The sequence below is a fragment of the Pimephales promelas genome, chromosome 6 (assembly GCF_988280905.1).
Source record: "Pimephales promelas chromosome 6, fPimPro1.hap1.1, whole genome shotgun sequence".
Lineage (NCBI taxonomy): Eukaryota > Metazoa > Chordata > Actinopteri > Cypriniformes > Leuciscidae > Pimephales > Pimephales promelas.
Window position 1 is genome coordinate 28,208,074 of NC_142774.1, and position 127,608 is coordinate 28,335,681.

Sequence of the window (127,608 nt, forward strand, 5' to 3'; positions counted from 1 at the left end):
TGTTTCAAATGTAGCAGTGGGACATTTCTGGGAAGAGGACCGTAAGCTAGTGTTTTGGCAGAGTATGGAGTTGCTGCTTTTCAACTCATTTGACTTTCTGACTATATGTAAAGTGAGGGCCATGTATTTATGTGAAAATGACTGGTAGTTAAACTTTTCACGGCTCTGAGGTTACTGAAACAGTCATTTTAATGCTTTTACTGTAAAGCATGAAAAATCAGACCATAAAAACACTGTAGGTCTACAAATTACAATTTTTCTCAGTCGCTAAGCGGCTTTGTTACATTTCTCGAATTATCTTTAATATTAACCAGTAAGTTCATTTCTTGAAACGGTTCATACAAACAGAACACAATGGACTACCTTCAAAGCCTGTAACTTGCTAAAAATTCGTAGCAGTTAATCTCTCAAAAGTAAGTATTCATATCAACGAACATATCAGTGCCATTAAGATGACAAGTTCCTGTGTCATTTTTCACAAATAAGATGACAAAAAAGACACACATTCAATAACAGTGTAGTCTCTCAGTATTTTCAAATGTAAACCATGGCTATACGATTTTGATGAGAATGGTTGGAAATGAAAGGGCATATATCAAATTTAACGGTAAAAATTGACACATTACTGTAAATGGGATATTGATTGCAAGAGACTCACAAAGGATTCACAGTTACACTGTTGATCTGTCAATGTAAGGCAAGTTGTAGCGAGAGAACCCAAGTGCAGTTTTATTCAAAATAACACATAACAAGATAAAACAAAAGCATGACGTGGCATGAAACAAAAACTGTGGACATAGACTTCCAAACAGTGGTTATAGGTAACAACACTTGACAAAGACACATGGCAAACATGAGGGCTTAAATACACAAGACTTATGACAAGACAAGGTACACCTGTGAACAATGAACAGACGATTAACCAATGACAAAACACAGGGCAGGATCACATGATGACAAACAGGGAATCACATGACAGACATGGAACATGACATGAACAAAACCAAAACGTGACAGAGGCCCCGTTTACACGAAGGGAAAACAGATATTTCCCTGCGGTTTGGCCTCTCGTTTAAACCAAGTTTTTATCACAGAAAACGATTATTTCTAAAAAAATCCGGCAGCTATAGCTTGGGGGCTGCTATAGAGTTAAGGGCAGGAAAAGAAACCAGCTCAGGAACAGACACCGGCTCGGCGGCGGCCATCTTGTACGGGGTCTCTGGCTGGGCAGACGTGACGTGAACAGTCTCTGGCTGGGCGGATGTGATGTGAACAGTCTCTGGCTGGGCAGACGTGAGGTGAACAGTCTCTGGCTCGGTGGGCGTGATGTGATGCACAGGCTCGGAGGGACTGACGTGAAAGTGCAGGCTTGGCAGGCATGACATGACGTGGCTCAGGCATGACGTGAAGCTCAGGCTATAGGCGTGAAGAAGCTGAGGCTCAGAAGCCATGATGTGAAGATTCTCAGCCCTGGCAGGCATGACGTGAAGTGGCTCAGGCATGGTAGGCATGATGTGAACAGACCCAGGCTGAGAGGATACTGTGGGTTTGTGGTGTTCCTCATCAGTAAAACCCACAGTCAAATTTGAGCCACTTAAAGGTGCTCATGTCGAGTGACGTGACTTCTTGTTGACGTTTAAAGTATATTCAAACAAAACGGAGGCTAGATAGACCCTCCCTCCTCCTCATCTGCACTGACCCCCCAAACCCCACCCCCAGGGCCTTCTTGTCAGTTAATGGCTGGAACAGTTTGTTATGTTTCGTGGAGCGGGTTGCCGCAGTTTGTTTTTGTTGCCATTTGTGAAGCCTGGGTTGTCTGCATTGACCGCGTTTTTTTTACAGTGTGTTTGGGGACAGGCAGCTAGCGGATAGGAGATGTTTGCTGTATGTGACAAAAATGTTTGGGCCTAAAAAACGTGTGACATAGCTTAGAGCACCTTTAACAAAACTGCATAGGTGATGTAAATTAATTTTCTCTCCAGGCAGTTCACAGCACAACGGTTCATTTAATCCATGACAAAAAAATGTCTTTTAACCCCACGTCATTAAAGTACAATTGGTAGGAGAAAACAGTTCTTAATAGTTTTGTTACCTTGACGTAGGCAAAGTAGGGCAACTGCTGGGTTCATGGTTGTAGGTCAGGTTTTCTGTAAGGATCCACTGGAGGCAAGACAAAATCATGACAAGTACAATGTTATATAAAGTATGTACAGGCCTTATATGGGCTATGTGTTTGTATAATAGCCTGTATATGAAAAAACTCTACTGTAAAATGCAAGTAGAAGTATAAAAGCATTACAGTGCAAGCTGAAATAGATGAATGAATGAATGAATGAATGAATTAATTAATTTGTGATATTCAATCTGTTATTTTTAATAAAAATCACCCTCTGTGCCACATGGATCAATTATTGACAGGCTATTGTCTGTAAAGTTGGCTGGCCGTTATATGCTCTGCACAATTTGAGGGAAGACTTAGTTGCTATAAACTACTTTGACTGCTTGACTCACATAGACATGGTTTGCCTCTAAAGCCATCTCCAGTGCGCGTGCACAGACTCAGCCAGCCATCAAACAGAAGTGGAGCGCGCAGCGGGAGGCGCAGGTCAGGCAAACACTCGGCTCATCCTGAGCTATCTAGACCGCAGGGATTTTTACCATGATGCCATCAGAAGGAAACGGGGAATAAACGCATAAGTTGGAATATTTTTTTTTTCATTATTGATTTTCTTTTAATTTTTTATGTGTCTCGGGCTATTTTCTTCTCTAATTTTTATTTTTAATGTCGATGAATAGAGAACATTCCAAACAAATATACTTTTCTCATACTTAATCCGTCCCTCCCTTTACTTTCCCTCCCGTTATTAATCAAAATCATCCCGCGTAAAGGACTGATGGACATGTGGTGGAAATTAGGGCTCGTACTGGTGATGTGTTGGGGTCTCACGAGCAGTGAAGCCCGGGAGGAGCACCATGAAGCGTCTCCGCTCACCGCGATGTCCAGAGCGCCATTGGACTTTGGATTCGTTCCGTCGGTGGTGTACGAAACCCACGCGTATTATGAACCGGGTCCCATCGGTGTTCTTTTCCACATGGTCCACGCGTTTCTGTACGTGGTTCAACCCAACCCTTTCCCCAAAGGTGAGATGCACATCAGCTCTGAGTACGCGCAAAAGTTTTCTACATTCTGGTGCATGTATCAGATTCACAGACTTCCACATACCGTTTACTTACAAAGTGTTATAGACTTTAGACAGATTAATATAGCAAATGACTGCTTAGTCAGTATCAGATGGAAGTCTTAGGCATCATATGGCAAGCCGTTTAAGACTTATTCCTTAAACCTAACTTAGTATCTTTGGTTACTTTTTTATTTTCCTTCTTACAGTTATTACACAAACAAGTAACGTTACTGAGTAATGTTAAGTAACAAAATACTTACTATAGGGTTAATAGTTTGGTTTAGGGTGGGTTGCTTGTAATTATGCATTTACTGTAGTTACTATGGTTGGGTAGGCCAACATGGTTAAGGACACACTTTATGAAACGTGCTTTTCGCTATTCCCATATGATTGCAGAATTATTATTATTTATTTATTTTTTAATTGATGTAACAACAATTTTTGTGTGAAAATAAATCAAAAAGTGGTTTGTTTAAAAACCGTATGTATGAGGTGACGGGCCTTGCATTAATGTCATGTCATAATTATGGCACTTACATGATTTCAACTTGTAAAAAATGTTCATATCCTCTTAAGAGCTTTTATTACAGCTATAGCTTGCAAGATGATAATTGTTTGAGAGATTCTTCTAGACTGCTGCGGATTCATTTAGGCGTTGATTGTTGTGCCACAGAAATTCATTAATTAGTCCGTGGACATGAAGAGCTCTGAATATAACATTGTTACGTGTTGTCATCTGTCTGAACCAAAGAAATACAAGGGAATACTATCTGTACCATATTGAATTGCATAGCATCATTTTTTTTTACATTGCATCGTATTGCATTGAATCACATTGCTGAATCGAAATCGGATCGCACTGCATCATATGCCGTCATTTATTTCTAATTGAGAATAGTTCGGGAGCTGCGTGGTGCTTCAGTCATATGCTAATACTGAAAATTTTGGATCCGATTTAAGCTTCGGATGCGCTGAAATTTTTTAACTTCTGTGGCTTGACTGTATGCGATCGGCCGACCGGATGGGATGTATTCTAATCAAAACTATGAGCGCTAAGTTAGAGATACCAATATTTGAATACTCTAACTATATTCTGTAAACACTATTTTATTAAAATGGAGGTTATTAATGATTATGGCAGAAATAATTATTTTATATTAAATCAATATTTATATGTTGATTAGCTCGACAAAATCTACTCTGTTTTTATTTTAGATGTATTGAGGGTAATTTGTTTTGTGTGGATATATTCATACATGCATTTCTTTCATTAAAATTGTTTAATTTACTATTGTGAATAAGCCATGGTAATGGTTGCTTCAATTTTAAAGTTCCGTGCGACTGCTGCTAGGGGGCGTAATGTGACGATTGTATGTGAATGTCCTGTGCATCGCATAGCATCGCATTAGTAGCTGCTTCTTTTTTATCTTTAATGTATCATATCATTGGCTATGCATCGAGATGCGTATCGTATCAGCCTTAGTTATGGAGATGCACATCCATAGTACCTTTAGCTCCAATAGCAGGGGCACCTCAGAATCAACTTTGCGTTGCTATCCACGATCGCAAAGATCAGCTAAATTTCCATGTGGATCATCAAATGCGGTTTTCATGTGTGTATTTGAAGTTTCAGCTCAAAATACCCCACAGCCCACAGATATTTTTATATGTAAAAATTTTAACTTTTTGAGTGTTAAAATGTATTTTATGTACATTTATGTACGGGTTTATGTAAAATTTTGGGTTAGTGATGTCACTAACCCGGGAGGAATGTCCTGTATTCCCTACCAGATGTTTGTTGTAATCTTCAAAAAGCAATTTCTTTAAAAGAAAATATCTCCCTTTGCTTTGAACTTTGAGCACTGTAACTTTACAGATGTTGTTTATGCTCAAACAGCAACATTACACGCTAACTAAAGTTAGAAAAGTGAAATCATAATAAACCACCCATTTAAGAAATTTGCTGAGCTGAATTTTTGTGTCGTCTAGTGGTTTAAAAGAGAATAAAGTTATATCATATTTATCCTCATAGTACACAAGGACACTGCAATGTAGTGTTATAGTTTTGCCAATTTAGTTTTACTTGCTTGAAATCTAATAGTTGCTAGTATGTTTTTAAATTTACTCGCTTTTCATTAGAGACCAGAAAGCCTACTTATTCCAGTAGTGATTGTCTATTCAATTAGTCACCATAGCCTTCTTAATGCCTTGCTACAATTAATTAACCCAGCTGTATTACTCTATTGTTCCTGGTAACAACTGACTAATATTATTTAATATTTGCATATTATTAGATATGAGACTTTAGTTAGTATCTGCCCCAGTTGTTACCATAGACTGTAAAAAATAGGCAACATATTGTAACCGTGACTAATTTAATAGATGTTGATTGCTATTGGAATAGTGTACTAGTATGTTTCTAATTAATGATAGAGATGGAAATCAAAATTCAGTATCAATGTTTTTTTTTTTTTTGTGATAGTTACAGTGTAATGCTGAACAGCACCTTGCAGCCCTCATCAGATAATATTTACACTGCAAATGATGAGGATTAGTCAGCGGAAATAGTTGAAACATTACAAACACTTTGAAGAGCTGCACACATACCCATGTAATATGTTCTTCCTGAATGGGCCAGATCACAGAGTCTTTAGTCAGGGTCTTTAACTATTTTTAACCCCATACACAATGGTTGGTGGTGAATTCGTCATACCAGTCCCAGTTAAGATAATTACAGTAATCTGTTGGAAGAGCAAGGAGACATGCAATGAGAAAACATGATGCCTTATGTTTTGATTTTGCCAGGGCAATAAAAATTACTAATATGCAATAACAGGGAGGTGAAATTGTCTGATTTACACAAACACATATTTTTAGATGACCCGCACTACTACTAACAAACGTTATGAGTGAGATTTAAGGAATAAATGTTAAAACAGCTTGCCACACACATATTTATTGAAATAACCTGTTATAATTTTTCCTGTAATGCCTGGATGCACTCAGTGATCTGCTCATGAGTCATCATCATCCTTTTGCTATCTGATGCAGAACCTATGTATATATTGGTTTGGACATTATAAGATTGCGCTGGTTTGTTGCTGTACTATTAGTACATTGGAGAAAGGGAGTCTGACCACTATAATAGCTCTGGAGAGTTCATTAATGTACAGATTTCCAGGTGTAATTCAAAAAGTGATGTTTTAGTTAATGAGGAGTGCATAGAGATTGGAATTGTGTCACACACTCAGGAACACACACTGTACCTTTGTATAACTTTTCACATTACAGTGTATTCTGACACCAGGGTTAGCTGACATGTTTTTGAAAGCCTATAGACTGTTCAATGGCAGGTTTCACTGTGACAACTTACCCCATATCATGTGACAACGTGCCCCACTAGTGGCTTCAATGAAGTGTCTTTTTTCCTTGGCAGTAACAGTCAATATATACACACACACACATATATATATATACACACACACACACATTAAATTAGACTTTATTGTATGTCCCTTCACAGAAATTAAATTTCAAAAATTACCTACCCTGAGATATATTTACTGGAGTAAAAAGTGACAAATGGCCCCAGTGTGTTTAAGGTCAGGCTGTTGGCAGGTGGATTTCATTGTGAGGTCAGCATGTTGAGCACTGAGGATCGTGTGTGTGCGTGTGTGCGGGTGTGTGTGTGTGTGTGTGTGTTTTAGAGTAGAATAGGATTGCACAGTTAAGTCCCTGCAGCCTAACTAATTAGCCAATCTGCTCTATGAGTCACCTGCCCAATCAGGTAAGCTGATAATCTGAGTGCCATATGCTCAAAAGGTACATGTAATGCAAATGCCTGCTCCTGACAAAACATGCAAGTGAATAAACCCTCAAACAACCCCAAAATAACAATCTTGAAACCTTTCTAATTTTAAACCACCACCACCACATTCTTAAAAATAGCACATTTTAAGAAATGTGATGCCATTTTTAACTTGTAAACATGTGGATGTGGATGTATAGACATAAATAGATCAAACACACAACCCACTAACAAATCCTTTGCTAAAGCATTCTTTGCAGATTTGTAACTCCTGATTATATAGAAAGGTACTTCTGATGTAGAATTGAGACCGAATTTCTGAATTAAAAAGCAGTAATATTGAGCACATGGTTCAGGTTAAAGAAAGGGCACAATATTTCTCCATTCCGTCTGTCTGTGACTCATTTTCCTGATAAGTCACAGCTCACAGGTTTGAACACAGATGGATCATTTTGTCTGTGAAGGAATAGGTAGGTTTATGCTTAATAGACTTAATACAGTTCAATCTAACTGCATTTATGCTACTGTATCTGAGGAATGGACAGATGAAGGATACGAGGGATATGAATATACTGTACACAGTCTGAGTCTGAGGTTTAATCCGGGGACTCCCTTCGTCTCAGACCAGATAAAGCTTAATTTCACTGATCACTGGATTTCAAAATCTGCACTGTAATTGAAGGACAGGAGATAAACACCCAGATATGACCCACTTTTACTGGCATTGTCTCTGTGTGTGAAGCACTATTCTCTCTGTTAGTCAGTGGATTAGTTGAAGTTTATCTGTATTTGTCATCGTGTCATATAATATCATACTGTCAACAGTACTTGTCATAAACATTGCATAAGTGTTTCATCTTCTTCGTTCGGTTGTTTTATCTGTGGAAAAAAAAGGAAGGTAGGAAGTGAGAGTGTGTGATGGGGGTGGGGGGTTAAATAAGAGAGAAATAGGGTTTGGTAGAAAAAAGGGTGAAAGAGGGAAAGAAAGCATTAGAGAGGGAGAGGGACCACTTAACTGCCAAACTGCAAGACCACTGTAAGAGGATTAACCATATGCCATTTTAACCAGTGATACCCTTTTGGTTGTTCGCCCCAGGATTTCTTTCAGTCTCTCACTCTCTTTTATACAGTTTGAGATAAAGAGTTGTTATATCTCTCTCACACACACACACACACACACATATAAATATATTATGTTTAAATATAAATCTTTGTAACATTATTAATATCTGAACTGTCACTTTTGATCAATTTAATAAATATATGCTGAATAAAAGTATTGATTTCCTTCTTTTCCTTCTTTTGACCGCCTGTATCTACAGCCTTTACAGAGACTGCTGGGTCTTTCAGTTTAGTCTAACCTTCCCTTAAACAATAACATGTAATATTAAGAAGCAAGTGTGGTTGGTCAGACTTCTTTCTAAGTGGACAGTTCTTCACAACAATAAACTTAGTGAGGCTCATATAGCCTATAAGTTAAACACACATATTGCTTGTTTGTAATCTTACATGTGCTTACATGCATTACTTAAGGAGTAACTAAACACTAAACCAACTTTTTTTAGTTAATGATCTGTAAGAATGGATCTTTATTAATACCAGTTATCGATTCGAGTAACTTTTTTGACATTTGTGTATAAAGTGTTTCACTTCTACAATATATGGTGTAAAAACGTCTTAGTGCTGCCCTCTTCAGGTTGAACGGTGGCTACTGCAGTTGAATTTTCCTATTGGATGTTCCGCACTTCAGCTCACCACGCGAGCTACGCCCTTGGCAGTATAAAAACCAGCTTGTTTCGTCAAAACCACTGTAGCGAGTCAGGAGTTGGAATTGCGAGTATTGAAAACCATCAGGATAGAGTGTTTTAGCATCTATTTAGTCCTCTATATCTTTTTCCGCTGGGGTCCGCCCACTTTTTCAGCATTTTTCAAATATTGCTAGTGGGTGGAGTCAGGCTCTGACCAGGGGCTTAGTTACTTTTGCCCAGTAACTTTCAGGTCTAGCGTCCCTAGAGGCCACCAAACTCCGCAACAATCTCGCAAATTAAAGTCAACAGTCAACCGGTCAGCCTCCCGTGTCTTTAGATTGTGTGTGCTTGCAGTATTTGAGGCGGGCCGGGCAGCTTTGCCACGCTCGATTCCCTTATAGCAGTCGTGGGATATGTGGTGTGTACTGTTTGTGGGTAATACTGAGTCATGGGCACGTTCACTACATTTAATGTAACGTTATATTTGACATGAGTCGATTTTATTTGTGCGAGCCCTGCACTGAGGCGGGCTGTGTTTGTGTGTCGAAATGAACACTGGGCTGTGGGCATTTTTTTACACTCATAACACCATCGGCTAATACCAGAAAACACTACACGGCTTGTATGAATTTATCTGGGTTACCTTGGAAATAGCATTTGTGTGCAGGCAAGCATCCGCATCGGTCGAGCACCCTTCCACTCACGCCAGCGAGCGAAGCGAAAGCTGGACCAATGTTAATCCTCGTCCTGGCTTTTAATTTGTCACTCTCCCCTTTTCTTTTTTTAGTTTCCTCTGATAAAACTATTGCCTTCTTCCTTGTAGTTGTTGTTCGGCCATGACGAAACATAGAGACGGTAATCAAACGCGAGTTGAGCACTTCTGAATCTGAGGAAGTTTGGGGTGGTGGGGGAAGTGATGTATGCTGGAAAGCGGTCGAATTTTGTAGTTCTTTTTGTGATCGGGTTCCTACCCAAAACCCGAATTTATAAAGCGATACCGACACCTTCAGGCAACGGCAGACGTGTCATTCAACCTATTGTAAGTCGATGTATATCTCAATGGGTTTTGGTAATATATTATAAAGGTTGAAAAGTCCCACAGTGTGGCTTTAAACTATCAGGGTAGAGCTATTGGGTCAATTCATTAAATACTGGAGTGAATTCTGTTTTGTAATGATGCTATATTGTTTTGGCTGTGACCTATAGTAAAGCAGTGCTGTTAGTGTTTTAAAGCGCAGTCTTGGCCATGGAGTTATATTTTGGATCATGTTCTGTTGATCTCACTGCAAGGTGTCATGCCAGAAAAAAAAATACCTGCTAAATTTAGTAAAGAAGCTTATCCTTTTATCCAAAGGTGTTTTAGGGTTAAGTGTTTGTTTATGTTCGTGCATGAGCATTACAGTGGGCGGTTCACTTCTGCAGTGCATTGCAGAATATATGTAACATTTACATATCACTCATTATGCATAAATATATATGGTTCTCTTTGTGTGTGTGCATGTACATCCTAGTAAGAGTATTATTATATTAGTCTAAAAACTACATATTGTATATTATTCTATGGTCATAATGTTTGTTAAACTCTCCGTACTTAAACTTTATTACAGAAAACTTTCTGCATTTTTATATTTTCATTAAGATATTTAGTATGTTTATAATTATCAGATTATTATCCTTGTTAGAAAAATGGGCTTTAAAAAAAAATTATTTATCTATTTTTTATTTATATAAAATTATTTTATAAAGATAATGAAAACATACAGAAAGTTTCTGGTGAGGTATAAGGTTCAAAGAGGTATATTTAATTTTGTGTGAGTTCTCCACTATAGCTATCGGTATCACCCTCTCACCTGAAATAGGTGAGGTAAAGCCTATGTTTAGTTCAGATCAAGTAAAACGTGATGGATGAGACTGTGCTGTAGTTTCTTGTAGCTTTAAAAAATAAGTTTAAATGATTTTTTTTTTTTACAAATATTCCATAAAAAACTACCATTCTCAATTTAATTTGATACAATTTGTGGTGACTTTAAGTAAAGTGCTTTTTTCACCGAGGTCTACTTACAATACTTACAGTACATTGTGTGTGTGTGTGTGTGTGCATTCAATAGCATTCATGTTGAGTTTAAGGGAGACCTCCTGGGAAAGCGTCTCAGGTTACACACATGTAACCATGGTTCCCTGAAAATCGGGAATGAGATGCTGCATCCAAAGGGGTAATCCATCGACCGGAAGTTGAATCCGGCCGGGTGCCGCCATCTTGTAGCAGAACTTCACTTGAGTTAGCATTTCCATTGACTCCCATTCATTTTGGCATCACTTTGACAGCGAATAACTTTACATCTGAGGCGTTTGAACACTCCATTTGTCCATTATTTATTTCTAAAGAAACACAACAATGTAGCTTATGTTATGGCCCCGTAGAAGCAGTTTTTTGTAAAAGTAGGCTAACGATTGCGTCATAACCACGCGACTATCTGTCGCACAGTAAAGAGATTACCGTATTGACAGGAGGAGAAGCTCGCGGCCAATCGAGGAAACGTGGAGGCAAAATGACAAAATAATTAATCAGAATACCTAGCAAAAGTTTCTGGACAGCTCCTACTCACACTATCCGCATCTGCAAGTTTCGGAAGGGAATGATTCAGATTTCTCATGCCACAGCCACTAGAAGACAGGCGGGTTGCTCACGTCACATCTACGTCGTCAAGCTCTGTTTGAGTCGGTTTGAGTCTGTGCGTCAGGAACGGAAGTCCTAAAAAATTGCTAAAAATAGGCTTCACTTGAGTTCCAATGAGATGGCTCTGTCCACTTCTTATACTGTCTATGGCTGCATCCCCTTGGGATCACTATGGAGGAATGCCTTGGGCGTGATTGGTGTCTGAAGTGGAAATCTAAATGCAACAATGATCTTGACATTGGCAGGCAGCAACCAATGACGTCACTAAAGATGAGACCGACAGTATAAAAGGGCACTTGAGCAATACGTCATCCACCTCTTGTCTGAAGGAGACGTGTGCAGGAAGGCCGGAAGCATGGCAAAGGAACACAATCTCGTTCCCTATTCTCAGGGACTAGTTACATACGTAACCTTGACACCACAAGCCGAGTCTGACGCCATGTTTTAACCAGCCTCTGTGCCGAACCGTCAGTAGGGCAGATGATTAATGCTCTACAAAAACACATCATGGTTTCAGTTTCAGGGGCAGTTGGAACACGCATCAGAGGATGATCCCTGATGTTACACGCTTCTTTCTAAACTCGCGCCTCCTCCGTGCTCTACCCCTCGAGGGAGGGGGAGTACGAGAGGTGCCGCTCGCTTTCTGGTCTTGTCGCCGATCTTCAGACTGGGATGAGCCAGCCCCCTTCGTGGCTTGGAGCGTGGGCCTGGACCGGTGCAGCATGAATGACTTTAGAGCCACAGAGCATGCCTTCACTTCCCGAAACTTCCCAACCGCCGTCTCAATAGATGTGCCAAAAAGCTTGGAAGGCGAAACCGCCGCATCGACGATGTATCTCTGTGTCGCCACCATGGTTACCATAGATCGGCCACAGCAGACTATTTGGTGGCGTAGAGAGCCAAATCTGTAGTGCCATGCAGCTCCTCTACCGCTTTAGGGGGGGAGCCCCTGGGCCTGGTCCAGGTCCTTCAGCAAGTCAGCCTAAAAGGCTTGCAACACAGCCATAGTGTGCAAAGCCACCCCAGCCTGACCCACTGCCGCATATGCTCTGCCATTCAGGCACAATGTAAGTCTTCAATGCGGAGACCTCGCCAATTAAGAGATAGTTGGGCAGCGTCTCTTCGATCAGGGGCATTGAGTCATATCCATATTCCTGCATCCCACATCAGCATAATTTGCCTGTGGATGATGGATGCGTGCAGAATATGTTTTTTTTTTTTTTTTCTCAATATCTCTGCACCTCTGTGTGAAGATCTGGGAAAAAAGCAAGAAAATGCCACTGGTGGATTATGCCCATAGAAAAAAACATCATTGCGGCTGCCGTGCGAGGTTGCATGCTTCTCGCGTTTTCCTCCTAATCATTCCCATATAGACCATTTTGCAAGGTGTAAACAACACTGGTCCAGAAGCACTTCCTGTTTCAGTTTTTTAACACTACATAAAAGCTGGGATAAAATACAACCAACAGAACATATAAAACTGAATCAAAAAGTTAAACAAACATCTTTTAAGATGTTTTCTTTACATATGAAATAAAGAAAAGAGTTACAAACTGAAACAGGAAGTGTTTCTGGACCAGTGTTGTTTACATCTTGCAAAATGGTCTATATACACTGATCGGCTTCATCATTCTCCACCAATAAGCTGGCGTGCGTTTTGGCGCAGTATAGCTGCTGTCAAAACATCCTGGATGCTTCACATTGGTGTTGGTTGAGGAGATTCCCCCCTTCCATATAAAGTGCTTTGAGTGCAGAGAAAAGTGTGCTGTATAAATGTAATGTATAAATGTAAGATATTATAACCTAATACTTGAGCATAATACACACACATATTTCAAAAAATGTTGGCTGTAGAGATGCTAATGTAACACTGACAACAAGACTCTGATGTCATTGTCACTGCACTGTTAGCAGGACTGTGATATTACTCTGTGTCAAATAACATTAATCTGTTGTTTTAGTGGTGCATGACCCAGTATATGTAACTACTGTGTGATTCTAATAGCATGTGTATGGCCTACTTCTATAACAGGCTGAACTATAGAAACAGATCAATTAAATAACACATATCTACTTGTTTCTCAGAAATAAACGGTAACACTTTACGGTAAGGGTACATGAATTATCATGAATTCATGTATAAATTCATGCATGAATTATGCATTAATTCATGCATTAATATATCTTACGAATCATCAGGAACCAACGCGAGTTCAACGTTTTTCATTCATGACTTCATGGATGAACAACACCCTAATTAAAACATTAACTAATATGAGTACATCATCATGAATTATGATTTATTATGCATGATCATGATGGTTTCTCTTTTTGTTCACAGTTAGGCCACACACATGATGAAATCATTGATAGATAATGCCTAGTTAATGATGACTTCTGTATTTGATTAACATAATTTGTGTGCTATGAGCTGTGATTGGTCTATTTTGGGGTCTGTTCAATACAGTAGTCATCATTAAAGGTTCTCAAAGCGATCCTGGGTGTTGACGTTCGAATATTTTCAAACAAATCGGAGCTAGACCCTCCCTCCTCCGCATCTCATCTCCTCCCCCTCCCTTCCGTGCTTCCTGAAATAATTGTGAACGTGCATAGTTCTAGCTAATTATATCCTTGTGTGGGTTTGGCGAACATAAGCGTCAATTTAGAAGAAAAAAAACAATTTAACGTTACCCACCTGTCAAGCAAAAACAGAGCAACCTGAATGTCGGAGTTCTCGCCATCGTTCAAAAGCTTTGCTACCGATGTAAATTCGGAACTTCGCACATTCTTTATCCGACTCCTTCTTCTTTTTAATTTGTTCCTCAGAACGACGTCTCTTTGGTCATGTGTCGGTAATTTTTCAAACTTCCCTCTGATGCTTCGCTGCTCTCCTTCACACACACACCCCCTTCATGTGCATGTGCACTAACCCCCCAGACCCACCCTCAAATACTTCTTGCCAGTGATTGGCTGGAACACTGTTTGTTAGGTTTCGTGGTCCGGGTAAGACATGATTGTTTTTGTTGCCGTTTGTGGAGCCTGTGGTGTCTACAGAGACCGCGTTTTTTTACAGTGAGTTTAGGGGACAGGCAGCTAGCCGATAGTGAGGAGACGTTTGATGTATGTGACAAAAAATGTTTTGGCCCAGCATCGCTTAGAGAACCTTTAACTAAGCATTATCTATCAATGATTTGATAGATAATCATTGATAGATAATGGCCCCTCAACTAAAGTGGTGACTAGGTCCTTTGAAACACTGATGAACAATGTGCTCTTAAAAGTGGCATAAATTTGAACAAAGAAAACATCACGATCATGCCTAATAAATCATAATTCATGATGATGTACTCATATTAGTTAATGTTTTAATTAAGGTGTTGTTCATCCATGAAGTCATAAATGAAAAACGTTGAACTCGTGTTGGTTCCTGATGATTCATTAGATATTAATGCATGAATTAATGCATAGTTCATGCATGCATTTATACATGAATTCATGATAATTCATGTACCCTTACCGTAAAGTGCTACCAAATAAACTTTCAACATTTTACTAAATCTTACTTGCCTTCTCACAAATGTTACTCCTGTGAAAGTAATATGCATAGGGCAGCAGACATTTCTTGTGCTTTGAAACAACCCAACTCCATGAAAATGTGAGTTTTTTTTAAGGTTTCTCGAATTTCCAGTTAGTAACCGTCACATTTTATTTTGTTCTGTTAATTTTTTTGTTACAGATCTCATTGTTACGATGGTCCAGCAGAACATGGGAGGAATCAAAGGGAATGATTACAAGAAGGTGTGTGTTTGGTTCCACAAATTATTTATGTGCTTATATAATGACCACGCTGTATAGACCTATGATACAATAAAAAACAACATACCAGTATTGTATATAATAGATATGGAAGCACATGTTCCAATCTCAGTTCCTTTTTTCTTTCTATTCGCCATGCACACTGATGATGTCTCTTCAACTCTACGGCAATGCAGCCAGAGAATGTTGTATTACTACTACAGGTACTGTTTAAAAATGACAATGCTAGTGATTTGTTCATGTCAAGTTACTGATATGATAAAGAAATTTAAAAATTTGATTAAATATTGCATTTAGTCAATTAACAAATAATTTGTTCCTGACCCACATATAAAATACAATTGTTATCTTCATTTGGGGGCTTTTTGCAATTAATTTTGAAATTAAATCATCTCCTCTCCTCTCCTGTCCTCTCATCTCCAGGCTATCTACTATGAGCTCGGCTTCATAGTCCTGACAGTACTGGGAGTGTTGTTTTTGCTGTTCATGCCAATAGTGGGTCTGTTTTTCTGTGTGTGCCGATGTTGTGAGAACTGTGGGGGTGAGATGCATCAGAGACAGAAGAAGAACGGCGACTGCTTACGAGGCTTCTACATGGCCACGCTCATCGCTACCTCTGTCTTCCTCGCGTGAGTCTTCCTTACCTTCAAAGAGTGTTTGTGACTCTTTTTTAACTATTCCACATGCTTCTAAAAGTGACTTTTTAACACTTTATTTTAAAGTGCCATTGTTACATACTGTATGTTGCATGTAGTTACTATAGAAATAACCATAGTATAAATTATGCATAATTACATGCAACTTAAACCAAACCAAATCCTAACCCTAACGCTATCAGTACATGTTAATATTATTTAATACTTAAATGTAGAATTACAGTTTAACAAAGACTTGTGACTTGTTGTGCATAATGTTGTAATGAAAGTGTCTAGTTCTGAATTTGTACAAATTATAGTTTGGTCTTTTTGAGATAATTAGCACAGTCCAATAATCAGTTCCAGAACAGTAGTGGTACTTCCCCTTGTCTCAGCATTGTCAGTGGATAATTATGGATAGTAGAATTTGTTTTTTGAATTTTGTAATATATATATAAAACAAATGTTCTCATTGAATTAATAATTAAATATGATCAAAGTCTGTTTTAGGCAAGTCATTTCCATCTTTGAAACGCCTCTCAGGCACCTATTTAAGTCATGCAAGTGCAGCTTCTCTTTGAATAGGGAAACATCAAATTCTACAAAGCTGTGTTGTTTCATAAATTTTGTTTTCTAAATGCCCAAAATAATGACAAAAAAAAAATCTCTGCAGCAGTGGCGCTATGACTTTATTAATTGGGGATTGGCTTTTTTACTTATATGGTACTTATTTCACCATATTGCACATTGCACTTTCTCCCATTCATAGTAATACAAGACTTTGCATGTCTAAAGTCTTTGATATTATGCATACATTGAATTCTGAGACATCTTAGACATATGATTTTTGCATGCTTTTCTTTTTAACAGAAAAGTACTCATATTTAAATGCTGCATTAGTCCCAAAATTTGGAACAGAAATGGCAGACTTCGCATACAGGGTCTTGCACTAGCCAAACAATAGCATTACTGTGCAGTAACTATATATATATATATATATATATATATATATATATATATATAGGGCTGACCTCTACTAAATATTTCTCTAGTGGAATAGCAGTCATTCCTTTAAGCCATTAGTTGACTAATTGGGCGTTTAAAATAATAAGCCATTATTCATAATTATGCGTCCAATTGCTAAAATATGCGTAAAATAGCCTAATCAGTGTACATATTCAAATATAAAGCTTGCCACAGCGCACCGTCAAAGTAATGATTATGGATTTGTGGTGAAAAAACCCAGAATGAGATTGTCTAAACATTTTAATAATTTATTTGTAATGTTTTCTGTGTTATCGGCTGCAGAGATTAAGTCAACGATGCTGACTCTTGTCATCTCCCTAGTAGTGGACGTGCCTATATAGACCACTTTTTGTGCCAAAGTCACAATTACGTCACAGCGCTAGCTGGAGGCAAAACAAACGGACAACTGGAGTTGGCTAATACAAACCAGCACAGATTTGGCTACACAATAAGGAGCTTAAATTATGATTATTATTATTAAAGCTGAAGTTTTTTGGTTAAAAATTATCATATTTGAGAAAATGCATAACCAGGCAGTGTTGTTCAAAACTATCTGCTTGCCTAAACTCGATTCAAAGACGGATTTTTTTTAACAAAAACACAACGTTTTGTGATTCTACAAAAATAAAAGTAGACCCTTTACAGTTTGCATTACTCTTATTAGTCTAGCAGGAGAAATAAATTCCCATGTACCGTTCTGGCATCTGTATGCCATGCAGTAAGCACGCTCTCCACACAAGAGATATGCGCCTAATAATAGCACACATTTGTCTAGGTTAGCCTAACATTAGAGCGAGCAGACTTGTAATGTGCTGCTACTACATGTTTCAAGTGATACCATATTTGAGGTCGTTAAATGATAGATGAATGTTTGGTTTTTCCTGCTGTTAACAAGAAGGTTAACGTTTGTTACAGCCTGTATGTAGTTTTTTTCTGCAACTAAACGACTAACAATAGTTTGGTCAACTAAGTCTCTTCTAGTTGACTAACGGTTAGTCAGCTATCAGAGGACAGCCCTAATATATTTTACTGTATATATATATATATATATATATATATATATATATATATATATATATATATAAGAAATGTTTCAGAACATATGCAGACCGGTAAATAATGTGTTACTGTGTCACACAGTAACACATTATTTACCGGTCTGCATATGAAGAGTTCAGATGCAAAAGCCTCTAAATGCCATTTGAAATTTTCTTCTTTAATGATGATTTTTATCAAACTTGTATATTTAAGTTCAGTGATTTCACTTAAATGGGGATGAAGATTACCTATGAATTGTTATTTAAGTGAAATTACTGAACTTAAATATACAAGTTTGATAAAAATCATCATTAAAGAAGAAAATTTCAAATGGCATTTAGAGGCTTTTGCATCTGAACTCTTCATATGTTCACACAGTCTGTGTCCTGTCACTGTGGCCAGTTTGCATGGAAATGTGAAGAGTGATTCTGAGTAAATTAGTCTTATTTATGTCGAGAAAAAAAAATAGAGGTCACAGATACAGTAGCTGCTCTCTAATAAACACAAGCTGTGCTGCTCCACACCAATCTAGTCAATGATAGTTAGTGTTTGTGCTTGTGCACTTGTGTTTCCTAACGAATTTTTTTTCTGTCAGATTTGGATCCTTAATGATTTTTAAACTGGCATTGGGAATTGTGATTTTTAATTGGGAAAATTGTCAATTTAGAGGTTTGTTCTAACCAGTTGATTTTGGTTAGAACAGTTGGGAATTGTGATTTTCCAGTTGACCATTGCTAGAGTGTGTAGTGAACACACCTGAAGTGGTCTAGAATGACACAGACACATTCACAGATGTGACATTGATAGTCCTGAGTCTGTCCGGAGAGAAAGTCCCCTCTTTATTTCTGTACCCCATCCCCCTCTTTCTTTTTGCCTCTTTTTTTTTCTTTTTTACTGTGACAGTGCTGACAGCAGTTGCTTGGGTCACAATGAGCGTTTGTGAGGCATAGACTGTACTGTGAGGTTGTGTTTGCGTGTCTTGATGGACTTTCAATGACTTACTGAGAGGTTTGCAGTAATTGTGCTGGACGAGGCCTGGGAGCAGAGATCATGACTGTGCAAATCTGCTGTTTCCTTCTTCACTCTTTTCTTTTTCTCTCTCTTTGGCTTCCTTTGTCGAATCACATTTCCCCTTTATTAAATCTTTTTTTTTTTTTTTTACTGAGAGAGGAGTGAGATTGAGAGAGACAGGGAAAGAGGAAACGAGAGATTGGGGGAACAGAGAAGGAGGTTTGTCTGGCAATAATCTGTAATCAGATGCCACAATTTAATATGTATCTGCACCACTCAGTTAGTAAAGTGTTATCTTTGGTTTGTGGCTACGTATGAGCAGCATCAGTGAATGTGTGCATGGGCATCTTAATATATATATATATTTTATATATATTTAAACTATGAATTTTAACAATGTTATTTATTTATTCATGAAAAAATGTATTACCATCCAAAGGTTTTGTGTTTGTTTTTGAAAGAAGTCTCTTATGCGTACCATCACATTTGATCAAAATACAGTAAAACAGTAATATTGTAAAATATAATTACAGTTTAAAAAAACTGTTTTTTATTTGAATATAGCTTCAGTGTCACATGATCCTTCAGAAATCATTGTAATATGATGATTTGCTGCTCAAGAAACATTTCTTTTTTATTATCAATGTTGAAAAAGTATAATTTTATTTTTTTTATGGAAAATGTTTATTTGAAATATTTTTTGGAACAATCACTTTTGTTCCATCAATTTAATGAAATATTTTGAATAAGTACCTTGATCTACTGTCTCTAAGGAGTTCTATAATACCTGGAGAAGACTATCTGTTAGCATTCCTATTCATAGCAATGCTGTTGTTTGGCTTTAGTGTAGGACACGGTGTACAGATATCTGCCATCTTTGTTCCAGGATTTTTTTTAATCAATCACCTGAGCTGTAAATGCGTCTTGACTAACTTGATTTCAAATAACTTTTAGCTACTAAGTATACAAAATGTCAAATGATATCTGATATCTCAGTAGTCACGATACAGTAGTCAAATAAATTTCTGCTGAGATTTGGAAGTGTGCAACGATTAGATACTTTGCTTTTCAATTAGGGTTTTGGAGGTTAAGAAGCCATCAGAACTGTTGGATCTTTTCAAACGTAATGCTAACTGGGATATAGCTGTAACCCTTCTAAGTCCCTTGAATCACATTAATTAAACAAGGGTGCATTTCCCAACGTCAACTATGGTTGCAAGTTCATTTTGTTACCAATACAAGTGTTCAACGGATCTTGCAACTGTAGTTGGCTGATGATTAGCATGACATTAGCACCACACTGAGGACGTTGGAAATTACTGCATGTCACCGATAGCAATATATTGAGCAGGGATATTTGAATGATAAATATTTGAAAAAAAAACAACAACTATATATATATATATATATATATATATACTGTATATATATATATTCACAATCTCCCTCCCTCAGAGTCATACAGTAGACCAGACGATTAACTTTACTATTTTTACTATTTACTATTTTATGTAATAGCAATATATAGAGCAGGGATATTTTAATTATAAATATTTGAAGGAAAAAAAAAAAACATATATATATATATATATTTATATATATCTTCAAATATTTATAATTCAAATATCCCTGCTCAATTATCCATAAACTCCCTCCCTCAGAGTCATACATTAGACCAGACGATCAACTTTACTATTTTTACTATTTTCTATTTTATTTCTAATTTACTCATTCCTAAATCTGCAGTTTGTCATATGTTTCTAGACATAACGTGTGTCATAACAATACCTGTAAGCATATTTCCCAAATGTGTTGCTTTGTTTTACAGAGTGGGAGTGACGATCACCTACGCAGCAAACCAGAACATCACATCTCAGATCAAGAGCACCAGACGTCTCGTCAGTACTAACATAAGAGACCTGAAATCTTTTGCCAACTACACACCAGCGGTAAGCCATTAACTCATGGAATGGTCAAAGTGGACAAATTTGTGGACAAAGCTAGTATATATTACAATGTCATTGTTAGGTGGAAAGATAATCAGATGAAATCTGCTGATTCTGTTGGTGCAGATTCTATGTGGGCCTGATCAGAAGCACAGCAACACAGACATGTTTTCATACACTGAGTCTAAGTCTTTTTGTATTAATTTTTTCCCTTTTTAATTTTGTAGCAAATAGATTACATGACTGCGCAGTACACAACAGCCAAGAACAGAGTATTATCAGACTTAGACAGTAAGTATTCTCTCTCTCCCTCTGTCGTGTCTCAATGTGAACATACACTACTGTAACGGTGAAAATTTTGGAGTTGGTAAGATTTTCTTTTTTACATCAGTCTCTTACGCTCACCCAGGCTGCATTTATTTAATCAATAATACAGTAAAAAGAGTAATATTGTGACATTTTATTACAAGTCAAAATAACTGTTCTCTATTTTAATATATTTAAAATGAAATTTCCTCCTGTGAAGTAGCCATTACTCCAGTAATGATCCTTCAGAAATCCTTCTAAAATACTGATTTGGTGTTCAAGACACATTTCTTATTATTATCAGTGTTGACGGTTGTGCTGCTTAATATTTTGATGAAAACCATGATACAGTACTTACATTATTTCAGGATTCTTTGATGAATAAGAGAATTTATTTGAAATAGAAATCTTTTGCAACATTGTTAATGTCTCTTTCTAATAGTTTAATTTGCCCTTGCTAAATAAAACTATTAATTTCTTTTCTAAACTGACCCCAAACTCTTTAACTGTAGCGTACTTTATGCTGGAGCTGTGTTTAATTTTTAATCGTAATATCAATGTGGTTTATCAGATATTGGGACTCTGCTGGGTGGACAGATTCATAATCAGCTGGAGAGAGAAGTAGTACCTGCTTTAGACAACGCTCTTCGCATGACATCAGGTGCAAAAACAAACATACAGTATATACAGTACACCGAGGGTCCGAATTCACTAAACTGGACTGACATTTTAACATGGGATTTCAATGCAAAACCATGAGTCTTATTTACTAACCATTCACTATCCAGTTTAACCACTGTAAGTGTTAAATACATTGAAGTGTCTGTCGGAAAGTATTGTGTGCAAATAAATGACAGGCACAATTCACATTCTCTTTTATTCTCTTCCCTTGTGAGTTTAAGATCAATTTCAAGAATTTTCAATTCAAGGCTGAATAAAAAAAGGATACTTGTAGGATTGTCATTGTAACTGAGCTTAATCAGTGCTTCCTCTTCCATGGGGTTTTATAGTTTAGCCTGATAAACGGAACTGACTAAATGCGGTACCCTAGTTTTCACCTACAGTACACATCTTTTTCTTTCCTGCTCACACATGTGCACATTGTAGAAGTTATGTGTATTTAAAGAAGATTCAGGATTAAAATCTCTTTTGCAAGAGTGACCTGGTCTAGAGTACACAAAATGACAAAGCAAAATGTTCAGCCAAAACAAATGTCAAGACATTTTGATGTTGCTAGTAACTTGCTCAACACACTCACACTGATACTATGCTTATTAATTTGTTCCTTTCTGTTTCTGTTGCTTGTGATTTTGGATAAAAGTTAAAGTGGAAGGTGCTATTAAAGGTAAAAGTCAGAGGTTTCACCCACGTGTTTTGTGAACAGAGATTGTGGTTGTTGTTGTTGTTGTTGTTTTAAGAAAACGGCATATACATAAAAGTGTTTTGGTTGTTCTGTGATCAGTTGTGTATTTGCAATAGTGTAATCCCTTCCAATGGTTCATTTATTTATTTTTCTTCATGTGAGTGTGTTATAATGAAAGTGCTCTGTGTGTGTACAGCCATGCGGGAGGCCAAAGAGGCATTAGAGAGTGTGACCACATCACTAGAGATCCTACAGGAAGGGACTGGCAGACTCCAGAACTCTCTTCAATCTGAACGTGCGTCTCTCTCAAACACACTCAACGACCAGGCCTGCTCTAATGGAGACGTAACACACACCTGCAGCACCATCCGCGGAACACTCAGCCAGCTCGCTCTCAGTGCAAACTTTATTGGGGTAACACTCACACACACAGCCCACATACTGTATATACATGTGATGAAATACGTACCTTTTAAGTTTTCTATTTTTAAATAGTGTTCTTTTATTCCAGTTTATGTGCAGGGACAACAAAAAGTAAACCATTTGTAGGAAATCAATGACTCCTGAGGTGAAATGTCCTCTGAGTGGCACTAAAAGCGAATTTTATTTAATTCTGTGCAGATGAGGCTTCTAAATCTATAAGTGAACTTTACATTTAGTTATTTGTAAAATAATATAATCATGATATAATCAAATATAATCATGTTTTTCCCATAAGACTTGGTAAAAACTGTATCATTGTATCAATTTGCTTAGTTTAGACAGGACATATTGAGGGCTCATCTATTCACCATGAAATCAAAATAGACAATTCTAATATTTATGGAATATTGCAGTATTTAATTATAAATGAGTATATATGAATTAAATCAAAATAGACAATTCTAATATTTTATAGAATATTGCAGTATTTATTATAAATGAGTTATACATTATTCATAAAAAAACAAAAAACAACAAAAAAAAAAGAAAAACTAACATGTGCTCTTGTCAAGTCCCATTCTTTTTTTTTGGTTCAAGCATCCATTTAAATCTCCAGTTTTACCCCACAGATATTTCATATAGAATGTAAAGTTGTGACTTTTTGAGGTTTTGCTAAAACGCACTGTTTTGTGTATGGGCCTTTAAATGCAAATGAGCTGTTGCAGAGGGCGGGGTTTCAAGAGCTCATGTGGTGTGTTAGCAGCTGCAATGCGCTTTATGCACAACTTACTTCCGCATTCTGTAAAACAGGTCGCATCGCTTCCGGTCCAGGTCTTTTGTATGTGCTTCATGAAATTTTTTTGCGGTTTTACTCAAGATAACTTAAAGGAGCGAGCAAAGATTAGCATAACCAATATCCCTCACATGTGCAGATTGATATTTAAACGTTTTATATTTTTCTTCTTCACACAGTAATGTTTAGATATTTAAATGGAATAAAACGCCAATAACAAAGTGAACTAGTTCGGTTAGCTGATTACCTTAAAAATCCATTGATATCGTAGTCAGTTCTTACGGCTGTTAACAGTTTCTCTGACAAGCGGATGCGATGAGACCCGTTTTCCTGTATGGTCACGTGACGCACGGCATTAAGCCTATTACCTCACAGACGCTAAAATTACAGAAACTGTTCTGCCCTTAATGTTAAAACGGAGTCAGACAAAGACAGAGAGACTTAAGAAGAAGTGACAACATGTAGAGTGCAACAGGACGTCTCTGAATGGGTAGTTGATGAATTTATGTTGTTGATGTTGAGTTAACTATCTTCAATTAGGATATTCTGTCATGGGAATATTTAAATCGCTCATATAACTGTTGTAAGATGCACATAAAGTGAATTTCTATTGCATGTGAAAAGATGGATTCTAAAGTTTGAGCTGACTCACAAATTTTCCTTTATAAATCAACTTTTCCTCTTTTCCTCAACATGGACTGTGTTCCCGGGGGCGGGGTTTATGTACATTTTAGGGTTGGTGATGACACTAACCCTGGAGGAATGTCCTGTAAATATCTTCCTTTGCTTTGAACTTTGAGCATTGTAACTTTGCAGGTGTTGTTTAACTTGTTTATGCTAAAACAGCAACATTTCAGACTAACTAAAGTTAAAAATGTGAAATCATACTTAATCACTCCTTTAAAAGCCAGTAAAATGTAGTTACTTAACAGTCATGATCTATGGTTAGCTATTTTCTAGTCATTTACAGGTGGTATTTATGGGAGTGTTATTGTATTTGATTGGAAAAAAAAAAAATCTCTGTAGTGCAGGATGAGTCATCGGTATTTTTGTTCCATCTTCCTGGAAGAGACGAACTGTAAATAAAGCAAATAATATGGATCGTTTAAAACCACAATAAACTATGAAATTTATGGTATTTACTCCTACTCCTGTGTTACATCCAACAGTTGCCTGAGGTTGAAGCGCCTTTGGCCAATCTGGACGCTGTGCTTGAAACGGACCTCAGCAATATTGTACAGAAGGTCAGATGTGTCTACCTCTATCATGCACCCACTAATTCCCCCATAATGTATTGTGACAGTTTCCTCACCACCTTTTCTTTTTGTTTATCTCTTTCAGGGATACGCTTCCTTTAATGACACACCAAGGATGGTCAGGGAACAGACAAAAGGAATTGTGTCGGGTGAGGGCATTCTCTTTATTAATCAATCTAGCTTTGTGCCAAAACCTTGTCTGTTGACTCACTGCCTATACATAGTGAGTGCTGCATATGATACGGTGCCTTCATATAGGAGACTCATTAGGTTTTTCAACTGAGTTTCAATCTGTACTCAACATGTTGACTTTATTTGTTCTCTAAAAACTAAAATCACCAAAAACCGAAAGTTTATTTTGTTCTCGTATCTGTTCCTTTGCATTTGGAAACCTGTGCTGTCTTTTAAAAAATGAAGCTCTACCCAGTAAGTGTGCCTCAAGTACTGTGTTTTTATATTTTATATTAGTTTATATACATATTTATCATTTTATCTCCATATTCCCAAACACACATTCACTTAATCTTTCTGTGTGTATCTCTCTATTAAAGAAGTGAAAGGGCTGCTGGATAAGACATGTGGAGAGATAATTGGTTTCACAAAGATGTTCCCATTAGAACCAGCACTTGAGAACTTCACAAAGTTCCTGACAGAGAGCCAGAAGAACATTGAGACTTACTACCCCCAGATCGACCAGCTGGACTTCTACAGGTACTTCTGTAGAGATTACTAAGTTAAGCATAAGTTCCGCAACATTAGCAACATTAACACTAACAAAGTTAGTTTTTCTCCCAACAAACACACTTGCCGCAATGACATAAAAAAACACGAACAACAGTCAGCATTATACGATTTATTTTGTATAGTTTCTTTGCAAAACAAGAATGACACTCTCTACTGCTTATAATTCATTGCAGTATATGTTCAATAGCCCATGTTTACATAGCAGTATAAAATTATTAATTATTAATGTTTCCCCTTTTGTAGAGATGGTAATGAAATTGAAAGGTTAACGTAGGTGTTCAGCTACATCCAATTGTATTAATAGTATTTATTTTTATTCGTAATATATTTCAATATCGTATTACTATAGAAATGTAACAAATTGCTGTCTTATTCACTTTTGTATTATGTTAGGTTTTGAACTTAAGTTTAACAGTTTGAAAGGACTATGTAAGCAATTGGAAAAAATTGTAATGCATTCTTACTGAATGTATTATGTATTAGGCCTGATTTATTTTTTAAAAATGTAACAAAAATCTTGCAGTCACAGTGTACACTCTCACTTTCACTCAATATCTCTTTATCTCTGTCTTTGTGTCTCTAGATGGATAGGGTGTGTAGTGATCTGCTGTATGGTTGTGCTGGTTCTGGCCTTTAATTTCCTGGGTTTGCTGTGTGGATCATGTGGCTATGATAAAAATGCCACTCCCACCACACGTGGATGTCTGTCCAACACTGGAGGAAACCTGCTGATGGCGTGAGTTACCACGGAAACACCAAAACAGCATATACCATAATACTCAAATACATAAAGCACAGCCTGGAAAAATTTGCCCATTGGCATCTGTCCATTATGGCCTACTAATTATCCCCATAGACTGGGGCCAAAAAGTATTTAGTCAGCCACTGATTGTGCAAGTTCTCCTACTTAGAATGATGAGAGATGTCTGTAATTTTCATTATAGGTACACTTCAACTATGAGAGACAAAATAAGAAAACAAAATCCAGGAAATCACATTTACTTGTAAATTATGGTGAAAAATAAGTATGGTCACCCACAAACCAGCAAGATTGCTGGCTCTCACAAACTTGTAACGACTTGTTTAAGAAGCTCTTCTGTCATCCTCTTGTTACCTTTATTAATGGCACCTGTTTGAACCCGTTATCTGTATAAAAGACACCTGTTCACAGCCTCAAACAGTCACACTTCAAACTCAACCATGGCCAAGACCAAAGAGCTGTCGAATGACACCAGGAAAAAAAATTGTATACCTGCACCAGACTGGGAAGAGTGATTCTACAATAGGCAAGCAGGTTGGTGTGAAAAAATCAATTGTAAGAAAATGGAGACAAAATGATCATGAGAAGCAAAAAGCGGTGAGCAAAAATCCCAGAACTATGGAGGGACCTGATGAATGACCTGCAGAGAGCTGGGACCAAAGTAACAAAGGCTACCATACAAAGTAACACACTACGCAGAGAGGGACTCAAATCCTGCAGTGGCAGACGTGTCCCCCTGCTTAAGCCAGTACATGTCCAGAATAGAACTTTTTGGGAAAAAATGTCAACTCGTCGTGTTTGGAGGAAGAAGAATGCAGAGTTGCATCCCAAGAACACCATACCTGTGAAGCATGGGGGTGGAAACATCATGCTTTGGGGCTGTTTTTCTGCAAAGGGGACAGGAAAACTGATCTGTGTTAAGGGAAGAATTAACAGGGCCATGTATTGTGAGATTTTAAGCCAAAACCTCCTTCCATCAGTTGGAGCCTTGAGGATGAAACGGGGCTAGGTCTTCCAGCATGACAATGATCCCAAACACACCGCCCGGGCATCGAAGGAGTGGCTCCGTAAAAAGCATTTCAAGGTCCGGGAGTGGCCTAGCCAGTCTCCAGACCTCAACACCATAGAAAATTTGTGGAGAGAGTTGAAAGTCCATGTTGCCCAGAATCATCCCCAAAACATCACTGCTCTAGAGGAGATCTGCATGGAGGAATGGGTCAAAATACCAACTACAGTGTGTGCAAACCTGTTGAAGACTGGAGTGTTGTTGCCACAATGCCGTCAAAGTCTGTTTTTTTCATCCAGATTGCTGGGCCACTTTGATCAGCCTTCCTGGGGACGGGGAAGTTAGGGATCAATGGTTGGTTACACATTTTATTTTTAACTCGGTCCCTCATAATTATTACCCAAATCTCGCGCACTTTGTGTGCTGCACATTTTACGGAGGAAAGCTTCCACAATCTTTGCGAGTTCAATGCAGGATTCGCTTAATGGCTTGTCCTGAAAGATGGAGCAATACCAACTTTAAAGGAGTAGTTTACTTTAAAAAAAAAAAAAAATTGCTGATAATTTATTCACCGCCATGTCATCCAAGATGTCCACGTCTTTCTTTCTTCAGTTGAAAAGAAATTAAGGTTTTTGACGAAAACATTCCAGGATTTGCTCCATATAATGGACTTAAATGGGAACCAAATGGTTTGAGGACAAATGAGAGTTTCAGTGAAGCTTCAAAGGGCTTTAAACGATACCAGATGATGAAAATCCTTGACCATCTCAAGGATGATCAGAAGAAATAGACAGCACCTGAGTTAAATATATGAATGTCACAGCAAAGGGTCTGACTCTGAATAGGACCATGTGATTCAGTTTTTCTTTTTTAATAATGTGCAAAAATGTCAACAATTCTGTGTTTTTCTGTCAATATGGGATGCTGTGTGTACAATAATGAGGGGGAAAAGTTAACAAATAATATAATACATTTTCTATTGGGTTAACTTTTCCCCCTCATTATTGTGTTAGCCATTTGCTAAATGATTTTAGCAAATGGCTAACATAACAAATAACAAAGAGTGAAAAATTTAAGGGGGTCTGAATAATTTCCGTACCCACTGTATATTCAAAATAATGACATTTTTTAAAAACAAAGCATGAACACATGTTCTAGTGCACCCCACAAACACAATCAAGCCTTCGAAATAATGTGCTTTACCACCCCTTTAAAAATCCTACAATGTGATTTCCTGGATTTCTCATTTTGTCTCTCTTAGTTGAAGTGTACCTATGATGAAAATTACTCATCATTCTAAGTAGGAGAACTTGCTCAATCAGAGGTTGACTAAATACTTTTTGGTTCCCTTGTATATACTGATTGGCTTCATCACTCTCCTCTCCACCAATAAGCTTGTGTGTGGTGGGGGTTTTGGTGCAATATGGCTGCCGTTGCATCCTCCATGGATGCTGCACATTGGTGGTGGTTGAGATTTCCCCTTAGTACCAAGAAAAGTGCTATATAAATGTAACAAATTATTGTTATTATTATTACTTATCTACACAACACCTTCCCTAAAAGTGCATATCAAATTATATTTGATTATAGTTAAGTTAGATACTAACTTCTCTTTTTCACTTTTTTGCTCTGTTGCTGAGCAGCTCTGTGGGCTTCAGCTTCATCTTCTCTTGGGTGCTCATGGGAGTTGTAGTTACCACATTTGTTGTTGGAGGAAACATAGAGAAGCTTTTGTGTGAGCCGCTGGCTAACAGACAGATTTTTAAGGTACTGGCACAAAACTCTAACGACGACACTGTTAAATTAAGTCTTACTGTAAAATAAATTGGTGCCAAAATTTACTGATTAGCATTATGTAAAATTGACTCCTTTGAATTTAATTTGGATTTTTTATTGCTGTACAGATTATTGACACACCATACATGGTCCATCCTGCCAAAAAGAACGTCCTTCCTGGCATGCTGTTTCAAGATCCCAACATCGACCTTACTATCGGCAGTATGTACAGGTAAGTGAGCAAAGATCAATGCTAAAGACCAATGAGAAGAAGTTATTTGAAATCTTTAGCTCACTCAAAACTGAAGATGCGGTCATAATTAACCTTGTGTCGTTCCAAACCCATAATACTTTCGTTCATCTTTGAACTACATTATATATATTTTCAAATATATTTTTTAATGAAACCTGAGAGATTTCTGTATCTCTAGTGAAAGTCTTTGACCCTTTAACAAATTAATAAAAACATTGTCAACAACGAGTTTTTGGATGAACTATATCTGTATCATTTATTTGACATTAGAGTCTATTTTCTCTTTGAGAAGATTGATTTACTGTGTTGATTTACATCTCTTTTTTCTTGTTCTCTTGCTCATAGAGATTGTTATGAGAATAGTGGTTTATATTCAGCATTACAACTGGAGACCAAGTTCAACTTCAACAAGTTTCTCAATGCCACAGTGGTGTGTGAAAAAAACAAAAAACATTTTTGTATATATCTACTGCACACACTGAACATGGCATCAATACCCTAACCAAGTGTTTGTGATTTCTTAACAGTATAACCTGGAAATTGCCAAGGTATTTAATAGCGTGAATGTGGATCTCCAGGGAATGCTTCTTCTGGAACAGGAGGGCAAAGATAACCTCATCGACTTCGCCAACACAGGCATTGGAGAAATCGACTATCAGGCTTATCTGACTGAGGTAACCCTCGCACTCTCATAGACACTTACAGGCACAACGGTAGAACACACTTTAAGGATGATTTCATTGACAGGTGAATAAAGGAGTGACGGTTGTGGATCTTTTGTCCTACGCAAATGAACTTGAAGCTCAAGCAGACCAACTGGTGAGTCAAATACAAATTAATCACTTTCAACTGGTAAAAATGCCAGCCACTTGGTGTCTTAGTTTAAAACATGTGAAGATATTAGCAGTTCAGTAGGTCAGATATTATTTACAAAGTGAGACATGTCAGTTAACACTGAGAGGTCAGTCTCTGGAACATTTTGAAACTTTATATGGCAATCTCCCCTCCAGTGTAGAGGGCCACAGGCACTGCATTCATGAGGTGAAAACACACAGCTACAGGATGTGTGTGGAGCTACAGTGTTTGTGCTAATGGGAATATGACTGAGGGCCTATTTACAGCACTTGGGCATAAAATGTTAGTCTGAGGAGTGAGCTTATTCGTTAATAGATATTGTTTATAGTATAGATAGTAATAGATATTGTAATAGATATTGTTTATATAAACAAACAAGTCAAACTCTACCTGTAGTATTGCAAGTTATGTATTTTACAGTACAGTACAATTCAAAATCTATCATTTTTCTTTGGCTTATAATTGTAGCTGATTTGTGCTGTGTCTGGTCTGTCCTGTCTGTGTTCTGTCATGTAACAATGTAATATTGTACATGGTGTTTAATGCTGATGATGTCCTATTTAAATAAAGTTGTTAAATTTTAAAATATAAATATTCATCATAAAATATTACAATTTTAAACATATTATCTAAACAAAGAGTGAAATAAGCATAAACCATATTTATGTATTGAATGAAAATTATTTATACCGATTTTCACAAGTTACAAGTCTTGCCTAACAATATCACAATAACTAAATAAAATTAAATTTAATATTTTCAATGCATCTCCCCCACTTTCTTTCTTAGCGACGTGGGGCTCTTGAGAATGCGCTCAAGGGTCATGCCAGCAGTATCAGACAGATCCACAAAGATCAAGTGGTGCCAATGGAGCAGGCTATGGTAAAACACACAAAATGAATTTTAAAAGTTTAAAAAAATAATAATTTTATGTGTTTATAAGCTGTACGAACAATTTGTCCCCATGATGTAAGGAATACCTGAATTACGCCCACCACAACACACACACTTACACACATTAATTAATAAATACAATTCTATAACCCACACTCTAACAGTAACAGAGCATTTTTTACACTTTTTTTATTATTATTATTTTATACCTTTTTAAATACCTCCACAGAAGGAAGTTTTGTCTCAGATTTAGCTCACTTATGATTGCAAAGTTCTTAATGTATACAAACAAACACACAAACTGGTATGGTTTATGAGAAACAAAAGCTTCACAGAAAACATTTGACATTTTTTAAATTAGGATAAAAATAGTTTGAAGCCATTTGGTTTAAGAGGACACATAAAGAATCTAAGTATTCTAAGTTTTATTCTTTATTCTATTTTTATTTTTTTTTTCAAATGGAACCAAAGAAATTTGTGAAAGCAAGGGTAAGCCAACAGCTGGTATCATGTGACGTGACTAAACAAAAATAGATGTACTTTGTAAAAAATGTGTTTCAGTAATGTGAACTTTAGTAGTTAAGAAGTGTTTTGTAAATGTTTGTGTTTGCAAGTCTGTTTAAGTGTCTTCTTTTTTAAGCATTGTGTTTGTACTTTGTGATTTGGCAGCAGTTTTTGCTGTGAAACTGTATCGCAATGACTAAAGAATTGAATTCAAAAGAAAACGCATGGAGCATGACTTACTAAAAAGATTTCATAGAATAAGAATCGTAGGAGAAACCAGTGACTCATGGAGGGGTTGAACAGATTGTAAGAGATTTAAATAGTATTTATTTAAATATTTATTTAAGTAGAATGTATGTGATTTCTTCTTGTAGGGCACTCTAAGTCAAAGCATCAAACTGCTTCAGAAAACCTCCAGAGAACTACCCGTAAGTCCATAAAATTGTATGTACATCTTTCTATAAAATAAATGCCTCTTGCTTTTAATATAGATAATGAAATGACATTTATACATGGGAGTTGGAGTGGATAATGTGCCCAAATAGATTTTAGGGACTCTGTATATTTATTATGTGAATAATTATGTAATATTTCTCACTGTTTTTCTCTCTAGATTAAAGTGACAAATGTCCTGAATGCCATCGAGGCAGCAGAGTATCTCATCTCCAACAATGTCTCTCATGTGGTCAAACAGGTACATATACGTTTCATTTTAGTATTTATTATTAATTTACTAATTGTACATTTTGATCCATAGATACATACATATATCTTAATTATTACATGTTTTCCAGTAAAAATAAAAAAATAAAAATCTAAGCATCATTAAAACGAGATACATTTACTTAAGAAGCCAATTGTACAAGACATTGAGACTTCTTTTTAGAGGCAATATCTTGATTTATATATTTTTTATAGCTCAGTTTTCAAATACTCTGTTACAGTGTGTATATATTTTTTAACAATTTTTGTATTGTTAAATTTGTCACAGGAGACTGAAAAATTCATTAAGAACATTGTGGGATACTTTTCACAATATACAGTGTGGGCCAAGCACTCAGTGAGTATAAGACAAAGTCCAGCATTTTCCTTTAGAGCACCACTTTGTCATGTTACACTGCATCTAAATCAGTTATATACTAATGTGTGTCTCTGTATGTGCAGCTGGAAAAGGAGGTTGCCCAGTGCAAGCCCATCAGCAACATTGTGGACTCGCTAGAGATCGTAGCCTGCAGCTTCATTGTTGACTCAGTGGTAAGATATACAAAACCATTTTAAAACATACAGTATAGCACATGCAAGAACCCACACATCGTGAGACATACTGGATATACCCGTGAATATGTGCAGAATATGCATCAATGTGCCCCAATACACACACACACACACAGAGCAGAACAAGATTGTCACTGTTCACACTCTGAGCCCCCAAATGCAGCGGAAGGGAGATGTTATTGCAGTGTGTGTGTGTGTGTGTGTGTGTGTGTGTGTGTGAACAAATCTATGGACTTACAGAAATATACAATCCTAAGGCAAACACACACACACTCACATTAACAGAGCCATGTAATCGGGGACTTCCCAGGCTCTGATTTCTGCTGTTAAATTAAAGGGATAGTAATTCCCATTTACTCTCTCTGGGATGCCCCACTATATTACATGCCAGTACATTGTATTTATTTCCATCAAGAGATGAAAATGTGCTGGTTACATTGATTATGTAATGTGCGTGAAATACTCCAAGCCCACATGACTTTCTGTGGGTTTGGGGGGAAAAAAAATCAAAAACACAAGGAGATGTTAGACAGGGAGTTCACATTACTCTTTTTGATACTTGGAATATTATCACATTAGTCATATGAATTGCTTGTATGGTGTTTTATGTCACATATGGAGCTTGACAGACTGATATCAGAATTCTAAAGGCCAATTCACACCACACAGACAAACGGCAACAAACAGGTTTGTTGTGTTTTGTAAGATCAGTGTGTTACCTCTGTCACCGTCTGTTGCCGTTGGCGGGGGTTTTTTTTCACCCGACTGAATGTTCAGTCAGCATTTGTCGGTGACTGTTGGGGCAGTGTGAACATGACAGTTATTTTTCGTTAAATTCTAAATCCAACGGACAATTTTGTTGCCGTTTGCCTGTGCATTGTCAATTGGCCTTGCTTGAAATATGTATAGTATTTACATTTATGTGGTAACACTTTAGTACAATAAGTTTCAATTTGTTAGAATTAGTGAACTACATTAGTTAAACATGAACTAAAAATTATTTTAAAGCACTTATTTAATGTTAATTTCAATGTTATTGTTAATTTAATGTTGGTTATTTTTTAATAAAAATAATTAAAAAACATTTTAGAGACAGTTGCGGAGTCAGAGACAGTTGCGTTCAGTTGGTGTTCTCAGTCTGTGTTTAAAATCTGCTCCAGTCGATGGAAACAGTCTGAAGGTCTGTTCAGTTCAGTCTTAGAATTTTTCAGCTAGTCATTAATTGTGTCATTAGGTATATGCATTAACTGACTTTAATGAATGTGACCTTATGGTAAGTTGTAGACATTTATGTTGTACAATGTTGTTGTTGTTTATACTCAGAACATCCCTGCAGACTGGGTCAATCCATTTAAAAGAGATTTATCACACCTCAACAACAAGATGAGCATTAGATGAGGACAGATAGAAAAAGCACTGATTATGTAAACAATCCTTTTAATATTTTTGAAAGAAGTTCCTTGTTCTCACAAAGGCTGCTTTATTTGATTAAGCATACAGTAAAAACAGTAAGATTGTAAAATATTATTACAATTTAAAATGATTTCTGTTTGAATACATTTTATAGCAAGGGCTGTTTAAAAACTCAATTATGATTGGCTGGAAAGTGTGCAGTAAAACCGTTTAATGTGCAGGTAGTTCCAGTCAGTTTGATTAAAGTTCGAAATTAATCCTCTACTATAAACATTGGTAGCCATAGTAACACAGTTACAGTTACAGAGTGAGAGACACATATGAAAATGTTTATTTAGGTAGACTAAATGAATGATTTTGGCATATCGTTTAATTTGTATGGTGAATATGGCAATTTTGAGAAATAGGCCTAACTGCAAGACGAAATAGAAGACGTTGAATGACAAAAAGCGGCACAAAGAATCAACAATTGAAGACGACAAAGATGAGGTCAATACGAGCAACCAAATGGGCAGTTAACACTTTCAGTGACTTTTTGCGCCAAAGACAATTGTGATTTCGAGACCTACTCTGCTTCTCTTTTAAATGAGACATTGCGGGAGTTTTATATGCCTCTGTTCAGTCTACCGCTGGACGTGAATACAGTGTTGCAAGTTTGATGTGTCTCAGAGCAGGTATAAACCGTCACATTATAAAAAAACAACATCATAAGTGATAAAGACTTCAAGTCAAGCAATGCCGTCTTTAAATCAGTTTTAAAGTGCTACAGGAAAAATGGAAAAGACACCAGCGTTCGTCATCCGCGTATTACTGAGTCTGACTTGGAGAAAATTAGAAATGCACCTGCACTCTCCCCTTTCACACCCACAGGACTTGTAAGAAAAGTTAGATACAGCTGTGTTTTGCACAGAGGGGAAGAGAAGGAAACCGTAACCCATCAAAAGAGTCTTTAGTTCTCTGGCAAGGCGAGAATGGGAAAGAATACCAGACCCTGGCGCATAACCCAGAAACAAAAAAGCACAAGGATCCCGCTACACCTACACTTTTCCATGTCTAACTTCATGATTAAGGGAAATGTGGAGTTTAACATCAAGTAGTATAATGATGAGTAAAACAATCCCCATCGAAAATTTCCAACTGTTTGATTTTTTTCCATTAAATTTAATGCTTTTATATAAATGTACTGGTTTTATTTCACACATAATTCATTTAAATAAATGACATGATTAGTTCAAATAAAGATAGCCTTGTCACTGTCAGTGTTGCCTGTCATTCATAAATAATTTTAATAAGTTAGCTATATGCTTTAACAAGGGGACTCTTTCAGTCTCTCTCTTTTAATAATGACTTTAAATAAATGTGATAATATTAAGATAATATTAAATAAAAGCAATCCGATGGCTCTATTTATTTAATGAATGAGCCGTAACTTGTAATATAATTTGTAATATAATTAATTGTAATATTTTGAAAATAACTATAATTTTTATACGTTTGTTAAACAATTACATCAGTTACTGCTTTAACTTTGCAAATAACCAAGGTATAAACGGGACAACCGACAGCTAGCCAATGCATACAAGCCTTGAAATGTAACTATTTTTGTCGAAACTTTGACTTTTCATCATTATTTGATGATTAGAAAGTCTAAAAGAATAGCAATAATTCAAAACAGAAATCTTTTGTGATGCCTATATGTCACTTCTGATCAATTTACTACATCCTTGATGAGTCCTTACTAACCTCAGACTTTTGAAAGGTATTGTATGTATGGTCACATATTCCTTTTTCATATTTTAAATTAAAACCTATGAGGACACTTTTTATATGTGTTCAAAGAAGCATTTATATGAGCGGTTTATGGACATTTAAGCTAATGTGTTCTCTTGTGCATTTGTGTGTTTCAGAACACATTCTGGTTTGGTCTGGGAGGATGCTGTATTTTACTCATTCCCAGCATTATCATGTCGGTAAAACTTGCCAAATTCTACCGCAGGATGGACACTGAGGACGTCTATGATGAGTGAGTTTATAATTGCTGAATTTAGGTCCATCTACCTGTCATATGTGAAGTGAAATTTGGGCTTATAAAACGGATCAAGCTTTTTCTAAAAGAAACTGCTAAACTAAAAATCTTTTACCAAGATTCAAGAATGACTTTCACTCCACAGGTGTTTGAAACAACCTTGTCCCCTTTCGTTGCCTATCAACTTTGAGTATTACAAAACAAGCCAATGGCAAAGAAATGCCATGGGGCTGCGAAATTTGCGTGGCGCAACTCCGCCCCACCTCGTGGGTATAAAGGAGGACGCCGGCATTATGCAGATATGTTTTCGCTTCGGAGTCAAGAAGTTTTCTTCACTCCTACGCCTATTCTCTAACTATCTTCAAGAATCTTCTAGACGAGCAGCTTCCAGTCGGTGTTGGCGTGATGGTGAGTTCCAGCGAGTTTCATATTCCTGCCTGCTGAACTGAACAGCATGTGTGTTTCTCCCTGGGTGCTTCAGCACTGCTTCAAGCTTTTCTCTCACAAAAAGAGCGTGGTCCTCATGGTCGAGGACCCTGCCCCACAGTTCACGGTCGCCCAGAAGCAGACTTTGGCTACCAAACTTGTCAAGTCAAGTCAAGTCACATTTATTTATATAGCGCTTTTCACAATACAGATTGTATCAAAGCAGCTTCACACTGATAACATGAAAGTAGCACAACACAGATCAACAACATTGCTAAACACTAAATAACCCCAACTGAGCAAGCTCAAAGCAAGCCAAAAGCAAGGCGACAGTGGCAAGGAACCAAAACTCCATCAGATTGGATGGAGAAAAAACCTTGGGAGAACCCAGGCTCAGTCGGGGGCCAGTTCTCCTCTGGCTTACATTCATATTGTTTAAATATAGATATTAAATATAAATATTGTTTATGAATAAAACGGCGCCATAACATATCGCAGGCGTTGAGTCGTCTCTTCACAGGCGTTGAGTCGTCTCATCACAGGCGTTGGGGCATCCGAAATCCCCGTGAGAGGCTGGACACAAAACTGGACCTGACGAACGCCATTTTTCTCGGGACAGGCGTCCCGAGATAACAGCAGAAAGGCAGATGGGAAATAATTAGCATAGCTGATGTTCATAATGATTTCCGTTATAACTCACAAACTCTCCCTAACCTGAACTCTCCGCAACCCAACCATACGCGCCGACCATACGCGCCGACCCGTTTGTCTAAAAGGCTGTCGAGCCCCACTGGTGCGTTAAGCAGTTTCAGAGGCAAACGGTTCCGTATGGCATAACAGAGGACTAAAAGGTAAGCATTATGTGAATGCTTGACTAAAGAGATGCGTCTTTAATCTAGTTTTAAACTGTGTCAGCGAGTCAGAGCCTCGGACTGTATCGGGAAGGCCATTCCAGAGTTTTGGAGCTAAACTTGTCTGACCCCGCGGCCAGCCCTGACTCACCTGCCCGCACCAGCCTCGCTGAACGCCAGGCAATGCGGCGCTCCCGTTACAGGCAGCTCTGACGTGGGTTGGAGTTTTTTTCAAGAAGTGGTTGCAGGGCCTCTCCTTCCCCCGGTGGAGGGCCGGTGGAGAATCTCTACTCCAAAGAGCTGTATACCATCTCTGAGCCCCCAGAGGGCGCAGATGACAGTGTGCGCTGCTTACGATCCTCGCCACTCTTATCCCCCTCTGTCTCAGAGCTCGGATGACGGTGTGTGCCTTCCCTGGGCCGTACCACTCTCCTCCACCTCTGTCACCAGACCCCTGGAAGAGCAGGCCCCCGCGGAAACGCTGGTCCTTCCTTGGCCTCCTCTGTCAGGGTGCGGTTTATGACCATGCCCCTGCACTGGGCCGCTACGCTGTCCATGTCCGGGCCGGTCATTCCGCTTCGCTGCACCACAGAGGGGACGTCTGTGGTTCGTGTGAACGCGCTGAGGTTCCCAACTTGTCCCCCGGTCCCGCTTGGATTGCTTCATTTGAGAACGCTTCAGCTGTGCCACTGACTTCCGAGGTGGGCATGGCAACACAGTGTGCTCCGAGTAAAAGTTACTCCGACCTGCTGTCAGACCTTCACCCCTTGGTCGAACCTCAGTTTTCTATGGGCTGGAGTGCCCCTGGAATGAGCTTCCCGGCAAATTGTTGTCTCAACAGATTCCCCCACCATGGGCTGGGGCGCCATGTGCAATGGGCATGCTGCTGTGGGCTCCTGGACAAGATCCCAGTGCCTATGGCATGTCAATTGCCTCGAGTTGCTGGCAGTACGTCTTGCTCTGCACCGTTTCCGGGCATTGCTCAAGGGTCAACATGTACTAGTCCAGTCAGACAATACCGCCACTGTAACGTACATCAACCATCAAGGTGGTCTATGCTCTCGCCGTATGTCGCAACTCGCCCGCCACCTCCTCATATGGAGTCGAAAGCAAATGGGGACTTCAGCCACTCCCTGGAGAATGGCAAATCCATCCCCAGTAGGTTCAGCTGATTTGGGACCAGTTCGGGGATGCACAGATAGATCTGTTTGCCACTCATGACTTGATCCATTGCGCCCTATATTTCCTGACTGAGGGCACGCTCGGCACGGATGCACTGGTGCGCAGCAGGTCGCATGCCGCAAATATGCGTTTCCCCCAGTAAGCCGCCTTACGCAGAACCTGCGCAAAGTCAGGGAGGACGAGGAGCAGGTCATTTTGGTCGTGCCGCATTGGCCCACCCGGACCTGGTTCTCTGAACTAGTACTCCTCGCGACATTTCTTTGCCATTGGCTCGTAATGTAATACTCAAAGTAGATTGGCTTTCTAAGCGAAACCCCATTCGTCGACATCTGATGGAACGTCTCCGTTCCCTACTCAGAGAACGAGGGTTACATATGTAACCGAGATGTTTCCTACTTTTAGTCATCTTATGTCTCTTCCTCAACTTCCACTCTTCATTTCCATATTCTCCTTTTGTTCACGTTCTGATAAGCAAACACTTCTTCTTTCTAATTTCTCATCTTTTCATCTCTCAACTTTTCAATTTTTTTTTACTTTTCTTCCTATCATTGCACTTTTGACACCTTCAATACTATATTTATGTATATTTTTTCACTCTGTGAACTGTTCACTTTTTATTCACACATTTCATGTTAATTTTACAAGCAGCTGATGTTTACTTTTACATTCACTGTTTTACAGTAGTGTGGATGTTGTTGTCAGTGGTTATCATAATGAGCCTTTATATGGCATAAACAACCCCGTGATGAGCAGGTAGAGTTTATTCCACCTCTTCATCTCTGTGCATGCTGAAATCATCAGTTGTAGCTAAATGTCTAGTAATCAATTGTGTGCATGGACATTTTTATGAGTATGTGCTGTATGGACCCTTTTCACATGATTATGATGGACTTCCATTACTATTAACATTGTAAATCTTGCAACGTTTTATATATATATATATATATATATATATATGTATATATATATTTAAAGTGTTCCTTTTAAATTGAATGTATATTTATAACACCATACTTGGCATTAACATTTGTGTTAATTTACAAATAACACAAAATAGCATAGTTTAATCATATTGTTTTATTGGCAAAAGCAAGAACAATAGATGTTGTGTAACTATCAGCATAGTTTTTACGTTTGTGGATCCCTACTTGTTTTGATTGATCTGTTATAATTCATTCTGAAATCTTACTAAATCAATCAAAACACATTTCATACATACAAAATTAATAAATTTATCAAAATTATTTATGAAATGCAAATATTGAACAGTGTAATAGCATGGCATCCATTTCTCAGCAAGCATCTCTATCCATATTACCGGCTGCGTTCGAAAACTTATTCAGCTGACTTGTTGCCTCACTGCCCTATCAGGCGATAACTTTGTTTGATTTCGGACAGAATTTAATGATTGTTTAATGATCTACTGCAAAATAGAGCGAGATTTGTTGAAAACGTAAGAAAAATATTGTATTACTACAATTGTAAATTCTCACTTGAAATGACATCAGCAGTGGAAACTGTAAGCATTTGGTCAAAAAAAAACATTGGTTAAAAACACAAACTGATGACCAACCGCAACTTTCAGACGCCATCTTTCTTTTTTAGCTCAACTGTCACAGAATGGAACACAGAATTGTGGGATATCAAAGAAAGCAAACTATACATATGCTGCCTTTAAAAATTGATCAGATGAAGGTTTTTCAGCTAACATTGGATTCTAACATGCCTTGATGTCTTCCTTCCTTGCAATGCATCCCCCAAAGGCAGCCTTTTATAGGTTTCGGACGCAGCCATACTCCGCATGACAGTTTTCTGTGTTTTTTTTTAAGCTAAACTAAAGACCACATTTTTTTTTTTTTAGATCTGACGAATTTTTACAGCCATTTCAAAACTTCAAAACTCAAAAGGTTTTTTCAAAACGAACCTGTATTTTTTCCAGCTATCCATCCTATGACACAATGAGGTGGTATCCTCGGGCCTCTGCCCCCCCGAGACAGCCTGACTGGTGACACAAATTTACACACACATACACTTTCCCCAGGGGTATGCAACAGTACATGCAGCCTACAGGTACAAAACCTTTCAACAGTTAATCTGTTCGTCCATTATTTTTTTCTACCTTTGCATTATATCCATACATATCCTCTATCAAACAAACACATTCATTCATGTCATTGTTCCTCTTGTTGATTCTGCTTCTTTTACTGCTGATGTTTCTCACTTTGTGCTCATTCATTCCTTATTTCCATCTTTCCACTTTTCTCTGTCACACATATTTGTACCCTTCAAGTTCTACAGTCTTGCGCATGATTCATAAAGTTACTTACAGACTCTGTTCTGCCACTGGTGTTACACATTCCTGTTTCACTGAAATCAGTTGTCACTGATCCTCCACCTTCTTCCAGTAACACGTCACTGTTTATGTAGCATTGCATGGCTTCCTGTCTCTCCTCCACCTTTGATAAGTTTTTATCTGACTCTTCATCTTTGAATACATGAAGTGACTAGAAGTACTGTCATTTTTGTGGAGTTTTAGTGAATTTTTATTCTTTTTCTTTTACAGTGGTGGTGAAAACTGGAGCTAAATAGATTTTGCAAGGTAAGACAATCATATTCTGTTGCATGTTACAGTATCTCAAGCTTTCAAGGCTTAAATGTATTTTTAAAGTCTAAATTTATATTTGTTTTTTGTTGTCAGGGATTGTCTTTGTCAGATTCCGAGGAAGACAAAGAAGACAGGAAAAAAGGGAAAATATGTATTCCGGTTTCTAACAATAAAACATACTCAGACCTTAACTGAAGAATATACTCAAGCAAATTCTACATACAATTCATCATACAGTACATGGTAAACAGCAAGATGTTCTTTTTTTTACACTTTCAATACGTTTTTGAAAGTTTTGTATACATTTTGTTAATATCTTATTTTATAAAATATGTCCTTTAGACATAATTGTGGGTACATCTAGATTTTGTACAGGTCTTTTTAACATTTTAAGGCGATTTAAAGGGGCAGAAAGGTCTGTGATATCAGTCTGTGCACTGTGGTATTTTATCGATGGTTTTTGATTATGAAACCATGAAATGGTTTTTCTGAACCAAACATCCAGAAGTACTTCATTTATCAAGTTATCTTTTCTGTTCTTTAGTGAAAGTTACTTTTTTCTACATTTTATTGTTCACTGAATGAATCAAGTATTAGTTTCAGAATTGTTTCTTAGTACAAGAAAAACAATTTGCAAAAAGAATGTTAAATGCACTGGAAAAGACTCAATGTCTATAAAGATAAATTATCGGAAGCCAATGTCCTAAAAGACTGGTTGATCCTGTTTGTTTGAAATGTCAGTACTTTTGATACAAGACAACTACACAACTAAAAACAAAGGTAAATGTGTATTTCTGTGTCCTTGTTACACGTTGCATGTACTTACTGTAGTAATAATAACAGTAAATGATGCATAATTACATGCAGCTAACCATAAACTCAATCCTACTCTGAACCTTAACCCTATAGTAAGTACATGTTGTTAATTATTATTACTTACTTAAAATATTTAAATACAGTACTAAATCACACTGTAACAAGGGCACCTTAAAATAGAATAACCAAAACAAATGACTATTATAGATCAGATAATCCTGAGTAAAGATTTTGTGTTTCTGTTGTATTTCTGTTTTCTTCTTTTGAGTGTCTTACATATTGTCGTGTGTCCACAACAAAATAATGAAGATAGTTTTAAATGTCCAGTGTGTGCAATTTTTAATTTTTAAAAATTCTCAGTACAGAATCCAGTGGTCATACACTTCTACATAGTGCCCAATGGTACAAACCAAATATTTTTTTCTTATATTCCAAAAGGGTTTGTGAATAAAATTTAAACTGTGAAGTTCCAAATCTGTTACATCTATTACTGATTTTCACAAACCCTAACGTCTCTCTCATGTCCTTTGGAAGTGGTAAAGAATAGATTTTACAACAAATGCAATAATGTTGTATCAAACTGATCGGATCTCCAATGTATTTTAGCAGTTAATTCAGTTCATTTAATAACAAAATGTGAGAATAATGGTTATATTGTAACAGTTATCAATATAATCCATTTAACAATGTGTGCAAATAATAGTTTTATGACCATGCATTTACAAAGAATATTTATACATATGAAAGCTTTCATCAGGAACTATCTATTCACTCTTTTTAAACACAACATACAAACATAGAATAGCTAATGAAAGAAGACTGTCAGGAACAGTTTGTTGTATCTTTTTGTCTTTTTCCATTAGTGTCCATTAAATATGACTGTTCATAGTGGATGTGTTCTTATATCTCACCATCCTTTTCATTTAGCAGTGCTCTAATTCAGCTCCTAATGTTCAGTTCCTCCTGCAGTCTTTGTATGGTCTCTCCCATGAGTTTGCATGCAGGCTTGTGCTTGGGCCAGTGTTTCACCTGACACTCTCTACAGAGAAATACCAAACAAATAGAATTAACAATCATATAATCCTGAACAAATACAGACAAAGACAAAACATGAAAGGGTATAGTAAAGAATTGATTAGTAACATAATGGAGTAAAATAAAAAAACCTGAATCAATTTTGTCAGAAAACCAACATGTGTTGCTTTACCTGTTGCAATACCACTCTCCCTGACAGCGGGAGCAGCGTTTTGCACCCATTCTTCCACAAGCTCCACACTTGGGTTTGTCTGGGATTAGATTCTCCATCACATCCAGATTATATGTTTGAGACAACCTAATTGGAAGGGTGTAGAGAAACAGTTATACCATGACAACTCTCAAAAGATTTTAAGCATGGAAATGGATATGACAATTTTAACGTCAGTGACTAGCGAATTGAGATCACGCCTGAGAGCCCTATCACCTTGAAGTTTAAACAGAAATAGCCAATGTACATTGGCAAGTGACATTTACATCACGAACCATGCCCCGTGCTGCAGGTATATAGGAAGTGTGCAGAGAGTCACTCACTAAGTTTTCGCAGAGCCCGGTCATTCAATTGTGGTGACAGAACGTACCGTCTCCGTTCCCTCATTCAGTAGGTAACCTACAGTAGATGTTCCCATTCAGTCAGTCACTGTGCGTTATGTCAGTGACTGATGAATTAGGATCCCTAAGAAAAATGACACAATCACTGCGCCTTCCAGTGCCCCGTATAAGCCAACTGATCCCCCCGCACAACTGGGGCGGAAGAAGAATAAGGCTTTGCACAGAGAACTTGCAGGATCTTAAATCTCAACTGACTGCAAAGGCTCAAAGGGTGCTCTCTACAGAGAGTTCCCAAGAGCGAATACGGCGAAGTTAAGGGGGGATTCAACCTCCTCGCACCTCTCAGGAACCTGATGACCAAGTCGTGTTTTCCCACAGACTTACCTTCTACTGCATTGTGATGTGCGGCGATGGTGGCAACATACACTTTCAGTGTAGGGAGAAGGGTGGAGGGAGAAAGCCTTCGCTCCAACCCCTCTTGCAGAAAGTAAAGAATGACTCTGATTGGGCATTTACGGTGGTCTTCTTGGTGAGAAGAACACCATTCAATGAACAGGTTCCACTTCCAGCATATTTGCATAGGCCCTGGGGCCAGCTGTGTGCCAGTGCATCCGTGCCGAGAATCCCATCGGTCAAGAATAAAACAAATGGCAGTGGCTCGTGTCCGGAGGAGCAAACAGGTATACCTGAGCTGTTCCGAATAACCTCCAAATTAGCTGGGGTGGGGTGGTGGTGGTGAGGGGGTCTTGATGATGATCACTTGGACCGTACCATGGTGCCATGCAATTTCGGGACTCAGTCGTGTAATCAGTGCTGAAGCAGTCTCATATTAAGCAATCCCAGTGGCGTAACCCCAATTGTGCATGACATATGCCCCAGGAGCCTCTGAAAGCCCCTGAAATCTTTTCAGTGGCAGTCCAGCCTTTGAAAGAAACGAGCCTTCATACTGACTCCATACCGAGAAAAGAGATCCTCTGCACAGGAGAGAGTTTGCTCTTATCCCAGTTGACCTGAAGCCCCAATGTTTTTGACCAATTTTCAAAACCGCACCCACCCGCCATCCGCTGATTGGGCGATACAAGGCGCTGATGATGACAGCCGCGAGCGACACTAGAAAGCTCTCAGAATATCAGCAGTGAACTCCGTCTCCGATCGGCACGCAGGGACAATAATAAATAAATTAAACACACTTTGGCAAACCTGACTGTGGCGAGGGGGGTGTGATTTTGCGAAGTCTGTAGCGGGAGAGAAAGGACGGAGCCGCGCGGTAAGTAGGTCAAGTGCAGATGATTAACACCTGTGTGTTGGCGTGGAGAGGCCGCATATAACCGGCGGGAATGAGAGAGCGAGAGTTAGACTGGGACTTCGCAAGTGGCTACTGCAACCGAAACTGAGAAGCAAGTGTTGGATTGTGTGTTTTGTTTATGGTGGCGAATGCGCTACTGTGTGCTTTGTTTCTTTTTGTTTTTCTGAATAAATGTGAGTCCCAGTCATGCCGACCCTGTTTTCTTCCATCCACACACACTGAACCTCTTCACACTGACCTTATCTGCAGACTGATCTCATGAAGTAGCGTGTGTATGACACGCCAATTCGTATTTCCATTTTTGGCGTGCTATCAAGACGCATAATCGCTTTTCAGCGTGTTTATGAACACCGTTGACTTAACGTTATTACTGTATACAGTATATAAATATATGACTTACCTCAACCCCGTCCCTAAACCTAACCGTCACTGGGGTTAATGGCATTTATGACTGTTCCCTTACCATCCTAGGAAAAAAAAAGATCGCTCCCTAGATGTAGATCTACATTTTGCTTTGTTTCGCGCGGACATTTGACGGCGTGTACAGACACGCGAAATCAGTCGGACGTTAGACATACACGCATACACGCGGATAGCTCAAAATGTGTAGAGATAACACGCCACTTGACTCGAAAGTGGCGTGTATGTTTACGCAAAAGTCATGATGTCATGTTGTTATCTGATAGGCTACTGTACAATATTTTCATTGTAGCCTAATAGGAAATGTATTTTGCCACATAATTTGGTTCAACCGCCTGCCACCCGCCCGAATTTAATTAAAATATTTTTTTTAGTCATGTCATCCGCCCCCGCGGAGTCCGTGGCTGTAACCTCCAACCGCGCATCTCTAATGCCCGTCCCTCCAACGCAAAGTGTAGGAACTGCCTCTGGTGAATGGGTGGAAGCAGCATCGGCCTGTCTAGGCAACATGTGGGCTGTCGCCTTCATTTGCTTCTGTACCGCCAAGAACTGCTGGGCAAAGTTCTCAACGGCGTCGCTGAAGAGGCTAGCCTGGGAGATGGGGAAGTCAAGAAAGCAAATTTTGTCGGCTTTCCTCATCTCAGCCAGGTTAAGCCATGGATGTTAACACCCGGAGGTGATCAGGCACGATCCCAATTCTTCATTCATTGACGTAATGCATAGTGACTAACTGAATGGGAATTCTGAATCATGCTGCAGACTGCTATAGTAAACACTAACCAGATATTGAAATGATGAACACCAAGCTAATTGGCTACAGATGCAACAGAAAACAATCAGAATGTGCAAACGCACATAAGTGTAGTAAACAATGTAAATGTCATCAGTTTGCATTAAGCACCCATCAGTTTCATGACAGAACTTGGTATTTATACAGAATATTCGCATACTGTTAGACTAACCTTTTATAACTGCACCTCATCTTCTCATCCCTTACAATAGAAATTTCCAGATACACATCAATTCTCACCTGCTAGCTTGTTCTCTTAGTTCACTTTCAGAGGGGTTAAAAACATGTGTCACTTGGAATTTAGCTATGGCTTTCCACTTGTTGCTGTTCTCCATTACAATATTATTCCATATCTCTGGCACCTAAATGAATGACAAAGATGTTTTGTTTTTGTTAATTTAAATGGACATGTTACCATCTACTGTTCAAAAGTTAGGGTCGGGATTTTTAATGTTTTTGAAAGAAGGCTGCTATGCTCACCAAGGCTGCATTTATTTGATGAAAATAAAGTAAAAACAGTAATATTGTGACATATAATTACTATTTAAAATAGCTGGTTTCCATTATATATTTAAAATGTATTTTATTCCTTTGATAGCAAAGCTGAATATTCAGCAGTCATTACTTCAGAAAATATTCCAATATGCTGATTTGGTGGTCAAGAAACATTTCGTGAGAACACATATTGAGAACAGCCCTGCATCTTTTTCAGGATTCTTTGAAATACAATAGAAAGTTCAAAAGAACAGCATTTATTTTAAATAGAATTGACATCTTAAAAATGTAAAAATTTTGAAAAATTTAATGAATCTTTGCTGAATAAAAGAATTAATTAATAAAAAAAATATATATTACTGACCCCAATCTTGTAATCTATATGTGTGTGCATTTGCTGGAGTACCTGTTCCAGGATTAGATCATTTTTGGGGGCCACTGGATCTGTGACAGCAAGTTGACTGAGGAATTGCTTGAGATCAAGTAGGTTTGGTAACTGATCTATCACAACGTCTGTCAAAAACCCACAAAGCTGCACACAGAGGGATATAAAGAAGCATAAAGATAGATAACCATTAAATAAAACATATATAGTGTCAATGAACACGTACATATCCAGAGACGGTATAAGAGCTTAAAAAGGCTAAGAGAAAATGTATAATTCAGCATGGAAAAAGTGGGATAACTGCCTCTTCTTCTTTGTGTTTCATAATTATATTATTAAACTGGTATTGTCTCAGTATGCATATATTATGTTTCTATACATCTTTAAAACACAACAGGAACATTATGGCTCTGCCAGCAGTGATATTTCCCCAACTATGTAAAGTCTTACCTTTAAAAGTTGTCCTTTGTTAAAGCTATTGAAATTATATTTTCTTTGGCAGTCTGGTTTGAGTATCAGGTTCAGTAAAGCCATCCACACCTGGCCGTCATGTTTATTTAACTTTAGCTGATCTTCTGGCAGGACGGGCCTCCACCTCCCCTCTGTGTATTTCTCCAGAGTACCTACATGGAAGAAAAAGACTATGCTGTCAAAAACTGTACCTACCAATTCTACCTTAAAAAATAGTATTTCACCCTCAAGCCATCCTAGGTGTAAATGACTTTCTTCTTTCACAAATGGAGTTATAGCCTATTATATAATATCCTTCCCAGCTTTGTATTGCAATTGAATAGTGTCCATGTTTTTTTTAATCTCTAAAATGTGTATCTATTTAATGTCATTTAATGCAGAATTTTATTTAATAAAACACCAAGTGTTTGGCTGAAAGAAGAAAGTCATTCAGAACTAGGATGGCTTGAGAGTGAGTAAATTATGGGAAAATTTTCCTTTTTGGGTCAACTATTCCTTTAACAAATGTTGCTGTGTGGAAAGCTGTGGAAGCGGTGTGGAAGCTTGTTTCAACAATGGAATAAAAAAACAAACAGGTAATTGTGACTTTCAGCTCACAATTCTGAATTTTTTTTCCTCTCAATTGCAAGATATTACCTTGTTATTGCGAGAAATAAAGTCTGAATTGCTAGATTTAAACTTACAATTGCAAGAAAAAAGTTTGAATTTCAAGTTATAAACCTGGAATTGTAAAAAAAAAAAAAATCAGAATCGCGAGTCACAATAGCCTTTTTATTTTTTATTCCATGGCAGAAATAAGGTTAGACAAGAAAAGCCATTGCTCTTTAATGTAAATATATACAGTATACATTAAAGTGTTTGGATAGATTTGAAAGGTTAGTTCACCCAAAAATGAAAATTAAGTCATTAATTACTCACCCCCATGCTGTACCAATCCCGTAAGAGGTTTGTTCATTTTCGCAACACAAATTAAGATATTTCTGATTAAATTTGAGAGGTGGATCACTACCACATAGGCACTCTAAGGGATTGAAACTTGACGGCCCAGAAAGTCATAGAAGAATAGTTTGAATATTCCTTGTGACTACAGTGGCTCAACTACAAGTTTATCAAGTGCCGAGAATACTTTTTGTGCGAAAAAAACAACAAAAACAACGACTTTATTCGACTATTCCTTTTCTTCCTTCTGGGCCTGAGATGAGAGTTCAAGAGATTTCCACAAAGCATGCGCGAGAACTGTGATCTAACTCTACTCCTTGTTCAGTTCTCGCGCATGCGTTGTGGAAAGCTCTTGAACTCTCGTCTCAGGCCTACAAGGAAGAAATAGTCGAAAAAGTCATTATTTTGTTGTTTTTTTCCGCACAAAAAGTATTCTCATCGCTTGATAAACTTGGAGCCACTGTAGGCACATGGAATATTTAAACATTTTCTTCGATGACTTTCAAGTTTCAATCCCTTAGGGTGCCTATGTGGTAGTGATCCAGCTCTCAAATTGAATCAAAAATATCTTCATTTGTGTTCCGAAAATGAACGATGGTCTTACGGGGTTGGTACAGCATGGGGGTGAGTAATTAATGACTTAATTTTCATTTTTGGGTGAACTAACCCTTTAAGCAGACAGTAATTGCAGCCTATAACGCAACAGCATATGATTTTTCTCAATTCAATTTTGTCCCACTTTATGAGCACTTTTCCTGAAAAATGTGCAGCTCAATTGCTGGTGTTCTATAATTTGATTCCTATGTATTCTGATTGTGTGAGGTTCTTGAATAAAAACGAAAATAAATATATGATTATACATGTTTAAAACACACAAACCTCTGTTCCAGGGGCAATTTTCCACCAACTGAACCAGCACACAGGGCATATTATGAGTGCACAGCATCCTCGACAGCACACTCAAACTCAAACTACATTAGAAGGGGAAATTTTAGCATACATTAGCAAACATATGTATTTAAACTGTAAATATATTTTATATCCGATTTGTTTCTAAACTGCATACTTTTTATCATTTGTTTTCAGTAAAATGCGTCTCTTTAAATAAACAGTAGTTGTAATACCTCTCAATGTGATCGGTGATGTAGCACAGTACTGACAGAGCCTTGATAGAGATTTCAAACTCTAACAAGTCACTTTGTCTTTGCAGATCCTGCAACAAACATTGTACAAGTTCTGTTTATTCTAAGCACGCACGCTCCAATTTAATCATCCACAATGTTAAATGTTCAGGCTAAGCAGGATGGATTCTGATTGGCTGTAATTGTTTTTATCGTTCATCAGCTGGAAAGAAAATGGTTCTGAAAGTGATTCCAGCGATATCATATCTCATTGCCGTTCTCGTGGTATGAACTCTGCTATTCTTTTATATTTAGAAGGATTTTGTGAACAATATCTTTATAGTTATCGTCCTTGGTGTGAATGGGCCTTAAGTGTTCTTTACCTGCACAGATCCTGTGTCTAACAGCTGTGTCTGTGTAATTCGGTCCTCAGTTGGGATCTCTCCAGAGACAGAACGTCCTGCCAGAAGTGTGAGTTTGCGATGACAGTAATCGACTAAGTCAAGTACACTATCATCAGCAGCTTCACTGGACTCCTACACGTGTAAAACACATCAACATTTATGCATTCTCATATTACTACCATATTATATAATGTCGTCTTAAGTTTCTAGGCCATCTATTTTTTATGTTTTTTTTTACGAAATTACAAATCCAGATATATAAAAACTTGTTTTCTCAGTAAATATATGCTTACCTTGTGGTACATAATTGTCTCCAGCAGGTTTATAGTGGTAGCTTCATGGTGAATCTGAAATTAGGGGGAAATACCACAGAGAGTAGAAGAAAATGTATTTAAACAAGAGCCTGGCATGGTTTTGAAAACTAGGTCATTTCAAGTTGAGTCCACTTACCACCATATAGAGCAGAAATGTGCTCTTTGGATTAAAGTCCTGGAGTTTGCAAATTATGGGAAACACTTTATGTTTCCAGACTTCTGTAAGTATCATTGCATGTATCAGTGTTGGTATCTGGAAAAAGTAATTTATATTTGGAATGAATATTTGGAATGAATAGGCTAAGTTAGTCCATTTTATCATTTCTATTTGTAATTGTGCTTTACATGAAATTGGCACATTAAACTACTTTACCCAACAAAAATGACCAGGCCTACCTTTCCAAGAGAAACAAAGAGGTCTTTTATGAATTCCTCCTGATTGGCACTGGCATTCAGAATAGCTTGCATATTCAGCTTCTCAATGAATTCATGTTGGCGAAACCACCTATACACACACACACACACACACACACTGTTTCATGTTTTCATGGTGACTCTCCATGGTCATAATGATTTGTATACTAAACAAAACTGTATATTCTATCCACATTAATAAATCACAGAAAACGTTCTGCAATTTTACATTAAAAACAAACAAACAAACAAAAAACATAAGATCTTTTAAGTCATGAGTCATGAGGACCAAAACATTTCACCACCAGGACAAGGATTTTGCCAAATTTGTGTGGAGACATTGTGTCCCCATAATTTAAGTTACACATAGGCACACACACACACACACACACACACACACACACACACACACACACACACACACACACACACACACACACACACACACACACACACACACACAAGACGATGCGCATGGGTAACGTTATTCTAGCTACACGAACGTGTTTGTCTTGTTTAATATTAGATATTCACATACCTTGGGCTTCCGATATCACGCAGTGACATCTTCTCCAGACTTTGAATATATCCTTCAGCTTCTCCGTATAGAAGTACTGAGTCCATCGTTTTTTAATGTCCTCCGCTGTCGAATATAAACAAGCAGGTTTAAACTTTTTCGACTAACCTCAACCTTTCGATTACAACAATCAGCCAGGATAACACCTTCCGTTTCGTCACTATGGTTACAGGTACACACTGAGTGCGGAAGTGGCGGAGTTTAATATGCTGGATGGTTTTTTGAAAGACATGATAATTCAAAGGAAAATTAGATTAGACGATTGTAGACTATAAACATTTAGGAATTATACAAAAACCCTTTTCTTTATTGTTAGTTTTTTTTTTATTCTTAGGCCCAACTCCTATAGTTTTATTTAGCATGTTTCGATTGCATTGAATGCTGCGTGCGGTGTCCTCTTTAATCCAGTTAAGTCATTCACCATCACTGATCAGAATTTTATTTCTCTCAGATCCTGAAATATGCGTGATTTTCTGTTATACAAAGAATGAATATTCAACGAGGTGAACATAATTTACTTGACTGGCATTTTGTCAAAAACATTTTTTTTTTTTTTTGGTTTATATAAAGTATAATTCCTACAAAAGTATAACTCTGGTAGACAGAAAAGACATCTGGCTTAATTTGTTTGTTTAATAAGTTGATTTGAAGTGTCGAAAACTACTCAAATGCATTTGCCTTGTAATGTCAAATGTATATTGCTGATCTCTGGTAGCTAAAAGTACACAGCCATTTTCATTGACTGTCTTTGTTTAAAAATAAAAAAATCCTATGACTCCTTATAAATCACACTAGTAGGCTCTAGTAGCTACATGTATGTCACGTAAAACAAACACTACATTGACATAACATAAATGTGTTCCAGGTGAATTACTCTCCTTGTCTCTTCTTGTGAAACTAAAATGTCTTTCACATCAATAGTCAATAGGCCACTTATGTTAGCATGTAGGATTTTATAATGAAGACCATGAAGGTTCCATGAGTCTAACCACACCCATGTCCCTCCCTCAAACCATCAACACACACTCAGAGAAGAAACCAATCCACAAAACCATTCTAAAACACACAAATATCTACACAGTCTCATGGCAATTCATAATTATCTTATATTTTGTCAAATTCTTGGCTAAATCGTGTGATCTCATTTGTATGTTTTCATATGGCCTGCTTACACCCGACAGGGTTATGCGTAAGGTTGGACCTTCAGGCTAACATTTTCAAAAAATGTTACTTTCATATGATTCAGATTGTAAAAAATCATAGGAATTTGCCACCTTGTAAAATAATTAGTGAAGTCGGTTTGCAAATACTGTACAAGACAGTAACTACGCATTTATTATATTACAGGCAATATATTACACTCTTGAAACCACTTACACACTGATCCCACATAGAGTACATTTAGTTCTACAATTAGTTCTTTCAGGCAGCAACAGACTGGAGACTGGAGAGGCCCCCCAGTCTTGATGGATGTGTGCACTCTGCCCTGCTCAAAGACCCCTTTGTAGGACTTGTATTTATAAAGCAAGCATCGCACCTTCTGCTCAGTCCCTTCTACACTTCAATCATGAAAGCCATATGCAGAGTTGCTCTCCTTCTGGTCTGCTTCATATGGGCCATCAATGCACAGGCTCAGAACAGCAGTACCCAGGGGAACAGCCTTAACCACGTCGAAAACGCCCAACACAGCCAACAGCAGCAACAGCCGCAGCGGAGAGGAAGCATCTGGGATGAGCCCATTCGTTTCAACACCAAAGCTAAAGATACCTGCACCATGGTGATCTCTGGCAAGACCAACTCAACCAAGCTGCGTGTCTCCTGCAAGAGCAAGGGCAAATCATACTGGTGCGATTTCTTGGGCAAGCCTAACCTCTGCAGATCATACAACAACAACCCTCGGCACTTTTTCACTCAGATCATGTGGGAAATGAGGAAGCTCCACAACGCCTGCCAGGGACCACGGGTCTACAAGCCACAGATGTGCCGCTCTGCTTCTGATGAGGTCCAAATGGTGTTCAATGCCTCATGGCCCAAAATCTCTGTTCCAAAACCTACCCAGGCTTCTAAGAACCAGCAAAAGCAACAGCAGCAGGTCAAGACCAGCATCACCCCTACCAAACCTCCCAGCCACAAGCAGCAGCCTAAAAAACAGAAACCAGCCAAACCAGACATTGAACATATCAAGCCTGTTTTTTTAAAGCCTGTTAATACACGTAAACCTGCAAAAACCATCACAGCGAGACCCACTGTGGCAGAGGAGAGTCAAGCAGCCAAGATGGCTGAGGAATACTGCTGGAAAAGTATCCAGGGAGTCTGCGCATACTTCATTAGCTGGTTTCAGAATTAATTAATCACCACCTTTGGTAAGCACCTTGTTTTATTGTGCATAACTTGTTGATGCTTGTAGGATTGCATGCAGAAAATCTAAATAAAGTTATACTAACTGTATATCAGTGATGCACAAAGTGCATTTTATGTAAAACAAAGTCCTGCATCGTTAACTTTGGCTTGCGGACTATACTTTGCTTTTATTGTACCTGGTGCCTTTCTAACGAATTTGAACAACATATTTATGCAAAATAACCCCATTGAAAATTATTTGTATTAATTTTTGTTTATATTTTCATCTACAGTACTAATCCCTCATTTTCTGCTCTCTGTAGGTTAACAGTGTCAGAGACTTTCAGATTGCGTGACCACCGGCCAAGTTTTTCGCAGGGACCCGTGTATGTGTGTGCGTGTTTGTGTGTGTATGAAATAATGTAATTATGACTACACTTGTGTGCTAATGTTTGTTTTTCTATGCGAGTCAATGTGCATGCTCATTGCGAAAAAGAATGAAGAAAAGAAATTTGTAAAATGGATGTTTAATAAAAACACATTTCTAAATTCTCTGTTGGGGTGAGAACGCGTTGGAAGAAAATCAATGTTACTTTTTTTTATTTGGTTGCTTATCTGGGCACATTTTGCAATACACTAAATAAATGGTTCTTTATTAGACATCTACAATATGGTTAAATGAAGAATTGGAATTGGAACCTTTTCATTGCACAAAAATGTTCTTTAGATTATTAAAATGTTCTTCCCTTAGGAATTTTTTTTTTATTTTAGGTAGTGTTTAATTCCTTTGCTTTTAAGAGTGAACAGCATGTTCACTAAAATAACCTAAAATAACATTATTTATGATAAAATATAGACTCAGTAATCTCATGCAACAAATAGGTAGACAATTTCCAAATAAATTATTATTTATTAACAAATAAAAAAAAAAAGAAAATCAATAGTTCTTAAAAAAGATTTGAATTTTCTGGAACACAAAAACAGGAGTTGAGAAAGTTTCAAAGCAATGATTTTTGTTTCACCGGACATGTCGTAGCATATAAATAACACTAGGGGGCACTGTTACATTTAAAAGACTTATAAACACTACTTACAAAACCCATGTGACTGATTATTAGTTGTTTCATGGAAGTAAAGCAATCGGTTTGCATTGCCATTCATCTGATTGCAGTTGCTCGGTCAACCAGAATATTGAAGATCATGAGAATGCTGACCGGCCAATTCCACTCACACTCACAGTCACTGTCATAAACCTTTAATTATGGACTATCCTGAACTGTGTTATCAAAGGCAGCAGTCTGGGAAAAATGTAACGCTTTTAAAAGGCCTCCAAAAAGAACCAGGCTCTGTGAAACAACTGTACTATAAAATATTAGCAATTTATTTAACTGTTGCTTGCAAAAAAAAAAAAAAAAAAAATCTATGTACACATACACCATAAATAACATGGGTACACACACAGGGGTTAAAGTGGGCCCACAGCGCATGAGGGAACTTCTGCCAACTCCACCAACTGCGTTAAACGTGGCCTATAATTTGTATTATTTAAAATGACTTTTCAATTTCCAAAGCTTATAGAAGGTGGCAATTCTTGAGTAAATTAACTTGTTTAAGATAATGATTCATAAAACATATAATTGTCATTTAAGCTTATGTTCACTTTCTTCACTGACACAGACGAAAATGAAAAGACTGTCAGTCAAAGTTCAGCTAGGATGGGAAGACATAGGCCAGGATATGGGGAGACTGAGACAAAAAGAAAATTGAAGATGATGAGAGAGTTCCCACTAACGCCCACTGACATGGTTTTAAAGGTGCCATATGTAATAATTGAGGTAAAAATATCCAAAAAATTAGCTACACGCATTAAAAGAATGAGAAGAAATAAGTGCAATGATGTCATTAAAAAACTGACAAGTTATATTGCTGCTGAGATATAAAGCTAAATTAGCATGCTAAATTACTAGCCCCGGCCCGGCAGGTGTCGTAATACCAGTTTCGGCCATGGGAGGCGGTATGCGGGCGGGCAACATTACCACCAGCCAAACTGCAGTACTCGAGTAAGTCGCGCTGGCTTGTGTGTGTACTTGAACCTGATGTCATTCATGTGGAAATACAGCCCACTACTACATTTCAGTTCAGGGAAGAGTTCAAAAAAATGATTGGTCAACAGTATGCATGAAGAATGCATTTTGGTAAGTTGTAGCAAACTGAATCTTTCAACAGTGTTCATTTTCTTTTACTATTAGCTAGTAGAGATGATCGGTTCACGTGCGCTAGGGATCTGTGGTGTAACATGTACAAGCACCAAAACAGTATTTATTGTTTGAATTGCGTAATAAAATTGACAGAATCTGAGAGCTTAACTAACCTGCTTGATAAGTGTTAATTGTGTGTGTCTCACGGTGAATTTGTGAGAGTTGGCAGCTCTGAATACCGCTAGCTTGATCAGCATCAGCGAATGCTGTCTGTCAAATTAATTCAAACTAACAAAAAGTGTAATATGACCAAAACGAATACCGTAAACTTAAAATAATAGCCCAGGCTTTTATTTTCCCATATCGTCGAAATCATGTTGAGATGTTGTTCATTGAGTCTCTGATCTCTAAAAATCTCCAAATGCTCCACGTGAAACTGCGGTCTTCCAACCTTTTACTATCGTGTCAAATGATTTGAATAATATGTGCGAGAAAGAGAGAGCAAAACAGCGCAGCGCATCTGTTTTGGAAAGTCTTGGAAAGGGCTTCAAAAGTCTTAAATTGCACATATGTAGGTCAGAGAAATCTAAATTTTCTTGGGGGGGGGGGGGGGGGGGGCATGCATCGGAACCCCCCTATATATCTCACATTTTAATGCACATGTCTGTGGGTGGGGCGTGTTGATGATAATGTGGGCTGGCGTGACTACAGTGCCAGGGCTCAATTTTTGTCGCAGTGTTAAGCAATTTTAACATAGTATCATCATCATATCAGTGTAGATAGGCCAAAATATAACCATTAAAATATCAAGTAAATACTTGGTGCCACAGTGACACTCTTGACCCAAAAAAAGTATTGCAATACCACGATACTCAATATGTTGTCAAACGGTGAGTCATTTTTCCCAGTTGCACCTACACAAAATTTGAGGGTTCCCCCACCTGCCAAATCCCACTTTAACCACCGTATATACACCTTATCTTATACTCTTTCTTAACTACTCAACACAGCCCATTCCCTTCAAATGGATTACAGTAGAATAATGGTCACCGAATCAATAAGCAATTTTGTGATGTCATGTAAAGGTGAAACCATTACTCTAGTTCACTGACACATACTTTATAAATGTGCGTGTGTGTGTGTGTGTGTGTGTGTGTGTGTGTGTGTGTGTGTGATCATCATCATTACATTTACTGATAACCAACACTGATCTCTAACAACAAAGAAATATTCCTTGGTTGTAAAATTTCTTCTTTTGATCCTTTGGTAAATAAGTAATGAAGATGCACAAGGAAACTGGACTTTCATGACTCATTGTTCATAACTCAAGCAACTCCAAAAAATAATTATTTGTACTTTTTTAGTACTTCAACTTAATGAAAATAGAAATGATGCCTTGTAAACTAACTGAAAAAAAGTATATATTTGTTCATTTCTTTTAATGTAACTAAAATATTTTAATTAATGAGTTTTAGTTAATGATAATAACCTGGTGTAAACAAGTGCAAAGAAGACTAAATGTAAAGACTCAAGGGTATGGAAATACAATACAATACAAATACTTTTGGCCCTGCTTTTTGTCTCTCTGTAACCTATTTCTGTTCCTCTGTCCCTCAAAAGTGGCCTCCATTCATTAAACTCCAGTCAACATTCCACGAGTTCTTAGATGCACAACAGAGAAGACAAGAAGACAAAGAGAGTCTTTGCATTGCTGTTGTTGCACTAATACAACACAAACTGTGTTCAAACAAGATGAAAATGCAATATGAATGTACAGTTAATCCCTGTAAAGCACTTTCATTTGACAGAGACTGAGACAGAAGCATTATGCTGTAGCATTATGCGGTCATATGCTGTTCTGGTATGTAAACATGTTTTGTTGGGTCATTAATTGTAACACAGTCTCATCCCAAAACGTCATATAACTGACGTTTTGGGACGTATTTTGACCATACGTCAATATCCGCCTTTTTAGGGCCCCCTTAAACGTCGGTAGATGGCGATCCCGGGCCGTCATACAACTGACGCTTTACCTTTAACGTCAGTTAGGTGACGGGTTAGGTTTAGGGTTAAGTTTAGGTATGGGGTAGAGTTAGGATCCCATAACCTCATCTACCGACGTTTGAGGGGGCCCTAAAAAGGCGAATATTGACGTATGGTCAAAAGACGTCCCAAAACGTCAGTTATATGACGTCTTGGGGTGAGACCGGGTAATTGTTAGTGTGCACTCATGTGATGGGGGTGAGGGGTCTCTGTGATTGTGTCTTTGGCCTAATTTTAGTACATTCATCAGCCCAATATAGCATGTGCAATTCAGGAACAGGCTTGGGTCTTGGATGCCCTGTGTTTTACATGAACCAATGCATTCTTTCATTTCATAATATAGCCATATAAACGCAGGCCCGAGGACATAACAGCTACGTAATCCCTATTTTCTAGCTCAGCCCCCTCTACAAATGCAAAAATATGAATGACGCAAGCAATGGACCCATGCATGTGTGCAGGAACACAAGAAAGGGCATTTCTCGTGCTTGAGAGAATCTGATTGTCCTGTAGTATGTGGGTGTGTCACTACATATAAATACCACGCGTAAGCTCATCTTGACGTAGTCCGTGTCAGTGAACCTCATCACCCGTCTGTCCTCTTAATTGTTATTGGTAAGATAATTAACTTTTTGATGTAAATTAATTTAAATCTATTTACTATAAATTAAATAAATTACGTTACTGTATTTAATCTCATAAGTAATATTTCTTAGGTCGTGGAAATGAAGGACATATCTCTTCGTGGGACTCTCGCGCTCCTGCTGTTCTTCGCGTGTCTTTCACAACTCATCTTCACTGCTGATTGCATTAGGGGAGCGAAAGAGAAACGTTTGAGACAGGAGAGTCGAGGTGATGATAACATTGCAGTTCTCAAAGGAAAATTTACAAAGGACAAGGCGCGGTGTTCGTGGTTGGCGCTTGGAGAGGACAGCTACACCATGACTGTTACATGTAGACCTGGAAACAGTGATGGATTCACCTGTAATTACACTGCCAAGCCTGCTGCATGCACCGAATATGGATCTAATCCCGATGGCTACTGGAGACAGATCGCCAGATCAATTAAAAAGCAGAAGAATCTTTGCGCGGATTTTCGCGCATTGATCCGGGCGGGCATGTGTAAGCGCGCGCCACTGGATGCGCATTTCAAACTCACCAGAACGTCACAAGCAAAACCGCATAAGACAGGGAAGACACCGATAACAACGAACACAACGCTTGCGGACAATAAGCGCCAATGCACGGAGCGCATTGACCACAGTGAGATCGCCAAAGAGAAGTGCGGAGATTCCTGGGGAAATCTCTGTAAATTTCTCTTTACTATGATCCAGAGTGGAGACTGTTGAGAGCGCGCGCTTTTATTGACGCTTGTTTGAACTTTTGTATACAATTGATATTCAAGTTTGTTTTTTTTTTTTAAAGATGTAAAACATTTATTTTTTATTGTAAACGGATAAATGCATTATAGTACTGTGTCAATGACCGCGACAATGGGGCATGTGGGTCAATATGCCCCCTGGTGTAGGACGCTTCCATAACTTATAGTTTTTGCCTTGAGCCATATGAGTCTAATCTGTGCCGTATATAATATCTGTGCCGTATATATTGTAATATCTGAAATGTCGTTGCTGTTTTTTATGTTGAGATGTCTAAACGGCTCAACAATGATGCGTGTAGGCTATTTATATTATGTTAGATATTAAGTTTTTATAGGCCTATTTATTAAAAGGGAGTTAAAGGGGGGATTTAGGCAAAGTAAATTTGTTGCGAAGAAAACTTTTTGTTTAGAAGTGAAATATGTAGACTCTTGAGGCAAAAGGCCCCAAGTGGAATTTTGTTTCTGGAATTAATTTAATGATTATCATAAATCATTTTTATATTGTTCCACTAATTTGCATTTTAACAAGGAGCAAGGACCATAACATGATTTTGTACTTTTATAATAATGATTTGAATCATGCTTCATCACCATCTTGTACTTATATCCAAATAGGGTACACTCTTTGAGCAAATGTACATTATTTTCTACATTCTACTTCATGCCACCCAATCTATTGCATTGTAACTGTATTTATGCTAAATAAATATTTTATATTTATCTGTGTTGATATGGCCACGGGATGTTTTATTACTATACAAGCTTGAAGCTTGAAAGTTTTGAGGCAGAATTGATTAACAAAAATAACAAAAGGGATTTTTTTATTTGGAAAATTTCACACAAACTTTACATGTGTGAGAAATGTAAAGCATGTGATGAGACTAAAAGGAGACAAGACAACTCTTATCCTAATTTTAACCTTAAGTATCTTTCTGCATTGTTGGGACTGGGAAGCCTCTGAGGATATTGTCAGCTTTTAATATTCTTTTTCTCAGGCTCCCCAAAAACCCTCCTCATACGCTCATAAACTTTTGACCATGGAGCAGCGGAAGAGATAAGGTTCCAAACCACACATTCCAAACAGGTGTCTGTGTGCAACATCTGTTGCACTACACAAAGTGTGTGTGTGTGCGTGTTTGAGAGTGTGTGGTTCAGGTTTACCCAATGTTATGAGGAGAAAATGTCCCCTCAAATTTGGTAATATCTGAAATCTGACCATGTTTAGGTCACAATGAGGAACAGAGCTTATAAATCATAGTAAGTGATGTTTTTTGAAATGTAAAAATTCAGAAAGTTTTCTGTGATGGGTGAGTTTAGCGGTAGTGTTAAGGTTAGGGGATATGATATAAAATTTGTATAATAAAAACATTATGTCTATGGAAAGTCTCCATAACATGAAAATCCAACGTGTTTTCTGTTTCCTTCATCAGTTTCACCTCTAATCCTTTTTCATGTATTCATATATTGATGCAAAGACGTCTTTTATTAAGACATTGGAAATGTGCTTACAGTATGTGTTTTAAAGTGGCTATTGATAGGGTGGTTAGATTCAGTTTAGTATTTAATATGTAACAATGTTCCTTTAATGTTCCAAAAGCCTCTTTCTAAAATCAGAATCAATCAGCAAGTTATAGATTTAGTTTACAATATTTAGTTGTTATTGTAATATTGTTTATTGATTTCAATATTTAGTTTGTATCGTTTTCTATGGTGATATTAAATCTTATGGCAATCTCCTCTGTAAGGAACACTAAAGATCACATATTAACCATAGGCAGGGAATCAAATTATGAATGCACAATATGACGTCTTACTTTGTCTCTAAAACAAATGTACACACATTATAGACTTAAACCCTTGCCCCTTTGACCCCAAATGATGATTTGTCACACGTGTTGATGTGCTGTCATATAATTGGAATGTATTATATTTATCTCAAATATCATGGTCGCATGATTGAGGTCAAGGTTCCTCTTGACAGGAAAAGGGGAGTTGCAATGATATACTTCATAAACTACTCACAGATATGAAACTAAAATATACTCTACTGTTCAAATGTTTGGGGTCTGTAAGATTCAAAATAACAATAACTATTTTTATTCAGGAAGAATGAATTAAAATGATCAGAATTGACATGAAAGATTTTTAAATTGTTATTTTTATTCAGGAAGAATTCCACAGGGTTGTGTGAGCTCCCCTGTCCTTTTTACTATTTATACTAATGAATGTGTGAGTAAACATCCACACAATTACATTGTTAAATTTTCTGATGATACTGCTATTCTTAGCTTATTGTATCAAGACCAAAACAGAGTCTCATACCATTCAGAAATAAAACAGTTTGTGGACTGGTGTGATGCTCACCATTTAATGGTTAATGTCACTAAAACTAAAAGAGGAGATGATATTTGACCCAAGATCAATCTGTGAACCTAACCCTCACAATTCACCCATACTTCAGGGTACGTCATATAAATATCTGGGTGTTTTTATTGATTGTTCCCTTACCTGGCACATTCATGTTGAATATCTTTGCACCAGGTTGCAACAAAGGATGTACTTTTTAAGAAGGCTAAGATTCTATGGTGTCAATAGCAAACTTCTGTTTCTGTTTTTTAAAATGATTTTAGAGAGTGTGGTACGGTATAGCATGTTATGGGATTCTTTCAGTTCAGCTTAAATCTAAGTTAGGGCGTCTGATCAGTACAGCTTTTAGAATTGTACCAAGAACCGTGCAAAAATCTGTGCTCAGGGAGGCATATAAGATTCCAACGCATTCTCACCCCAAGGCGCCACCTTTGACCATGCTTCAATATTTGACGTTTTAGGCGCCCTTTAGCGTTACTTACATGACGCGATCCTACGGCGTCATCTAACTGACGCTAAAGGAAAGCGTCAGTTAGAGGACGCGGTTATGTTTAGGTGTGGGGTGGGGGTGGGGTACACGCGATCCTAGGGCGTCATCTAACTGACGCTAAAGGGCGCCTAAAGCGTCAGATATTGAAGCATGTCCAAATGCTTCCCAAGGTGTCAGTTAGGTGACGCCTTGGGAGTGAGAATGGGCTGAAGATTCGGGATGACCCAACTCACATTCTTAATAAGGAACTAGAATTGTTACCCTCAGGTAAACGATTTAGAATGCCGAAATTCAGGCTAAATAGGTACAAAAACTCCTTCATGCCAGCCGCTATTAAGATGCTAAACAGTAACAAATGACTGTTACCTAAATGTACACTTTTTATTCTCACTGTGTTGGGCATCGTTTTTTCACGGTCAAGTGTATTGTCTATACTTGTATTGTCTATAGCGTATATTCTATGTGGTTTGTCGAAAGTGTGTGTCGCAGTGACTGTAGCCCAAGACAAATTTCCCCTCTGGGGGACAATAAAGTATATTTTTTATTATGTTACTAAAAAAATTCTATGTAAAAAAAAAAAATGAGAATCCTGAAATGTATCACATTTTCCACAATAAAAAAGCACTCTACATTGTTAATAACAAGAAATGTTTCTTGAGAAACAAATCTGCATGTTAGATGATTTCTGAAGGATCATGTGACACTGAATACTGTAGCAATGGCTGTTCAGTTTTGCCATTACAAGAGTTAATTACATTTTAAAATGTATTTAAATAGAAATATATTGTATTTAAATAGATAGGGGTTGCACTTAGGATCCCCAAAAATCTCTGATACTTCAGAAAAGGCCAGTGTCACGGACCTGCTGGGCTCCTCCTCTTTGCTTTTTTCCTGTTTATTGCTTTTCCCCCACAGTTGAGCGATGCAAAGATGTGCCAAGTTGCGCATGTTTGCTTCCAGGATCTTGGGCTTTAAACATCTCTCCACACCTGGTTGAAGACGGTTGCTTCTCCTTCTCTCCCGCACCATTTTGGCGTTTTAGTTTCCTTATGCTCAACACCTCATATCTCTTGCTGCATACTTTTTTTCTCAACCTAACATCTCTACTGACTTTATTTAATTTACGTTGTTCATTCTTTATCTTTAATAAATATATTTCTTTATACAAAAATTCAGCGTGGTCTTCCCTCTGTTTACATAAGCCTATTGGCAGGATGTAACACCAGTTAGAATTGATGAGTGGAATTTGCGTGCCACTCCCCCATCATATGGGTTTAAAGGAGTGGCGTGCATCCAATCATTGAGGTTTGTAGCCGATACCATTTCCGGCAAATTCACTGGGCAGTTCAGAGGTGTGGCAGGAAGGTTCCCTCCATCAGGGAATGGAAGTTACATTATAGTAACTGAGATGTTCCCTTTCTGTAGCTCAGTTCGATGTAGGGATGTTGGATGAGGGGTCACTATACTAAATGCCACAAGTACAGAACTGAGTCACGAGAGCTCGCGGTGTAGATCCTGGCAGGCTTTTGCATGTCAAAATAAGTGCAGCTATGCTGTCTCGCAACCTTCCAGCGCCCAGGGAAAACAACCTCTGGTCTCCCTAACAAGGGTTCCTCTTTATCTCTTGGGAGACGGCCTCTTCTGATTTATGGCTGAGTACACCTGGGCTGCATTTCCCAAAGCATTGCAAGCCCAAGTTGATCCAAGAACAATTTCCACCAATGGCCTCTACGATCAACTTAGGCTTACGATGCTATTGGGAAATGCAGCCCTGGTTGTTTAAGTTTGGGAAGTGTCCTCTTTTCTCTGCTGAGAAAGGAACACCGAGGGAGACCCCATCCTACCTGAAGGAGGAGGCTAGTATGTGGAAAAGACTAACCTGATCACCTGATGGGGAGTATTATATAGGGAAATGTCCCTGTGGTGGGAAAACCTGACGTGGGAGACAGATAGGGAAACCAACCAGTGGAAGAATACATCAAATGGGGTCACTGTTAGGGAACCACGAAATGTGGAGTTCTAGCCAGATTACAAAGGCTCACTTTAAAGGGGCATATCAGGAGTAATGGACCTGGTATGGAATTCCTCAAAATTGCCACTGATGAGTGCAAGGGTGTCCTGGGTTCACCAAACCTGGGGAACCTCTCTGGGATAAAAAGGCACACTTTTCCACCTCGGGGGTTTCCCCGTGCAAGCACTACACCTGACCATTTGTCCAAGCTGTTAGTACCTAAACTCTGGACAAAGCTGGTTGTAAACAGAGGTTACAAAACCATGTACACTTTGAGGAGAAAAGTGGACAGCCGCTTCTCTAGGCACTGACCCTACTGTGCAACTTAATGGGAGACACAGGGGTTCCAGAAGTCTGGGCACAGTGCCAGATTGTGCCTCGAATTTACCTACAGGCCCTGGATGGAAGTCCAGGACGATTGAACCAGGTGGCCGTGTTTTACAGGCATAAATGCACCACAATTGCACACTCCACCTGAGGAATCTCCATGTACGCCCAGGCTGCACCATCGAGGGTAGTGAGGATGGAAGAGCCTACAAGGTGGGAATGGTCAGTAAGAAGTGCCCTCCACGACTTGTGAGTTCTTTGTGCTTTTCCAGGAAGAAAGGAACTAAGACGGAGCACAGAAACAAATCATGATCCAACCACGGAGGCTCATAGGACAGGGAGGGAATTCCACTTTAGCATAATGCTCGAGGAGAACCGGGGCAAGCATGGCTGCCAACTCAGCATCGAACTCGGGATGGGCCATCTCACCTAAAGTTGGGGAGTCCAACTGAGCCCTCAGAGTCGGAAGGCATTAGTCCATCCCCTGATGTTGTGATCAATAATTCACCCTCATCTGGAACCCCAAATGAGAAGTCATCTGCATCATGCGACCAGGGCCAACTCTCTTGCACTCGGGAGAGAGAGCTGCTAGCTGAGATGTGCCGTAAGAATCCAACGAAGCTTCTAGGCAGAGATGAATGGAGAGAGAAGCACATACATGTTCTCACATTCTCTCTAAATGAGTGGATGTAAGTAGATCACTTTTTTTAAAGAGATTGTACCGATATCAAACCTTTGAAAGGTGACCATAACCATAACCACGTTTTTTGGGGACATTTTTATACTGAAAAAATAACCTTTCTTCACCTTTAAAAAAAAAAAATCACTTAGTATGATTTATTGGCTGTGTTCCTTATGGTGAACAAAAATGTCCCCACAAGGACAAGGATTTCAGATATTACTATCTAAACCGGGTTTACCAGGACCACACACATACACTCACATACACACCTGTGTTTCTGCAAAGAATGCTGTTACAAAGGCAAAGCGTAAATGACGATTTCCAGCCTCTTCTCTGATTACACACACACACACACACACACACCTTTCCTGTCCTACAAAAATCTCTTGGAATGTTCCATTCAGTGAAGTACGAAACACTTAAAATTATGTAACTAAACCCATAATGAAACTCATTCTTCTCACCTAAATGCCAAATTATTGCTCTGTCACATGATTGTCCATGACATTTCCTCTATCAGCAATACTTTTTCTTTTATTATAGTTTCCCATGGCTACTCAGACAGACACACACAAAAACTGAACGTACTGTAGCCTACATGTTCATTCTTTGATAAATCCTCAAATCCGGGTGGTCAAGCATGTGTGCCGTGGAGCATGTGTGAACAAGTGTAAGACAGCAGATGTGCTCAAGATGAGGAGGCAGCACAGGTTAACAGCACTGGATTGAAGTAGGATCTGTGGAAAGCACATTATCTTGTACACTTCCTATTGAATTGACTTATGTTAAAGTACCTTTATATTATGACTTGACTTTTATACAAAATAATATATTATCTTAATGTCGGTGTGGCAAGCAAGGCGAGGCCGATAGCCACAAGAGAGCGATTGATAGGGACCATCACCTGCGCGGTGCACACATCTCTATCTCTCAGGGAGACGCTTTTTTGGAAGCATAAAAGGAGGAGCGATGACAGTGAAGGATTAGAGAGGACCAGGCCTGCGCTATTTTACGTTATGTTTTGTTTATATGTCGTCCGTATGGGGCTTTCATTTTGTTTTTGTGATTATTAAAGTGTGTTGAACGTTCGCCAATTCCCACCTCCTTCTTCCCTTATTAACGAACCGCTCTACTGTCGGCATGAAACTAAAGCTCCGGCAGTCTATTCTTCTCTAAAATGTGGGGCAGGACTATATTTAGTTAAATATTTAGTTTAGTTTGATCTACAGATGTCGAATCTTTGGTAAACAGATAAAAGGTAAACAGTCTGCCGAAGATAGAGGGCTCAAACTTAGGTGGTAAAGAACCCAGGCTTCATAATTAATAAATGTAGGCTACACTAATATAAATTTAACAAAAGTCTAATATGAAAACTACCATATGACCCAAGAACAAACATTTTGTGACTATTATTGGCCCACACATAGCTTACAAAAGAACAAGAGAGCATGTTTTTGACTGGCTGATATTATGGATCATCTCATGTCCACAACCAATATGAAATACCTAAAATCTGATAAGATTTATTGTCGTCTTTCTCTATATCTTTCTCACACATGGCTAAAACAATATTTATACTGTGTATAGCTACTTTACAGTTTGAGTGATCACACCACATTCCACTTCAACACACACACACACACACACACGTAATGTTTACACAGTTAATTGGTCAAAGATTACATCAATGTCATAATACAGTCAAGACTAGAGGTTTTTGGCCATTTTTATTACAATTGTAATATGAAAATATCTTGTATGTGCCAGTGGCAGTTTATAGTTCAAAAGTTCAGGTAAGATTCCAATATTTTTGAGAAGAAGAAGTCCTTCGTCAAGGGTGCATTTATTCATAATTTAGACAAACATTTATTGCAGTTAGATCATTAAATCTGGTGGTTAATGTTTAAAACTATTATGAATTTTTGAAAAACAATTACTCAAACTGAAACTATTAAGGAAATATTATCAATTGTTTTAGTTTTAAAATACAGGAGTTACATTTTATTTGCTGCAATAATAATATTATATATAATAATTAAACTGGTTTGCCATTTGTAAGGAAGAAGGAAGGACAAGGAAGAAGTTTTACATTGCAAGAAATGAGAGGCCATGAATTAAAAATTCAGTTGAATCTTAAAGCTGTACATTAAACAGGTATAGTCTCTTAGAAGATTTGAATAAATTCCAGAATCTCTTTGTACCAAATGAACAAACAGTCAGATAGGAACATAGCACACCTCTTAAAGTATCAAATGCAGCAGAGTGTGTGTGTAAAGGGAACATTCAAGTCTATTCAAGTTGCAGCTCAAACAGTGCCAGGCATTCACTGGAATGGAAAAGACTCTTTGCACACACAAAATAGGTGTGTGTGTGGGTGTGTGTTAGATCATGTTCTAACATGACTACTGTTGCACCTGGGCTCCGGAAGAGCTGAGAGATCAAAGTCATACAATTTCCGTAAAGGGAGGTGTTTATCTTTATACAAACAAACACACGCATGAGGGCACAACTAAGGTTTCCACAAATATAAAGGCTGAATTTTTTATGAAAATTATAGCACTATTGCTATACACTATACACTTAAAAAAAAAAATTATAAAAAGATAAGTGGGGTTCTGTCTAGAACATTAGGGGTATGTAAAGTATGTTACAATTTATAAAATACAATTTATAATTTAAAACTAAATCCATAAAATGAAGGGAACCCTTAAGATCCCGAAAGAAGCCCACAGAACTTTTGTTTCAGAGAGTGTGAAATGTTAAGGTAGTTAGTAAGCATAAAAACAAACAAAACCTTTTTAATTGTTGAATATATAAAATAGATTAAACCTGAATCTTTGGGCTTCTTTATAACAGTGCTGGGTTAGATGTTTATGATAAGCTTTATAAGGATTGCACTTTCACCTTTAAAAATAAATGAGTAGGACTTTCTGTTTCTGTAATAGATGTTTCATATTTTCAGGCTTAATTTATCATGCGACTTCTCTCTTTCATTCACTCACCCATTTTGTTTGGTTGGCTTGGTTTAATATTCATTGTTCCTTTGTGTTGCTTGAGGTGGCCTGACAGTCCCAGTCCCACCCCTGAATTCAGAAAGTCCTATTGGCCGATATCCTGCTCTGAAGTCACATTTGCTCCTCTCTATTGTCTGAGACTTATTCAGTGGACAAACTCAGAAGCAAACATATAACCAGAAGACTAAATAATTACGTTCACCCCGGTTTCTTTGAAGACAAGTGAATAAAGCTTGTCTACACTTGCATGACATTCTCCATTTGCTAAGAATTACAAGCCAACTGTACATTTTAAAGTAATCTAACCAGGGGGCAAACTTAAAGATACACTCTAAAAAATGCTGGGTTGTTTTAACCCAATTTTGGGTCAAATATGGACAAACCTGAAATGTTGGGTTAAAAATGTAATGTAAAAATTTAACCCAACGGCTGGGTTAGTCCATATTTGACCCAAAGTTGGGTTAAAACAACCCAGCATTTTTTAGAGTGTATGGCATATACTTCATCAACTTGCGCAACAATAAGATTATTATTAGAGTTGTCTATATTTTGTTTTCTAACGAGAAAAAACAGTAATCATAAAACCAGTTAATTTAAATAATGTAATGTAGCCACAAACTGGATTCATTATCTAATTCCTTCATTATTTTACTCAAAAGGCGGCATTCTGTCAGCTCATTTGATAACTATATCGCCTCCTTGTGGAGAACACTGAAACACACTAATAATTCATGGTATAATAAGCAATGAAAATAGTATTTTTTATGCTTTAATCGTCCACAAACGTTCAATTTTCACTGCTACAACGCAGCCTACAGCATCAAATCAAAAAGTTTTAGAATTTCTGTTTGGTGTACCTGAACAGCATGTTTTAATCTTAACTTCATTTTGTTAATATTGTTTAATATACTCGGATATTATTTCTAGTTCAAAAAGTATATCAGTCAGAGCGGGGTACCCCTTTCAAAAAACACTAAAATGTACATTTTAGATAGTAATAATGTACACTGGTACTAATGTACCTTTATGTTATTGGCCAAACTAATATCGACCCTTTAAGGACAAATAATGTAAAAACGTGAATCTTTTGAAAAAGGTACTGCCCCAACACCAACTTTTGTGTTTCAGAGAGTATAAAAAATTAAAAAAAAAAAAAAAATTATTTTACTTTTTCAGGTTGTGCAAATTCTGACAGACAAAACAGCTCAGCTGTCATCATGTGGTCAGTCACACAGGAGATTGTCTGTTTGATTTTATTTCATGAGTGTTAATTGTGAGCATTAAAGCAATGAAATATTAAAGAAGCAAGTAGTAAGTAGTAGCACCATTTTCTTCAGCTTTTAATTATCGTTAACTTTAAAGAGAAAAAACTTTTTTGCTAATCTTCATTTGCTGTAATTCTACATCACTCTGCTAATCACTGTTAGTAGTGTTACATTGATGAAATGAACCTCTCAGTGAATCTCTCCACTCACTACCACAAATAAAATTCAAAACATACACAACAACAAAAAAAAGCTTAACCCTCAAACCGTTTTCACTTAATAGCCCTTAATCCTGTAATTGTGGACAAATGTGGGCACAGAGGACTCAGGTCTGATCCTAATTTTTATTTATTATAAATGTTTATTTATTAAGCCAGTGTTATATCACTGACTTCGATAAAGTTTTGTCTATCCATTTATGGTGTTTTTATTTTTTTATTTTGGGGGTATTCTTGAATTTATTTACTTCACAAAGTACCATATTTTCTATGTAAATTATGCTTATTTTTATGTTCCATTTTTTTAAACTACATTAAAATATCATTCCAATAAGTTCTTAGAGCTAAAACCTAAAGATGAAGTGACTTTGCTGTCACCTGGTGTCTTATTTTGGCTTATTTTAGAATGCTCTAAATTACATTTTTCCCATTCATTTCTATGGGTGCCCATTTTTGACCCAAATACAAGATTAAGGAGTTTTTATTTCAACCACTTAACATTGTGGAATTGAGTCAAAAACAAAAAAGATTTGTGTGTGTGTGCAGGAGGCAAACTTAGGAAAAGTAGCCAAGTCTTGCACCGCTCAGATCAAGGGAAGTATTTTTTTTTTAAATAAATCAAAAACTATTTTTCCCACATTTGTCCAGAATACGGTTTTAGGGTTAAACTTGATTATTATGCCAATTATAAGACTAGTGGTTATACTACTATATTGCTATAAACTGACATGTCAAGGTAGTTAGTGAGAGCATACAAACAATAAATAAGTGAAAACTTGTTGAATACATAGAAAATATCGCTTCATTGAATACACCTGAATATTTGGACTTAATAGTGCTGGGTTAACAGGCATTTTCATAAGAAATTTTAAGGCTTGCATCTTCATCTCTCAAAAGAGAAGAGTATGACTTTCTTTTTCTGTAACAGATTTCAAGTTAAGGCCAAATCAATCAGAGAAGGTTTATAAATTATTCTTTGATTACTGTAAAGAGAATGGTTTCATATTTTTTCCATATTTTTTTTGTTTCTACTAAAATTATTTCTTACTCTTAATCTTTTACACATTTCAAAAAATATGAATGCAAAAATTCGCTCGTTTGAATTAGGTAATTCTGTGCTATGCAGAGCATCTTCACAGTTGGACAAGAGATCCTTCTATTGATTTGGAATGTCATGCATTTATAATTGGTCCAGAATTGGGTTCAGAAGGGGACTGACTGAGCCCTTGTCCCACAGAGCTGCCCCTGAGTTGGGAGACATGGAATCTGACCCAGGCAGAGAGGGCGGTACGGATTATGCATCATCACCGCCACACAGGAGCAGAAGGGCTTTACGGTAGTCACCTGCGGTATCACCCTGCAGTAACAGAAAGAGATACGTAGTTTACATTTCACTGATCTGGGTGAACAAGAAAATGTTTACACCTGCATGTATGAGCATACATTAATCATTTTGTGCAGGGAGGTTGCAAACTTCTTGCGAAATTCAGCACGTATATCCAGGATGTCCACCTCACTGCGGGACACCATGATCCTGATCAATGTCTGGTCATCGGTGCCTGCCCCCTACAGGATGAAACAAGAGTTACAGCAACAAGTAAGTTCTTTGAAGGTTAATATTGTAACTAAAACAATTTTGTCACCATTTTTCATTTAGCCTAACTTGATTTACTAAAATAATTAAAACTAAACCGGTAATAATAAAAAACAAAAAAAACAAAAACGTTTTTCTTGATGTTCTAATTAAAGATCAACCCAGAGACAAGCGGTGTTGCAGAACAGAATCATTCTTATTATTCACATATATTGAAACTAGGGCTGTGCAAAAGTTAATTGCGATTAATCGCATCCAAAATAAAAGTCTCTGTTTACATAGTATATTTGTGTGTGCTGTATATAATTATTTTGTATATATAAATACACACACATGTATGTATATGTTTAAGAAAATGTGTTATTCCTATATAAAATATTTATATTTGTATAATATAGATTATGTATTTATATATATATACAGAATTTAAGCGCAAATAATTCTTAAATATATACATGCATGCATAGGTATTTACATATACAAAATAATTATATACAGCACACTCAAATATATTACGTAAAACAGACTTTTATTTTGGATGCGATTAATCGCAATTAACTTTTGCACAGCCCTAATTGAAACACATACAGTACTCACCTTCATGGCTTTGTAAAGGGTCTCCGCAAAATACCCTGGTAAACTGCGGGCACACTTCACTGATGAAACACAGAAGAGAGTGTTAAGAGACAAAACAGCCAAGAGAAAAAAAACCCCATGATTCTGAGAGCCGTGTATGGGCAACTATTATAGGAACTATTATATATAGGAACTATTCTGTCCCCTAATAATATGATTATATAGGCAAACTGTAAGGCATGGCCCCTACCCAGACTTTTTAACTTCCCCTCTATAGTAAAATTATAAAGGAAAATGTAATTTTGCACTTTCTAATAGGATCATCCATATCTGTGTGTGTGGGTGTGTGTGGGTGTGGGTGTGTGTGGGTGTCTTACCAACAGCCAGAAATACTTCTTGGAGGGTTCCTGAGGTCTCTCTCTGGATGCTCTCCTCTATCTCATACCCTGAGAGCTTTCTGTACTCCTCAAACACTGCAGATTAACAAAAAACGTCTCGGGTTATGACTATAACCCTTGTTCCCTGAGAAGGGAACGAGACACTGCGTCGAGAATCGACACTTTGGGGGACGCTCCCTAAGCGTGCGCCTCTGAAGTATGAATGAAACTAATCCAATCCTGATTGGTGTTGCGTCGTGACGTAACATGTGACGGCATACCCGGAAGTATAAAAGTGACGTTGTCACAACACACACTAGCCTCGCGATGAAGCAAGACGCTCTAAGGCCTAAAGGGGGCGTGGCAGAACGACGCAGTGTCTCGTTCCCTTCTCAGGGAACAAGGGTTATAGTCATAACCCGAGACGTTCCCTTTCGAGGGAACTCTACACTGCGTCGAGAATCGACACTTTGGGGAACGAGTGCCCACTAGGCCACGCACCGAATAGGCCTGTCCTGGAGTAAAACTGTCTAGGCACTCAGCAAGGACTGAGCACCTGTGCACCGGGTGTACTGGGAAGGTGGAGACTGTAAAATTTTATGAAAGTATGTGGGGTAGCCCAGCCGGCTGCCTCGCAGATCTCCTAAAGAGGTACTCCCGAAAGAAGGGCCCTAGAGGAAGCCATGCCTCTAGTTGACTGTGCCCACAAGGTAAAAGGTGAAGGCAAACCGCGCACCTTGTAAGCCTCAGTAATAGCCTGGACGATCCAGTTGCTAATAGTTTGTTTGGTTGCCGGGAGCCCCCTCTTAGGTGACCCAGAACATACTAGTCCAATTGTTCCAACCTTCTCCAAGAAGAGGACCCCTCAAGGTACAAGCTCAAGCTCTGACTGGGCAGAGCAAGTGAAGCCTCTCCACTTCCGCCGACACATGAGGTGGAGGATGGAATGCCTGAGGGACTATAGAATGAGCCGTATTCGATGGAACTTTAGGCACGTAGCCCGGACTCGGGTGTAAAAAGGCCTTCACTCTGCCAGGGGCAAACTCCAAGCAAGCTGGCATTACTGCCAGGGCTTGGAAATCTCCCACCCTCTTAAGTGAGGTAATTGCTAAGCGAAAAGCCATTTTCAGTGTTAAGTCCTTAGGCGAAGCCGACTCTAGAGGTTCGAAGGGGGCACTCTACTTTTGGATAACCCCTCCAGAACTATTGCCAGGTCCTAGGCAGGAACCCTGGACCTGGCTGCCGGCCCTTATCCTCCAAGTACCAAGGATAAACCGAATGACCAATTGGTGCCTCCCCAGAGGCCCATCACTTAACGGTGCGTGGAAAACCGCAATGGCAGCCACGTACACCCTAAGCGTGGACGGGGAGAGACCCTTAGAGAAACGATCTTGGAGAAATCCCAGAACTGAAGCCACCGGGCAGTTTACTGGATTTAACCCAAGTTCTCTACACCAAGTGACAAACACATTCCACTTGAGGTCATATAATCTCCTGGTGGATGGAGCCCAAGAGCTAAGTATGGTTTTCTCAACAGGATGTCTGCCCCCTGATTCTGAACCCCCGGAATATACATTGCTCTGATAGAGAGTATTTTCCCTTGGGACCAAAGGATAATCTGATGCGTCAGTCTGCACAGAGGGCGCGATCTGATTCCCCCTTGTCGGTTCAGATAGGCTACCACTGACCGTACTAGGACGTGGTGACCTTTGATGTCTGGGAGGAAGCTCCTCAAAGCCCTGAACACAACCATCATCTCTAGGCAGTTTATATGCCAAGAAAGATGATGGTCCTGCCATAGACCCCTGGCAAACGGTCGTCCATGACCGCGCCCCAGCCAGTGAGGGAGGCGTCTGTCGAAACGGTTTCCCGGCGACATGACACTCCCAACACTGGCCCAAGGTTTCTTCCATATTCTCAGAGAACAAAGGCATCTGCGCGTTACTCTGATCATACGAAGCGGATTCCCTCGGGAGAAAACCCCTTGGTCTTTAACCACCACTGAAGGGGCCTCATGTGTAGCAGGCCCCAAAGGAATGATGTTGGATGTCACTGCCATGAGGCCCAGCATTCTTTGAAATTGCTTCACAGTGATGGCCTGGCCTAGCTTTACCCTGGATACCATCGTCAAAATTGACTCGATACGTGCGGGAGACATGCGTGCCTACATCGTAATCGAGTTCCATATGACTCCCAAAAATGTCGTACACTGGGATGGTTCTAGCACACTCCTCTTTGCATTGAGTCTCAACCCCAATTTCAGAATGTGGCCAAGGACGACATTTCGATGCCGAACTGCCATTTCCCGAGACTGAGCCAGAATGAGCCAGTCGTCGAGATAAATCAATATATGGATGTCTTGAAGTCTCAGTGGAGCAAGGGCTACATCCATAAATTTGGTGAATGTGCAGGGAGAGCGTGCTAGGCCGAACGGAAGAACCCGATATTGGTAAGCTTCGAAAGCGAACCTCAGGTATCTCCTGTGACATGGAAGGATGGAGTGAAAATAGGCGTCTTTTAGATCTATCGTGACAAATCAGTCCTCTGATCTGACTCACGATTACTGGAGTTAACCGTTCGAACCTGCACCTCCCTATTCAGAGATCGGTACAAAACCCCGAGATCTGGAATTGGCCTTAACCCCCAATCCTTCTTTGGAACTATAAAGTACCGGGTGTAAAACGCGGACCCCCTGTCTGAAGGAAGAACACGTTCTATGGCTTCCTTTAGCAGCAGAGTTTGAACTTCTTGTTCCATCACCTGAGCCTGCTCTGGGACCACTGTAGTCTGTACCACCCCAGAGAACTTGGGGGGCGGTGTGCAAACTGCAGTCTGTACCCTGATTCTATTATATGTAGGACCCATGCAGATATGTTGGGAAGATGCTACCATGCCTCTACAAAATATACTAGGGGTACCAGCCTCTGGAGAGTGGCCTCTGGTTTTTTTTTTTTTTTTTTTCTGTTTTGTCTTTCGAGAGCATCTTTCCCGACTTCCTGAAGCGGAATACCGGCAGGCTGTAGTCGATATGGATGTTTTGACCATAAACGATGCTTCGTTATAATATTTTCGCTGGAAACCGATGTGGCCCGAAGCGTCACTGACGGCGGGCAACATACATCGTTTCCTGTTTAAAAATATTCAGGCCCCATATAGATATATTGGAAGGTGTAGCCATTCTGCAAAATCTACTAAGGGAACCAGCCCCTTGAGACCGACCTCGGGTGTCTTTCGAGTCCCTGAAGCGGATGACCGGCAGGAAAAAGTCGAGAAAAATTTTGTGACCACAGTCGGGGTGAACGACACAGTGTGCGTTCGCTGGAAATCGATGTAGCCCGAAACGTTCAAAACGGCGGGACAACATATATATTTTATATATATATCTTATATATATTTATTTACTATATATATATATATATATATATATATTATTTATTTATTCCTAAACCTGTCGACGATTGAAGTTACAGCGCCGGAGAACAGGCCAGTTTCCCTTATTGGAAAGGAGACTCGTAATTTTCACGAGAGAAAATTTGCCTCGACAAACGAGAGATCCGAGTCAAAGTTTCCGTATTGCAATGCAGACCTTAAATCTATGCGCTGCAGTCACAGAATCTTTATTGCAGAGTAGACTCGTAATCTACACGCTGCCTCGGCAAACGCAAGAATTTAGGACACTGGGTTTGGAAACACGGGACGAATGCGGTTCATCCCCTGATCTCATGATCTTTTAGTGGAGATCGGGGAAAAACGGCAAACTCCGGCGCTGAGGCTGTGACCCGTGCCGCAAGAAACGCAATTTATTTAAACTTGCGTTCCCTCCTCATTTTGTGGCCAGCTGAAGTTCAGTCTGGCCACGGCACGAGTCACAACCTCACCAGTTCCTCATATGCTTGGCCGTGAACTGGCGCGCCTAACTCACGGTCATCCGTATCGATACTGAGCACGTCTACTTCCTTGGAAGCAGAGAGCCTGAGTATCGGGACCTGATCGTGGTCAGAAGAAGCCGCGGCGCGGACTTCTGCGCCACTCACAGGGGCTACGGGATCATCAGACGATGAATGAGAAAGTGCCTCAGCAGTCTCATTCTCGTCTGCAAGATCCCGCTGTGAACCCCACGATCTCAATCGCCGCGCCGCCTCAACGGACGCGGGACCAGAAACGCAGGGAACGCAAGCCTGACCGTGCTCATCAAAGCACGCCAGCCGGGAGCGCAGCACTCTAATAGGAAGTGCTTTACAGTCTGCACAAGTCATGCTGCGCTCCCAAACAATTTACACACAAAGCATGTGCGTCCCCACCTGTGACATAACGAGGGCAGAGATGCACACATGTTTTTAAATTGTTCGCTGGCCATTTCCAGTTCAAACTGAGTGACAAACAACACCAAATAAGACAGACAGTTTCAACATAAAGCGCTTGCTGAAGAGCGAAAGCTAGTGTGTGTTGTGACAACGTCACTTTTATACTTCCGGGTATGCCGTCACATGTTACGTCACGACGCAACACCAATCAGGATTGGATTAGTTTCATTCATACTTCAGAGGCGCACGCTTAGGGAGCGTCCCCCAAAGTGTCGATTCTCGACGCAGTGTAGAGTTCCCTCGAAAGGGAACTAATGGATATACAGAAACAAACTTAACAATTTAATTAACTCTCTGCATGTGCTGAACTGACCTTTCCTAAGGTGAGCACTACTACGGTTTCCCAGTATAGTGATGAACTGGCTTTCATCAGTTCCACACTTCTTTTCTCCCGCGGCAAACAGAGCCTACATACAAACAGTTTTTAAACTTCATATAAATGACCAACCGATTCACTAGTTGCACTGGACTTAATAACAACAAAGCTTTCAGAAGCAAACTTACCTGAGCATCACTTTGAACGAGGTTCTCCTGTATACCCTGCTGTCTGCTGGCCTATGGTTAAATCATTTAATAGAAAATTAATTAATTGTAATACTAAGACAAAACAAGTACACTTAAAGGGATAATTCACCCAAAAATGAAAAATTCTGTCAACATTTACTCACCTTCAATTGTTCAAAACCTGTGTGAACTTATTTATTTTTCTGAACACAAAAGATTATATCGTATTATAGTATATTGTGAAAATTTTTTCTTTCCCAATGGAAGTCAGTGGGGTCCATTAACCGTTTGGTTACCAAAATTCTTCAAAATATCTTCTTTTGTGTTCAGCAAAATAAAAAATAAAAAAATCCATATAGGTTTTGAACAAATTGAAGTTGAGTAAATGACAGAATTTTCATTTTTGGGTGAACTATCCCTTTAAGTCTATGGCTTTTTACAGTGGGTTGAATTTCCAGTCTAACTTTATAACAAATATTTTCATATACAGATAAATTATTGATAATTAACATCTTGTATTTTATTTTTTTAAAGATTTTTAATAGACTGCGTACTTGTAGCAAAACAACCAGCATCCTCTCGAAATGACCTCCAGTGTCACCAGTCACATCTTTCTCCAGTTCATTTTTATGCTCTATAAAGCACATAATAGACATCATCAAGACTAAAGAGAGTTGCATTCAACAGCACATACAGCACAACTGGCAATTATTAAAAATTAAAAATTATTAATAAAATAATATGTATAACAACATTCTAAATAAATTGAGTGTCAGCATCAGCTCTGGCAGGCCAAGTAGTCAAGATGCTGCTAACGCTATCGGCCGTCAACACGGTCTCATCAGCGATCTGCTCAGCTGAGCTGCATCAGCACATCTGTTGTTTATCTCCACTTGCTGCTAATGATTACGTTCAAATCAAATAATGTGGCATTCTGTTCATATGGGGGAATAGTTCTGCTCTCCCAGTACTAAACTGTGAGCGTTCTGAACTCTGACTCCCTGCTATTTAATGGTAGGTCAGAGGACTCCCTGAACAGAGCCATCCCGCCAAATTTTAATTATCAACTTAAATTGCAATTTATTCAATACAATTTCCTAATCATTTTTATTGTCATGCGTGTTCTTGACTTGATGGACCTGACAGAACTAAGAACAAGAATACTAAAAAGTCAAAGACGTGTAATGCATAACCCACACAAACACAGTTACCTTGCTTGTATAAACTTTTGATCTCGTTGACTTCATTGGCCGATCTAGATGCCAAGATCTCAATCAACACTTTCTCATCTGTGCCTGCTCCCTAAAACAAATGCAAGGTACAGATATACATCTCTCTATAAAATATAATGAAATTGTATGATAGTGTATTTTGCATGTGTTAATGTCAACAATTATGAATATTAGAATTCCTAAAATTATTGATATTATGTACCTTAATAGCATTCCGCACAGATGTGACATCAAACATGATGGGAGGAGTCATCAGAGCTACTATCAGAGACTCCAACTTCCCAGTGAGCTCGGACTTCAAATCATCCACCAAATCCTGAACAGAGATGGACAGAAGAAATAAATAAATATATATTTAAAAAATTAAAAATAAAACTGGAATAGAATTTTTTCTCTTGAAACAAATACAGTATGTATATCTCTTGAAACATATATATATATATATATATATACACACACACACACACACACACACATATATATATATATATATATATAAAATAAAAAAAATAAAATATATATATATATATATATATATATAGGTTTGTTTGTGTGAACAGTGTACGGGTTTTGGATTAAGAAAAACACAAGCTCTTATAAGATAAGAAGAGGAGCGGAGGGGTACATTTTGGAGAATGTGTAAGAGGAGAAGACCATTGCTCTTCTCATATCGGACTCTGTCTGTGTGTGAACTGCCTTTCTTGCAAGAAATAAATGCTTATGCTTATGACCCTTGAGATCTTCATTTGTTCTTCAATTGTTCTTCAATTTCAAACATAATTAATGTTAATGATGTTACCGTTCCATGCAGAGTTTTGAATGCAGCTTTGATTTCTTGGCGCTGTGCATTACTGCGTGCTGTCACCAGCTTGATAATAGCATCCTCATCGGTGCCTGAGTAAAAATAATAATAATGTTGATTACCATTACTTTATTCTTCGACATAATGAGAAGACTGATACCTTTTCTCTTTAACCCAGATGCAACATTCTCTGATTATTCATGTATGAGAAACAAATAAACTGATTAAACAAAAAAAATAAATTAATTAATTCACGTCCAAATAAAAATTATTTCTAATTTGCAGTTATACTGGTTCTATAGATATAATTTTATGTTATACCATTATAGTCATTCATTTGAAGGTGTACTGATTTTTTAATTTCAAATTGGCATTTAGTATCTTAGTAAAACTCACCAATTCCTTTCATGGCCTTGTAGAGAACCTCAGCATCATTATTAGCATTGAATCCACTGTGTGGCTTCACTGTTCCTCTGCCAGCCTAAAAATAAAAATAAAAAAAATAAATAGAAATACAACATTTTGGTTGCATGTACTCTTGGCATACTCTTGTAACTGTTAATCTTGTATTTATTTCACTACAGGGACTTCAGTAATCTATGAATCATGACCACACCCACATTTCCCCTGCAGCTGAAGGTCTGTCTCTTTAAGAAGCTGTGGATTTAACTTTTACATGCAGTGGTTTTCCACTTGGAAACTTTGAGCATCTACCACATATCTTCTATGAGTAAGTGTGTGGGGGAGGCAGGGAAGTGACACCAGAATACTGGATGTGGACATACAAATGATTCATACAATACCACAATATATAAAATTAATTTGAGATTCAAAAAGTTAAGTTAATATGTGTGCTTGTGACCTAAGATAGATGTTATTGCCCACTCAAATTGAGGAAGTTATGCAAGATTCCAGAGAACTTGCCTATCTCGTAATCGCTTGGATAAATCACACACTTTTAAAATCATTTGCATAATAAACTTGAAAGACAACTTTCCAACTGAGTCTGTTTGTGGGCCCAAGAAGTCACGGGAAAATATACAACCACAGGCACAGACACACTGGTTTGTTCATATCTCAGTTAAGCCCCCTGGGTGACAACCACACTACTGACAAAACAAGGCACACTATTACACTCTAAAACCTTTTTCTAAACCTCACTGTCTCAGTGGAAGCTCAGAACATACTGCAAATCAATTCATTTTGGCTTTTCTTCTATGTAGCTATTGTTTTACTTCCATTTAATCTTATAAGACATAGGCTGCCCCCTGAAATGTCATACTTCTTCACATATACAAACAACATACATACAAAATCTGTATGTGAAAAGAGTAGCATGTCCAAATTCACAGTATTCATACAACAGTAGTTGAAAAGTACCCAGTATGACTAAATACTTCCGGCAAGATTCTAAAGAATGCATACAATGGACGCTTTACTATCCCATGAGACCAAACAAGTGGATTTGTTATGGCAGTCAAGCAACGCAACTGTGACTGGTAGGTAACATGATGATTGTAGTACATCCAGATTACATTTAAACTTCATATTCATTTTATTTAAAACATACTTTTTAGTGGTCGTGAAGTAATTTGTTATTCAAAAGTATGTAATTCTGGATGCAGCCATGGCCAGTATGCACCAAGAATACGAGGTCCCCAGACATTGTCAAATAAGCAGTGTGAACATGCTCATTATGAATAAACTGCCAAGTCTAAATCAGCTGTTGTCTACCAAACAGCTGTGTTTATAAGTATTGCCAATTACTACACACACAGCTTTTTTTTTTATTAGATAAACTAATTTATTTTTGTTGTTTTGGAGAGGATATGCATTGTTCATCTCAAGCCACATTTTTAATAGAATAAAGGAATGTGCTGAAAAATGCCGGCATGAATGCTTTCTGTGGTTATCTAAAAATGTGGAGCTCCAGCTCTAAACACAAGAGATTCCTATGGACGTGTGATAACATCATGCGTTACAGATTTATTATGTGCAAAACAAGCATTTAAGGAAGGATTTGCAGATTCATGAGACATGGGATAGCAATCTTTCCTGACACAAGTGTCCCTTTCTTTGTCAACGCTCAGATATTCATCACAAAATTTGTCAATGGTTTAAAAATTCCCTTTTTGATATTTCACCTGACATTATTTTCAGGTGAAATATCAAAATTGTCTGATTTGTTTTATTTTACATTTTTTTTTACATTTTAGTTATGTTGCTGATGTTTTCCCTTTCACAACCACGATAACATAACTTAAGATAATTTTACTTTATTTAGTTTAAAATTTCAAACCATTTTAATTTCACATAATGGGAACTGCATTTAATAGGCTAGTAATGTGCAAAATATGGGGGTTTTTTTGTAAACGAGATTCCATATGACTGTGGACAACAATTCAATAGATGGAGCTGAAAGTCAGGTGGAAACCATTCTCCAGTTTGCATACTGAAGTGAATGTTAATCTAAATGAAACCTTTTACAAAATATAAGATGGGCAATGCATAAAAATATAACCGTATACTTCCTAAATTGTTAAACGGATTGTCAGTTCTGTGGCCTTTTTTTGTCTCAGTAGTACTCAGTGTGCTTTCAGTGTCATGTTACTTAGCCTCCCATCATACAATAGAGTGAACAAACACATTTAACATCCAAATATATGCAAACTGTTGTGTTGCCAGGAGACGCAAACATGAATTCTTTTGTTAAATCCCTATAAATCTGTTAATTCCTCTGGAACCTCTTAGCGGAACCTTTACTAAATGATTTACATGTCTCAAAGCATTTGAGTCAAAGGTAACTGATAAAATTGAAATGAAGATCTTTTAGTTGAACGACTCGAGAATGACCACACCAGAGAGCTTCATAAAGCTAAGAAAACGGAGAAGAGGAAGAAGACAGGCAAGGACCTATCTTCCACAGGACGAGTTTATGATTTATTAAACTTTATGAATTTATTTTCTGAAGCATGTCTGTTTTCTTGCAGTTTTTAAGTCTTAAAATATCTTTTTTTTTTTTTTTAATATATTAAGCTTAAAATGTCAAATGGTCAACAATTTAATTGATGGGGTCTTAATTACAACAATAAATGTTAGAATGTTATTTCAGCCATATACTAATGTCTAGAGAAAAAGCCATTTTACCTGGCCCACTTTAGTGGAATAAAGTCCTGCTCAAATGTATTACAGTAGCTGTTTTCTAAGATTAAGGTAACAATTTCTGCAAGAATGTGTTTAATTACCCACCAAATTTAAACATCTGCATTGGATTTAGACCTACCTTAATTTGAAATGTCGTAAATACATAAGTGCTAAAAATATGATGTCATAGAAAGGATAACATTTTATTTCCGAACACGTTGAGACATTGTTACAGCATTAATTTTATATTTCAAGTTCAAATAAAGTTTTGGCAGACAGAACCTTATAATACTTTTTTTAATTAGAAGGTTCTCTCTGCATTATTGTAAGTATTACGTTCTAAGTATTACGTTCAAAAACCAAGATAATAGTATCTAAACATTGCATTGCTGAGTTTATGAAATATTATTATGCTCCACGTCGTGGGAAACAATCTATCAGTTAACTTTAACTCTGCTGAACAAGGGTGAATTAGGAAACAGAGGAGAGAGGATGAAGTGGAGACAGAATGAACGCCCATTGGGTCGTTTAGCCAACGCGAATGAGTCATTGCTCTCGTTTACAACAATTTTGTTTCTTTCTAACATCACTTGTTTGTGGGGGAAAAATGTAACTTAGTAGAAAGTTAAATAGGCTACGGTTTCCAAAAAACAACTTACTCCCAAAAATGTGTCGCATATTATTGGGTAATGTCATGAGGAAGGATCGTTTTACTTTGTAAGTAATACAACACGATTGACTAAATAGACGGGCGGCGACACATGAACTGTCGGAAAAGTTTATGCCATTCTCAACAGAATATTGAATATCTTCAGAAATAACTTAATAGCGTGCTACAAATGTTATATAGCCTACTTTTATTACAAACAGATAACTTACCATGGTTGAGCTTTGCGTAACCTAAAAAAAATCAACGACAAAATAGTTCAGTAAACATTAAACAAACATTAATAGTACAATTAAATAGACAATGTGATTATGAAACAATTAAAAGCAGTGTTTAAGAAACATGTTGGTATGTTTGCAGACAGGTCCTGCTGTGCAGTCTTACCGAGAGAAGAGTTTGTGCTGTACAGACCGCAGCAGCCGTAGGAATGAAGAAGTAGGAGGATAAAACTACGATGTGTTGAACCCGGTTGAACCACACCCTGGCAAAAAAAAAAAAAAAAAAAAATCGCTGAGATTTATGGGTAGTGGTGTTTTTACTTTCTTCTTATATTTCATATCTGGGCACAATCACAATCAAAGCAACGAATCACTTCTGGAGCAGGCATACAAAAGCACGTGGAATTTAAGCATATGAATTTAAGCACAAACTTATAAACATCAAATTTTGCCATCCAAGACATGAGGCTATGGTTTATGAAATCATGCGATCCCCCACCCTGTTGGTCAACAAACGTCCAGGTGCTCTTGCTGTATGTCTAATAAGACAAACAGAGAAAAACTATTTGCCAAGCAACATATTAAGACTAAAACACACACAGATGGGTGTCACATTACAATAATCTAACTTTTTATTTGGAAAATAACACATTGTTAATTTCCATGGATGCAGGTGCTGATCAAATTTCAATCCCATCTACAATTGCAACTGCATTGTGTTATATAGGGTCTTGGCAAGGAATTAAGCAACCTTTTTGTATAGCAGTTAAAAAAAAAAACCTCTTGTTTTTACTATCACTTTAGATGAAATTGTCTTTAATCACTACACTGCACATGTGGCCTAATGTTAATTCACCTGAAATCTTTTATTGCTTGAATGACATTATTGTTCTGGTTTTATTAATATTATTATTATTGATGCAGTTTTCTTTTATTATTTTTTTAGGTTAGGCCTACTGTGCCAAAATCACTATTTTGATAGACAATTACATGCAATTACGCACTAAATGGTGAACTGGAGCTTTCAAACTTGAAAAATGACATCATCATAAAAGTAGTATTTGACACTTGTCCATATGCTTTATTAGATGTAACTGTTAATCATTGTGAAAATCATTCTTTGGGCCCTATAGGCCTACATTTTAAAAAATTGTGTTGGGCCCCCACCTTTCACCACTAGCTACTGCCCTGGGCAGTTGTTGAGTTTTTCAGTGAATACATCACTTCTTAAATCTTGGAATATTAAAGTGATTCAAAACCCCCTTGACCTGCAAGATATTTTGTGACATTTTATGAAAACAGTTTGACAAAGGGATCAGTAAACTATTATAGAATGTTTATTAATACACATTTAAGTGATTATAAAAAAGTAAAGTTGATAAAAAAATAAACCTTCATGCACAAAATTATTCAACAATTTGTGCAAAAATATTTCTTTAAAACCACCAGTAAATGCTGCCAGTAAAAGCTTCTGTTACCTCTCTAATCTTGGCCCATTCCTCACTTGAATAACGCTGCCACATCACTGATAATCTTTGGTTTTCACGTTACCAATACAGCCCCCCCACACACTGTCACACACACACACATAAAAAAATGTGCGTAATGGTTCACAAAATTCACGTTTCGGTTTGATACAATATACTTGTGTCACGGTTCGGTACGTTTTCGATACCGCAAAAATAAAGAAACGCTGATGAAATTTCCTTTATTTATTTTTTTAATTATATTTTTATTCAAACTAAGATCATAAAGTATGATATTTTATTAGTTTGAGCAATGATGGGGGCCGGGGCTATACTTGACTTTTCTTAACAAAACATCTTTTGTTTTACACTGAAATCTCCTTTGACAAAATGAAATAATATTGTAGGCCTAGCTAACATTTGAGGGCAATTATATGTCAAAATAAAACCAATGTAATGTTACTTGAAAGCATTATAGCCTACCAAGCTTCTATTTCTGCCAAACTTCTGCCACAATTCAGTTAAGTCAAGCATTCACTCAAGCAAATTCAGTTTTGTTATAGAGTTTCCAAAGGCTTCATTGCACAATTTGACCATACCATACAAATAAGTAATTTAAAACAGCAGCGCTGAATTGGTGTTGAATATTTTTGTTGTAGCCCATAACAAAAAAAAAAAATCCTACAACTAGATGCATTTTAAAAACAAAACTCTGTATCTTTAGAAAAGCTTAGTCTCCGAGAGTTAAATTTTTTTGATTGCAACTAAAACAAGTTATGCTTTTATGGTGTTCTTTTGTCTCCTTTTTTGTCATTCAGTCCTTATTCTCTTTCAAGAGAGGGTATGATATTTTTTAAAGTCATCTTTTCCTGTCCACTAAAGAAATCATATGGGTTTTGAACAATATGAGGGTGAGCAAATGAGCAGATTTTAGGACGAACTAGCCTACTAAATTTAAAAGGGGCAACATGATGATGCCACCATGTAAACATGGTTTTTCAACAGTCAGTCAGAGAACCTTGTCATCTCAAAAGATGTAGCCTACTCACACAGGGAAGCCTTTATTAATTATGTAACTCTAGGCCTAGTCTTGAATGTGTAAACTAAATTTCATAAACAAAAACATGTTTGACAATAGGCTATAGGGCCACAAACCCACTTCAAATTGCCATATTCAAAACATATCAGAAAGTGCAAGTCATCAGTTGTTATTTCAGCTGATCCTCTCAGTTCAAGGGAGTTTGGTGAATAGAGTGGAGTTAAAATTATAGTCTGGTTCTGATTTACGCAGGTTGAGATATTAAGTGCTGTGCACCATACATTTGTCCACTTTTGAATATAATCTAAAGTAAAATGTAATTGTTTCTGTTTTTAATCAAATGATTCATCAGAGCTGGAAAACAGTGGTAGCTTCCAGAATCGGCCGATGGCGGACGGACCTATTGCTGAAGAATCTGAAACAACTTTTTTCCGTTTTTCTCTCTTCCGTGTGCCGTTGCCTTTTAAAGACACACTAAATATACAGAAACGTTCCACTACCGATGTAAAATGTGTGCCAGTAGTACATAAATAGCACGTGTATCTGAGCGAACACCCCCCCGGTCTGTGTAAATGGAGTATGACCATTGGCATATATGATCCTCGTGCTCCCTCAGCTGGGTGGTTTATCTTTTCTCGGGCGACGCCTTTTAGAACTCTTGAGGAGTGACATTCACGAACGTCTGCGATCATGGAGTGGAAACCGATGGAAATAAACCCGGAGGTTTAACGCTATGTCATGATTTAGCCACGCTAGCCAATCTGTTTGTCTTGCATGCTTTCTCTTTCTCTTTCTCTGGTGTGATTATGGCCGACATATTTGTGCCTTTGGTTTCAGATGCTGAATAAGGTAGGCTACGTTCGCTGAGTCATAAGATGAAATGATGATGATGGTGAGATGTCTGTGGCGTCTGGAGCTGAACTATCATGGACCCGAATTTGAAATGAAAGGGCGTGGGCTTACACACATCACCTATGCACGAAAACAATAACACGTAGAATTTGTAAATGCATGCTTTACGCAATAATGTGTAATTATGCATAAAACCACAATTCAGGTAGTCGTTTATAAACAATCGAAAATTAAATCCTCAACCCTTCCTCCCTTTTTACAAAACTACAAACTTGGAACATTTTAGACGCTTTATTTTATATGGAAATAACGGGTCTCGCGTTAAAAAAGTAACTTTTTTTCTGTATCTAGGTATTGAGTAAGTTGGGTGTGGGCTCGAGTTGGCGTTTTGTGGATGTTTTGGGTCTGGAGGACGAGTCTTTGACAGGGGTGCCATCACCCTGTTGTGCCATGATGCTGCTCTTCCCTCTAACGCAACAGGTACGTACGGACGCACGCACGTGATGCTCACAATGCATTACATTAAACGCGGGTGTGGTCATTTCTCACTGGAGAAGTTGGCCTATAATCCTTAAGACAATTTGTGTAGTTCCATCTTAATAGTTTTATTATAGGAAAGAAATGAAATTTGTCACTTTAGTTTAATTTTGATATTTAAACTCATAGAATGAATCGTTAACTTATAACTTTTAATCCATATGCTCTTCTTTCTTTTAGCATGAGGACTTTCGTTCCAAACAATCTGTTGAAGACACTAAACGTGTTTATTTTCTGAAACAAACCGTGGTCAACTCATGTGGTACTGTGGGATTGGTACATGCTGTGGCCAACAACCAGGACAGTATTGATTTTGGTCAGTGGAGATGCATGTGCCATGAACAAGAAGCTTATTGATTCAGAATAGAGCTGATGACCTTATTGATTTTAAAAATATTACACCGCTTAATTTATCTTTTGAAAATTTGACTGGCTAAATAAATCAAACCAAAGATTTTTAGATTCCTTAACCAGGTTAATCCAAAGTGCAACAAATTTCATATGCATTATTAAAGCTAAAACAGTTTATAATAATCTAACCATGATATGACTGTCTGTATGTATGCAGGTTAGGTTGTTCGGGAGAGAGGCAGATAGACAGATCAAGACTTAACATTTGTTTTTCTTCTCCCTACCATCTATAGACAATAACTCTACACTGAAGAAGTTTCTCAAAGCCACCTCAGAGATGTCCGCTGCAGAAAGAGCCAAAGAACTTGAACAAAATAAGGTATTGTAAGCATTCATTAAAAGTTGAGCCACACAAAATGTGATTTGCCACAAACAAAGATTAACATCAGAAATGTTACAAAGTTCATGTGACTATTTTCATTTTTGTGCAGTATTCAATACCACCAGTAGATGGTAATATTGTACTATTTTCCATGTTTTGTTTAAAGAGCCCCTATCATGGATTTTTGAAAATGACTGTTCATATGATTTGGAATATAGCTCCAAGGCAATGAAAACATCCCGCAAAGATTTATATCTGAAAGTGCACCCGTATATAAAGTTATTGTCTTTCAAAAGTGAGAGTCGACTCTGAGTCTATCATAAAATGAATTGTTTTTGAAACGAGTCATTAGCTGTTGCATCGTGACTTAGAGACATACTGGCCACGCCCAGTTACTGCGCGCACAGACGGAAATGTAAACTTGAAGTCTACACATTCAAATACTTCATTATAGCATCATGTCGAGAAGACTCTGTGTTCTATGATGCAAAGATAGTTTAGCCACTTTGTTTTCATTTACCAGGGACGAGCATGTGAAGAATCGGTGGTTAGAGTTCATATTTGCAACGATACCACAACAGTATAGCCCGATTGTGTTCTCATCATTTTAATTAATCGTTCAAAAACATAAATTAATTCAAATGTGGATTCGCAAGCGGTTACTGAAGGTGGGCTCAGTAACTTACACCCAGTGTATATGGATCAGCTTCCTCCTATGAATCACAACCTGTAAGTATTATTAATTATTGTTGCTTTTATGGGTTTTGAACGGTTTTGTAGCACCGGGCGCGAGGAGGGAAGGTGAAATAAGTGTGTGTGTGTGTAAGTTGCGCTCAGCACAGCTTCTAGGTCTCCAATGTCATTTTTTTTTAAATATGTGAAATGTTTGTCGCTGTTATTGGAGTTGTGATAAAGAATACAGCGTCTTGTAGTACTGCAGTGCTTTATCAATATGTTTATGCGTTATGCTAACAAACAATAACTGACTGGGTCTGTCACCTGACCAATCACCGCCGATTAGCGTCACGCAAAGGAGTGGTTTGGAAAAATGAGTCGTTGTACGAATCATTTGGGAGTCGGTGAGCAAATCAGTTAAAAACACATGCATATTATAAGACAAAGTGTTTTTTTTTTTTATCCTTGCATGCATGTTAAACTGTTTTTGGGAACTCCTAAAACAAAAATAGGAACATTTCAAATGCTATGATAGGGGCTCTTTAAAGTCACCATGAAATCAAAATGGACCATTTTTATTTTTGGAATATTGCAGTATTTATTATAAAGCGTTTACCTGTGCAATTTTTCCTCAATTTATGTGCCCTTGTAATTTTTAATCAAAATAACTTTCACTCCCTCTTGCAACATCTCTTCTCTCTGAGAATGTGTGTTCTGGCGTGAGTGTCAAACAATCTGTCTCTCGCATGATCGCCGCAATAACAAACCACAACCGAGTTTTACTCTGATATATGCCACAATAGGGAAGAAAAGTCTATCGCAAATTCCGCTTAACACTGACTTTAAAATGCTTTCAGGCTTGATTTGTGTTTTAAAATGAAGTTAATGTTGTTGCAATTTTTTTCAGGACATCCAGGAAACTCATGATGCAGTTGCTAATGAAGGAGAGTGTCGGGTAAGACAAAACAACTGACAGTACTTGTACCTGTAACTACTGTAGTACATGTGCTATATTAAGTAATGACATTGTTAAGTGTTTTTTTTTAATTATTTTTATTTTCCATCTCTCTTATAACAGCCAGAGGCAGACAAAGTCAACTTCCATTTTATTACATTTGTCAATGTAAATGGTCAGCTTTATGAGCTGGGTAAGTGGATGACGTGTATTGTGGTGTAGTGTCCGTTTCATTGGCCAATGACTTCAATTTTAAGTAAACTCCTTTTAAAATGTCTGAGATGAAAAAAGTGTTTTTTCCACATCAGATGGCAGAATTGATGGTCCTGTGAGTCATGGACCAACAAAACCAGAAAGCTTTGTCATGGTAAGGACACGTTCTATCATATTGTCTCTTATGAACTGTATTGCAGTCAAAACCAGATTTCGAGCATCTAAAACAAGTCATTTTCCTGTGACTGAATAACTGACTTTATCTCTCTAGGATGCAGCAAGGGTGTGCCGTGAGTTTACTGAGCGGGAGAAAGGGGAGGTGCGTTTCTCTGCCGTGGCTCTCTGCAAGGCCTGAGAGGAAATGGACCACTAAGCTTGAACCATGAGGAAAACCCTTCAACCACTTTACTATACAGAGCACAGAATCCAAACCTGTACCATCTCTTCATACATGCTACACAAACTGCCTGTCTGACTGTGAATTAATGTAATTTCCTATTTATTTAGTTTTGTCTGTTAAATCAATCTATAACTACTATGCTCTCTGTACACAGTGTTAATTAGCTTTTATTGATGCACCTTTTAGTTCTAATGTTTTGGGCACTTTTTGGAGTGGGGCAAAATTTAGCAGAAATGTAATGTTCACTAATAAGCTTGGAGGCGAATGTGCAAAATAAATAGAAGACCGAGAAGGGTGTTCTGCTTCTGTGTAGTATTGTTTGTCATTACATGTTGTAACTCTGCCATCACTAATAGTTTAACTTTGGATTTAGACAATATGCAGTTGCTGAATTTTGACTGGTGTGTGTATATGCTTCAGTTGTAATTGAAATGCATTCATCCCTCATTCCATACCAGGTTTATTGGAAAAAATTACTGACTCAATGGCTCAACACAACAAATGTTTCAAGTGGTTTCCCCAAATTCAACCGAAAATGACTTCTGCAGTCTCAAAACTATTCAACTCCTTCCTGGCAAACATCTTTAGTACTTGGAGAAACTCCCTTTTGCTGTTATGACCTGCTGCAAAAGAGATGTACTATATAACCTGATACAGCGTTTCTGAGGAATCTTAGCCCATTCCTCATGAGCAATTGCTTTGAGTTCAGTAACATTCTTGGGTTTATGTGCTGTGACCGCCACCTTCAAATCTAACCAGAGATTTTCTATGGGTCTTAGATTTTCTAAGTCAGGGAACTGTGATGCCACTGCAGAATCTTCCAGAACTTCTGTAACTGATCATTGGTGGAATGTTTGGGATCATTGCCCTGTTGAAAGTTCCAATGGCGCCCAAGCTTATGCTTACGACATGTTTTCTCCTGGGATTTTCTGATACTTCAATGAATCCATCTTATCTTCCACACTCTGCAGGTTTCCAGTGCCAGAGGATTCAAAGCAGACCCAGAACAACACCAAGCCCCATGCTTAATTGTATTCTTTTCATATGCTTCATTCTTTTTCATCCAGACATACCGCTGATCCACAGAGCCTAAAACAATCCAGATTTGTTTCATTGCTCTCCAGAATAGAATCTCAAAACTACTGTGGGTTATTTGTATGATTTTGAATGCTTTCTTGTGCTTTTGAGTCAATAGTGGTGTACGTTCTTTGAGTTCTGGCATGGAAACCGCATGCGTTAAGTACTCGCCTTACTGTGCAAGCTGAAATCTCAGTGCCTGTTACCACCAAGTCTTGCAGTAGGTCTTTTACTGTTTTTCTGAACCTGTCTTTTCAGAAATCTGGTTGCAGCCATTGATGGCTTCTTTTTCTGACCCGTCCAGGTCTGGTAACCACTGTTCCTTTTACTTTGAACTTGTGAACTATGCTTCCAATGGTGTCTCTAGAAACATGTAGTGCCTTCTCTGTCTTTTTGTAAAGTTCTTTTGCCTTAGCCATTGTGCATTTTTAGCACACTGCAGTGAGATTTTAGGATGCTTTTCTTGATTGTGTTAGATCCTCCTGCAGTGGGCTGTTTTTAACGCAGTATACTATGTGGTTGCCCAGCCCATTCTCATCGCAAGCCGTCATATACTGACGCTTTTGCCAATGCGTAGACATCCAACGCACATGGCACCCTTTAGCGTCAATATGAGACGCAGATATATATGGGCCAGAAGGCGTCTCTTAGTGGTCTAACCCTAACCCTACTCCAGACCTAAACCTACCCATACTCTGTGCGTGTTATATTGACGCAAAAGGGTGCCATGTGCGTTGGATGTCTGCGCATTGGCAAAAGCGACAGTATATGACGCCATGGGATGAGAAGGCATTGGGTTGCCAGGATGTTTTCGGTGGGTTCCTGTCTGTTGACAGGCTTTCACCTAGGATTTCTGAGCTGAGCAGTTGTTAGTGTTTTGCTGTGTGGTTGCTGGACTTTTCGTTGTGTTTTTTTGTGCATTGCTAAGTGGTGGTTGGTTTATATGCGGTTGCTTTAAAACAGTTAGGTTAGGGTAGGGTAGGGTCCCTCACATGGTTTGCAGCTTGACGTGCTGTAAGGGCTTGTGTGCATTAGTGGTGTTGAGAGCTATGCCACTGCTTCAGAACTGTAGGGTTACACACTGTGGACCATATAGGGTTACCCCAGTGGATCTCAGCTGTGATGCCAGATGAAGACAAACCACCTGGACAGTAGCAGATTGACCTGATGTTCCCGGCAGAAGATCAATAGAAGGTCTTGTTATAGTGCCAACACCAGAATTATCAGCACATTTGTAACAGCGTCCAGTCAATCAAATTGAAATGAAATTAACTTAAGTTTGCTTCTAAAATTAGCTTAAGCTTAAATGTGTGTATGCGTGTGGTAAATACCTTCAAAATAGTTTCTAAATTTACTCACATGATCATGTGCGTATATTAAGTAGAACAGTGAAAATTATTTAAATACAACAATTACAATTTGTAACAGTTTCAGCAATCTAAACTTCATAAAGCAGAGCTTAATAAAGCAGACACTTCGTAACGAATAGTAACAAATCCTTATTAAAACTAAAATAATTAACTAACTGTTCTGACAAATTATAAAACACTAAACTGAAAGTAAACTAAAACAATCACAATGTGAAAAAACAGCACCAGAGGCTTATTCAAGTTGTCCTTGTTCTGGGTTTAATTTCTAATGTCTGAATGCATTTTAAGACAAAATGCAAGATCTTACTGTTTTGGTCCATTTCTGTATATAATAAAGAGAATAAACTATATACAGTACTGTATATAATCACATCTTAGTAAGATAAGTCGACATTTAAACCACTTTAAAGTTTTTTTCCTCTATTTGTATCATTCGATATTTAGAGATTAGATAAGTTGAAAATCAATATTTATTTATTTTTTAAATGTTTTAAAATTCGACACTTTCTTTTTGTTTTGCCCTGGTGAACATTTCTTAGTGTTTATTCCTGTTTATAGTATTTTTCCCGTATTTGACTTGGACTGTTGATCTTATTTTGATTCTCTGCTGCCTGTCCTGATCTTTGCCTGCCTTTTGGACTCTGTTTGTTTGCTGCCTGTCCTGAACTCTACCTGTTCCTGTTTATGCTGTCGCAACTGTATCTTTTACTGCTTATGAATCTGACTATCAATAAACTGCAGATGGATCCTCACTCCACTGACGCCTCATTTCAATTTCAGTGGAAACGAAGGCTGCATGGAGGCTGCATTTGAAGGGGCATTAGAATTGGGACAGCCTATGTTCCGCTGCGGTAATGCAATCTGCCTTCGAAGGATGCAGCCTCTGAATTTTGGGATGCAGAAAATGACTGCAGGGGAGTGAGGCATCAATTCTGCTGGCTAAATTTTCTTTATATATAATGGTGATCTTGATAGCAAACTGTATTTTCATGGGTGATGTTCCTGAAGTTCAAAATCTGTATGGACATTTCATACTCCATCCTAATCCACGGACCAATCATGAGTATTTCACAAAGACCATTTACATGACATAAATAAATATATTTATACAACAGTTGGTCCTCGTTTTCGATTCTGATTGGCTGAGAGCCTTTTCCAGCCATGCAATATTCTACCAGTAACACCGCAGAAACTGTCTCACTGTTTGTATCACTCCGTCTCTGCAGAGTGTCACGGCAGACACCATAATTTTACAAAAACCACTGTTGTTGTGTCACAGAATGTGGTTTTAATAGTTGTTTAGTCGAGAATGTAGTTATTTAGACCTCAAATATGTGACTTATATATAAACATGGAGCCTAATTGCCAATTTTGTTCAGACATAATCGGCCATTCAGTGTACCCACCGAGAACCGCTTTATCTCGGCCAGTCCTTCTGAATCTGGAATTTTGCCGCTGGCTCTTATGTAGATGGTGTTTAAACTGATTCCGTTAGTTATTGTGATTTCAACTTCAGTGAAAGCTATATTATTACACCATTAGATTGCAGCAAATACTGTCTTTATGAGTGTGTCAGTAGAAAGGATTTTTATATTGAAAGGTACTGAAACAAGGTTGTAAACAATAGGACGCATCTTGCAAATTAATTGACAAGCGCTGTCTTGGGAAATCCTCTTAACTGTTAAAAGGACAAAGATATCACTTAGCCTACCTAAGCGGACATTCAAACTGATTTTGTGATTAGGAATATAAGATTGACCTGAAGAATATCAGCTAGATCAGTGTTTCCCAACCCTGTTCCTGGCGGCACACCAACACTGCGTGTTTTCTTTGTCTCCCTAATCAAACACACCCGATTCAACCCATCAGCTCATTAACCCACCTGATTATTAGCTGATGGGTTGAATCAGGTGTGTTTGATAAGGGAGACAAAGAATACACGCAGTGTTGGTGTGCCGCCAGGAACAGGGTTGGGAAACACTGAGCTAGATGCTGGTAATGCACTAGTTTGGTAGATTTCTCTCTCACAACACTCTTCTCCACATAATACAATAAGCTTCAATGAAGCAACTCAGTGTTGCTAGTTCTAAAGTGACGTTTTAGAATTAGTAACGGAAGCCTCAACTGTTAAACTGTTAACTTGAATAGTGAATCTGTGGTGGAAGGAAGCAGTTCTGCACAAAATAATATATTTTTTTAAAGACATATTTATTTTGCATGGCTACTCATGTGATATTGCTTGTAGGTTTGTTTGTGCATAGCTCAATAGGTTTATAATTCATCTACTCACTGGAGAAAAAACCAAATTAACTTTTCGGAGGTCCAGAGAAAACTGAGGGTTTATTAATGTAATGTTAATATAAATAAATTGTATTCTAAGCGCATACTTGTCTGCCGCTTTAAATACTTCAGCTCATTGCAGCACGATGGAATCTGATTGGCTGTCAGTGTTTTTATCGTTCATCATCAGTTAGATAAAATCCTTTTGAAAGTGATTTCAACAATATCATATTTCTGTGCCATTATCATTATGGTGTGAACTCTACTGCTATTCTATAATATTGAGAATGATTTTTGTAACTATATCGTCCTTTGTGTAAAAGGGCCCTAAAGGCACACTGAAGTACTTTGGAACGCAGAGCTTATGATGCGTTGACGTAATTTCCACTGAAACTGGAACATATTGAATGGCTCCTCCCCCTTTTTAAATAGCCAATAGCATTTAGTTTAACTCACAGACTGCGAGTCGTACTTGACGGCGCCATAGAAGTGAATCCAAGCCCTGCTGTTATGTTGGATTCAATAGTAAAGGTATGAATACATTCTAGGCATTTCATTCTCAACCAATGTACAGTTGGAAACCACATCGTTAACCCATATTGCACCGTGACACTTTAGATTCAAGAGAGCATTTAATTGGACAGAAGATGCAATGAGAAGCTGAAGTCAGTGGTGATGTGAGAGCAGAAGTGAGAGACTAAGTTTTGAATGCTTATATTGCCTAAATGCTAATTTTGGAGCACACCATTCATAACCTTTAGGCTAACATATGGTAAATGGTAAATGGACTGCATTTATATAGCGCTCTAAATAGTTCTCTAGATCAGTGTTTCCCAACCCTGTTCCTGGCGGCACACCAACACTGCGTGTTTTCTTTGTCTCCCTAATCAAACACACCCGATTCAACCCATCAGCTCATTAACCCACCTGATTATTAGCTGATGGGTTGAATCAGGTGTGTTTGATAAGGGAGACAAAGAATACACGCAGTGTTGGTGTGCCGCCAGGAACAGGGTTGGGAAACACTGCTCTAGATAGACTCTCCGTAAATAAAGTAACTTGGGAGCCAATGTCGACCAAACAGTTAATCTTCACCCCCTTGACCTGGATTTTAACCTCAGGACAATGCCCAACTCATTCTTCCCCAGGGGGTAGGCACAGGAGGGGGGTCTCTAAAAGGGGTCCCGGCCACTTGACCCACAGTGGCCGGCAGACCTAAAAACCCCTTTGCGAGCCACAACGGGTGCCACACTGACGACTTATGTGCCCCGGCTTTTCGCAACTATTGCAGATAGGTCTACCCTGGTCATCCCACTTGAACCTAGATCCAGCTGGATGGGCAGGACGACGTCCCGGGTCTCTGTTCCCGTCAGAGTACGATCGATCCCGGGCCCTGGGCATGTCACTTGGCCAACCCCGACGTAGTTCTTCAACAAGACTTTTGGATAACTGCCATCTGGCCCAGGGGCACAAGCACTGCTGGTCGCCATACAGATAGGTGGTTCAGTGGTTTCACCTTGATCTATCTCTAGAGCCAATGCTTCTTGTCGAAAGGCCTCGAAGGTCAATGCAGGATTTCTACGTAGTTGAAGCCGGATACTCTGTCGAACCGGCCCATCGTGAAGCCCCAGGACAAACTGGTCTCGCAGTAAAGTCTCCCCTTTCCCCAATCCATGGTCTGCTAATCCCCTCAGCCAGGAGAATTATTCTCTCAATTTTAGAGAGTAAGCCCGCAGAGTTTGCCTGGGTTCTTGACGATAATTAAAGAACTGGGCTCTAAGGACAGCCACCGGGGTACCATCTCCATAGAGCTCGGTCAGGAAATCAAAGATGGCCTTGACAGTAGCTTGCGCAACTTCGGATGCTGCCAAAACTTCTCGCTTTGCTTCCCCTTCTAGGGACCCAAGGACAAACTGGATCTTCTGTGGGTTGCTCAGCCCTTGCAAACCTGTCAGATACGTAATCTGCATCTTCCATTCCTGGAGACCCAGCTTGGATCCTAGTCCTCCATATCGCTGAGCCCAGGGAGCTCCCATACAGGCATGACCTATGTCCGTCCGTAATCGTGACCCTGTGGCCACTACAACTCCCGGTGGGTGAATCCTGCCGACTTCGCCACTTATGTCACTGCAGCGGCATGGTCGGACCCACACCCGGACGGATGTACACCCCACCGCGAAGAGCCAACACCACGAGTACACCAATGGACGGACAAAGAGACCAATGGACAGATTAAAAGGGATGTTTTATTAATTTTAAAAGTCTAAGAATGTTGAGCAGATGGTTTCGCCGTGTAGGCCTGGACTGAATTGGAGGCCACTGGAATCCATAACAATACTTGGTCACACAAGGGAGGTCCTCGTCAACGTGACTATTCTGTGGGGCTCAGGCAGAGAGAATGAGGGGTCAAGTTGCTCACCGACGTAGCTGCAGTGTAACTGCTTCTCTGTAGAGCTCAGGCAGAAAGAATGGGGCTCAGTTGCCCATCGGCGTGTTCACAGCGTGTCTGCTTCTCTGTGGGGCTCAGGCAGAGAGAATGAAAGGTCAGGGTGCTCACCGACGTAGCTGCAATGATAAGCTTCTCTGTGGAGCTCAGGCAGAAAGAATGGGGCTCGGTTGCTCATCAGCGTATCTGCTTCTCTGTGGGGCTCAGGCAGAGAGAATGAAAAAAGAGGGTTTGGTTATAATGAGCACAATCACTGGTGTTACTTCTCCATCCAGACGCTTATTCAATGGTAGGTTATACTGGTAAAGTAGGCTAAACTAAAGCTGTATTCTTACGGTGTTCAATGATGAATAATAGCAAAAACCAGATTCAATAATACTGTAATACTTCTCTTTTCTGATGTTTGTAAGGGGATGAATTAGGATTGAATCATAATCACTTCACTCACAAATCAGGCTTCAGCATGGCTTCAGGCTTCAGCTCTTCTATCTCCATCAATGAAGTCCCAACATCGCACAGAGCCAATCGTAGAATACTTTCCTGCAGCAGTACTTCAGGCAATCATCAATTCCACACACCAGCCCACATAATCATATACATTGCTCATATCGTTCGCTCCAGCCCAAATGTCACTTATCTCCCTGTTGCACTCTCCTTGCTCGCCGAGGACTTTAACCCGCACAAAAGGCTACACGTCGTTCCTTTTTCTCTCTCTTTTCTCCCCCTTCCTTTTTTTGAATCAACAAACAAACAAAGACCTTTTAAAATGTGCTGGCATGGCGCTCCCCAACCAGACATCAACGCGCTTACAATGCGCACCTGCTGCACATCTACCAGGAACCGGAGAAGTCCTGGGTCCTTCCCTGGAAAGGTTCCCCAAAGGAACGAAGGCCCAAAATAATAGTTCCGCCCCCTACTACTCTTAATTTTTCTGTAATATAAAGTAAAATATGATACCATTGCATCAAAGACTGCATAGACTATAGAACAATTCTGTATAAAACAATAGTCGATTTAACATAACATCTCTCTCTACACACTTTGGTCAATTCAAGAATAATTCATGCACTTGTATATTGTTAATTTGAAAACATTAAAAGTGCAGTTTATTGTCTCTTTTTGTATTGTTCAAGTGGTTGAAGTTGATGGGATTTATAAAGTAATTAGTAATAAGTAGACCAATACTTTCTAGAGATAGTAATTATTACATTAATCTAATTACACTGTTGAAGATGTAATTTCTATAGTAAATAATAACTATTTCAGAGTAACTTACCCAACTGTTATAATAACAGAGGTGAAACTGGAAGAACAGTATGTTATTCAACCTCATTTTAATTTTCAAGGTGCAATCCTGCAGGCATTAAAAGAATGTGGCAGCAGCTGAAAATGAAATATAAAAATATAATTCATTCAGGTAAGGCTTGAGCATATCATAAATGTAGGCTACCATGACTTGACAAACATTTGACATATTAAGTAAATAGCATCCAGTGTCTAGCAGTGCAGCAACATTTGATGAAATGGATGGAGATGCAGAGGAGATGAAGATGGAGATGGAGATGCAGAGGAGATGGAGACGGAGAAGGCCCTGAGCCTGAATGCTGGAAGGCCAATGGCTGAGGGAAGTTTCAAGAGCCTTCATAAAATGTAAGAGATCTACATACGTGTTATTTTTTATATAGGTTGTTTTTGATATTTTCATATATTTTACTTTTTTGTTGCTCCCATATATTTTTTTTTTATATTTTGTTGTTGTTGCTCCAAACAGATTCTGATGGTAATATCGGTCTTTTGGAGCCTCCTGTCCCAACAGAACCCCAGACAGTAACCTACTCAATACACCGGAAATGATGACAAATATAAAATGTGCTCAATCAAATGCTCATCTTCACAGGATGACGGAGATGAAGAAACAGTTTCTGATGCAGAGTAAATGTTAATATTATGTGTCTACATCAAACAATTTACACATTCACATTTCTTCACATTATTTATGAGGAGTAGCCTATAGAATCTAAATCTATATCTAAGTATAAACTAATATTCTTATATCTCCCCCCCATCCCCAGTGTGTGGAAGAACAGGAGGAAGGTCCATCAACGTCTGGTGCAAACATAAACACAGTTCAGTGATTTTCTGTAAATGCCACAGTTTAATTCTGTAGAATTTATTCAAAACTACATGATGTTACTCTAATCTACTGTATTTTCAGTTGTCAGTTATATAGATTTCATAAAAAAAAAATGGGAAAAAACCAGCAATGAATAAATATACCGAAAGACATTTGAAGTGTTTAAACACCACTTCCTCTTTAAAAAGGGGAGACCGAAATAAACTCTGGGTTTACAGAAACCTGCTCCCGACCAGGTTAGGTTCACTTCACAGAGTAAGTTACCATGGTAACCTCTTCACAGGACTGCGTTAGCTGGATTTTTACCCCCCAAAATTATTAACAGTTTAGATTTTGTGAGTGAAACAGTTGCAATTCCACTCAAAGATTCCAAATGGGTCTGGGTACAGACTTGCATTCACTTGCACCTGTGCTACACAATATTGCAAGGATAATGTTTGAATTGCCACTAGATGGCGACATTGTAACGTGAATGATCCATCAGTACCATTCTTTACTGAGATGCTATGGCACAGCTGCAAGGCACAGAAAGCCTTTATAAATAGTTTCAAAGTATTTCAAGTAAAACTTGGTGAAAGTGTTACTATTTAAGTGTTAAGTCTTATACAATTAAGTTATTTAGAGAATGGATATGGATATCTCTATTTATGGTGGAAATTATTAAGCACGTCTATACCTACTGTTTTGCCTTCTGCTCTGTCTCTTTATCTGTCTGAATAATTGTTGGTAGCTGTGTTATATAGACGTTTCACTTTATGCTTATTGTTATAATTAATCTCTTGAGCTTTTCTAATTGGAGTTCTAATCAGTTTTTGGATGGTATCAATCATTCTGTTTTTATACTGCAAGCTCTCAGCTTTGTCTTAATGAAGAATGACTTTTCTGGTGCATGATTCTGATGAATCTTGCTAGATTGAACCAATCCTTCCCCTCTCTCAATATCTTTCTGTTTGCCATTTGTTCCTCTCTGCCCTTGGGGCAGAAGCCATGAGGAGACAGCAGCGGGTCTTGGGTGAGAAAAAGCTGTGCGTGCGTATGTGTGTGTGAGTGTGTGTGTTAGGTGGGTAAAGTATAGGGCCAGTTTGGATAGTCTGGGGGCTATAATGACTTAGTTTAATTGACTGAGCTTTTGAGATGATTAAAAGCTCCTCGACTGAAAACCCGGAAGGCACATCATGCCTGTACTTGTTATGCAATCTGTCTCCCAAAATCAGACAGCCATGAAACAGACACTGGGACAGACTGTGCAGTGACATCAGTGAAACATTGGAAAATTAACTTACATTAGGCTCCTGGGAACATTTGTGTCATGATGCTCATTTGTTCTTTTTTTTTATAATTAAAAATGAAATTATATATAAAAAAAAATAATAATTCTGCTACACAAAGAGTGAATTTGATACCTCTAATTTAATTAGTATATTTTTCATTTCTACATTAATAAAACATTTTTTAAGTACTCAAAAACTGCCCTAATGTCACAATGAAGAAAATAGTCTTATTATTTTGGAATAACGTCTCGGTTACGTATGTAACCCTCGTTCCCTGAGTAGGGAACAGAGACGTTACGTCAGAAGTGACGGAGATTGGGGGGTTTCGCAATCTCCGTCACTTCTGACGTAACTCGAAGTGACTACGAAAGGGAACGTCTCGGTTACGTATGTAACCCTCGTTCCCTGAGTAGGGAACGGAGACGTTACGTCTCCCTGCCACTTCTGCTGTATCGCTGGGTAGACGCCGAGTTCAGTCTTGGCTCCTCAGCGAAGACATACTGCGGTTGCGTTCACTTCCTCCTTTTATACTCACGGAGTAGGGCGGAGTACGCTATGCAAATTTCCGCAGCCCCAAGGCATTGCATGCCATTGGCTCGTTTTTAAATACTCGAAGAGGATTGGCTTTCTATGCGAAACCCCCCAATCTCCGTCACTTCTGACGTAACTCGAAGTGACTACGAAAGGGAACTACTACTTCACTGCTTCTTAATATTGAAAAAAAAAATTAACCCCTTAAATGCAACTCCTGAAAAACAAATATTTATTAATTATGTATGATTTTTTATATTTATGAATAATTTAGCTTTGTAAAATCTATTTTGAGATGTGATTCTAAATCTGATGTTTATGAAGCATTTATGAATCTGGAGGAGAGTTTTTGGGAAGGTCCGTTTTCTAACTTTTTATAATATGAACTACAAATTACAAAAAATATTTACAAAAGGGGTGGTAAAGTATGATTTCACTTTTCTAAATTTAGTCAATGTGTAATGTTGATGTTTGAGCATAAACAACATCAAAGTTACAACACTCAAAGTTCAAAGCAAAAGAAGACATTTGCTTTTAAAGAAAAGGACTACAACAAACGGCTGGTAGGGACTACACAACATTCCTCCCGGGTTAGTGACATCACCAACCCTAAAATGTACCTAAACCCCACCCCTGGGAACAAGCAGTCCATGTTGAGAAGAGGAAGAGTTGTTGTATAAGAATAGCCTACATTTGTGAGTCAGCTCAAACTTTACCATCCATCTTTTCACATGCAATAGAAAGTCACTCTGTGTGCATCTCCCAACAGTTCCTATATGAGAGATTTATAGATTACATGACAGAATATCCTAATTGAAGATAGTTAACTCTCAGCAACATAAATTCATCAGCCAACCATTCAGGGATGTCCTGTTGTAATCTACATGTTACTTCTTGAGTCTCTCCATCTTTGACTGACTCCTTTTTAACATTAAGGGTGTACTCAAACTAGGCACGGTTGCCATGAACCGGGCCCGAGTACGATTGTCCCCCCTCCCCGCTCCCCCTCTGGCTTGCACTCACATAGTGTTTCAGCAGCATTCGTGCCGGAGTACGCTTACGTCATTATGGTGCGACGGTTTCGGGATAAACCCGAAGAGGTTTACTATAAACTAGAAGAGCGGCGCTCTCTGAACACAATGGAGTCCATCGCTCTGTTTTCTTTGTGGATAATTTTGTGTCGTTTGGTCCACGGTGGTCCACAGCCCTCTCACAGCCTGTTGTTAAACAGATGTGTCGCCTTAGTTGCGCGAAAATTTTCACGTAATCGTGCTGCTCGTATGAGGAGGTTTGCAAGGTACCAGCTGAAGTGCAGCAAGGACTTTGCAGCTTTGATTACGGACTACAGTTCCCAAAACCATGGCTTCACGCGTCCTGTTCCGTGCTCCAGCACGGTTAGCGCTCACACTGCATGCGAACAGTGCCCGAGTCCAACTGAACCGTGCTCTGGCTGGCCCACCTCTTCCAAGCGGGCCAGGGCCGGCTAATCGAGCCGCGCCCGGGCACGGTTCAGAGCACTCACACCAGTCAAACGAACCGCACTTTGGTGGTCAAACGCACTCGAGCACGGTTCAAACTGGCTAGTGTGAGTACACCCTAAAGGGAGGACAGTTTCTGTCATTTTAGTGTGTCTGCGTGAGGAAATTGCAGCTGCTAACACACGCGAGCTCTTGAAAACCCGCCCTCTGCAGCAGCTTATTTGCATTTAAAGGGCCAGGCACAAAACTGCGTTTTAGCCAGTAGCACCTCATTGCAGTACACGAGATCCAGATCTAAGGGGTGGAGTTAGGTAGGTTTAGGGGTGGGTTTAGAGATCAGGGGATGGAGCTGGGTAGGTTTAGGGGAGGGTTTAGGGATCAGGGGGTGGAGCTGGGTAGGTTTAGGTATTTTTAAGGTGGGAGGAGTTGGATCTGGATCCGACTCCTCCCCATGGATTTCATGTTCTGCAGTGAGGACCATCTTGTTTTTGCAAACCCTCAAAAACTGACATTGAGACATTCTATAATGTGTTCTATTTCACATTTGACACTGAATACAATGGATGTTCTGCATTTATATATATATCCAGTTGGATGTAAGACATACTCAATGATTTGGTGGCCATTGCTGGTTTGAGCTGAAGTGAACGGGCAATAAGAACACAGGCCTCACTCTTCAGGCAGCGAGATGGTTCACAGTCCAGAAACAAAAGGGCTGGTCAGTGCTTTGAATGAGTGAGTATGAGTGCTCTGACTCCAGAGGATAAGAGACAGACAGCAGAGACGGATGCTAATTAAATCTAATTCCACCTAAGGGCTTCATACTGACCTCAAGTGTCAGTCAAGAAGGAGACATTGGGAGGCTGATTCAACATTTTCAATTATATAATGCTGCACTGGTCTGTGATGACTAGCCTGTACCAGAATGCCCCATACCAGACAAATTGGACTGTGCTACTTTTGATTGGTCACTTGTCTGTTGCCTGACTGCCAGTTTCTCTGTAGTTGGCCTAGTGTGCTATTCGAATGATGTAAACCAAGTTAATATTGAAATTAAAATAAATATCTGATCACTCTCCATTAAGCGGTCACTATTCAGCTCATTGTGAAGCGTTTTGTGTGGTATTTGAAACGTCAACTTTGAGGGGTCAATCCACTTTTTATGTCACAGAGATGGATTTGTGCAAATTTATGTTCATCTTTAGAAATAAGGTTAAATAAATCTGGGATAGCATGAGTGTGAGGAATAATGAGAAAATTTCTTGTTCTTACACACATCCCAAAATATTCTGCAGTTTTGGTATAACAATTTTGAGTAAAATAAAATAAAAAATACCCAAAAGATCAATAATCATTTAGTTTGATTTCTTTTGCCACCAAGTAAGCTGCATTCAAATAATATGGAAACAAATGTTATTAGCAATACAATCTAACTCAGCACTTAGTTTTTCATCAGTTTTCTTTCAGGTATTTTTTGTCTTCTTACCTCTTTGTTTTGACATTTCTACTATAGACCTGTAAGTAAATAGTTTACATGTAGCAAAATATAACAGATATTTTCCAGCATAAGCTGCCTGTAAGCTTTGATTTTTATTATTTTTTTTTTTATTATCACAAAATGTGGATACCGCTTTTTTAAATTGCTACAAGAAGTGTAGTATAAAGAAAAGGCTAGTTGGCATCTTCTAAGATACTTTTCCTATGTTGCAACTTGCAAATGGGCAAAGGTCATCTGATGGCCTGCCAAAATTAGTAAATAAAGTAACTGAAATTCATGACCTCATATTAAATGCAAGAAGTGACTCAGTGGATGTTTGTTTGATTATCCATTGAAACTTTAGCAACTTCCTGAGTAACTTCTTGGCCCCAAGACTCAACTTTTACATTATTAATAGAGCCATAAATATGTATATCATGTTCAAAACCTTTTCTGTCTTGACGACATTTTAATTCAACAAACTCTAAAGCAGTGGTTTTCATTGACATACAGTTCGTGAAATTTCTGGAAACACAAAATGAATTGTGGTTAATTAATTTAGCCAGGTATTTTTTTTTTTGTTGAAAACAAGCAGCTTTGTCGTGATTGAAGCAGAAATATGAAAATATGGGTGGGGTGGATATTGTGTTTGATAACAGTGGGCCTTTGAATAATAAATAAATATGAGAACCACTATTTTAGAATCATGTTTTAGCAGTCATGTTGTAGGTAGATGGCAAAATGAACAAGACAAATGCAAAAGACTTTATTAACAAAGGATTAACAATAACCAAACACTGGGCTTGTGCTGCGGTACGTGCCCGAACGCGTTTGTTCCCGGCGCCCCCTGCAGCATTGGTCTGGTTTCACACTCAACTAGATTCTATTGAACCCTGGTACGTTTGCGTGCATTTCACGTGCACTTTGTACCCAAGTGTGCACCCGGGTCCGCGTGGCAGTCTTCACATGGGGCTAGTGTTGTTCACGTTACCCGTAGCAAGTTTTTGTAAACAGCAAGTGTAATTTGCCACTATCTCCATCTAATGCAAAACCAGCTTCTGACACAGCACCGGATGTAACTGTGCGGGCTGAGACAAACCTGGAAGCGATCGTGCATAGAGCCTATCCACAAGTTTCCGAGGGGCGCTCCTGTAAAAAATAAAGTGGGTGAAACTTCCGGTGAGGCGGCGGAAGTAGCATTCCAATGGTATTTTGTGTGTTAGTTAGCGAAGAGGCTAGCTGTTTTTCGGAGAATTATTTTACTATTTAAAGACGCAAATCTTTATGAGAGATGTCGTTACTGAGCTCATGGACAACATGTGCTGTTCGCGGTTGTATGTATAACCGGACTAAACTAGTTCAGTGGCTTAAACGTGATTGTTTTGAACATAAGCTGAAAACGAAATCAGAGTGTTCCTGCCAACTGTAGTTTCCATCACCTCCCAAAAGACGACGAATCTTCCTGTGTACATTTGTTTAAATTCTTAATATTCTATAAACTTTTATCAGCATGTGTTTGGCTGTTCTCTACTGATTTTGCACCTAAACTCAGGATCAAAGCCTGTGTTGACAGAATACCAAATGTGCCAGTTAATGTATTCAAGTAGCACATTCATTTATAATTTTGAATAAACTCCAAAGCACAATGATTAAGTGTGTATTTTTTATTTTAATTGTTTGTCAGCTCGCACAACTGTCTTGTCACCATGCCTTGATGAGTGTTGATTATTAATAATGTTATTATAATACTCCCAATCAGCTACTGCGGAGGGTAAAGGTACTGTTATTTCACCTTTTTTAATTTCGTTGAGGTTGTGTTCCCACATCGTTAGCTAGTTTGGATCGCTATAACTTGAATGACTGTCAACTGTTGAATGAACGAGTGTCAAGCATGTCAAATCGTGCTTTGTTTACTTCCAACCGGAAGTCGCACCCACTTTTGACGCAAGGCCTCATGGGGCGTAGGAAACTTGTGGATTCCATGCTTTCCGTCAGCAAATGACAACAGCTTTCTGAAAGAGCGGGAAAGATTTGAAAAGAGAGATATGAAGCGTGGCAGGTTAGAGTGTTTTGGATTGCATATAATAATAAAAGGAATTAAAAAATACATAGACAGCAGAAGAGGGGATTGGGATGATTTTTAATGAAACTTGGGAGTCTGGATGATCTGCAGTTACGTAATCATCACTTTATCAAAGAGCCCTTGGGTTGAACGTTGAACTGGTTTCCCTCAAAGATAACGGCAGCTGGAGAATTCAGATGTATAGATTCCACTATTGCATCTGTTGTAAAAGAAATCGACAGCGCATTAATTTTAAAAGATGAACAGAGAACTGCAATCAAGGCATTTGTCGATCGGAAAGATGTGTTTGCCGTCCTTTCTACAGGATTCGGCAAAAGTTTAATTTATCACCTGATCACCTGAGTTCTGTTGACAACTATGCGTAGCTCAACATACGTCATTTACTGCGTTGCTCTGATTGGTTGTAGTTTTTTTTTTCCTGGTTCGGTTAAGACACGCCTCATAATCAAAGCCCTATGGAGCAATATCAGACTCACATTCTTTCTGACTAGAATATGAGTATGACAAAGTCAGGCTAACCTTGCACATGAAGATAGCACATTGTTTTAGAATTTTACAGTCAAAATATCAAAATATGTGTAAAACACCTATTTTAGCTTCAGGTTCAAGGATTGAACACAGATAATTAGAACTAGTACTATGGTAACAAATAAGAGGGTAATGAGTAATCTAAAAAACAAATGAGAACACAGGCAAATGGGAACAAAGCAAATAGAGTGAAAACAAAACCAAAATGAATAGTCCATGTGACATTTAGAGCATATCTGCATATATCTAGTGAAGCTCAACTCTGTTAAGATCAGGTAAATAGCTGCGACATACAAGTGATTTTGTGATATTGATACCACTCTCCCTGAGTCAATACAGCTTCTTGATTACATCTCTTTTCTCTCTCCCCGGTTTCTCTTTCTGCATTTCTAATTTTCTAGAGGGCAAATGTTGACACTCACTAAGTAAAAAATATGGTTATTTCCAGTGAAGTGCAGTGAATTGGATATGAAACCCGCATGCACATCAGTGAATGGGGATAAGTGCAGAAGGGTGCTATCATATTCAGCACTAGTATAAGAGCTAAAGGGATTATACATCAAATGAATGAGATAGTGAGTATATAGTCTTAAATGTCCATTTTCATGCTCTTTATACATACATACATACATACATATATATGTATATGTGTGTGTGTACTCCATCAATACTTTTTTTGATTGAATCAAATGTTTGCTCAAGTTGAAACCTTTTTAATGTGTTTGAAATGAAGAGCAACTGGATTTTAATTGCTTAACATGCAGTTCCATGTAACAGCTTTTGAATCAAATTAATTCTTGATCAGATGAATTTATGTGTTAAGAGTGCCTCTCATGAATACAAATCAGCTTATGAGACTAACAAGGTTTGTTCAAGGGGACTAAATCTCTTCTTAATTGGCTCTGTCCTAATAGTACATGCTCAGACGGATTTCACTGGTTAAATAGTCTATACTTTTCTGAAGTGTGTTTGTGTGTAATGGAAGTGTTTGTTTTCTTTTCTTGTGTATAATAGAAATAATCAGCCAGGATTTAGATGTGTGTATAAACAAGTTTTTAACCAGGTTTTAATATGAACAAAAAGTAAGCCAAGTAGGCATTTTAGAATGTATTTAATTATGAAGTGTATGTAGTACATTTTTTCTCAGTATTTATTCTCTTTCTGTTGATGCTAGATCAATATATGATCTACCACCCCTGACAGTGACCTATTCCTATAATTCTCCCTTTCACTTTCAAATGAACTTAAAAACATGTGTTGGTGGAAAACAAACTGAATGTTATTTACATTCTGATTGAGCATGCTACAAACTCCTAGGGGCCATGTGTTGCATCATTGAAAATACAGCCATGATGTCGAAGCCAAAGCCATAAATCATCATATCCTGCTGAAACATGCAACTGACCAGTGGTTGGAGGTGCGTTGTGTTGTTGGATCAGTTTCAAACCTATGTTGAGATCTTAAAAGCAGTCAGAACATTTGAGCTGTTACTCCTGCAATTACCCATTTCAAAAGTATAGGGTTAGACATCTAATGCTGATCGGATAAGTGTCCGATGGTGAAAAGGCTGTAAAGAAACTGTGGAGATGGACAGCAATCCGTTTGCTAAAACAACTTGGATTGTTGACCTGTGTTAGCAGTGACAAACATGGCTGGAACACAGGAGAAGCATTCTTTAGCTAGAAGAAATTCTGTATAGCAGTTAAAGGTTTGACAAAAACAAAACAAAAACACACAACAAACTAAAACCAACTGCATAAACCGATACTGGGATCTGTGTATGTAATGCAAGAAAAGTAGGATGGATTTGGTCATATTTCCATCTGACCAATGGAGGCACATTTATGAGTTTGGATGTAAATGGAATATGGATAAATAATAACTGGATATTATCTGGATATGAGAGTAAATGGTCACAGAGCGTATTTATTGCAAAAATGAAAACTCTTATAAGAATAAAATATGGGAATGTCTGTCAGATCTTTTGCTTTTCCTGGATGTGAATAGAACCTATCGCTGCATGTTCCTCTGACGAATCTCAGTGGACCCTTATCACACACTGTGATGGTGTGTTTCTACAGTTAACACTACTTTGTGTGATATTGCCATGACATTAAATTACAGAAATACAATGGCTGAGGGAGTGATAGCAAATTTTGACATATTTCTGTCTTCTGACCCACATAATCAATTATTTTGCCCTCTTTCGTACATCTTTTTAAAATATTTTTTTTCTATTAGAGCAAATGAAAACAGTTCACAACTATATAACTTTATCGAACTATGACAACTTCTGCTTCTGAGAAACCTGTAAATGTGAAAAAAACAACAACAATCATTTCGACAGCAGTTGAAAGTGCATATCTATACCACGATTGTCATTTCTCGTGGCATTTATACGCCAAAAATGGTTTTTGCGTGCATATGCTACGCACTGAAAACACCTTGGGTAGATTTAGGGGGAAGGGGGGTGGGGAGTTCGTACTTATTATACGCCAAAAAGTGCGTATCATATGCACGCGAAAAAACGCATACACTCAAAAACTAGTTTTGGCGTATAAATGGCACGAGAAATGACATTCGTGCTATAGTTCATGAACATTCATGAGATCGGACTCATCTCAGACAAACCTCCACAGTTTGTGTGGCACATTTTAATTTAAAGTAAGATGTGCAAAGTAAATTAAATTTAAATTAGTACTCAAACAACTTAATGTTTGTATGAATACTGTCTGCATCCAAAGTCTGAAATCACAAAGTCACTTTCTTGCTTCAGGCTCTCTGAACCCATATTACCCACAATGTTTTATCCTCTTCAGCCTAAAATCGTGCATGGTTTTGTGTGACTTCTGTTTCTCTGTCTCCCACAGTGCTCACTGTCGCTAGAATAATCACATTAACCACAGAGTGCCATGTGCACAGATGCTGCATACTCACAGAGCATGTGGCTGTGCAGCTGAGCTTGACATTTGACTCAACTCAACTCCACAACAGTGCATTTACATTTGCCACATTCCATCCATCCCCACTGGGCAAGAGGAGACAACAAATTAACACAGATTCCCAGTGGTGAGCCAATGAGGCGTGTAGAGAGCAACGTTATTGTGAAATGACACTAGGGCAACAGGGGCATATGTATCTGCTTTTCTGCTGTTGTACAGTTTTTAACGAGGAGATAAAGACGGAACACATGGCTTAGCTAAATGCTGATGTAAACTAATAAATGTGCCTGTGCAAGGGACAAAAAATGGCAAAAACGTTCTCAACAGAACTGGGTATTTGGTGGACGAGGGAAGGGAAATGTGTAATAACCTTTAATCGTGTGCTTTGGATTCGATTTGAAAAGCCTTACTTTGATCAGCGCACTCATAATCCCCCGGCCACTGGTTTCTGTGAAGGAGCTCTATAATCTATAGCTCAGCTGTGCTTAACCACTAGAAGGATGTTGCACTGAGAGGCACAGTACAGCTTAGCGACATGAACTTGGAAAAAGTAAAAGTATGTATATGTATTATTCAGGTCATGCATCTCAATGATGTGATTCATTTGTTGTGATTCAGTTGTCTTCTTATTTATTCAGAAATGCAATTGCATACAATGGGCCCTATTTTAACAATCTGAAATGCAAGTATCAAGTGCAAAGCGCAAATAACTTTGTGGGCGGGTCTTGGGGGCTGTTGCTTACCAGCGGGATAAATGACTATTGCGACCGACGCAAGTTTAAAAGGGGTTGGTCTGAATTATTCATAGGTGTGGTTTGGGCGTAACGGGAAACAAACCAATTAGAAGGTCGTAGCACATTCCCTTTAAGAGCATGATCAATGAGGTGCGCTTGTTCCATGGTGCAATTCTATTATAACGGCGCCTTTACCAGGCGCGCTTCACAATCGCTTCACAGCCGAGGAGATCAATGTTCTCGTCAAGGCCGTAAAAGAAAGAGAAGAGACATTTCAGATGGGACAAACACACCCAAATTAGCTTTGGTTAAACATGCATATAATAATTTGGGTAAATGTGTAAGCTTTATGCCTATTTTTCCCATTGTCATGGACACAACAATGATTTCCCTCGTGTTTTAATATTTTTCCATGTAATAATGTATTTGCAAAAAGTAAAATGCTGTATAGATGAGAGAATCATCTACAGTGTATATGTGCGTTTGTTCACACGTTGTATTATGGCCAAGCATGCACGCTTAAAACTGCATATGAAAAATGCGCAACGCACCACTGACTTTAGACTATTTTTTTTCTGGTCAGTGGTGCAATTGTTTTCTGGAACTGCAAAATAGCACTTGGGAATGTTTGCGCCGAAACACCCCCCCTTTTTGTGCCGACCCGCCCAGGGAACGCAAGTTCATTTCCTAGTTTAACAACGTGCGTCTGTGGAGAGAAAAGCCTGCTTTGCGTGGGTGCAAAATAGGAATGATACATACGTCAGTGTACAAAGTCATTTGCGCCGGGTGCAAGATAGGGCCCAGTGTCGTAAACAAATTATCAAAAATCTCTCACAACACAATCAATGGGAACAAATCAACTATACTTCCATTATCAGGAGACGATGTAGACCCAATTGTAATGCTTTTATTGCCAGTTCTAAAGGGAACAGGGAGCTTAGGTTTCTATCCCATAATGCACTATGCAGACCACATAGTATGCTAGTGTCAGGGTTGTGCTGTAGTTGTCAATGCAGCTGGTTTATTTCCAAACTCACTTTCCAAACACCCCAACCCCAGCCCCCCCGGGGATCAGGCTGCGAGCGTGACCATGACAGAGCAGGCTGTGGCCATGGCCAGGGTTGAGCAGGCTGTGGGCAGCGACTCAAGACCAGACACCGACTAAGAAACAGACACCAGCTCAGGATCAGCAGCCACTAGAACAGTAACGGCCACAAAGACTGACACAAACACAGAAAAAAAACAACAACACAGGCTCAGAAACGGGAACAGACACCGGCTCAGGATCATCGGGCACTAGAATAGTAAAGGCCACAAGGACAGACACAAACACAGAAACAAATATTGGCTCAGGAACAGCAGACACGGGCTCCGGCTTTGGGCCAGCAGATCGGCGCTGGTGGGCAGGCAATGGGCTCAGGTCCTGGCGGGCAGGCGATGGGCTCAGGCACTGGCGGGTAGGCGATGGGCTCAGGCGCTGGCGGGCAGGCAGGTGATGGGCTCAGGCACTGGCCGGCAGGCAGGCGATGGGCTCAGGCGCTGACGGGCAGGTGATGGGCTCAGGCGTTGGCTGGCTGGAGTGGGAGATCCTCCACGAGGTAGTTGGATCCACACGCCCACAGCGTGTGATCCACAACCTCCAAGAAGGACATTTTTAGGTCCTTTGCCAGAATTATTTGGGCAAACGGGTCCTTAAGTCCACCCCAGAAACTCCTTGTCAGTTCCTCTTCATTCTGAGTCCCATTATCATAGAGGCCTATGTAAAGCCCTGCATATTCCTCCAGAGAGAGCTCATTCTGACAGAGAATAGGTGTTTCCATTGGGCTCAACCTGTTGTTCTTCCTCCTTCGGCTCATCTTTTTTTTTTACAGTATAGTTGATCGTTCCGTCAGGGTTGTGCTGTAGGCTGAAGACGAGGAAACATAATTTCAATGCAGCTGGTTTATTACCAAACACATTCTTATCCTAAGACGTCATCTAATGGCTCGTTTCCACTGAGGGGTACTGACACTTTTGACCATACGTCAACAGCCAACGTTTTAGGGTACCCTTTAAAGTCAGTTAGATGACGATCCAAGGGCGTCATCCAACTGACGCTTTACCTTTAGCGTCAGTTAGATGACGCGGGTAGGTTTAGGTCTGGGTTAGGGTTAGGATTAGATAGCGTCATCTAACTGACGTTAAAGGGTACCCTAAAACGTCGGATGTTGACGTATGGTCAAAAGCGTCAGTTATATGACGTCTTGGGATGAACACAACCATACATCGACGACGATCAACAAACACTGAGGGAAAACACAGGGCTTAAATGAACAGGGACTAATGGGATAATAAACAGAACACAGATGAAGGGAATAGCTAATTAGACAGAGAGGGAAAACTAACAGGACTGAACCAAAATCACTGACACGTGACAATTAGGAGGCAGGGTGTTGTTTTTGTGTCCTGTTCTCTGCACACTGCTAATACATACTGCTTTTTTTTTTTTTTTTTTTTTTTTAGCCCTGCAGGAGATGGAGAATACACAGAGAATGCGATATGTTAGGATACCCATTCATCTCAGTGACAGTGGCTTAACTGGCACAGTAGGCAACCTGCTTGCTGACATCTTTCCTCAGGGGCACTCCGTTCCACAACCAATCACCCGAGCCATAATTTAGATCAAATTAATTACACTGGATCCACAGTGAAATTATTTCATGGCAACTCTGATGGTGCCACAAAGTAAGTGTCCAGCATGCCCTTCACAAACAACTAGCCTGGGGTGCGTTGAAGCCAACTATGGTGGCAAGTTCGTCTTTACCAACACAAATCCACAGAATTTGCAACTATAGTTGACTTCTGAAAACGCACCCCAGGCTAGGCAGAGTTTTGTTTTTCATGGCATACAAATTCAAAAATCAAAAAGTCAATTCCTGTTTGTAGGAGAAGGTATTTTCTGTTAAGGGTGAACAAAATCTGTGAGGATTGGAAAAAAATCAGGATGAAGGAAGAGAGGGGTAAAATCGCAAAAAAAAGGTAAAATTCTGTCAAATCGCACACACATTGGCCCAGTGTCTACAGTAGTTCCCGTCGAGTAAAATGAATTGCTACTACTGTATAGTCAAATGTAAAACAAAGCAGTGCCAAAGCTGGCATTGCTATGACAGAACAAACCTTGCGGGTGTATGCACATTTGCATATGTGTGTGTATGACAGACGTTGTCAGAGACAGCCCCAGTTATCCTCTCTTCACCTCTAAATTGCTCTGCTGCCCCTGAAATGGACTTTGACCTCTGATAGAATAGAGGTCAGGGCTAAAGCTTTCCACTGTCTTTGACCTTGTGATTTTGCTGCCACTTTCTTGAAAAAAATACAGCTGAACCAGCAGAATCACATTCAACAAGGGAAAAACACACTAGCATGAAATGACTTGATGACTGCATTTAAAATTGAAGTGTGTGATTTCTACGACACTTTTGGCACCATACAAAATTACAAAAGTTTTAAACATATCTAATTTTTATCAACTCCTAACCACAAAAGCTACCTCAAATTAGTCAGGACAATATAGACTCTCATGATCATAAATCATGCATCTGAGACTGGGGCGGACAGGGACCAAAAATTTGCCCTGGACTTTCTGGCCCACAGCAGCCCACCACATCTCACATCATAACACATTGGCCCATTAATGTGCAGAATATTTTTAACACCACGTATAGCATAAAAATATAACTCAGAAAAATAAATCTAATTTAAACATTTATTTTAAGGAACACAACATATATTAGGTCATATTTGTAACACCAAAGGGAAACAAATAGAAGAACAATGAGACACACAACATAAAACTATAAAAACAATATATCATCTAGTCAGGGAGAGCTAGAGTCGTCAGAGCCTGTTGAACTGCTACTCTTTGCGCCATTTCACAGCATCTACCTCTAATGCTTTTTTTTTTTATCTCTGTAACTTCTTTTCTTCCCCTTTTCATCCATGGATAATTGTTTGTAATTATGTTTGTTTGTTTGTTTGTAAAAGGCTGTTCTAATGTTATCTGTTCTGAGGGTTCCTTGGAGAATATTTCAGTTTTAACATGAGAGGAGTGAAATAAAGAAAATGTGTAGCAGGATTGATATTCAGAACAGTAAACACGCACTGCTTTGTTTACAGTTTGTGTATCTGCAGCCTGCAGCATCAGTTTCTTTTTGAATGACGAATATATCTGCAGAAATAGACAGTTGTCTCATTTACACGCAGGCGCAGAACACGCATTCTAGCTGATAGTCGGCTGTAGTTCTCTCAGTGTGTACAAGTGCAGCTTTTTTTCCCCGACACAGGCGATAACACAAGCTTTCATCTGCACTAGTTCATTGTCATTGATTTGGTGTGTTTCCAGGACGTGAAAGAGTGCGTGTTTCAAGATACACAATGGAGTAGACCAAACTAAATAACAAGGAGGGAGATGCACTCACATGCACACGAAACACACTCCTTGTCAGCCGTGCCTGCACGATCTATTCCCTCATCCATTTGCGTAGAAAATAATCTAATATTATGATTTCTGTCATTTGTTATATGCATATTTGTGTACCCCCATGGTCCCCATTGGCCAGCGGCCCACCAGGAAAAGTTCTGGTGCTCCAGATGGCCAGTCTGCCCCTGATCTGAGATGTGAACCATAGCAATATTTTTTGGGGGTTAAATTATTAAAATTATTGTCATTTTATAGGACTGCAGGTGTCAGCTGACCAATCAGGATGTAGCCAGCATGAATTCCATGTTGGTTCAGGCTGGTTTATGCTGGTTAGAGCTTGTATAGTGTTGGTATAGTGCTGGTCTGGGGTGCATTTCCCAAACGCATCACTAGCCAACTATGTTTGCAATTTCCATTGAACACTATTGGTAATGACGGAACTTGCAACCATAGTTGGTTTTGGTAAACGCACCCCTGGCTGATTGACCAGCATATTCATAAAAGCTTTAGCACAAGTTCTGCCAGGAAGACTGAATTACTATGTCACTTATTACCTTTACAGCTATTCAGTCATATTTGCTGTATAAAAGATCGGTACTTACGTCATGTTTGAGTTTGCAGATGCTGACGCAAACATTTACCTCCATCCTCCGCACCACCACCAGGATGGTCCTGTGCATACCTCCCCGGAGTCGGTTGCGCCCTTGCCTTTGTCTTCAGGCAGGAAATGCAGATCCGCTACCCTCGGATTATACACTATGGGGCCTACGCCAAAGAACTTTATAAATAATTGCTTGCTGAGCTGTCAATAAATAAATGCTTTATTACATCATTCTATCTCCTGAGTCTTTCTGGTAGAAATGCTGCTCTCAAGCAAAACTGAGATGAAAAACCCTTAAAATGTGACCTGTGTATTCTCAGTCATGATTCCTCAGGAAGCTTCCTCACTCCTCATTCCCGCCTCCTCATTGTGCAATTAGAGAACTGAGATGCCCTTAAAGATGGCTGAGTTCGATTGCATCAAATTGATTTTTGAGAAGCACCCAGTGTGTTTCCTCTCACCCAGGCTACGTCCACATTAATCCGGATACATTTGAAAACGGGGTTTTCGTTTAAAAATGCTCTCCGTCCACACTAGCGTTTTCAGGTGTTTTCCGACGTTTCAGTGTGGATGAGAAACTTCTAAATTCACTTTACTGCGCATGCGTGAAACTTCACAAAAACTCACTGAGATGATACAGATGGGAAAATAAATAATAATGTCATCGCACAATAACATCATTTTATTCAGCAAAATATCTCACCATCACTGATGCGTCCAGCTCGCATTCAGTCACCATATGTTTGGTCTAAAACGCAACTGCTCTCCTGTTTTGCCGCAGGACAGCAAATGTGAGTAGACTACATTATCTGTCATCTTTGCAGTACTGTGCTATGAAGAATAGCACATATTAAGTAACATAGAAAGTAACATATTTTAGCAATAGTGTAAAAATGAATAACACATAACAGGCACAATACCGATAAACATGAATATCTATTGGTACTACATGGATCACATGACTAAACTTGCGTCATCGTTTTGAAATACCTCCAGTTTCACTGTCCACACTACAATGCAAAAACGGCATTTTCAAATTTATCCACTTTGGAGAGCGTTTTCCAAACGATACGTTTTTGTTGACTTAAAGCGGCATCTCAGTGTGGACGGAAGGGCCAAAACAGAGAGAAAAATATACGTTTTCAAACGAAAACGTATTAGTGTGGACATGGCCCCAGTGTGTACTACACTATCAAATAGCACAGCGTAAACAAACAAACAAATAAATAATGATAAAACACTCTTTCTGAATTTTATCAGCCTATTTTATAAGTCTTTTAGCAGACTGTTAAACATGCATGTTACACACACAACTATACTGTCAAGAGGACATTCAAAGCAAGGCAAACAGTGTGTGCAATGGGATTTGGTGAATGGATGAACATGATTTTATCAAGTACAATGTTCCTAAATCAACATCCTTTTTGATAATGGACCAATATTCCCATTAGATTTGAGGAATAAGAGTTAATCTCAATTTCAGGCTATAACCAATGCAGTGCCTGAGCAGGTAAAGTTTCATAGGATTGGGCGTGAGCGCGTCTCTAAACAGCGTCAAGTTTGACAAGAGTGACGAAAGGCTGTAAGGAAAACATGTGCGGAAATCCCTTATACGGAGACGGTTTAGGTTTGTTGTGTGCAATTAACTAGCCTTGTGCACATGGCCGCTCATTTAGAATACTAAAAATTCACTAACATGAAAACGATGTTATAAAAAAATTCAAGTGCCTCTGAACGTGCTGTGAATTAGTCAGAGAATTTTTGTGAGAAGTTGTCTTGTTTGTACAAATACGTAATAATCCACGCACTTATTGGTGAATGAGACCCAATGTCGGATGCAGAAAATTTCATTCATGTGTTCATAACCTCAAGGATAGATTATTGTAATGCTTTACTGTGCATGCTCAATAAACAAACTCCAGCTGGTCCAAAATGCAGTGTGACCATATTAGCCTGGTTCTGCCAACACTGCATTGGCTCCCTATTAAAAATTGCATCTAATTTAAAATCCTGCTGATTACTGATTACAAGCTCTAAATGGTTTAACTCCTCAGTACTTGATTACATATTGCATCATAGTCCCTCATGTTTATTGCTGTCTCAAAATTCTGCCCAGTTTATAACAACTCGAATGTCAAAATCAACTGCAGGGTGTAGATCCTTTTCCTATTTCCTATTTTCCTAACTTTGAAACAGTCTTCCTAGCATTTTCTGGAAGTCGGACACACTCTGTCAGTTTAAATCTAGATTAAAGGTCTCTTTAACCTATACATATAACACACTATCACATTTCTATATTTCAAATCTTTCAAAGGATTATTAGGCTGCATAAATTATATCAGTGGTTCCCAAACTGGGGTGCTGAACACGGGGGTGCGCGAGAGAATGTTTGTAATGTTGGGAAAAAATGTGTACACTTTTATTATTTTACGTATTTAACTGAGGTAAACTTCACATGCCAAAGTTTTATTGAGAAATAAAATTTCACATTACAAGCAGTAAATTACTCATGATTCAATTTAATTTTACAATCACCTCTGTCACAATAGCCCCACCCTGATCATATTAGGCGCCAAGTGATAATTCATATGTTTATTTTTTCGCTTACTACATTCATCAAAATGGACACCTGGTTAAAAATGGGCACTTTAAGGAAATCAAGGGACAGTAGGAGTGAGCTGTCTACATCAGCATTTTCTGTGGAGATGTGCAACGATGTGCACTGCGCTGAATATATGGAGAAACCCGATCGCACTCTGAGGATAATGAACGGGGTGAAGAGGCGGGAACAGACAAGCATAACAGAGATGTGCTGGTCCAGATAAGTAGGCCTACATTCGAGAGTAAGAAAATATCAAGTAAGAAACGCAAATACAGTGACAGTTACATTGGTTTCGGGTTTACATGGATTGGTGATGCAGAAAGTCCAAACCCGCAATGTGTAGTCTGTGGTGAGGTTCTTGCAAATAGCAGTCTCAAGCCCTCATATATGGTACGGCACTTATAAACAAGACAGTCAATTACAAGACATGCCTGCAAGTTTTTTTCCAAGGAAAATTAGAGGAACTGCAGATGCATTCAGGCTTAGGGACTTCCAAAAATGCACAGAAAGCTTCATATCTGGCGATCTACTGCATAGCTAAAAAAGGTAATCCCAACACAATTGGAGAAAATCTGTGCTTACCTGTTGCCAAAGATTTGGTAAACTGTATGCTCGGGGAGAAAGCAGCAAAGATGCTAGACAAAATCCCTCTATCTGACAATACTGTGGCTCGTCGCATTAATTAGATTTCTACTGACATGTTCATGAAGATTTTTTGTTTTGCCGTCACCTTGTCACACGTTCAACAGGGGAATATTTTTAATTTGATTGATAGCTTTTTCAGACAACACAAAATTGACAGGGCACACTGCATTGGAGTTTGTACAGATGGGGTGAAATCTATGACAGAGAGACACAAAGGAGCAGTAGCTCTCATCCGAAAAGTTGTACCATCAGTTTCCTGGGTGCACTGCAGCATCCACCGAGAAGCCCTAGCAACGAAAAACATGCCAAGTGAACTTTTATCTGTACTTCATGACGTTGTGAAAATCGTCAACTTCATCAAGGCTCGGCCGTTGCAACGAAATGGGAAGCGAGCATGAAACACTTCTACTGCACACAGAAGTGTGCTGGTTATCACGTGGAAAGGTCTTAGCAAGGATTTTTGAGCTCAGATGTGAAGTTCAGGAATTTTTTGTTCACAACCCGTTTCACTTGTCTTCATGCTTGCAAGACGACATCTGTCTTCAGAAGCTGGCATATCTGGCAGACATATTTTCTATTCATGAACTTAACTTAAGTCTGCAGGGTCTTAGTACCACCATTTTCAAAACCCAGGACAAAGTTGAAGCACTTATTAAATAGCTTGTTTTCTGGGCCAACTGGATAAATACAAACTCCAGTGCTTTCCTCTTCTATCTGAATTTTTCCAAACCCGAGAATCAGTGCTAAGTGATCTGTGCAAAGGCCTCTTAATTGAACATCTCAAACAGCTCAGCCAAAATCTGCGGACTTACTTCCCCCCTATATGGACCAATTTCAGACATGGATTCGGAATCCTTTTGATGTCACTCCTCCAATCCCACATCTCTCATTTCAAGAACAAGAAAAGTTACTGGAGTTATCAACTGATGGGAGACACAACATACTTTTTAAAAATAAGTCAATGGTGGATTTCTGGGCTTCAGCAATGGTGGAGTATCCACGGTTGTCAAAGCAAGCACTTAAAGTGTTGATGCCCTTTTGTAACCACAAATTTTGTCAGGCTTTTCTGCATTGACATTGTTGAAAACAAAAAATCGACAAAGACTAGATGCCGAGAATGATTTGAGAGTAAAACTGTCATCCATTACCCAAATTTTAATGATCTGTATGCAAACATGCAGGCCCATCCATCTCACTAAAAAAAGGAGGTAATAGAAATTGTTTGTATTTATGACAGAATGTTTTTATGTTTTTTAATCTACAGTGAATATTTGTATTGGGTTATTGCAATTAAAAATGTGAAGTTTAACCAGAGTAATGTGTTGGGGGGTACTTGACAGGTGTCAAACACTAGAAAGTGGTGCATGCTGCAAAAAGTTTGGGAACCACTGAATTATATCAACCGGAACCAGGAGCACTTCCCATAACACCCGATGTTGTTACATCATAAGAAGATTGGCATCTATGCTTGCTATCTCTCTAATCATCCTTATCCCGAGATTATGTACCTAATGATGACCACAACAGCACTGAATGTCACCGAAGTCTATGACAACTAGACGTGCTCTAGACAGATCCCCTGTGAAGACCTTGTCAACATGACAGCCATCAGATCCACAGCAAAGACACAAGAACCAGACAAGTCCTCTGAGCCTGAGGTTTCTCCTAAGTGTTTTTCTTCATTGTCATCGACAGAGTTTGGTTTCCTTGCCACTGAATTGAACTGAGCTGGGCGATGACATCACTATTTTCTAGAGGTGCTTTCTAGGTGAATTGAACATTGATTTGATGGTACATAGTTATTGAATGAAACGGAATCAACACCGAACTGATCTTGAACACAATAGACCATTTCACAAGATGTAAACAACACTGGTCCAGAAGCACTTCCTGTTTCAGTTTTTAACACTACATAAATTTAGCTGGGATAAAATACAACCAACAGAACATTTAAAACTGAATCAAAAAGTTAAACAAACATCTTTAAGATATATTCTAAAGAAAACAGTTACAAACTGAAACAGGAAGTGCTTCTGGACCAGTGTTGTTTACATCTTGTGAAATGGTTTATACACATTTATATCAATGACTGAAAAACATTGTGAAGAGTGTGTGCTGGTTGCCAGAGGGGTTGCATGTGAATGATCATGGATCATAACTGTAATCTCACCTTAGGTACCAGGTGTGTGTCTTTTAGAAATATAATAAAAATGGCACATCTAATGAATCATCCCTGGTCCTGTTTCAAAATCTGTACCCATCCTCAAGATATTACAAAAATCTGTCTCTCACACACCATTATAATGCCCGTCAATCTCTTTTACTGCGGGCCACACAAGGCGAGAGGTGAACCAAATCCATTATGGCAGATTGGAATCTCCATCATCCTGTAAGTGAGAGGTGTGTGTCTGAGCACACTTTACACAACACATCTCTGTTATAAACCACCCTACACCTAATGTGGCATCCATGTCTTTGATTGGTAAAATCAGGGTTAGGGTTAGATTAAGTTGACGTTGAAAAATTACTTATAGTCAGTAAAGTGTCTTTTGGAGGACCATCACAATAAAGTGTTTGCAGATATTAAGCAGACAATCTACTAATACTCTGATGAGAGTAAGTTGACGTATAGTTGCAAAGTTACTTATAGTCAACTGCATGCTCAAAAAGGACCATCAAAATAAAGTGTTACCATGATAACTAATACATAGCATTTTACATGACAAGTAACATATCAATAGTTTAACACATTCATACATATCGTAAACAAACATGAATTAACAATAAAAATAGAATATCAATAAATGTTGTACAAACAAAATTTTAGTGTATTATTAATCATGGACTATTAAAGCCTGGTTCACACGGGACGATTATAAAATTGTCTGCGATTTTACAAACATAAGAGACCCCACACACGGCGATAAAAAAAACCATTGACGTCAACAGGGTGCAAATGATATTCACTAATGATCGGGTGCGTGAGATCGACAATCGGCTACTGTGGGCTTCGACCGAAAACAGGAAGCAAATAGAGGTATGTGAGCTGGCTGAAATAACATCATTTTTATTCATAGCCTATCTTTCAAGGACAAATCAAGGATGTTAAGAGGCTAAAAGCAGGTTTAGAACATGCCCCATTGAAGTCAACAGGGTGCGAATTTTAAAAAGACTTCACATTGAGAGAGACGGGAGAAAGCTCATCATGTTTATTTTCTTTATTTTATGAAACACACAACATTTTGTTTTTATTATGAGTGTACACAATTAAAAAAAAGACATTTAACAGTTTAGAATGATGTTTAACACTTGTATGTGAGATCAAAATCAACAGAGTATTTTTAGTTTGTTTTGCACTGATAAGAAAAAAAAGCAAGCAGATCACGCTGACATGATTGCCGACCCCAGAGGGTTAAAGGGTTAGTTCACCCAAAAATGAAAATGAAGTCATTAATTACTCACCCCCATGCTGTACCAACCCCGTAAGACCTTCATTCATCTTCGGAACACAAATTAACAGTGTTGTAGTCGAGACCACCTCACTCGAGTCCGAGTCGACACCGAGACCAGAGAGAGTCGAGTCCAAGTCGAGACCGAGACCAGTGAGGGTTGATTACCTAATTTACTTTTATTTACTTAGAGAAATCCTTTTTTTTTTTTTTTACTGAATTTACTTAGAGTTTAAAAAATATGACCAGTTTAGGGTAAAAAGGCCACATAGTAGGTGGTGTTAAAAGTAATTTTATTACAATTTGTCATGCGCAGTTGCGCACTAGAAAATCACAGGGCGTGTCAATCAATTTAAATAAATATTTTATTAACATACATTAATAATCATGAAAAATATTTTTAATTGAACTCGAGTGGACTCGGGAATAATTCAGAGTCCTAAAAAAAAAAATGTTCGAGTACGAGTCAATTCCGAGTCCAAATGGACAAGAGTCCATGACAAGACCAAGACCATTAAAATATGGTCTCGAGACCGAGTCCGAGACGAGTCCGAGTCTCGAGTACTACAACACTGCAAATTAAGATATATTTGATTAAATCTGAGAGCTGGATCAGTCCTACATAGACTGCCTAAAGGACTGGATCTTGACGGCCCATAAAGTCATTAAAGAAAATGTTAAAATATTCCATGTGACTACAGTGGCTCAATTATAAGTTTATCAAGCGACGAGAATAATTTTGTGCAAAAAAAACATAAATAATGACTTTATTCGACTGTTCCATTACTTCCTTATGGGCGCATGCGTAAGAACTGAGATGACGACGTTCTTCTTTGACTACTTCTTGTTACTGGCTGCTCACCGCTTAGGAGTATTACCATACATATCTATGAATATTACCGTCACCTACCGTATAAGATGATGTGCTGATATAGCTGGAAGCGCAAAACTTTCTGTTTGCAAGCAGAGGAAGATCTGCCCTGTACATACGCTTTTCAATTATCGTATTTTCCGCACTATAAGGTGCACTTAAAAGCCTTTAATCTTCTCAAAAAACGACAGTGTGCCTTATAATCCGGAGCGCCTTATATATGGATCATCATCTTGTACGGTAGGTGTCGGTAATACTCCTAAGCGGTGAGCAGCCGGTAACAAGAAGTAGTCGAAGAAGAACGTCGTCATCTCAGTTCTCGCGCATGCGCCCATAAGGAAGTAATGGAATAGTCAGTATTTATGTTTTTTTTTGCACAAAAAGTAGTCTCGTCACTTGATAAACCTATAATTGAGCCACTGTAGGCACATGGAATATTTAAACATTTTCTTTAATGACTTTATGGGCCGTCAAGAGGCAGTCCCTTAGGCAGTCTATGGAGGAGTGATCCAGCTCTCAAATTTAATCAAAAATATCTTTATTTGTGTTCCGAAGATGAACGAAGGTCTTACGGGGTTGGTACAGCATGGGGGTGAGTAATTAATGACTTCATTTTCATTTTTGGGTGAACTAACCCTTTAAGGAAGCGGATGACCAGATCGTTCTTCCCCAGTGACTGGCCAGACATGGGTTTTGTAAACGCTGCTATGGCCGCCACATAAACTTTGAGTGTGGACGAGGTTCTGCCCTTATCCAGCATCTCTCGAAGGAAGGAGAGAACTTCCGTAATCCCGCAGTCTGGGGGTGAAAAGACTCGGGCTTTGCACCAGCCAGCCAACACCGACCATTTTGAGGAATAGAGTCGTCTAGTAGTCGATGTTCTAGCCTACGTGATCGTGTTTAAGACTCCCTCTGGGAGGTTTGCGGGTATTCGTTGATGGCCCATGCGTGCAGGGACTACAGCTCCGGGCGAGGAAATCGAGCCCTTGACCTGAGAAAGGAGGTCTTTCCTCATCGGTAATGGCCATGGTGCAGTTCTCATCAGCTGAATCAGAACTGGAAACCAGTCTTGTTTTTCCCAGAGCGGAGCCACAAGTAGCCCTGATTCGTTCCAATACCTGAGGCAGGAGCGAGACAGGGGAAAAGCATAGAGTGGGCAGGGGGGCCGGACGTGGGTCAGCACATCCCTGCTCTTGGAGAAAGACTTCGACAGTGAGCGTCTTTTTGGGACGTAAACAGGTCAACCTGCGCTCCGTCGAATGTCTCCCACATCAGTAGGACCATCTGTGGGTGCAGAGACCATTCTCCCACTGGAACATTGTTTCTGGACAGTCTGTCTGGTCCCAAATTCAGGTGACCAGGCACATGTGCTACTCTCAATGAGCGCAGATTGTGCTGAGCCCAGACCAGGAGGCGTTCCGTCAGCCTGTAAAGGTTATGAATATCTGTATATTTAAGCTGTTTTTATTTTTTGTTTTAAATAACTCTATAGTATACTCTCAAAAAAGCATCATACTTCATATGCATCATCATTTCTATTACTAGCGTCATAGAAATCATCTTGAAGGATGCCAATTTTAAATCGGGCTATGATCCCATGCATGTTAATGGATTAGATCCTCTGGAAGCCAAATTTGTCAGTTACTGTGCAGTTTCACAGCATTAAATATCTTTGCTATCTCAACACTAACATGATGTTAGTAGATTTCCCACTGAAATGAGTGTCTAAAATTTGAGTGTTCAGTGACCCAATGAAACATAATAAATCTGAATTTATTGTATAAATGTGAAAGTGTGTTTGTGCAGTGTGGAGATTTTCTATGCTGTGAACATGATTCTGCTTTTAACAGTTGGCAGGTAACCTACTGCAGTTGTGGAAAGCAGAAGCTAGCCTTTTAAAGCCTACTGTCTCTTCTGTGCGTGTGAGAGAGAAAGAGCATGCATCTGCAGAAATCTGCAGCCATGCCCATTCAAATGGAAGATATCTGAGACATACCCCTCGGTCAAGTAGATTTTGAATTTATATGGTATACCTAAAAGAAAGGCGTATTTGTAAAATGTCAAGACAGAAATTACCATTCACATTTATGCATGCAGTTGAATCGTGTTGCTCATTCCTCAAATCTTTTGCTTCAAACTGAATATTCTGACATCTATCAACTCTAATGTGATGTGAAACTTTTTTTCATGGTATGAAAAAAATCACGTTCTCAAAATCATGCTCTTTTCAACACTTTGTGAGCACTGTGTAAAAGGGATTTGAACCCTTATGTCCTTGTACGATAATTGAAAACTATACCACTAGACTACAGGCTACGTTATCTCTCACCAGTGAGCCAGAACCATAATTGGTGTCACAGAAAGAAGTATAATCTTTCAACAGATAATGGAAGATTTGGTTTAAGTCCTTTTTGTGATTTCTATTGGGACAAAGGTCAAAGAGAAAGGGAGCACTTTTTTATGACAGGTATGTGTAAGTCAACAGCTAATGGAAAGATAAGGAATACAATTTTTAAAAATAACTTCACCCAAAAATTAAAGATTTAAATTAGGCCGCTTGATTCATATTGATGTTTAGAATGACTTTTACTTGAATGTTTTGAAGCAGAAAAGTTTTGGTGGAAAGGACTTTTAAAGGTGACAAGAATCTCTTGTAACCATCAGGTTTGCAGCATGCATGACGAGACAGACTGAGAACTCAGAATATTATTTATTTAAACTTCATAACATTACATTCAGAAAAATAAAAATAGGATAAATTTCAAACCATCAAATGAGAACCGGCAAGGGACTAAACATAGGTAAGTTTAAATCCAAAATGAACCCAACGACTGAACCCAAGTTATAGCGATCCAAACTAGCTAACGATGTGGGAACACAACCTCAACGAAATTAAAAAAGGTGAAATAACAGTACCTTTACCCTCCGCAGTAGTTGATTGGGAGTATTATAATAACATTATTAATAATCAATACTCATCAAGGCATGGTGACAAGACAGTTGTGCGAGCTGACAAACAATTAAAATAAAAAATACACACTTAGTCATTGTGCTTTGGAGTTTATTCAAAATTATAAATGAATGTGCTACTTGAATACATTAACTGGCACATTTGGTATTCTGTCAACACAGGCTTTGAGCTGAGTTTAGGTGTAACATCAGTAGAGAACAGCCAATCACATGCTGAGAGAGTTTATAGAATATTAAGAATTTAAACAAATGTACACAGGAAGATTCGTCGTCTTTTGGGAGGTGATGGAAACTACAGTCGTTGGCAGGATCAGAGACGGGCTCTGGCAGGATCACTCTGATTTCGTTTTCGGCTTATGTTCAAAACAATCACGTTTAAGCCACTGAATTAGTTTAGTTCGGCTATACATACAACCGCGAACAGCACATGTTGTCCCTGAGCTCCGTAACGACATCTCTCATAAAGATTTGCGTCTTTAAATAGTAAAATAATTCTCCGAAAAACAGCTAGCCTCTTCGCTAACTAACACACAAAATACCATTGGAATGCTACTTCCGCCGCCGTACCGGAAGTTTCACCCACTTTATTTTTTACAGGAGCGCCCCTCGGAAACTTGTGGATATACCTCTGTGTTTCAGTGGTGGTTTGTTGGTCGTTGTAGTTGTTTGATGTTGCTTACTGTATTTGTTTACCTCTTGTATTTGTATTATTATTAAATGTTCTTGGATTTTTAATTCACTCTCCGCTTCATTCATGTTCCTACGTCACAGTGACATCTCTCAGGCTTCATTAAAAATATGTTGATTTGTGTTTCAAAGGTGATTGAAAGTTTTATCGTTTTGAAACAATGTAAATTATCATCTTTTGTGTGTGTGTGTGTGTGTGTGTGGGGGGGGGGCGGTGAACATACTGATTAGGCTAGAATTATGAGTGAAATATTCTAATATTGCTTATTGCAGCTACTAATAATCATGTTGATTAATATGGATTTAGTTAATGTCTTTGTGACTGTTTTTAAGAATGTTTTAGTAGAATTGGCTTTAAATAGAGAGACATAAATCTTTAAGGTTTCATTAAAAATATCTTCATTTGTGTTTCAAAGATGAACAAAAGTCTTATGGGTTTGGAACAACGACTGATAATTTCAAAATTTGGGTGAACGAATGACAGACAACAAGGGAGAAGGAGATGGTTGTGCTGATGGTACAGTTGATATTTTGTTGATTTTTGTTGAGCTGAGAATAAAGAATGACCTAATAATGTCTAAAATATTTATGTTGTGGTGTCCTTTAAAAAAAAGACACTTGGGCATACAGACTATTATTTAAAAAAAATAAG

The 127,608-nt window shown here is 38.6% G+C and overlaps 6 protein-coding genes across 7 annotated transcripts; 4 read left to right on the plus strand and 2 right to left on the minus strand.

The window, feature by feature from the left end:
• The first annotated feature begins 2,555 nt into the window (after positions 1-2,555).
• prom1b (prominin 1 b) lies at positions 2,556-42,740 on the plus strand. Of its 2 annotated transcripts, XM_089132338.1 has the most exons (27): positions 2,556-3,141; positions 15,152-15,213; positions 15,408-15,434; positions 15,655-15,860; positions 20,770-20,890; positions 21,115-21,178; positions 21,765-21,854; positions 22,753-22,970; positions 24,942-25,016; positions 25,114-25,177; positions 25,580-25,739; positions 26,356-26,508; positions 29,182-29,305; positions 29,443-29,546; positions 29,913-29,997; positions 30,095-30,241; positions 30,315-30,386; positions 31,212-31,304; positions 32,195-32,248; positions 32,434-32,514; positions 32,812-32,880; positions 32,985-33,074; positions 36,416-36,531; positions 39,675-39,746; positions 40,933-41,063; positions 41,557-41,592; positions 41,692-42,740. In XM_089132338.1, the coding sequence occupies exons 1-25, from the start codon at positions 2,895-2,897 to the stop codon at positions 41,000-41,002; spliced, it is 2,664 nt and encodes an 887-aa protein (XP_088988464.1). In that variant the 5' UTR covers positions 2,556-2,894; the 3' UTR covers positions 41,003-41,063; positions 41,557-41,592; positions 41,692-42,740. The 2 variants fall into 2 exon arrangements, with proteins under 2 accessions (XP_088988464.1, XP_088988465.1); XM_089132339.1 differs by lacking the exon at positions 39,675-39,746.
• Positions 42,644-51,790, minus strand: zmynd10 (zinc finger, MYND-type containing 10). Its single transcript, XM_039693371.2, has 12 exons — positions 51,599-51,790; positions 51,043-51,151; positions 50,783-50,899; positions 50,626-50,679; positions 50,312-50,464; positions 49,932-50,020; positions 49,687-49,778; positions 47,848-48,020; positions 47,419-47,544; positions 46,758-46,879; positions 43,622-43,747; positions 42,644-43,453 (listed from the first exon to the last, which is right to left on the minus strand). Exons 1-12 carry the CDS (start codon positions 51,682-51,684, stop codon positions 43,354-43,356), a joined length of 1,347 nt encoding a protein of 448 aa, XP_039549305.1. The 5' UTR covers positions 51,685-51,790; the 3' UTR covers positions 42,644-43,353.
• Positions 51,791-53,189: 1,399 nt separating this feature from the next.
• Positions 53,190-53,988, plus strand: fgfbp2b (fibroblast growth factor binding protein 2b). Its single transcript, XM_039647105.2, has one exon. It carries the CDS (start codon positions 53,205-53,207, stop codon positions 53,982-53,984), a length of 780 nt encoding a protein of 259 aa, XP_039503039.2. The 5' UTR covers positions 53,190-53,204; the 3' UTR covers positions 53,985-53,988.
• Positions 53,989-58,716: 4,728 nt separating this feature from the next.
• fgfbp1b (fibroblast growth factor binding protein 1b) lies at positions 58,717-60,937 on the plus strand. The gene is made up of 2 exons (XM_039693257.2): positions 58,717-58,833; positions 58,935-60,937. The coding sequence occupies exon 2, from the start codon at positions 58,944-58,946 to the stop codon at positions 59,565-59,567; it is 624 nt and encodes a 207-aa protein (XP_039549191.2). The 5' UTR covers positions 58,717-58,833; positions 58,935-58,943; the 3' UTR covers positions 59,568-60,937.
• A 10,061-nt stretch (positions 60,938-70,998) lies between these two features.
• Positions 70,999-83,720, minus strand: anxa5b (annexin A5b). The gene is made up of 13 exons (XM_039693269.2): positions 83,618-83,720; positions 83,446-83,466; positions 79,819-79,903; positions 79,420-79,514; positions 78,823-78,936; positions 78,600-78,690; positions 77,943-78,022; positions 77,389-77,439; positions 77,198-77,291; positions 72,521-72,616; positions 72,165-72,223; positions 71,417-71,539; positions 70,999-71,330 (listed from the first exon to the last, which is right to left on the minus strand). Exons 2-13 carry the CDS (start codon positions 83,446-83,448, stop codon positions 71,268-71,270), a joined length of 954 nt encoding a protein of 317 aa, XP_039549203.2. The 5' UTR covers positions 83,449-83,466; positions 83,618-83,720; the 3' UTR covers positions 70,999-71,267.
• Positions 83,721-86,528: 2,808 nt separating this feature from the next.
• uchl1 (ubiquitin carboxyl-terminal esterase L1 (ubiquitin thiolesterase)) lies at positions 86,529-90,617 on the plus strand. The gene is made up of 9 exons (XM_039693243.2): positions 86,529-86,679; positions 86,794-86,805; positions 87,160-87,288; positions 87,526-87,661; positions 87,990-88,075; positions 89,661-89,708; positions 89,832-89,901; positions 90,017-90,075; positions 90,193-90,617. Exons 1-9 carry the CDS (start codon positions 86,647-86,649, stop codon positions 90,274-90,276), a joined length of 657 nt encoding a protein of 218 aa, XP_039549177.2. The 5' UTR covers positions 86,529-86,646; the 3' UTR covers positions 90,277-90,617.
• The last annotated feature ends 36,991 nt before the right edge of the window (positions 90,618-127,608 follow it).

Excerpts from the sequence above, each read along its gene's own strand:
- prom1b (XM_089132338.1), top strand. The coding sequence starts at position 2,895 with ATGGACATGTGGTGGAAATTAGGGCTCGTACTGGTGATGTGTTGGGGT. Across the intron at positions 22,971-24,941 it reads TCAGTGCAAACTTTATTGGG|TTGCCTGAGGTTGAAGCGCC; the intron begins GTAACACTCACA and ends TACATCCAACAG. Across the intron at positions 32,249-32,433 it reads AAACCTCCAGAGAACTACCC|ATTAAAGTGACAAATGTCCT; the intron begins GTAAGTCCATAA and ends TTTTCTCTCTAG.
- zmynd10 (XM_039693371.2), bottom strand. The coding sequence starts at position 51,684 with ATGGACTCAGTACTTCTATACGGAGAAGCTGAAGGATATATTCAAAGT. Across the intron at positions 50,465-50,625 it reads AGACAATTATGTACCACAAG|GAGTCCAGTGAAGCTGCTGA; the intron begins GTAAGCATATAT and ends TTACACGTGTAG. Across the intron at positions 47,545-47,847 it reads ACAAAGGACAACTTTTAAAG|CTTTGTGGGTTTTTGACAGA; the intron begins GTAAGACTTTAC and ends CTCTGTGTGCAG.
- fgfbp2b (XM_039647105.2), top strand. The coding sequence starts at position 53,205 with ATGAAAGCCATATGCAGAGTTGCTCTCCTTCTGGTCTGCTTCATATGG.
- fgfbp1b (XM_039693257.2), top strand. The coding sequence starts at position 58,944 with ATGAAGGACATATCTCTTCGTGGGACTCTCGCGCTCCTGCTGTTCTTC.
- anxa5b (XM_039693269.2), bottom strand. Across the intron at positions 78,691-78,822 it reads CTGTGCGGAATGCTATTAAG|GGAGCAGGCACAGATGAGAA; the intron begins GTACATAATATC and ends CATTTGTTTTAG. Across the intron at positions 71,540-72,164 it reads CCCTTTACAAAGCCATGAAG|GGGGCAGGCACCGATGACCA; the intron begins GTGAGTACTGTA and ends TTCATCCTGTAG.
- uchl1 (XM_039693243.2), top strand. The coding sequence starts at position 86,647 with ATGGAGTGGAAACCGATGGAAATAAACCCGGAG. Across the intron at positions 87,289-87,525 it reads TCTTCCCTCTAACGCAACAG|CATGAGGACTTTCGTTCCAA; the intron begins GTACGTACGGAC and ends TCTTTCTTTTAG. Across the intron at positions 90,076-90,192 it reads AACCAGAAAGCTTTGTCATG|GATGCAGCAAGGGTGTGCCG; the intron begins GTAAGGACACGT and ends TTATCTCTCTAG.